Raw genomic sequence first — 121896 nt, 5'->3', positions numbered from 1 at the left:
ATATGAGAGCTGTAATATACTGTGCTGTGTGTATTAGAGGTGCTCAAAGCGTTTTAGGCTCTAGACTCTGGAATACAATCGAGACAACAGGACCCCAAGGACTGACTGTCCTACTACTGCAGACACTGTTGCAGCTTGGGTTGGGAGTAGCCAGACCTCTTCTGGGTGTCCAGTAAGTCACTGATCATTGGCAGTTGCCTGCTTCTAAAGTTTGTTTTGTGAATAAGTGTATGTGTGCATACAAGTGTTTGTGTGTATGGAGAAAAGTGTGAAGGAATTGAGGAAGTGTGCTCCTTTTATCTTTCCCTTCCTCTGCCAGTCTGGCTTTCCTACAGCCTCCCGTCCATTTCTATCTCTCTGTATCTTTCCGATTGATGCTTGTGCTTGATTCAGTCAGCCCATTGATCACTTCTCTTGGCATTTGGGGAGCCATTCAAGAGAAACTTCCTTTGTAATAACAGAGCCCATCCTGACTTGTAGGAAGGAAAGCAGCTTTACTAAACCTTAACTATGTGCTAAGTACTTATTTACAATTACTACCTTGTTTGATCCTGGGAAGTAGGTATTGGTCCTATCCCCATTTTACAGATGAGAAAACTAAGGCTGATGGAGGCTAAGTGAGTTGCTCAGGACCACATAGCCAGTAAGTGTCTGAGGCTGGATTTGAACTTGGCCCTTCCTGCCTCCAAGCCTAGCCTCTATCCACTTTGCCACCTAGCCAGCTTCACATTCTGGGTATACAGAATTTTGCACACGGTACCCTCACATTAGGCATTACAGGGTAGACTTTGGGTACCTCCCACCTCTCTGTTTCACTGTGCCCACTCATTCGGTATTGAGTGCTCACCAAAGGATGACCATCCAATCCACTTATGACCAAGCACTGGGGCTCACAAAGCTTGAGCTTTATTTAAAAGTTTATTTAACGTGAGCATTTCCTCTGAGCCCCAAGAGAACCCCTTCTGCCCCCTCCCCATGAGTCTGTACAGTCCTGTCAGTCGACTAATCAGATTGATTAAGTGCCTGCTATGTGCCAGACACTCAGCTAAATGCTGGGGATGCAAAGAAGAAAGCAGTCCCTGCCTTTAGGGAGCAGCCTGATGGGGGTGACAACGTGTGGAGTGCCCATCTCTTCTATAGACAGGGAAGATGGCCAGACGCATGGTCGGAAGCACAGCCCCCTCTCTGGGGGCCTGGACCACGCCCTCCTCCTGAGCTTTGCTGGGGTTTCAGGGAACCTGTCCTGGGGGCAGCTGGGAACGGCGGTGCCCTTTCCTCCTGATCGCCTCCTCCAAGATGTCCAGCATCCAGATGTCCCAGGGGAGGGAGAGGGCAAGAGCCTGAGGCTGCAGCCAGCCCAGGCTCCTCCAACTCAGGCCCCTGATGGACATGCGTCATCCCTACTGGCCCTCGGGACAAACCCGTGGACGCTACAGGCGGGGGCCTCAGAGAAGTAAAGTGTCTTCCTTGCTCTTGGTCATGCAACGACTGTCAGGGTCAAGAATTCCAACATTTTCTATTCTATCATTCTACGTCTTGAAGATCTAGAGGTGGGAGGGCCTATTTCTCTTCATTGTTCTCAGTGGCCATCAGGTGCCGTGGCCACGGTGAGGAGAAGTCAGTCCAGCAGTTCAGAGAGCTGAAATCAGTCTCTTCCCCGCCCCCTTTTACTCTGTCCGTCCGTCTGCTTGTCTGTCGGTCTCGGTGCTGCACGGGCCAGAATGCAAAGTCTTTGAAGGCACGTTTTTGTATCTCTGGCCTCCGAAGCACACTGCAGGCACCTAAAGTATTCTGACACTTCTGTGCATGTTTGGGGGGTCAAGTGCCGGCCGCTCCTGCACAGGCTTTAGGGAGTTACTGATTCCCTTTCTCCAGCTCCAAGTTTCCGCGACTTCTTGCCAGACTCGGCTCCTATCAGCTGCTGCCTTCCCTGGAGACGACTCCCCACCTCTGCATCTGCCTGGTGCAGACCCGTTCGTGCTTATCTTTGTAACCCCAGCCGAGAAGTCAGTGCCCGGCATGCACTAAGTGCTCCATAAATGCTTGCTGCTTCTCTGCAGCCTGGACAGGTTAAGTGACTGGCAGAGCGCTCATTCTTCTTGTGCCCGCCCCATGTTGTGCAGTCAATGCCTGGTACGCAGTAGGCGCTTAATGCCTTCTGCCTAGATGGCTTTGGTCAGCGCGGGGCGTGGCCACCGTGACCTGAAGCCCAGACAGGCCAGGCAGTTTGCAACACCCGGGCGTAGTCGTGAGCAAGCAGGCAGACAGGTTGGGGGAAGGTAGCCAGGCTGTGCCTAGCCCAGCGGCTCCTCCAGCCTGAGCCCCGCCCTCGGGCTCGGCCCAGCCCCCACCCTCCGCTCAGCTGGAGGAGGGCGTGGCCTCTGGGCGGGGCTGGGTTGGTTCGCGCAAGCGCACTATGGTGATTCGTCCGGGCTCGGGGGCGGAGTCTCCACTCTCAAGCCTGGTTAGGGGGCGGGGCCGGCGGCACCACTCGGGGGGAGGAGGAACTGGTTTTGGACGTTTGGACTGTACCAGTGTTCGTGGAGGGGGTGAGGTGGGGTGGGGTGGGGTGGGGCCGGGGAGACAGCGACTCCAAACAAAGAGAATGAAAACCAAAAAGTGGACCGCGTGGAAGGAGCTGGGAGTCGCGGGGTCCGGGTGGCGTCACATCCGGCGGGCGGGGCCAGGTGCTGCTCACTCCTCCCTCCCGGTCCGGAAGCGTACGGTTTAAGCCGAGAGCGGCCGTGGCAGCAGCTGCGGAGACTCGCAGGTGTGTGGCCGGGGAGTCCGTCCGGGGGCTGCGTGCGGGGGTGGGGCCAAGGAGGGGGCTCCGCAGCCAGCCTCGTCCTGGCGGAGCGCCGTGATTGGGCGGAGGGGGCGCGTGACTCACGCCTGCGTTGCCTGGACTCCGGGTGGGTGGGGTGGGGGGAAGAGAGGCGAGGGGAGCACGTGACCTTCACCCTCCTTCCCCTCCCCCGGCGCACGTGACCCTCCCCCCTCCCCAGCGGTTGTGCCGAAGGGTATTGGAGCATCTGAGCTGGAGACATCTAGAACGTGGGGCACAGAACTGAGCCAGGTTCTAGAACAGAGGACACAGAAATCTCTGAGCTGGGGCACACCTAGAACACGGGGCATAGAACGTCGGGGCTGGGGGAACCTCGTCCATAGACGAGGGAGGATGCCCTGCCCCGCCTGGGGAACCCGAGAGCCTAGAACGCAGAGGGAGCTTAGAAGTGGGGATGTCAGGGCTGGGGGGGCTTCGAACTGGGGATGTCGGAGCTGAGGGAGCTTAGAATTGGGAATGTCAGGGCTGGGGGGTTTAGAGCTGGGGATGTCAGGGCTGGAAGGGGGCTTAGAACAGGGGATGTCAGAGCTTAGAAGTGGGGATGTCAGGGCTGGGGGGCTTAGAGCTGGGGATGTCAGGGCTGGGGGAGCTTAGAAGTGGGGATGTCAGAGCTGAGGGAGCTTAGAATTGGGAATGTCAAGGCTGGGGGGTTTAGAGCTGGGGATGTCAGGGCTGGAAGGGGGCTTAGAACAGGGGATGTCAGAGCTTAGAAGTGGGGATGTCAGGGCTGGGGAGGCTTAGAACTGAGGGTGTCAGGACTGGGGGGGCTTAGAACAGGGGATGTCAGGGCTGGGGGAGCTTAGAAGTGGGGATGTCAGGGCTGGGGGGCTTAAAACTGGGGATGTCAGGGCTGAAGGGGGCCTTAGAACTGGGGATGTCAGAGCTGGGGGAGCTTAGAAGTGGGATGTCAGGGCTGGGGGGCTTAGAGCTGGGGATGTCAGGGCTGGGGGAGCTTAGAAGTGGGGATGTCAGAGCTGAGGGAGCTTAGAATTGGGAATGTCAGGGCTGGGGGGTTTAGAGCTGGGGATGTCAGGGCTGGAAGGGGGCTTAGAATAGGGGATGTCAGAGCTTAGAAGTGGGGATGTCAGGGCTGGGGAGGCTTAGAACTGAGGGTGTCAGGACTGGGGGGGCTTAGAACAGGGGATGTCAGGGCTGGGGGAGCTTAGAAGTGGGGATGTCAGGGCTGGGAAGTAGCTTAGAGCAGGGGATGTCAGGGCTGGGGGGCTTAGAACTGGGGATGTCAGGGCTGGGGGTGGGCTTAGAACAGGGGATGTCAGGGCTGAAGGGGGCCTTAGAACTGGGGATGTCAGAGCTGGGAAGTAGCTTAGAGCAGGGGATGTCAGGGCTGGGGGGCTTAGAACTGGGGATGTCAGGGCTAGGAGGGGCCTTATCCAAGCCTGAAGAACTTGGAAGTCAGCCCTCATTACATAAGCATCAGTTAAGTGCTTGCTCTGTTGCGGCTCTTCATTAAAGCTGGGGATCTAAAGAAAGGCCCAAGCAGCCTGCCCTCAGGGAGCTCCTCACATGCTGACCTGAGGGAGAATCTGCAAACCTCACAGTAGGAACCAGGCATGAGCAGAGAAACTTGGAGGGGACCTGGGGGAAAGTGCCAGCCTTGGGGGGAATTGGGCCAGGCTTCCTGCCCTGGGGCCTGGCTATCCTCCCCACCTCCATTCCTCCTCCCTGTTTCCAGGCTCAGCTCTGATCATGCTTTCTGCAGGAAGCCTCCCCTGGGGGCCAGGGCTGTCTGGGGGGCTGTAGCACAGACAGGCAGCAGGGCTGAACTCATGGAGAGATCCCCAGTCAGGGTCCCTGCACTCCATCCTGCAGCCAGCACAACCTTGGGCAAACTCACTTTCTGGCCTCAGTTACCTTATCTGGAAAGTAGGGATAATGACCTTACTTTCCAGGACTGTTTTGTAAATCCTGAAGTATTTTACTCTCCCAAGTGGTTGTTATCACATCTTAGCCTGTCACTTCTGCTCTCTTTGGGCTTCAGTTGAAGCAGGTGACCTGAGGCAGGAAATGGGTGCCACCCTGGCTGCTCAGTGGTATTTGCCAGCTTACTGAGGCTTCTGGCATTGATCCCAAGCTCCTTCCACTGTCACTGGCATCACTCGGGGGACAAAAGCTTCTTAGGATGCAAAGCTTGGTCACAGGCACCAGCCCTGCACCGCTGACCTCTCAGCCTCAGCTTTTGCTCCTCTCCCAGGCTAAAGCTCTGCTTTGCTCCTTTCTCTGCCTCCCACCCTTGGCCCGCTTTGGTTTTCTGCTCTTCCTCTTACCCCCCTCTGCACTGCCATTTCCCCTCGTTTCCCGTCTGAGACCCTGGCCACCTCTCCTTGGCCCGATGGAAGCCAGAACTGGGGATGGGGAGAAAGGGACCTTGCTGGGGACTGCCTTTTCCTGGGTTGCTGTCCAAAACTTCAGTCTCTGGACAGGTAGGGACTTTGTGCTGGGGAACTGGGCGGGGTTGGGGGGTGGAGATGGCTGCCCAAATGATAATCGAACATAGCCAGCATTACTATCACACCTTGTGGTGTGCAAGGCTCTTTATGTGATCCTCACAACAACCCTGCGAGGTAGGTACTCTTAGGATCCCTGTTTTATAGAGGAGGGAAACTGAGGCAGACAGTGGTTCAGTGACTTACCCAGAATCCCTCAGCTAGTAAATGGGAAGGGAAAGACTTTTTCTCTTGGTATTCTGGGCTGTCACTGAAGGCCCAGACTGCTCATTTTTCTCAGTTTTTGAGTCTTTTGGCCACAGCCCCCCAAGTGACCTCATCTGGTGGCTTTTGCCATTTGTTTGTTACACAATTCTCTGTCACATCAGTTTTACTCTTTCCTGGACTTCTTGTTTTGTCTCTTTTTTAACTTTGTCTGCACAGGTAGCATTCTGACTGGCTGGGCAGGGTGGGATCCTTGGGGGAAACACTCTGCCCCTGCCCCTGCCCCCTTTCTACCCATCCACCATTCTGAATGCCTGCTGTGTGCTCTGTCCTGGGGCCCGTACCGTAGGGACGCTGGCAGGGACTCACTGACAATGCTGGTTTCTGTTAGCAGGACCTTTGTAGATTGAGAGATCCGGGGCAGGGAGGAGACAGCTCTCATTTAGTCAATTTTCAGCTTGTAGTCTTCAGGGAAACTTGAAGGGAGGCCCAGAGCAAAAGCAGCTTGCCTGACTGGAGACCATGATGGATCCATTCTGGCCCAAGGCAGTAGAAGCATATTTTAGCTCTAGGGCTGCCTGTGTCTTTGACCGGACCACAGGCAGGCTCATTCCCCTTGAAGGGACTATAGGGGCAGGTCCTAGTCTCTTAGGCAGGTGCAGAGGGGGCACAGCAGGGTTTGATAGTTAAATCCTAGGGAGGATTATCATGCTCTCTTGGGGCAATCTCAACTCATCACCCAGGGTAGCCCAGTACCTGTATTAGGGGAGCTCACATCGATATGTAGCTTGACAGCTTGCAAAGTGTTTTCCTCACTGCTTACTCAGTGCAAACTGTAGCATCCCCATTTCACAGATGGAGAAACTGAGGCCCAGAGGTCCCACAGAAAGTGTTTATTTACTAGGTCCAAAGGTCAGGGCATGTGACCAGAGTGGTGCTATTTGAGCCTGGGGAGCAGCTGCTCTCCCTCCTCCTCCTTGCCTCTCCTTCATGCTTTACCACACCCTTTGCCTACTTATAATTCCAGAATGGACCAGGTGGATCCTGCCCCTGGCATATGGTAGTCTTGGTAACTGGAACAATAATTGTTCAGCCCCTGGTCCTTCAGTGACCACATTGTATTGGTATATGTGGCCCAGAACACTTGGAAGAGAAGCTGCTATCACCATGCTGGACCCTGAAGAAACCTGTGGGGGCAGGATCCAGACTCCAGGATTTCTGGCTGGTCCTGTTTACTGGGAACCTGTCCTTAGGGGGTGCTGAGTCACTTGGATCCAACCCTAGTCGGAGCAGGGGTGTGCCTGACCCCTGCAGATAGAATTAAATGAAGGATAGTGGGTGGCTGGGATTTGGAGTCAGAGGATCTGAGTTCATGCCGTTTCTGCTGTGTGACTCTGTGCCTCATTTTCCTCATCTGTACAATGGGCTCAATACTTAACACGCCCTTACTTCACAGGATTGTAAGGAATACACTTTTGTGAGCTGCTGTTCTCATTATTAACTCTTTTCTGATGCCCCCAGTGGTGGGCCATTGGCCTGGGGCTCTTGAAGTCTCTGCCAGTGAAGTACTAACACTGGCAGGATTAGCCTTTGAGTACGGGCTGACGGTCTTCTGGATTTGGAGAAGCCATCCCTAGGGTGGCTGGAAGGGAATGGATTTTTTGGTCTCTAGCAAGTTTTACAGGCCACCTAATAAGTTAGAAAGGAGTCGTGATCACTGTGGTAGGAGCAACTGTCACATTCATGAAATTACAGGTCCATGAAATACTATTATAAAAGATAAGACTGTCTGTGTAGTTGGAGCCTGTGGAGCAGATTTAAGTCAGCAGTACTGTCAACAAGCATTCATTGAGCCAAAGGGTGCTCTGAGAGCTGAGGACAAAAACCCCAAATCATCGTGGCACCGAAGAAGCCAGCATTCTGACAGGGGAGATAATGTGTAAATAACTAGGTATGTGCAAGATAGAGTAAATGGAAGATAGTGCCAGAAGGAAAAGCCTGGAGAGTTGGGAGCAGCTTTCTTCAGAAGGCTGAGTCATGAAGCCGAGAGGTGGAAGTGAGGGGGCTGGTGCAAAGGCACGGAGATGGAAGGTGATGAGTGTTTTGTGTTTGAGGAGCTGCAGGTATCATTGAGTTTGTGGAGGGGAGAAAGGTATGAGAAGATCTGGAAGGGGCCCGGTTGTGGAAAGCTTTAAATGACAAACGGAGGTATTTCTGTTTGATCCTGGAAGTCATAGGGAGCCGCTGTGGTTCATTGGGCAGGGTATGTGCCATGGTCAGTCCCATGTTTTAGAAAAATCACCTTGGCAAATGAGCGTAGGGTAGATGGAAATAATGAAGATAGCATTTCCGTAGAACTTTAGGGTTTGCAAAGTGCTTTCTCCTCACAATAAGCCTGAAAGGTAGGTCTGTTTTATCCTCGTTTTACAGATGAGGAAACTGAAACACAGAAAGGATAGGTGACTTGCCCGGGGGTTACAGGGCTATAAATGTCCGAGGCCAAGACTTGAACTCAGAGCTTCCTGATTCTAGGGCCAGGACTCTGCCCACTGTGCTGCTGAGGAGCCTTGATGCAGAGACCCAGTAAAAAGCTGTTGAAATGGTCCAAGTGGGAGGTGCTGAGGGTCTCAGCTAGGGGAGCAGTGGTGTAACTGGAGAGGTGTCTGGAAGCCCAGATTTGGGGATGGATTGGAAACTGAGAGAGGAAGGGGCTAGGAGGACACAGAGGTTGGGAATCTGGCCGAGTGGCAGCGGGAATACGGAGAATGGATTCTGTTTTAGACATGTTGAGTTGGAGACGTGTGAATGCCCCTCAGGAGAGAGTCTGGGGCCCACAGTGTAGATCCAGAGTCATCTTTAGAGTCATGAGAGCTGACAGGTCACACATAGAAGAAACAACATTGGGTGAGGAGAGAAGGTGGCCCAGGCTGAAGCCTGTGCTTAGTGGACACTGGGAGGAAGACCCAGCAGAGACCCCTGAGGCGAAGGAATCCATCTGGATCCTGAAATGACCAGAGAGAAAAAGGACTAGGGCCTGGAGGAGGGAGCTGTCAGTCTCTAGAAGCCATTGGGATGATGCAGTTGTGAAGAGCCTTCAAGAACATTCCCCAATTGAATTGGATTAAACTCTTTTTCAATTTCTTTCTTCTTTGACTCCCTGTAAACTAGAAAGCTGACCAGGGCTGCCTCTGAGGGTCAGAATTTATATTCTGTTGCTGACTGACACAGCCGAGAGAGGTGTCTTAACATGTTTCTGCTCCTCTCAGACATAGAAAGTGGTTGAGCTGAGAGACGAAAGAGGTGGATGTGCTGATGATGGAAGCCCAGGGGCTCCAGGGAAAGCTCAGAACCTTGTCCAGCCAGCAGGAGAGCAGCAGCCTTCTATGTAATGGGGAACTACGAAGACGCACATGGTTGTAGCATTGTACACCTTATTTAGCAAGGCTTGAACACCTGCTATACCCATAGCACTGTGGGAACTGCTGAGGAAGCCCCAGGATAAATGAAAACCAGTCCTTCTCATCAGTAGTGGAGAAGGTAGTTGGGGCTGGATGAACCCAGTGAAGAGGGTAGAGCCTCCTCGTCATGGGGACTAAGGTGAGCAAAGGGTAGCAACAGAGTTCAACTTGTGTATGGAACTATGTGAAGTTGAGCTTAGAGCAGAAAGAACATGGTGGGGAGACGATGGAATTGGGGAGAGAGAGGCATGAGGAGAGGGTTGTAGATTCTGGAACAAGAGCTGAGATGATTGCAGTGGTGCTGTAGAAAGATCCTCATGGTAAAAGCCATCCTTGTGGGCCTTAAAGTTTGCAGAGAGCCCTCTGCAGAGACTCCCAACCACCCTTTCCAATAAGGACAGTCAGGTGGTGGCACATTGTATAACTAAGGCCCAGTGGTGGGATCTCTTCTTATCCCAAATCCAGACTCTTGCATTATTTGTGGTTGTAGTTTCAGTCATGTCTGACTCTGTTACCCAGGTGGGGTTTTCTTGGCAAAGATCCTGGAGTGTTTGGCATTTCCTTCTCCAGATCATTTTACAGATGAGGAAACTGAGGCAGCCAGGGTGAAGTGACCTGCCCAGGGTCACACAGCTGGTAAGTGTCTGAGGTTGGGTTTGAGCTCAAACCCAGCGCTCTCTCTTCACTACAACCAAGCTGTCATCATACCACATTATATCTGCTGTGCATGATGGGAAGGGGAGAGGCTGGAGATGAGGAGACCACTCTGGAGGCTGTTGCAGTAGTTGGTATGAGTTGATGAGGTCCAGGACTCAAGGGGGGGGCAGAGGAAATGGCAAGAAAGGGGTGGATAGGGGAACATCTTTAAAGGAAAAGCAGAGTATTTAGTGATTGGACGTTGTGACTGGGCCAGGCAGGGTCTGAGCTTGGATAAAGGGCAGTGGTGGGATCCTGATGAGGAGAGGAGGTGGAAAAGAGCAGCTTTGAGGGGGCGAGGGATGAGGAACTGGCATCACACGTGGAGAGTTTGCTGTGACTTCCTGTGGGCAGCTGGAAATGTGGATTTGAGAGACCAGCCCCGGAAAGATATCTGGGAGCCTGTTTGGGAGCACTGATGGCTGCCTGCATTTGTAGTCATGGTTATAAATCAGAAATGAAACTGTTTTCAGCTCCAGGCATAGGGTCATTTAGCCCAGGGGGCTGGAGGCCTTCTGGCGTCTGCCCATTTCCTCCGGTGTAGGGAGTTAGGGAGCAGTAAATGGATTTCTTGGGCTGCTCCTGCCATTCTGAAAAGCCCCCTGCTCATGAGGGAGGTGAAGGCCACAAGGATTGGCGGTCACCCACTTCCCTCGTGGGTTTGGGAAGCTGCCTGACAGGTTGGCTGGAGGGCTTCTGGCTTGGGGGTGGCTTGCCAGCCTGCTGTGCACACACTGGCAGGTATTTGAAGATCCTTTGGGTGGATCCAGTAAGCACCTGTTAGGACCAGCTTTTGTGGATCAGTGGCTGCCTTTGGACCCAGGTGACCCAACTTGGCAGGGTGGCCTGTGAGTGCCCCATTTCTGAGAGCCTGGCTGTCCTCATCTCCAAGTGCTTTCATGCCCAGCCTGCCAGGCGGGGTGGGGAGGAGACAACCTTCCAAGCTGGTTTAGGTTTGGTGGTTGGCCCCCATCCACATTTTTACTGAAAGCCTGTGGAAATCCTTGTGCCCTGCCCCCATTCTAAATAGTCAATTAGCCTCAAATGTGGCTACCCCTCACCTCCTGGAGTTTCTGAAGTAAGGAATAATGAATGCGGATTTTATCGATTTTGTCCACTATCGTAGATAAGGCATTTTAGATAAAAGTGTCTGTGTGCTGGGCATACAGAAACCAGGAAGCAAGATCTCCGGCTCTGCTCTTAATGGGAAAGTGCCACACATAAAGGGGAACTAGAAGGGGGAGGGTAAAGCCAGGGGCTCTCATGGGGAGAAGAGGAGGGGGACAGCTGAGGGAAACAGCTAGTGTCTGGCCTCCTTGTGGGGAGGCAGTTGGGCCCATAGGGCACGGTGTGGAGGCTGAGCTTTGGCCTGATTAGGATCTGCAGCTTGCAGGGGAAATTGAGTGATTCGACGTTTTGATAGCTGGAGTCTACCTGGAAAAGAGATCTCCACGGCTAGAAGGAGGGAGGCCTACCAAGGTTTCCAAGGCAACCCCAGCTCTTTGTGATATCACTGGGAGGCCTGATGAGGGCTGGGCAAGGGCCGAAGCTCAGCTTGGTGACTTGCTAGGGCAGCGGAAGCTTTTTATGAAGTCACAGGTCAGAGCTGGGAAATCTAAAAGAGATTTTACAGTTCTTCCTTTGGGGGGGATTTAGGTTAAAAATATCCCATTAGCCCGCGGCTGCTGGAAGATGAAAGCTGGAGGTGCTGCTACAGGCTTGAGCCGAGAGTCCTCAAATCATGGTTCCTGGGGACTGTGGACAGGGCTGCGCTGCATCCTGCCTGCTCACTAGCAATAGCTGAGGTTGATGGAACGCTTTGTTGTTCAGTCGTTTCAGCTGAGCCCACTCTCTGTGACCTGTTTGGGGTTTGCCATTTCCTTCTCCAGCTTATATGGATGAGGAAGCTGAGGCAGACAGGGTTAAATGACTTTCCCAGGGTCACACAGCTAGTAAGTGTCTGACTCGGGAAGACTGAGACTTCCTGACTGGCCCAGTGCTCTGTCTACTAGGCCATCTGGCTGGGCATATTATCTCATTTGAATCCCAAAGCAACATAGTGAGAGAAATAACATAGGTATTATTTAATCTCACTTTGTGGATCAGAAAATGAGGCCTGCGTGTGGTCCCAGTGTTGGTCAGGGCACCACAGGTTCTCCTCCAGGCACATCTTTTCGTTCACTGTAGCTGTTTCTCAGACCCTCTCATGAAGCAGTCATGATCCAAGCTCTGTGCTGTTGGGCATATGATCCAAGCTCTGTGCTGTTGGGCATCTGAAGTCTTCAGCTCCTCCAGCATTCCAGCAGTGTGGACGCGCTTCCTTGGGTGATGATGCCAACCTGTCCAGGTTTTCTCTTTCTGTGTTCTTCCTCTTCTCCTTCTAGGACCCTCCACCCCCCAGGCCTTCCCTGGGGCCTTTCATACTCTTAAGAGTCTTAGCATGCACTTGTGCGGTCTGTCCATGGAGTTTTGCTGTGAGGGACTTGTCATTGGGTCACACCTGGCACTTTTTTCACCATGTCTTGCACAGAGATCACCCACATTAGGGCCCCTCTTGCATGATGGTAGGAGTCATGCTCCAGGTGATGTCACGTCCTTTCAGGGGGCTTCATGTTGATGTATTCTCCTCCCTCACTTTACAAATGCATTTCTCAGAGTCTAGTCTGTGACCAGACTGAGTCACTGATAGAGGAATCCTGGTTTAGTGTGCCATCTGTTAGAAAATGATGACTTTTATTTTCTTCTTGCTTTGTGAGACTTTGTCCTTGGCCTTGGAGAGGGTGGTTTTAAGGACCAAGAAAGCGAGAGATCCCTAATGTCTTCAGGACCACATGACTCCTTAGTGGCAGGGCCAGCCAGGACCTACTGAACTCCATGGAGGAAGAGCTGGGGGTGGGAAGAAGCTGCCCATTCTGAGAACAGCTTTAGGAACTGACCTGGCAGACTTCCCCAAATCTGGTTTATCTGTGACTATTTTCAGTTTTAGATTTTTGTCTGCCAAGTACTTCCCACCTCACCTTCCTTGCCTTGCTTGCTCTGGAATTGAGAGATGGCATCAGCCTTCTCCTAAGTGGCACTTGTACTGATAATCAGCCCTAGTGCCTCTGTATCTCCTGGGAGATCATCAGGCAGGGTGGGTCATTTCAGCTGAGATGGGAAGGAGTCAGCTGATTGTTCTAGAGAACAAGAATGCCTGAGGAGCTAGTCTCTCGCTGTCACACCCCATGGGAGAACTCTTAAGGACCCAAAGAGTGATGGTCTACATACTGTTTCCTTTGGTTCAGATGCATCATTTCAAGGCTTTGTGAGCCTGTCAGCCTTCTCCAGGTTTTGTGCCTCATCTTACCTGTCTATTAGCTCTCCCTCACTCCCTTCAAAACTCTCACACAAACATGTCATCACCCTCCTTTGACTTGTCTGAGAAGGAAGAGGCAGAGCTCCCATCTGTAAAATATTGGACTTGGAGGCCCCTTCATCTTCTTGATGGATAATTCTATAACTTAGGCACAGTAAGTCAGCTGCCTATGGCCTGTCTCCATGACCTGGGAAGATGGGCATGTGGGGACTGGTTTCTGTGACCCCCTTGTTATCCACAATGTGACATGTCCTTGTGGCTCATGTGGGGACACATTGGTTTAAAGTCTGTATTATGTGACTGAGCAACCTGCAACTACATAGCACACGGGGCTTGGCACCTAGCTGGTGCTTAAACAATGCTTAGTGACTAAGATATGATGATAATGGGCTTGTCTGAGGTTCTTTGTGTGGCTGATGAAATGACTGAAGGTTTGATCTTCCTGACATATCAACTTATTAAGCACCTTCTGGCAATCGCCCAACAAACCAGGAATGGATTTCTCCTCAGCTTAGGCCCAGACCCCCAGTGCAGGGGGAGACATACATGTATAATTGAATCAAGTAAGGCCAATTAATTAAAAGTAAACAATACAACATTAGGTGATCTTAATTTCTAATAGGAGGAAAGATTAGGGACTTCCCAGTTCAGAGGGGAAGAGTGAACAGGTGCAATTCCCAGAGGTGTTCCCCCTCCCCCAAGTACCTGTGAAAAATCAAAGGAACATGGGAACATAACTGATTGACCCATGTGGGACCAGTTTCATATAAGGCCTCTGGGCTGCTTGAGATACGTAATTGTGAGAAAACTCCATGCATCAGTCTTTGGCTCTGACAAGGTTTGTCATCAGCATAACCGAAGTCCTTCCTTAAGGGTCTCGAAGCAGCCAGGAGAGGTGATCCAGCTTCCCAGCCACACAGGGCTTGGTCCAAATAATGCAATAAGGTTTTTTCCCCAGTTCCCACAATTTAATAAAGTTTTCTCACAAGACAGAAATTGGACTAGACCCATAATTGAATAGAAAGGGAACTGAGCTAACTTCAGAATTGAGTCACAAGATGGAGACAGTATGGTTCACTGACTTCCCTTAATTAACCACTTGCTGTCCTAATCCCCTCAGTTTCCCCCCTCTGGATTTCTGGGGGGGTGGGCAGCCCATTTTCCCCATGGCTTTCTTATCTTCGAGCCAAAATCTACGAGGTTTTTCACATATTCGTAATCAGAATTACTTAAATCAGGTTTCAGCTCAAACAACTGAGGGCTCACAATGGACTGATTTTGAGAAGGGAGATTCACGTGTCACCAAGGTAACCAGGAGAACTAAGCATAAACACAAACAGCAGGAAACAAAGGGAGAACGTGGATTTCACTGGTGACTTATCTAGTGATCTGCTTTGTGATCTTGGGCTGCTGAATTCCCCCGATCCGCACTTGCCAGTTTGTGAAATGGAAAAGCCCAAACTTCATCTTGAGTGCCACCGGGTTGTTGGCATGAAGGAGGTGCCCTTGGGGAGCTCAGGACTTCTTGAAAGAAAGATAATGGGAACCTAGAGATTGTAGGTTGGCTGAGCTAAATGGTGCCTGGGCATCCTTGCTATGGCCTGTGTGGAGTGACACACCCCAAGGAGGCAAAATTAACCACAGGAAGGACCAGATTATTAAGGGTGTATGGAGTGGGGCTGGGGTTGGCCGTCTGAGCATTGCAGAATGCTTTGCCTATCTATGCCTACTCCATCTTGACCACGCCTGTGAATACAAGTGTCCAGACCTCCTCTCTCTTCTCTCTCTTACCACTTCCTCTTTCTCCTTCCCTCTTTCTTTCTCCTCTCTTCTCTTTCTTCCTCCCTTCTCTCTCCCTCTCCTCTCTTTCCCTCTCCTCACCTTTCTCTCTCTTTTGTTTGTCTCTTTGTCTCTGTTTCTCTCTCTCTCATTCTTTCCCTGTCTCTATCTCTTTCCTGTCTTTCTCCTTTCTGTCTTTTGTCTCTTTCCATCTACCTCTCGCTGTTTCTTCTGTCTCTGTCTCAGTCTCTCTGTGTCTCTGTCTATCTCTCTGTCTGTCTCTGTCTCTCTCTTTCTCTGTCTCTCTTCTCTCCCCCCCCTCTCCCCATGACCCTGGTTAAATCACTTTCCCTCCTACCACTTTAGAGAGCTCTCTGAAATGATCTGCTGCAGAGAAAGTGCTTACCTGCTTTGGTAGAGAGAATTTCATTAAAGAAATTTCCTGAGTGTTGGTGATATCACAGGCCGGGTGCCCAGCCTTATCCTCAGCCCTGACCCCATTCCCTGATACTTATTAGCTTCAGTTTCTCCATCTATAAAGGTTGTATGCAGACCACCAAGGGCTTATGTAGATGTCTGCTGTCCAGAGTTCAGCCATATATCTCCACACTGCATTTTCCTCACAGAGAACCAGTGTGTGGATTCATAGGAGAATTTACAAAGATCTTTGCTCTTGGAGGAAAGGCACATTAGGGTCAGGTAAGGGAATGAGATTACTGTTTTGTATCCAGTGAAAATGAGAGTCAACCCAGGGAAGTGTTTGGCTTAAGGCAATGGGTGTAAAAAGTAGGGTACTGGGAACCTTCTGGCCCGCTCCTTGACCCATCGGCCTTGGCCAGGTCTGAATCTGCAGATGCTGGAGGGAAGGGCCTTTGAACCAGCCTGAGGGAAGGACACAGGGGGCAGGAGAAAGGATGTTGGCCCAGCACTCACCTCTGGCCCGTCCCTCCCTTCTTGGGTCGCTGCATCTACACCTGTTGCAATACGTTTTGGTGATAAATGGAGGAGAGCCCGCTGAGGACAAAGGGTTAGGCTGGCAGCAGGGAATTCGAGTCAGAATCAGAACATGACCAGGGCCTGGCCGCTAGCCCTCTTGCTTCACACCATCACACAGGACGTCCTGGTCAGGCTTACAAAGTGCTCTCCACATAGTATTTCACTGAATCTTCACAGCAACTGTAGGTGCTGTACTTATTCCTATTCTACAGATGAGGAAATAGAGGCTGAAGAGAGCTTCCGTGACTTGTCTGACACCTAATCAGGGCCTGGGGGTTTGAAGGTTACTCAACTGAGACTTGACCCACAGAGAAAGGGAAGATCTTTTTGTTTTGAATCCTGACATCCTTGGATTGTTTCAGGCCCAGAAGGATCATTTTGGAGCCTGATGTGAAGTCAGTTTCAGTGAAGGCATCCTAGGGTGAGAAGTAAGGCTACCTTGTTTTGTCGGATTAAGGAGAAAAAGCCATTTCATCCTGATAATGAAAATATTTTCCTTCTGGATTCGCTGCTGCCACTGAAAATTTTCTTTCCCAGTTTAAGAAGAGTGCCTCCACCCTCGTTTTCTTTTCAATCAATGACTGAAGAAAGGCTTAGCTCAGTGGATGGATTACAAATTCCTGAAGGCCATCGCTTTCTCCCAGAGTCTTACCTAATCCCACCCAGAACAAACCTCTCTGGAGTCTTCCTGACAAGTGGCCATCTGGCCTTTGTTTAAGGATCCTCAGTGACAAGGGAGTCTCCCATCTTCCACTCTTGGATGGTTCATTGTTAGGAGGATTTCAGGTATCCAGAACATGGAAGGCAGGAGAGCCCTGCATTTGGGTCCTGGCCACGTGATCACAGGCAGGTCGCCTAACTGCCTTGAGCCCCAATTAGAAACAGTTCATTCTGTGGAGAAGAAGAGCCTGTTTGTGCATATTGTGGTAAACCTCTGATTGTGTCTTAGCTCCTGGGATGATTATAAGCATCAGATGAGTTGATGTTTGGTCACGTGCTCTGAAAATCTTAACATTCTATAAAATGTCAGTTGCCTTTACCCTCATCAGGGCATATTTGAGCCAGGAAGAACCATTTAAAGTTTTGAAGCCCAGAGTGGGACATCCTAACAGAATCCCCTTCCTCTTCTGCCTGGTGAGTTGTCTTCTGGCTTCACTAGAAAACCTTCCACAAAGAGGATTCCACCACCACTGCCACAGTCACCATCACTGTCACCACCATCACCGCTGTCACTTCTACCACCACTGTTACCCGCCACTGCCACAGTCACCATCACTGTCACCACTGCCATCACCTCCACCACCGTTATCACCACAGTCACCTCCACCATCACTGTCACTGCCACTGTCACCACCACCACTGTTACTGCCACTATTACCACTACTGTCACTTCCACCACTACTGTTACAGCCATTTCCACAGTCACCATCAGTGTTACCACCACTGTCACCTCTACCACCAGTATTACCAGCACAGTCACTGCCACCCCAGGGTCCTTCACAGGGAGGCAGCGTCTGCTACTTTTTGGTTGCTTGTCTTGTCACAGAGTTTTTCCTCCTGTCAAGGTTTGGTTTGCCCCTTGACCTCCCACCATCCTATCCTGCTGTCTGGGGCCCAGCATCTTCCTATACATACTTGCAGATGGCTTGCCTGCTGTCATCCTCTCAGCTTGCAAGGACCCATGGCTGTGGGTTCTGACCCCCCTTGTCTAAATGGCTGTCCTGACATAGAATGTCCCCTGCCATCCTGCCCTGTGGTCCCTTCCTCCCAGGACCTCTAGCCAATCATGTGCAGGCCTTCATACCTTCACTTCCTTCTCTACCCTGGCTTCTGTTCCTCCACTAGGGAAGCCACAGCAGTCACTGGAGGGTAATGCCAACAATGGTTCTTTTTAAAAATACATTTATAATTATCTCTTCCTACAGATCCTAACTTTTCCTCTGCCCACCCCCCCTCCTGCAGCCATCCCATATAACAGAGAATATTTGCAACAAAAATTAAGCTCCTGCTCTATGCTGGAAACTGAGCCAGATACTGAGTGTACACGTACAAAGAATTAAACAATCCCCCTTCCCAAGAGGCTTCCATTCTAACAGAGGAGACAAGAGTAGTAGAATGCTATACTCACAAACATAAAGATAATAAAGACTAATCTATACCAGGTGCTAAGTACAAGTTAGCTTGGAAGGAAAGGCCCTGCTGAGAGAGGCAGGAAGGGAGCATGTGCCAGGTATGGGGGATGGTCAGTGCAAAGGTGTGGAGGTGGGAGAGTAAGGGACAGAGGAAAGGTCAGCTTGGCTTTATTGCAGGGTACCATTCAGTGGGAGCCAAACAGAAGAGTTGATAATTTGTGCCAATAGGAAGCCAGGGCATTAGTTGGGTAGGGGAGTCTTAGGGTCAGATCTGTGTTTAAGGAAGTATCATGTGATTAGGAATGCAGTTTCCTTCATTCTTTGGCTAGTGGGCAAATTCTTGATTTGTGCCTAGAAAATGGGATTATTCAAATAGTTGAGCAGATTTCCCATGGTACTTAGCCCTGAAGGATCTGCTCGCCAGAGAGGAAGCTTCTCCTTCAACACGTAACAGGAAGCCGAGGGCCAAGGGGTAGGATTCCCAAGCAGGCTCCTCTTCCTGGTTCTCCCTTTGCCCACTCACTCCCGACCTGCCCCTGTTCTTCCTCTTGCCATCTTCCATGATGGCCACTCCAAAGGATTCCCTGCCTAGATGGTGGAATGTCCCCTGGCCGACCTGGCCTCAAGCTGCCTCTGCAGCCTTAAGACCACCTACCCCCTTTAGCAGACCTTCGTGCCACTCCGCCAGTGCAGTGCGCTCCATGGTCCTCCCACCCCTCCCCACCCTTTAGAACTCCTCATTTCCTTCAAGCCTTAGCACACATTGCTTTCTCTAGAGCCCAGCAATGGCAGTTTATTCTCTCCTTGGCTGCCTGGGTAGCTGTTTGCACATTGCAATACTTTCTGGTAGATCTGTGAGGCCACAGCCCAGTATTAACTCATTTCTCATGGTGTCTGGGGTTCCGTGGGCTGCTCACTGCTGGGGAGCTGGGTGCTAGCTCCTCTGCAATGGGGACTTTTGCCCCTACAGCTTGTCAGGCACCAGATACCAATGGATGGATTATCAGTAAATGGATGCATTGTTTTCCTTGGCCTGTGTTTCCTGGCAGCTGCGCTGGGTCCCCAGACATTTGGCAGGACTTTGCTCTCTGCCTCCTAGGGAGGTTGTCTCAGTCAGGGTTGCCTTTGTCATCACCTCCCTGGCCTTCCTTAGGTCTTATCTGAAGCCACCAGTACATCAGCACAACTCGCCCACCAGCCTGGGCTGTGAGGTCCAGCACCTCTGGTTTGGCTCTCAGGGGTGATGGCCCTTCCTTCCCTTTTCTTGTTCTCCCTGGACATCCTTAGTGGCTTTGCACCCTCTGAGTCACGTTGAGATTTGATATTCCTCGAAGCAAGGTGACCAAAGAGTGATGTGCCTGGCCAGCCAGCCAGCCTTCCATGCCTCACACCATATCTGGGGCATCAGGACCTTTCTGCATTGTCCCAGGGTCCTGTCTAGGTCTGGCTCTCTCACATTAATAGCACAGCTAAGAATTCAGATTTGACAAATGGCTTGCCTCTGTGGCCATCAGGGAGACTCACAGTTGGGAAGACTACCTGGGGGAAGCCTGAGGTGTTTGTGGCTAAATATAACAGGACAGCTTGCCTGAGGCTTAGGATTGAGGCTGGGAAATGCCTGGGGGAGGGGAGGAGATGAGCAAAGTATTTCTGTCCAGGACAGAAATAGAATCTGCCTGGCCAGGGTCATGCATGTGAGGGCACTACGGAGATCTGGGACCTGTGGGCACTGTTTCTCCAGCTGCTGCTTTTCCCCCACCCCTCACCTGCTACCTTCACCCTTTTTTTCCACAGGGATCCCAGGTACCTAGTCAATTCAGGAGATGGGAGGCTTTGTGTTTCTGTTGACTGGGTGAGATGCACTATACAATGGAAGGAGCACTGGATTTGGACGGTGACTCTGCTTTGTAGTACTAGTGTAATCCTGGGCAAATTACTGCCTCCCCCCATACCTCAGTTTTCCTCTCTATAAAATTCACCCCCTGTGTGTGCCTGGCAGAGCCTCCAGGGCTGAAGTGAGAAGGCTGGACTAGAGAGTCCTCAAGGTCCTCTCCATGGACTTGGACCCTTTCCCTTCTTACCTTCCTGGCGGTGCCAGACTGGCCAGGACCAGGAGAGGAGCCCTCCGGGGAGCCTATTCTAGGATGCTCATGCTCACCCTTACCCCTTTCTCTTCTGCAGTTGTTTCCCGAGGAAGATGGAAGAACTGAGGGACCGGACGGTGGAGGAGCTGGAGAAGTTGCAGGATGACCCTGAGGAGATTGATCGTCTGGTAATGGAGTCACCTGAGGTAAATCAAGTAACATCTGCCAACCCTGGGGGGGTGTTTTGATCATCAGCTTACAGATGGGGAAACCGAGGCAGACAGAGGGGAAGTGATGTGCCCAGGGTCACACAGCTATCTGAAGCAGAATCTGAACTCGAGTCTTCATAACTCTAAGTCCCAGAGCAAAGGTGACTGTAATAGTAGCAGCAGCAGTGACAATAACCAGCATTATTATAGTCTGTAAGATTCATGCAGCCCTTGACCTCTGTCATCACTCCTTGCCTCCCCGGTACTTTGGGAAGACTGAGAGGGGCCTGGAAAAAGCCACAGAGTTCTGGGGACACTTTCTTGTGTTCTCCCCATCCCCCCTGCCACAGGGCTACATTAGAGGGTGTGGATGTGGATTTAGATGGGGCAGGTTCTAGTGGGTCAGAGTCTAGGCCTGCCTTAGGACCTATGGACTTCCCAGGCCTTCCCAGATCCAGCAGGGTCTTCTCCAGGGAGTTCTGGAGACGTACTAGTGAGCAGGAAGTTCTGTGACCCCTCCATCCCCCCAGGGGATACTGACCTGGGGGGAGGCCCCCAGTCCCTTGTGCCAGGAGCCTGGAAGAGGGAAGAGGGTGCCAGCTTCAGGTACTTGAAGGTCTGTCCTCCAAGGAGTGACTATCCTTTTCTGCTTGGCCCAGAGGGCAGAGCCAGGAGTCTGGGGGAAGGTACGGAAAGGCCAATGGAGGTGTGATGTCTGGAACAACTTGCTACCTACGACTGTGCCCAGTGGGACAGGGGCGATGATGGGGATTTACACATGTGTGAGCACACATGTGCATGCACACGCATGCACGCATGCATGCACACACATACACATGGACACATGAACACACACACACATGCACACACGTGCTTTGGACGTCTTCAAGCAGAAGTTTCCAGAAGACAGTGCCATGACATGCATCTGCTGTTTGAGTTTCCTGGATGGCTGCTGAGATTCCTCCTCATCCTCATTGGTTTTACTTAGATCTTTGCAAATGATGCAGAGGAGAAAGCCTAGTGGGACATGCTCCATGGGAAGGACGGGCAGAGCCTGTGGTTTCTTTGGTCCTGGTGTCTCCTGCAAGAGAAGGCCTCCTCTGCCAGTGCAGGTTGCCCCTTTGTTGCACTTTACAGGTCTGGAGATTTGTACCATGTGTTGATGGGCCACATGGGGCACAGGTGTCCTGGACCCAGGAGTTGGTTCTTGGCTCCAGGGCGGCCCCCCCTTCTCCCCATGTTGCCTCTGATGAAAAAGTGTGTGTCAAATATTTAATAGCTGTATTGAGGTACACACACACACACACGCACCCACACACACACACACACACACGTAACCATCTTTTATTGCTTGCCTTATGTTTCTCAGAGCACTTTACAGACAGAATCCTGTTTCCAAGTGTTACTATCTCTATTTTAGAGGTGAGGAAACTGAGGCTGAGAGGAGTTAAGTGATAGGCTTCTGGTCACAAAATAAGTATGTGTCTGAGGTGGAATTAGAACCCAGGTCTTTCTGCCCTAGGTTGCTCCTCACCCCACTCAGATACAATAAAGACCTCTCCTGCGTGGTGCCCTGGGGGAATTCATGGGTGCAATGAGGACACATGAAGAGGTCCAGACTATGGTTGAAAGCCAGTTGTTTGTCCTTTGTTCTTGAGGAGGACCACCATGTCAGGGAGGTGATGCGACCACACGCCAGAGAGGCAGTGCTGTGCAGGGTCACCAGCCTCACCTTCTCCTGAGCCATCTGGGTCCAGCAGCTAGATATGGCTCAGGATGCAGTGGGAGGCCTTGGCCTTTCCAAACTGAGCTCTTTAACCGGTCTCAGTCTGACAGTGGCAGCACCCATTCATGATTAAGGCTAGGTAAGAAAAACATGGCACCTGGGGCTCCAAGCTATTGCTTATAACCTAGGGAAGAGAAACTTGGTGTCAGTGCTGATGACCCCTATGTACTCCTAGGACCAGAAATGACCAGGAAAACATCGGGTATCATTCAGGGAGATGTTAGGAAGTGAGCAGGCAATGGGTATGTTCTCCTCTATGAGACCCTGGTGCATCCAATGAGGAAGAGAAGGGGGTCCCTGCCCAACCCCTCCAGGTCTGTGCGAAGGAGGACTGGCCCCAGACGAGGAGGGCTGGGTGAGTTAGGACCTGGAGTTTGTCAGGCACGTACCAATCCCAGGGGCTGATATCACAGGAGAGGAGAGGAGAGGGAAGGGAAGGGAGCTTGGGCTTTCTGTGGGAGCCTGGAAGAAAGCAGAACCTTCCAGAAGCCCAGGTGAGGAAGGTGCATGTTCTGGATGTGGGAATCACTTGCAGGCCATGGGTGTGTGAAAGGAAACCATAGGAGGTCAGTCTGGAAGGGCAGGAGCCAGAAGCAGAGAGTGAAGGGGTTTGTTTTGTGTCCTGGAATCAGTAGGGAGCTGTTGGATCTTCTTGAATAGGAGAGTAACCTGACTATAGAAAGACTTGTTTGTTGTGTTAGATGGAGGATAGTTTGGAGAGAGGATAAGGGGAGAAAAGGAGGAGTCAGATGCTGTCTTGTGCTCATGCCTCTGTGATGCATGTGAAGCAAGTGGGGGAGAGTCTATTGTCAGTGGGCAATGAGAAGGAATTGGCAATATGGAAAGTTTGATGCGTGGTTTAGAAGGCAATAATCACGGGAACCTTGGCTGGAGATGCAGCTGCCCTGAAGAGGCCACTTAGACTCTGGGGTCCTGTGTGGACCCTCGGGTGGGTGTGGATGCTGTTGGAAGGTCCTCCCTGGCTTTAATCATGATCTGAGGTGAAAAGTCCTTCGTAGACTTAAGTTGGCTATAAATAAACTCCATATTGGAATCAGCAACACACTGTGGCTGCTAGAAAAATAATGAGGTCAGAGGTGGCATTAATGAATGGGTGGCCCCTTAAGCAAAGGAGGGGAGGGTCTGTAGGAGGACACCACTTATACATGGGAACACATACTGATGGGGGTCAGCCAGGATGGGGCTGTGGGGTAGGGTAGGCGACCAGGTCAGAGTTGGTCAAGGAACTGGTCCTGTGTGGTTGGGGGCTGGGGGGCGGGTTTGTCATCCAGTAGCATCCTAGAGTGGTGGTGACCTTGGATCTCCACGGTCATGTCAGAGCTGGGAGGCTCTTCCAAACTGGAAGGACTTCAGAGGGTCTTGTTGCCAGCTTGGCCATGGCAACTCTGAAGGCCTTCTCCCAGGTAACAGAGAGGCCACAGGACACCTGCCATGCTGCTGGGATTGTGGATGCTTGTGGCAGAGCCATGCCAGGGAAACTAGGCTATCCCTCCCTTTGGCAGATGAGAGGCCTGAGGCTCATCTGGGTTGTGACTCTGATTCAGTATCCTTTGTCTTCTACCTTCTTTCCTTGGAGAGCCCTGTGGCTATCAGAGCTCCAGGGTTGGGGGCTTCAGCTGTGGGTGTAGATAGGGTGGGGCCGAGCTACTTGTAACAGGCCTAGAGGGCTGTAAATTGAGGGCTGCCTGTATTTCTTTTCCAGTGGATTCCTCTCTTTAAGGAGGTTTCCTCAAGGCTGATCCTTTTAAAAAAGTTTTTCATCCATCCTGTGAGCATTCCTGGGGCCGCCCCATGGGAGGGAGCCAGACTTTGGAGACCTATGTCCATTGTGGCAATGTTTCAGGCTTACAGACTTCAGCTCCAAACCAAGGGAGCAGTTGCCTTGGACTCTCCCATTCCCCACGTGATCAGCAGACGCAGCTATGTGTCCACTCCTCAGGGCTGTGGTAATAGGCTGTTGTGGTAATAGGCTTCCTCTCCAAATCTGCCATCTTCTGCTTATTGGTCCTCAGGGATTCTCCAAAGTTCCCACTCAGCCCATTGCTGAGCCCTTGGGTTCATGTCAAAGTCCACGAGTCCATAACCTTGGACAGCACATCCTGTGATACTTGGGGCAGAGATGAAAGGGGGTGCTCCCTGGGCCCGCGGTCCATGCTTGACTTCTTTGCTTTCAATGAGAAAGGTAGAGCAGCCTAGAGGACGCTTCTTACACTGTGGGTCCAGACCCCATCTCAGAAAACCTGGCAGCAGTAAAAGGTTTCTGAATGTACAAATTAAAAATTAAAGTGCATATAATGTGTACATATTTTGGGTTAAAATTAAATCAAGCTCATAATGAATGGAAACTTCACTACAGCTTTGGTTCTGAACACCTTTGCATGCCCACTTTGAAGTGCATGTTCTCAGGCCATACAACACCAAAGAATCTGTTTAAAGGGGCCTCCCATGAAAAAATATAAAAGTATAAGAAGCCCTGGCCTAGAGGGCAGTAGAGGACAGTGCTGGGTCTAGAACTGGGTTCAAATCTTTCCTCTGACAGGAGATGTGTGACCTTGGGCAAGTCATTTCACTCCATTTCATCCTTGGTCCCCACCTCCTGGTCCCACGCACACCTTCAGCAGTTTGGGAGTTGGGCACCCCCATTACTAGGGTCCCTTTCTTCCTAGGTCCAGGACCTGCAGCTAGAGAGGGAGATGGCGCTTGCTACCAACCGGAGCTTGGCCGAGCAAAACCTTGTGTTCCAGGCACCCCTGGAGATCAGCCGCTCGAACCTCTTGGACAAGTATCAGGAGCTCCAGAAACTGGTGGAGAAGTGCCAGGAACAGAAGGCTAAGCTGGGTGAGCGGTTAGTCAGGGTGCCTCAGAAATGGCACCTCGTAACCATTTATTTAGCACCCTGTGTCCTATGTGTGGCCTTGGGTGGGGGTTATGGAGAAGAAAGCAGCCCCAGGTCCTGGTCACCTTCAAGGACATTGTGATGGACTGGGTCCTCAGGATGGTAATAGCCAGAATTGGCCCTTAGATAATATATGGAGCATATATTAAGTGCTTTCTGTGTACACATCTTTGTGCTAGGCCCTGGGAATACACATAGAAACATGGTTCTGATGGAAGAAATGACCCGTGTGGGGAAGGCTGTGACCAGGCAGCAAAGTCCCAGAGTCAGGTGGTCCGGTCTCTTTAACATCATTGCCACTGACCAAGTCCTGTCAGCCTCTGAGGCTGTGACCAGCCTCTCCCAGGGACATTGGCCCTAGTGTCTGAGTTAGAAGCCTTGGAGAGATGGCGGGGATCTGACCCATGCTGTGCCTCTCCCCATTGCTTTCTCACTGCCATAGCTCAGTGAGTGGCAGTTGTGGGGGAATGGTCTGCCAAGGGCCCCCTGCTATGGATGATGATTGATGGCCATGGGGGTGGGGCTGGAAACAGAATCTGGGGGGAGGGGGCTCCTGGGGCCCTCGTGCCTAACTGCCAGTTGGTGGCAGTTAGTCCACAGTTGTGCTGGGGGATGAGGAAGGTAGGTCATTTCTCCCCTTGACAAGGGCAGTAGGGATAGGCCGGAAGCAGCTCTGCTGGTTTGGGGGCTCTGGGGCTCAGGGCCCTGGGCTGACTCTATCAGGGAAGGTCTGAGGGGAGAGAGATGGTCAAGGTGCTGGTGCTGGAAGATCTGACGAGCCTCCCCGAGGGTCCCTTACAGCTCCAATGAGGCTGGCCTCGTGTGTGTGAGTGTGTGTGCATGTGTGTGCACGCATGCACGTGTGCATATGTGCAGCTTTAGGACTTGAGAGGGAGGGATTGTCATTCTCACTACCTGGGTCCCACTGAGGCATCCAAGAATGGATGAAGGAGGACTGACTGAGCACGTGCCACATAGAGAGTACTGGGGAGCCCAAAGAGAAAAGCCAGGTGAGCCCTGCCTCCCAGGGGCTCACCTTCTAATGGGGGAGACCCCAGGCAGAGGAATTTTGGTGGAAAAGACATTTAAGAAAATTCATTGCTGTCTGCCTTGGATCTCAACATCATGGAGGCCTGGGCTGGAAGCAGGACTTGGGGCCTACAGGTCACTCTCTTCCCAAGAAGAGGGGTCCTGGGCTGTCTCAGGTCCGAGGAAAGGTGCTGGTCATTTGACTCCCCTGGCCTGGAGTCAGGAAGGCTTGAGTACAGATCTGGCCCCAGAGACTTCGGTGATCCTGGGCTACCACTTCATCTCTTTATGCCTCAGTTTTCTCATTTGTAAAATGAGAATAATGATAGCACCTACCTCCCAGGGTTGTTGTGAGGATGAAATGAGATGATCTTTGTGAAGTGCGTAGCACAGTGCTTGGCACACCATGTAAGTGTTAGGTATTATTGTAATGAAGATGCTTTAGCTTGACTAGAGTGCCAGTGTCAGTCCCATTTTGGGGGGGGGGGGGGTGGCGAGCTTCTTTTCCATAGGGTTTGTTTGGCTGGGTAATGGTTGCTGGGACCATGTTGGAAGCAAGGCTAGTGGCCTGGGGGCACTGCTGGCCTATGGGCTTCAGCTGGTTGGGATTCGTTGTGGTAACGGTATAGATAGGGGGAGGTCCCTCCTCCACAGAGAGTTATTTGACTAGTGTCCTGGGATCACCCCCTGCTCTTCCAGGGTGCTCAGGGCCTACACTGGTACCCTCACCCCACAGCTGTTGGGGAGAGGGTAGTGATGGGTGACTCTCTCAGGCACATGGCATCTCTTGGTTGGCGTATTTGCCTCTGGTATAGTGGAGTCAGGACGACAGATTCTGGTCCTTTCTCTGAGACTTTGTAACTGTGGTGACCTCTCTGGGCCTCAATTCTTCATCTGTAGAGTAAGAATGATAAAATTGAATGTTGTGAGGCTCACCTGAGGCAGGCTGGCACAAGGCTCAGTGCTGGAGTTTAGAGCTAAGCAAGGGAGGAGCTTCCATTGTAATGGGGGACATCTGGGGTTGATGTGGGTGCCCCAGGGGCCTTCTGTGCTAGATGTAAATCCAGAGATCCATGTGGGAGCGTATGACCACAGAGGGCTGGCTTCTCCTCTGTCTGTATCCCTGAGGCTTAGCCCTGTGCTGGGCCTTTGGGAGGGCTTCCTAAAGGCAATCATTGAAGTAAATAGCTGTTATCAATAGGACAATTGTTCCTCCTCTTTCCAGAGAAGTTCTCCTCAGTGTTGCAGCCAGGAACCTTGCTGGACCTTCTGCAGGTTGAAGGCATGAAAATCGAAGAGGAGTCAGAGGTAAGGCAGGGTCTCTTTCTGGCCACCACCACTGCTTGTCTTCTGGGGCATCTGCAGGGACTATGGCCCACCTGGCCCGGGTGGGGCAGGGACCCTTGGTCACCTTCTTCACTGTGGGACATCACCATTGCTGAGGCAGTGACCTTCAGAGCACAGTTCCCCCCACTCTGACCTTTGGGATGGGAGGGGAGCCTGGTCTCTGGGGGCAGCCTCCAGGCCAAGACTTGGCTGCTGTGGTGACCTGGACTGTTTGCCTTCCAGGCCATGGCTGAGAAGTTCCTGGAGGGGGAGGTGCCCTTGGATACATTTCTTGAGAGCTTTGCCTCCATGAGGATGTTGTCCCATTTGCGCCGAGTTCGAGTAGAAAAGCTGCAGGAGCTGGTGCGGAAGCCCAGGGCTCCCAAAGAGCCGACCAGGCCCCCTCTCCCACCTCAGCCTGTTATCGAGACAACAACTGCTGTGGCCGATGCTCCACCTGCTGTCCCTGCTCCTGCTGCCCCACCCTCAGCAGGCCCTGCCTACCCACTCCCCTACAGCCCTTCTCCTAACTTAGCCATAGGCCCCACAGCCCAAGGCCCTCTCCAGCCAGCCCCTTTCCCTGTCACCTCACAACCCTCTTTGCCTTACGGTGTGCCTTCGGGCCCTGGCTATCCACCAGCCAAGCCTGGAGGGGCTGCCACAGGGCGCCCCTGGTCTCCCCACTCATCTTCTGGACCAGGATATCCTCTGTCTCAAGCTGGGAGCTCATCTTCTGGACCAGTGTATCCCATGGCCCGAGGCCCAGCTCCCAATCCAGGCTACCCTCAGCAGTCTTATTTTCCGGCAGGAGGAAGACCACCCTACCCAACTCAGGCACCTCCCTACCCAACCCAGGCCCAGATGCCTAATTTCCCAAGGCAGCCCAGACCCTCAGGCCCTCACCAACCCCCATACCCAACAGGCCCCGCTCTTCCCTATGGGTTTTCCACTCCCCAGGGACCTGTATGGCCTGGGTATTAGACATGACCCTCACGCGTTGCCTCCCTTCACTCCCACCTGTACCACAGGGGTTGGTTGTACCATTGCTGCTGCCTAAGATTTGGGTTAAACAGCTGTTGGCCCTGCCTGTGGACTTTGGAAGGAGGCTTGACCCATGCAGGCACCTGATAAACCGGGCTATGATGGCATGCAGGGTGTTTTCAGAACCAAGGCCTGTCTTGTATGTCAAGGGATAAGATCACCCCTGCAAGCCTGTAGTCAGCAATAAGTCATGACATACGGTCCCACTGTACTGGTGGTCTTCTACCAGCCAGTCGTGCTAGCCAAACGAGGGGGCACATGTGGAAGCTATTTGTGTACACACAGACATCGAAATCAAAACACAAAGAGTTCTAAGTGCTGTGACCTCCCCTCTTCTCCCCCCTCCCCTCAGTTGTGGTTCTCTGTTAACACCCTCCCCAGGGACTAGCTGTTGCAGATATGTTTACACTGGCTAAGAGATGAGAAGTAGCAATCTTCAGATAATGTATCCACCAGAGGTGGCTATCTCTTCTCTAAGAGAGCACGTCCTGGGCTTCCCCACAGGCTTAGCTTACATGCAGGACACTTAGTAATATTTTCCCAAATCTTTTACTTAGATAACATGATAAAACACTAAGGCAGAAGCCAGAGAAGCTTACACCATTGTGGGGAAGGCTGAGTGTCTCGACAGTAAGGCTGATACCTCTTAAGACCTAGAACTAGGAGTTGGGGTGGTGCTGGGCCCTCTGGCAGAGGATGGAGTGGGGAGCAAGTATCTGCAGCAGAAGTTAGGGGGCTCATGTGGAGGATGTCCTGGGAACAGGGGCAGCTGCCCTCCTTCCTCCCAGGGCAGCTCTGTTGGTAGCAAGTTCCTTCAGAGTCCCCACTTTGCCCTTCAGTGCCTTTGATGTTGGCAGTCACTTTTCTCCTTCATGCCTTTTCCTTCTCCCTGTTTCTCTTAGCAAAACTGTTTCTTGCATTGTCCTTAGGACTTCAGCTCAAGGACAGGGCTCACACTTGTTCCCTTAGAGTTTATGGGTTCCTGACAACTGTAAAATTATAAGGGTGATAAGAACAGACCCAGGAGGGTTTAGTGGCTGGAGCATTTACTTGGTCCTTTCTGAAATCGGTTTGGTTGCTCCGTCAGCCCCTGGAACTGTTGATCTGGATGCTGAATGTACCTTGGACTGTCCAAGATTGAGAGTGATGAGGGCACTATGTCAGTTTTGATTTCTGTGCCCCAAATGAAGGGTTGGTAATGCCAGATTTGTTTTCTCAGTATATTGCCAAATTCTGCTCGCTTAACCATAAATTATTTATGAAGAGAAATTACTAATGGACTTTGTTGGTTTGAATGCTTCTGAATGAGATGGATGATGTCCGTCATCTATGGATTAATCACTAAAATAAAACCAGATGTGGTCCATGCAGTGTCCTGGCTATGGTAGGTGTGTAGAGCGAAGACCCGTCTGCTTGGAAGGTGCTGTCCATTTTGGGTAGTAGCCTGCTCAAAGGAAACACTTCCTTCTCTTATCAATAAAACCCTGTCCATCTCCTGCCCTCGGATCTTTGGCCAGTCTCTGGGGCCTCATTGGTGCAGCACTCACTTCGTTTAATCGTCCAGTCTTTGATTTCCTTTTTCTGCCATTAGCATTTCCCTTCCAGTCTCTGCTTAACTGGGCTGTACTTTTCTGCCGTACAAGCTCTCCCAGCCTTGCGTGGGTTCAGCTTGCCATTTTGCAAGAATTGAGCTCCTGACAGATTTACAAACAGTAGTGTGGTCCATCCTTCTCTGTGGAGTTGTTTACCATGGAGAATTCTGTCCCTGCCACCAGCTGGGGTGGCACAAGAATGTGACCTGCCTATGCTGCCTCCCCCCAATCATAAAAGGCCAATTGGCATTCAAACCTGAGAATCAAAACTTTTGGGGGCAGGGAAATGTCTGTAAGATTTTGAGCAGGGGGGCTGTCGACAGGCTCCCCAGTGAGCTCATCCCCTTCCCCCATGGTTCTAGATCCTCTGCCCTGTGGGGTGAGCGTGAGTTTTCTGAGAGCACTCCTTCATGGGAGTCAGGAGAAGAGCAGCTTGGGTAGAACCTGAGGTCAGAAGAGGCTATGGTTTGAATTCTGCCCTTTATGCTGACAAGCTGTATGAGCCTCAGCAATCACTTCCTCTTTTCTGAACCTGTTTTCTCATCTGTGAATGGGGATAGCAACAGCACCTCCTTCACAGGGTGTTTGTGAGGATCAGATGAGACTTTGAAGCACGATAACTGCCCACTATTAAGGTCAAACAGAACTGTAATGTCATCTAGCCACCCCTCCCCCCTGTTGTAGATAAGGAAATTAAGGCTCAAGGAGAGAAGGCCCCGGGCTTGCAGTAAATGAGAAGCTGGATTTGCAGTCCTTGACGCTCCAAAGAGCGTTGTCGATCCCAGGATGTCACTGGCACAGTGACAAGTGGGCAGTCAGTGATACTCTGTGAGACGATAAAGGAATAAGCTTGTATTAATCACAGCTGTCTCAATGCAAGGGGCATTCACAGAGCCCTGAGCCAGTTGTAAATGAGGGAAGATATTGACCCCTTGACCGAGGCCAGAAGAAAGTTGGAAAGGCTAAGCAGATTTCCAAATGCCTCCCTGCAGATGTACCATCCAAGCTCATTATGATGGGAAATGCAGCTAGAGTCAAGCAGACTCGGCAACATTTCTCATCATAATGAACTTGGATGGGGTATTTGCTAGCTACTTGTGGTGGGCAGACATGAAACTGGCTGGACACCGGGGAGACTGGATAAATGACTTCTTTGGAGGAAGCAAGTCCTAACGTCGGCCTTGGGGAACAGGATGAGGTGGTGCTTTGTATTGGTGCCAGTGATCTGTTTTTATAAAATATTTACATATTTCTAAGGAAAGGATTTTCTTTGGAAACTTGTTGGAGCATCTCACTTTACCTATAAGCTCACTCCTGTTTCCCCTCCTCATGCCCCCACGAAGTCACATACATTTGCACAATCTCCACCTCACCACTGGTGTGCACTCTACTTCTGGAGACATTGTGGGCACACCCTCCATGCAAGGGCTCCTGCTGCATAGCTGAGCTGTTCGTAACACAGTCAGCCACCCTGGAGCATCAAAGAGATGTCTAACTTAGTGAAGACAAACTTGGCCATCGGGGATGAGGGATTCTAGCCAGCGCAGAAGCCTTGGCCCTATTTTCGGCTGCCAAGCCATCAGGGCAGTCACATATGCCTCAACTAATGGTGATTTACCATCTCCTTCCAGGAGGGCCTAATGGAGGCCAGCCAAGAACTGCCTCTGAGATCCTCAGTCCAACTAAGTCAGTGTCTCCAAGCCTTGTTTTTGCCACATATAGGATGGGGGCGGGGGAAGGGAACCCTGAAGTGCTTTTGAGATTGAGTATCCCATTGTGTCTCAACTCTGAAGGATGCCCCTTTTTGTCTGTGGCATCTTCATGCTTCTCGAGTATACACTTCATGGGATTTCTTTCTGTGGCTTGCTTTTACTGTGAGTTATTTAATGAGATGTTTGTTGAGTAGTGGTGATGTCACTTGGAACTTCATAAAAGTTATGCCCCTTTCACTGTTCTGGAGGCCAGAAAAATAATCCAGTGGTAGGAGAGGTCAGTGCCTAAAGCTCCACTTTCCTGATAATAATTTAGACTTAAGGTTTGGTTGGCACTTTACTGAGAATATGAGGGCTAGAGATGCCAGCTAATGGACTGGATGGGTTTTCTTTGCATGAGAAAGATCCAAGAATGTCCGTTAAGTATTTGGGCAAAAATGCACCTAGGAAGGGTTTCGGAAGGCTGGTCTGCTGCCAATCAAACATTCCAGGGCTGCCAGACTGAGTGTTTGGATATGAAGAGCTTCCCAAAAGAAGTTGAGGGATGGAACCAAGGTGTAAAGAAGACATCAATGTGCCCAGATGAGGCTGCTGACCTATACTCCAGTGACCCATGAGCAAGGCCCACCATTTTATGCCAATAGATTCAGTCCCCAAACCAGGGTGAGTGTTTTGCTTTGGAAACAAGATCAAAGTAAATGTTGACTGAGCACCTGTCATGTGCCAGGCCCTGTGTGTGAGAGTGAGAGTTGTCACCCACTGCCCTGAGATCTCATAAGAGGAAGGAGCAGTTAGCTCAGGCCCTGGAGGACTGGACCGAATGACCTGGGGGCAAATGTCCCAGGCTAGTTTCTGGCCCTCTCTGTCTCATTCTGTCTCTCTGTCCCTGTCTCTGTCTCTCAGGCACAGACACATACACTCACACAAACACGTACACACACGTGACAAACATGCCCGATTTTCTCTATGCTCACATCTACATCCATTCTTGTCTCAGGAACTCTACAATGAAATCTCAGGGAATGTTCAGACTTCTCAGGTTGTCTAGAAAGCATTATTTACACAAAACATTAAAAACATTCTTATCCGATGATACCAGTGTGAATTCTTCCCTTTTCCTCATCAGAGGAAGGGTCCGGAGTTGAGGGCGGTGAGCAGGGAAGGCAGCCCCTTTCCAGTGACACTGGTCTTGAGGCACAGGTGGGTCAGCTGCAGGCCTCGTGGCAGAGGATGTGGCTCAGGAAGCCTCTGGCCCTGGGTATCTAGAGAGGGCTGGGTGTATCTGGGCTTGACCCTTTCCCTGTGTTCTCCAGACAGGGCCCTGAATTTCACACAAATGAAAAGAATGGGAAGGGCAGCTAGAGCTGTGGGGAGGGGAGGGTTTCCCTAGGTTGGGTTTGGGGGGATGGGGAACAGGTAGGGACGGAGCTGTTCCTGCGGCTGGACATGGACAATGAGACATGGTAGTGGTGACCTTGCTTCTGCCCCTTCACAGTTGGAAGTAAAATCAGGAAATCATGTCAAGGTGATGAGTGCAGAAGGTTCTCAGGAAAATGCGTCTCGTGCCAGGAGACACTCGGCTTATTCACAGTTCAGCCTGGACAAGAAGAAAACAAGGCATGAAATGGGAAAAGGCCACGCCATTTCCCTGAACTGGTGTGAACTGAAAGCAAGATGGAGCAAATGACAACTCCAAGGAAACACAGGAACCTCAAGTTGGGGGTGAGCCCTCAGCTGAGTTTCTGAGGGACCTCTGAGAGCAGCTAGACCAAGCCTTATCTGAAGCCCAAATTCCCTCTATTTGAATAGATCATTGGTTGGGGGGAGGATTGCTGCCATCTTAGAGCAGTGACTTTGGGGATAGGACCCAGTTTTGTCACTTCCCACCTGTGTGATGCTGGATAAGTCACATCCACTCTGTAGCTTTCAGTTTTCTCTTCTGTAAAACGAGGGGATTAGGACACTGAGCTGAAACAATTGAAGTTTCACACCAAGTCCAAGATGGATAATGGTTTGTCTGAAACAGTCTGGGCCTGTCTTTAGCAGAGTGCAAGACCCTTGGGCATCCCCAGTATGAGAGAGGGAATGGGATCTTCGGCATCACTTCAGAGATGAGGAGCCAAGGGCCCCACTGTTCTCTGCCCTACTTAAGACCAGGCCTGGAGGGTTCTGTTTAGCTCCAGGAGCCACATTTTAAGAGATACATTAATAAGCTACAGAATGTATGAGCAAGGGGTCAGGGTGGTAAAGGACCATAGCAGACTGTTTGGGGCAACGAGGGAGGCTGAGTCTGGAGAAGAGGAGCCTGGGGTCTGGGGCATGATGTCAAAAGGGCCCTTCGCTTGTTTGGTCCACTCCAGAGGGCCTAGTGAGGAGCAGGGAGTGAATGCCACTAGGACATGCGCAGTGGACAGAGCTGAACTCAAGAGTCAGGAAGACCTGAGTTAAAATCCAGTATCAGTCTTCCATTCCCAATCTACCTCACGCTGCACTGCCTTCCTCCAATGGATTTACAGTAAATCAAAGCCTCGGGGCATTTTTAAGCTACTAAGATGTCCTGAGACCTTGGGGACACCCTGTGTCACACCACTGAGGCTGATCAGCATGCCTTTGGGTCTAAGTCATTCTTTATAGCAGCCACCTGCTGCCACTGTGGCCGAGGCCAAGTTACCTCTCCTGAGCCTGTTTCCTGGTCTGTGAAATGGGACAGCTGGACCTTTAAGGTCCCTTTAGCACCCAGTCTTGTGACCTTATAATCTGGTCCACATGTCTCTGCCCTGTTCTGGAGAGGGGAGAGGGGAGCAGAAGAGGAGAGGGAAGATATAATTTCTAGAAATGGAGTCATGAAGAAAAGCAAGCTTTATCAAATAATTGGGTTGATATTAGTTCTAAGTCCTCTTTACATCATATGAAAATGTTTAATATGAATGTGTAAGGAGAGCCTAGATCAGATTGCACTCTGTCTTGGGGAGGAAGGAGGAGAGGGTGGGGGAGAAAATTCAAAACTCAAAATCTTATGGAAGTGAACGTTGAAAACTAAAATTATATATATATATATACACACACACACATATATAAATAAAATAGAATAATTGGGTAGAAACTGGACCATTGTTCTGATTAAGAAACTGACACTAGGAGGATGGAAATGCCTGGCCTGGGGTCATAGGCACAGTCAGCAGATGAGGCAGGCTGTGGCTCTGGGGCTGGGGCTGCTTCTACTACCTTACAGGGGTGCCTGGGTCCACAGAGTCCTGACAAAGCCATCCCAGGGGCCACGCTTTGGGTCCCACGGGCAGTAACTGCCCATCCGGGTCTACTCTTCCTGTCACTGTCTGTTAAACCTGCGCTGCCTTGGCCCTCAGAGACAGGGCATTTCAGAGTGGAAGGAACCTCTCCTGAGATCCTTGGGGGCCCCATTCACCTCTAGGGGTTCTCTGGGCCTGCTCAGGCCTCTAGTTCAGGATGGCGATGGTGATAATGATCCCCTTCCATAGCTCTTCATTTTTCAGCAACTTCCTTCTTAGAAGAATCTGCTTTGGTGTCCTGGCAAGAATGCTTGACCCAAGACCTGGGTTAAAATTCTATCTCCCATAGTGGTATTTGTGACCTTGAACAAATGCATCCCTTCCCCTTTGAGAGTCAAGACAGGGTAGAAGCACTGGACTTGGAGAAAGGAGACCTGGGTTCGAGTGCCAGCTCTGTGTGACCCTGGGCAAGTCACTGCACCTCTGAGTCTCAGTATCCTCATCTCTGAAATGAGGATAACAATGTACCTTCACCCCACAGGTTTGGGGTGAGATGCTAAGGAGCTTTGTGACCAGGCTGGTGCTCAAACCTGCTGGTTGAGGCAGGTGGGGTCAGAGAGGTAATGACTATCAGGTGCTCTGCAGACCCTGAAGTGGTATAGACTCAGCGGTTAGTCATTATTGTTATCTCCAACATCTCTCCCCTCTGACCCATGAGCTCTAGCATATAGACCAAGGAGATGGAAAGAACCTTGGAAGGCATCCGATCCAATCCTGTCATTTTACAGATGAGAAAACTGAGGCCCAGGGAGGTGAAGTGACTTCCTTGAGGCCTCCCAGGTGGTAAGTACCAGGAGCAGGATTGGAATCCAGGCCCTTTGAGTTCCCAGCTCAGTTCTTTCCCATATTTGCATGATTCATCATCAGTGAGACTGCTTCCTCCACAAGGGTGGGTCCACGGGAGAGAGCCTGATCAGGCCCTCCAGGAGCTGCAGCTCCTTCTCATCAGTCCCAGTTTGTAGGAGGTGCCCTTCCCCAGCCCCCCCTTCCCGCTGATGCCTTTCCTCTGAGGCCACCCCCAGTTTATCCTGGGTGGATCTGGTGTGCACACAGCTGACACCATGTTGCCTCTCCTGTTAGACAGGGAGCTCCTAGACAGTAGGGTCTACTCTCTAGTGGGCAGTGTAGCTCCTGGCCCCCAGTAGGCACTTAATAAATGCTGGCTGATTTGTCAGCCTTCGTCTGCCATGATGACAGGCTCACTGAGCTCTTTGGCCCTCTGGGAAGTTGGGCTGGAGCTGTACTCACCTGTCACAGCCTCTGGGCCCCATGCAGGTCATAGTCACTGTCAGATGAGTTATCTGGTGGGTTGGAAGCCCGGGTCAGTGCTCCTTCCAGGGCTAGAGACAGAAAAGAGAGGCTGCTTCTCAGTGACTTAGAGATGGCAGAGCCCAGGCCACGCTGCTCATCAGCCCAGAGCTGAGAGCAGGTGAAAGAGTTGGCCATCTCTTAACTGGGGGTTGCTGGTCAGTTGTTTTCAGGCCTGTCTGACTCTTCCTGACCCCTTTTCAGGTTTTCTTGGCAGAGATACTCGAATGGTTTGCCATTTCCTTCTCCAGCTCTTTTGACAGATGAGGAAACTGAGGCAAGCAGGGTTAAATGACTTGTCCAGGGTCCCACAGCTAGTAAGCATCTGAGGCTGGATTTGAACTAGAAAAAATGAATCTTTCTGATCTGATCAGGCTCAGCACTCACTGCGCTATGGTGCCACCTAGTGTCCATCTAACTTAGGTGTGGATTAAAAATTCTTTTTTTAGTGCAAGACAATGTGTTTTAGTAAAAGGGGACTTGGATTCCAGAGATCTGCATTCAAATTCTGGCTTTGCCACTTATTACCTATACCACTATGGGCAAAACATTTCCCACCTTGGGCCCTCAATTTCCTCATCTGGAAAATGGGGAGAATAATTTGTACCTCCCAAGGCTACTCTTAGAGAAACACTTAATTTTAAGGGACTTTTTCTTAGAAAGAGAACTTTTTGTCTTTTTCAATGAGGGCAGGGTAAAGTGCTATAGAGTTTCATTTTGTTTTTTGTTTGTTTTTACTTACCACACAATTTTTATTTTCAGACTGCCTCCCAAACCCATCACAATTTTGGGAATGTGAGATGAAGAGGGAAGGAAGGAGAGATCTAAATTCTGTTTTCCAGATGCTCAAATACCTAGAAATGGGCAGTGGTGGGGCAGAAAGATGATCTAGGGACAAGAAAAGATGAGAGCTGGAAGGGAGAAGCTAGAGGTGTTGTGGGCATCCAGTGAGTCCCCATTGTTCAATCCTGACTCAGACGCAACTTCCTCCCACTCCCATCACACCCCTGCCCACCCCAAGCATAAAATAGTCAATTTGCCAGGATTTTCTTGAACACTTTTATAGGGGATCTTGCTCTATAGTTTTCTTTCTCTGTATTATCCTTCCTTGGTTTAGACTTATCTTGCTTGGTGAGAGCTAGATTTGCTTCATAAAAGGACTTTTAGTAGTGCTTTCTTTCTCCATTTATTTTTGATTTGTATCTATATCTATTTATGCTCACTTTAAACTGCAATCTCACCCAACAAGCATTCATTAAGCACCTATTATATGCATGGAATTATTTTAGGAACTGGGGGTGAAAAGCAAAAGTTTTTAAAAATAGTCCTTTTCCCCAAGAAGATGGGGAAGGGGCAGCTACATCTCCATGTGCTAATTTGTGGAGGAGGGACAGAACACTAAAGGCTAAGGGGGTCGAGTGATGCATTGGAACTTCATGTGAAAGAAGTTAGGGTCTCTAAGAGGAGGAGGTGAAGAGGGCTGGCATTCCAGGAGTTACCTCACTGGCACATCAGAGATCTAAGAATTAGCGCCTTCAGGGCAGTAGAAGACCGTTCAGAAGCACTATTGAAAGCTAGAAGTCTTTAGTACAGTGGAAAGAGAGCTGGGCTTGGAGTCCGGTGATCTGAGTTCAAATGTGCACTTATTCCATGCCTGTCATTTAACCCCACCCCCACACCACCTTATCTGAAAAATGAAGGGGGTTGGACTGGGCAGCTTCTAACATCACTTCCAGCTCTGACTCTAGGGTCTGGGGTATGGACCTGTGATGGCCACCTGTTCAGGGTGTGATAGTCACAGAAAAGTGTGATCTAAAGATGCTCAGCTGAGCTCCTACCCCTGGGGCTTATGTGGCTAAGTAAAGGACCAGCCTGTCTGTCCCTCCTACAGCCCCTAAATGGTCCCCTCCTGATCTGGAAGACTCAAGATGCCTCCCTACAAGTCTGGAATGGGGCCCAGGAGACAGAGGTCAAAACCCCACTGGGCACTCAAAACCAGCCTGGGGTCTCAGGAGCAGCTGGGCCCCGATGTCCTGGTTAATGGTAATGCTTGTACTAATGGCCTCGGGATGCATTACCACATTCGAGTGGGGTTGTCTCTCTTGGGGTGCCCAGGCCTCTGTCTCCCAGGGGCTCCTAGATATCTATCTCCACCAAATGTTCTCCCTTGTGCTGGAAGAGGGCCAAGACCACATCAGGGTACAGTGTGTCAGACCAAGGCTGATCAGATCAGAGCTCAGAAGTCTCTGCTACAGGTTGGGATCAAATAGCCCACTAAATGTTCTCCAGTATAGTCGATGTCTGTGGAGGTGGGGGGAGGAGGTGATATATGCTCCCCTCCCCTCAGGGCCTTCTACTCTCAAGGTGTAGTGTAGAATGTGGGTAAGAAGACCCGAGTTCCAATCCTGCCCCTGAAACTGACTAGTTCTATGACTTTGGGCAAACCTCTTTACATTTCCCTTTCCCCATCTGCAACACGGACACTTGATAGATTCTAAGTTCCTGACCTGTTCTAGATCTGGAATCCTAAATAAGAGACCCAGTTTTATTCATTTAAAAACATTTTTTAAGAAACGCCAAATAAATGAGCCTTTCCATATGCAAAGTACAGCAGAAAAATAATTGCGCTTGAATTGTCAGTCTCTTCTATACAGCTTGTTTTTTGAGGAGATATTAAATTCTTGTCTTGCTGAGTGAAGCTGGGAACCTATTCGAAATCCCTCTCCTTTTACAGTGCATAATAAATCCAACATACTATTTTCCAAACTGACCTTCTTGTCTGATTTCTACTGATACTTGTGTTATTTACTTCTGTCCAAGAAAAAAAATGCTTCAATGCCTTTGAAAAAAAATTTTCCCTTGTTAAAAAAAATTTTGGTAACCCCATCAGGAGCTCTTCTGTTCTACCTCCCCCAAACTGAAAGGAAAACAAAACCCTTCTATCAGATACACAAAGCGAAATGAAACCTCTGTATTGGTGAAAGTCCAAGAGACATGGTTATAAATCCCACATCCAACCCTTGCTAGCTATGTGACCCTGGACAGGCTCCTTCACCCTCCTTCTCTGAGCCTCAGTTTCCTTATTTGCAAGCTGAGGGCATTAATGGTGAAAGGCAGACATGAGGGAATGACCTGCGGAGGTTTCAAGCCCTAGTGATCAGGCTTAAGACAATGTCTTCCCCTGGAATGGTTGGCCCAGCCAGGGATTTCTTGAAGGGATGATTCCATCCCTGGCTAGTCCTCTTCCCAGGAACTGGGAATCCTGCTTTCTCTTACCTGGATAAGCTGAGAGGCGGGAATGCCTGGGAGGCTGGCTGTATTCATTCTCCACGTTTGAGGCTCCAGGGTTCTCGACTTGGGACCGGATGGTCACAGTGTGGTTTCGGTGGAAAGACACTGAGGGAGCACAGAAAGCAGGTCAGAGGGTGGGCTCCACCCTTCCCTTCCTATCTGGGTTACACTGGGATTTATGGAAACCCTAATTCCTGCACCAGCTTTGGATGGAGCAAAGCAGTGGGGACCCAGGACTCTAGTCAGGAGGCAGGTTCTTAGTAAGCACTTAGTAGGTCCTTAGCAACTTTCACCAGCTGGGCCCTAGATCCAGAACTGACCTCAATCTCCACTGCTTCATGCTGGGGGTCTGTAGCTGAGGCCACAGCACAGGAGAGATAAGGGGCAGTGGTGACTCCTTGGTCTCTGAGGCCTCAAAAACTATAGGTCACTTAACCACGTGTCTAACCAGGAAACCTTCGACACCCCTTTTTCTGGGGGTGAGAAAACCTCTGCAGACCGCAGCGGCGGCAGCCACTGAAGGAATGGGGTAGATGGTAGGAGCAGCTTTCCTCCCCTCCCACTCCTCCTCCCATTTCTTCCCCTCCTCCTCTTCCTCCTCCCTCCCCTGCTCCATGGGAAGTCAATTCCAGGCTCTGGGTCCTTTCTTTGCAGGGATGCTGACCCTGAAGGGTCCCCCCTTACCATTCTGGTTCACTCCTGTTGGACCAATCCACTGACGCTGCTTCTTCTGACGGACTAAGCAACAGAGAGAGAAATAAGGGGTTAGGGCTTGGCAGCTGGGGAGCAGAGAGACCAGGCTGGAGCCCAGCGATCTGGCTTCCTCTCCTGGCCTTGCTGTGGGATACTCCCGCAGAAGAGCGTGGTCAGTGTGATCATGCCCTGTTCTCTGGGACAGAAATAAAGGCTGGCTCTGTAGTCGGAGAGTCTAGGTTCAAATGCTGACTCAGTGACCTTGGACAAGTCAATTTCTTTGCCTGCCTCAGTGTCCTTGTGTGTAAAATGAACTGTCTGATCTCTGAGGTTCCTTTCATCTCTAACATGGCTCCTACGATCCTATTTATAAGCAGCATCTCTGGGAGTTATCAGTGAATGGGACATCTCCCCTGCTGCCACCTCTCCCTGGGCTAGGGTACTCTACTCCCTGCCCCCCACCATGGCCTCAACCTCTCCTGTCTGCACAGCTCCTCCTCAGCATGTGATGTCAGATCCACAAGCCTGCCCACCCCAGAAAGAGCCCCCTAATTGCCCAGCACACCCTCTTCTTGCCTGCCTCGAGCTTCTCCCTACTAAGAAGGGATCTTTCCCAAGTCCTCATCTGCCCTTGTACTGGGAAGTGGCCCCCTACTACCTCTGGGACCAGATAGGAAATTCTCTGCTTGTCATCTAAAGCCCTTCACAGCCTTTACAATCTACACCCTTCTTGCTCTCCTTGGCCAAGAGGCGCTTTCTTCCTCCTCTGTGCCTTTTCCCTGGCTGGAGTGCCATCCCTGCCTCCCCCTCCTAGCTTCCCTGACTTCCTTCAAGTCTCAAACCCCACCTTCTCCCTCCCAGTGCCTTCTCTCTGGGACTGCCTCCCAAGGACTCTGCTCTGGACAGGCTGTGTCCTGGGTGATTGGCAGGTAGAGTTAGGGCTCGAACTCTGAAGGGCAGGGACTGACTTGTTCACTTTCTTTGGGGCCCTAGTACTTAAAACAGGGTCCAGCACACAATAGCTGCTAAATAAATGCTTATCAACTAATTGACCAGGAGTTCTTCTCAAGGACTGGATGCCTGTACAGCACAGGAGGCTTTTTTATAGAAAGGCAGCACCTGGTGGGGACTTGAGAGATCAGATCCACTCCTATCTTCTTACAGAGAAGGAAACTGAGGCCCAAAGAGAAATGCCTCACTGGAAGGGATCTTGGAGGTCTTTTAGTCCAGTCACATACACTGGACAGATGAGAAAACAGAAAGCCAGAAAAGGGCCATGATTTACCCAAGATTTCTGTCTCTTTCTGGCTTAGCTTCAATCTGTCTCTCTTTCTCCCTGTTTTTCTCTCATTCTCTCTCTCTTTCTCTCTCTCTCTCTCTCTCTCTCTCTCTCTCTCTCTCTCTCTCTCTCTCTCTCTCTCACACACACACACACACACACACACACACACACACACACACACACACACACACACCCCACTTACTGAACTTGCTAGCAGCTGGAGCCCAGAACAAAGAGTGAAAGACAGACAGAGGCAGGAGAATGGGAGATTGTTCCAGAGAGACAGGAGAAGGAAGCTGTGTGGGATTAGGGAATCTGCTCCTTACATTTCTTTTCTAGTTTCTTGTAGGCCACAGGCCCACATGTCACTAGAAGGATTGCCACCAGGATGAAGGTCAGAATGATGCTCATGACGGTTCCTGCCCCAGGGCCAGCTGGGTTTGGGTCCTGGCCTGAGAAAAGACAATGGTGTTAGTGTTGAAGCTTGATCCCTTGGAGTAGAGTTCTAACTAGGAAGGGTCAAAGGGGTCTTTGTCTTAGGGAGCTGAAATTTAGAGGACATTCTACATTTGTACTCCTCTGGTAGAGAGAATAGTTGAGTTTAGGACTTGGCATTAGTAATTTGTTAAAACGAGAAAGTACCAGATGAAGACATTTCATCCTCTTCAGAAGCTGTGCCTGAAGCTGTCCCCCCAGCTTCCTCTCCTGGGGGCAGGGGTTATTTCTGTAGTTGTCCCTGTCCATGGGAACTGACATCTGGGGGGGGGGGGATGGTGCCCTGGGATCTCCTCTCATGAGATCCTGTGTCCTGAGGTCTGAGATCCTCTCCTGAGACCTCATCTTTCATCCCCACTATTTGTCCCAGGAGAAATTTGTCCTCTCTGCTCCTAAGACACCAGCAGTAAGACGTCATCAAATCCAGTGACTTCTCATTCCCTCACACTGGTTGGGGGGTTCCCAAGAGAATCTGCTGGAGTTTCTGACACTCCATAACTCACAAGTGCAACGTAAAGGGTATCTATCATGTCTACATCAACTCATTACAAACAAACAATTATTTAATACATTCTAGGTGTATGTCTATTATCTGTTGTTTGTCTCTCCCTCATATATCTGCTCCCCATCTTTTGAGGGAGATTTTAATCTGTTTGCCTACCACTCACCAATTATTTATACTTGTAAAGAGTGTTTATAGTTTTGTTTATATAAGTCCTGAATATGTCTTGGCTGGTTAACGCTCAAATATTTTCATGTATTTTTAGTTATACTGAATGTAATTTCTCCTCCTATCTTCATCCTGTTTTTATTTTTATTAAAATAAAGAAAGGCTTATGATTTCCTTAAGTTTATTATTTTATTCTGCTACTTTACTAAAGGTATTGTTTCAATTCATTTTCTATTGAATCTTTAGGGGTTCTCTAACTCAACTACTGTGATATCTTTAAATAGAAAGATAATTTATTCTCTGCTTTGCCTATAGTTATTCCCCTAATTCTTTTTTTGTTTTATTGAGGTAGCAAATGTTTCTAACACTGTATCAAATAGTGTTCAGACAATGGACATCCTTGATTTACCCCTGATTTTATTGGAAAAGCTTCTAGTATTTGTTCATTACAAATGATGCTGGTTCTTGCTTTTAGGTACTTTTACTTCCAATAAGGAAAGATTCTTTGATTGTGCTTTTTAGTGTTGTTGGCTTTTTTTTAAGTTTAAATGACTTCTGTATTTTGTTGAAGACTTTTTCTGATTCAATTGATATAATTCTTTTCATTCTTTGACATTTATCTTTCTATCCGTCAAATTCTTATTTATTATCTATTCATGAACTCTTGCTGCCTTGGCATATGATCTGCCCTAAAGGTACCAGTCTCTTTAACTGGATGCTCTTTAAGAACTAGAATTGTTTCATTTGTTTTTTGTCTGTGTCCCCAGAGTCTAGCACAGAGCCTGGCATGTAGGATGCACTAAATCCTTGTTGACTTTCTTGTTGGCAACTGGTTGCCTCAGTCCCCCTGTCTTGAATAACTACCCTCTCCCCCTTTCTCCAAAAGAAGGACCAGAGAAGGCACAACTCTCTGGGAATGGTTGGTTCCCCAGCTTACACTCAATCATTGTGGTTTTACAGGCTGGGTCTCCTACACCAAATTTGTAGCAACGGGAGAGGTTCCTATCTGAGCAGAAGAACATGCTGGATGTGGCCGAGGGTGATTTTTGAGATGCTTCCTCTTCAGAGATTAGGCTCCCACAATGCTGCTCATGGCACACCTCTTCCCAGTTTTTTTTTCCACACAAGGCTTTCCATTGACCCTCAACGTACACCTCCACAATGCCCTTGCAGGGACTGCTTCCACCCTTCAGTCTGCTTTTCACCTTTGGCTGGAAATCTGAAATGAGGAGAGTTGGGGAGAAGAGAAAGTGAAAGAAGAATCATGACTGGATGACTGTCTTCTGGCAAGGGGTAGTCTGGAGCCCCAGTCCTATGCCATCCAGCCCAGTCCCTGTCCCCCAAACCCATTCTGCCACACCCCAGCTCAGTTTGCTCATCGCATGTTAAGGAGATGGAAACTTCACAAAGACGAAGTCCACCTCCCTGCCCTGTGCAGTTCCCCCCACCCCACTTCCCCCAGTGATGAGGTATATGTGTCTGATTAGCTTCCTTCCACAGGTCTACAGCCTCTGAGGTACCTTCTACCTCTAGATCTGGTTTCCCAGGGTTCTCATTCTCTCTCTCTCTCTCTCTCTCTCTCTCTCTCTCTCTCTCTCTCTCTCTCTCTCTCTCTCTCTGTCTGTCTCTTTTTCCTCCCCACCCTCTCTCTGAGGCAATTAGGGTTAAATGACTTGCCCAGGGTCACACAACTAATAAGTGTCTGAGCCTGGATTTGAACTCAGGTCCTTCTGACTCTGCCCTAGGGTTCTTTCTCAATTAGCATGTCCTCCTGTCAGTCCTCCTCTATCCTAGTATCTTTTTCTATCTGTCCTCCACTTCAGCATCTCCACTACAAAGGAGAGATCACTGGCTCTGGAGTCAGTGGGACTGAGGGCACACATTTACTGCTTCTGTGACCACCATCTTGCCAGTGCTCAGTTTCCTTTCCTGCATTGACAGTGTGCATATTATGCTGATATTAAAAGGACCAACAGCTCATACCTTATCTACCAAGATAAGCTCTAAATGGGGACTTGATTTAGATATAAAGGGTCACATGTAAACAGATTAGAGAAACATGGAAAAACTACCTCTCAGATCTATGGGTAAGAGGAAAGTTCTGGACCAAACAAGGAACAGAGTTTTATCATAGAAGATAAAATGGAGAAATTTGATTCCATAAAATGACAAGTTTTTGTGCAAATAAATCTAAAATGAAAAGGGAAACAATTTTAACTGGGGAAAATTTTTTTTCTGATAATGGTATCATTTCCAAAATATATAAGGAACTAGTATGAATTTATAAGAAAAAGAGCCATTTTCCAATTGATAAATAAACTTGAACAAAGAAGATATCCAGGCATATGAAAAAATTCTCCACTACTAATTCAAGAAATGCAGATTAAAGCAATTCTAACTCATTCCCATCTGAGTGGGAAAGATGACAAAAAAAGGAAAATAAGAAATGATGGAGGGGTTGTGGCAAAACAGGCACATTAATACACCTTTGGTGGACCTATGAATGGGTATAACCATTCTGGAAAACAATGTGGAATTATACACAAAAAGTTGTTAAACAGCGCCATGCCCTTTGATCCAGCTATACTACTATTAGGCTTGTACCCAAGAGAAATCAAAGAAAGAGGAAAAATTCCTCTTTGCATAAATGTACATAGTTATAGCCTGGGTGTGTGAGTGTGTGTGTGTGTGTGTGTGTGTGTGTGTGTGTGTGTATGTGGGGTCAAAAATACTGAAAATTAAGAGGATGCCCATTAACTGAGCTCAATAAATAACTGAGCTCAATGGCTCAATAAATTGTGAAATATGGGAGGAAGTATGATTGTGCCATAAGAAAAGAGAAAATAGGTGATTTCAAAGAGACAAGAAAGACTTCTTTGAACTGATAACAGAGTGAAGTGAGAAGAACCAGAAAGACAATTTGTATTATAACATCAATATTATAAAAATGAATAATTTTGAGGATCTTTATAAACTGAGGAATACTGAAATGAGCAGAACTAGGAGAAGAAGACATATGATGACAATAACACTGTAAAGGCGAACAACTTTGAAAGCTGTGAGAACTGCGATCAATCCAACACTCATCCATGACTCCAGAGGACCATTGATGAAGCACGCCACCATTACATAGACCTGAGAGATTTAGGGTGTGGAATAAGACATATATATACGAATATATATATTTGTGTATAGACACTAGGAAAATTTGTTTTGTTTGACTATGAATATTTGTTTTTAAAGATTTAAAAAAATTTTAAATTTAAATTTAAAAAAATTTTTATTTTCATTTCCAAATTCTCTTTATCATCTTCATCTGTTTTGCTCTCTTTAGCTTCTTTATCCCCTCCCCCACTTATTCAGAAAGCAACAAATATGATGCCTATTATATATGAATTTGACTATGCATGTTTGTTACAAGCAATTTTCTTTTTTCTTTTCTTTTTTTTTTAATGCACTAGGCGGTGGGAGAGAAAATAAATATCCGTTAGCTTAAAAAAAACAATTAAAATAGAGAAATGGGTGTGCCGCAGAGATGAAATGTTACATTCACTTTCGGATGAGGTCCCTGCTTGTTAGTTTTACTTTGGTATAAGAGACTTCTAAGAAAGTGAGAATAAATGTTTATAATGTAAAAATGAAATACATCAATAAAACAGAAAGTGTAGACATAGAAGATGAGGAGATTGGATTCAATGATCTCTGAGGTCCCCTCCCAGCTCTCACCCTATGTTCCTGTGAGCCAAAGCATCAGAGACAGACTTGGAACCCAGGTCCTCAGACTCCCTATTTGACACTCCTTCCACACGCCCATGCATTCTGGAGTCATGAAACACTGAAATGAGTTCCGGACTATAGGGTGGTCTAGGCTGCTCTCCTTGGGCTCTGGACAAACTGTCCTACTTTTGGCCCCAGGGGCCCAGCTTGCTCTCCTGCGTCTGAACTTTTATTCCTGCCGTTCCCCACTTGGAATATCCTCCCTCTCACTCTTTGCCTGGTGCCTGTTTAGCTTTTAACTCAATTTAGTCATTCCCTCATTCTCATCCCACCCAGCCCCAAACCTTCCTGATCGTGAAGATTTTCCCTCTTAGATTTCATGTGGCATCTGGTTTGCTTCTCTTGAGCATCGTGTAATATCGTGATAATTCTCTATTTTGGTTCTTAGCTCCTTGCTAGGCTATCAGCTCCTATACTTTCTTTTTGCTCTGGGCTCTGCATATAGTAGATGCTTAATAATGACTGAATAAATGAAAGAACTTTAGAGCTGGAAGGAACCTCAGAGAGCCTCCAAGTCCAATGCATTCATTTTGCTGAAGAGGACGTGGCGGGGAGGGGTGGGGGGGAGGCCACTCACCAGAGCAGATGATGGAAATGGTTTGGTTTACCAAACAGCTCTTCCTCTTCGTGAAGACCTTGTCTACAGAGGCTGCCTGAGGATCCTTGACCTCCCAGAGGATTGGCAAGGGTTTGAGTCCCTCGGGATTCCCTGAGTCTGTCTTCTCTGCTTTTGCATCCAGATGCTCCAGGAAGGTGCCACAGTTCAGGACCTGGCAGATCCGGTCACCCAGAGGTTTGGTCCAAGTTTTCTTGTCGTAACATATGCTCCCCCCTATAGTGCCCCTGTAGAACTCAACCACACCTGCACAGCGGAGTCTCTCCTTCCCCTCCACCATCAGGAACCTTGGAGGGCCTGGGAGGAAAATGAGAGAGGAACATGGCAAAGGGGAGAGATGAACCAGAGGAAGGGGCAGAAATGTCCTTTCTTAGGTTGAGAAAGGATAGGGAGATTGGGGAGTCCATCTCCAAGATGGGTCAACCAAGGATGGGAGATGGAATTTAGTGGCAGGTTCTGGACTGGGATCCTGAGGCTTGAGCTATGAGGACCTAATGATGAACTGATGGAACCTCTGATCCCATCTTTCCCTGATGGATGCCAATCATTCTGTATTGCCTCGATTTATTTACCTTTTCTCCCTCTACCACTGATCATCAATGATCTCTGCTCTGTCTGTCCCCCTCCCCCACTCTTCTAAGGCACTTTCTGGCTGCCCAGTCAATGTGGAGCAGAGTACTATTGGGAGAGGAGAGGGGTACCCAAATAGGTCAATGCTCCAGGGAGCTGAAGTCAGAGTGGGTGGACCAACATCTGATGGTTTTTCAGTAGACTAGAAGCAACAGTTTAGCTCCTACTTGGCAAGAGCAGTTCCTTAAAATAGGAAGCTACTAGATGGGGAAACTGAGGTGAGAGTACCACCCTCACTCCCCATAACACAAAGAGAAGCCTTTAGGCAATGTTCTGGGGTCTTGGCTTCCTTTTCCTTTTCCTCCACAACCGAATATGACTTGTAGTTCTTCTGCTGTGTCTCATGGGGGTGAAGACTCTGCATGCCCTGATTCTCTAGAAGAGCAGAAGCTCAAAGGTCCCCAGAATATGGTGCCTTTCTAGAAGGACCTCCACCAATGTTGAAGGAGGACCAAAATAAACCCCTCCCCATACTTGCTTACAACAGCAAAGGTGGAAGTGGGTGGTGCCCAGGATGGATGAGTCATGGGACCTTAAAAGGGGAGACCTTAGAGGCCGCCTAGTCCAAACTGCTCATTTCACAAATGAGGAAGCTGAGATACCAAGAAGGTAGGGGACTTATCAAAGGTCACAGCCATTGGATGGCAGACATGGGAATCATGCCTCATTCTCCTTGCCTTTTCAGCTGTCCATCAAAGAATGCAAGCACCCACCGACCCCATCCAGAATTCGAACAGGACCTTTGCAATCTAAGGCACTGTACTTCTGTCTCCCATTTGAACTTGACAAATTTTCTGGTTCTATGTGTTGTAGGGGAAACAGAGACTCAGGGGCTGGAGGCACTTGCCCAGTCACAAAGCTGAATTCAGGGGCATTGCCCAGATTCCAACCCATTCTTGCTACTCTTAAGTCCAATGCTCGTGCATATGCTTTCTTTTTTTTTTCTCTGTTTCTTCTCTCTCTCTCTCTCTCTCTCTCTCTCTCTCTCTCTCTCTCTCTCTCTCTCTCTCTCTCTTTCTCTTTCTCTGTAATTTGGGTCAAGTCACTTGCCCAGGGTCACACAGTTAGTAAGTGTCTAAGGCTGGATTTGAACTCAGGTCTTCCTGACTCTATCCATTGTACTACCTATCTACCCCCATCCTCCATCCCCTTTCAATGAGATGCCAATGCAGCTATCTGAAATAGGAGTAGGGACATTACTGCCCGGTGGTCTGGGAGAAGCCTAGGAGCAGGTCACCTTCTAGGAACTCTCATTCTACCCTGGGGACCTGGCTGGCTTGGTGGAGGCCTGGAGTGCTCTTACCAGTGGGTTTGGGCGAGGTCACAGTGGGCCGAGGGGTGGGCGGAGGTGCTTTGGTAGCTGCTTCTGAAAGGAGAGGATGTTTTAGATGAGTAACAGGATGAAGCAAGACCTTGGCCCCAGGCCTGATGGCACAGAGACTCAGAGACAGTGGGCAGGGAGGCCCCTAGAAAGTGTTTGGGGACAGGTAGAGCCCAGGAAAGGCCAGGCTTCCTCTGCCTACACATGCTCAGCTCACAGTCCTTCACCCTATTGTCAGAGGAAGTGAAGATGATGGACAAAAAGACCCTTTCCCCTCCCTCACTCTGCAGACCCTTGTTCTGGGAGGATGGTTCTCATAGGCCCTGGGGCCAGATTTCACCTGAGGAGGAGGACCCCATCCTAAGCCCTTGGTCCTGGACCTTGAGGGCTGTATTAGGGAAGTAGACACTTCTGACAGGCCCCCACTAGGTTGGGATGACTTCCTAGACAAACTTTATAATTTACTATATATTCCTTACTTTCTTATACAATGCAAGTCTAGCCAAACTAGCCTTTTGCTGGCCACACATCTCCCACCTCCAAGCCTTTGCATGCAATGTTTCCAGTGCCTGGGAAGAACTCTTTCATTACCTCCAAGTCTTAGATTCCCTAGTTTCCTACAAAGTTTAGCTCAAGGGTTGCATGAAGCCTTCTTTGATTTGTCTCCAGCCCTGGGTGCTAGTAGTGTCCCCCTAAGTTTTTTCTTATATATATATTCTGTGTTTATTTTACATGTACTGATGAATGTGCATATTGCCTCACCCAAAAGGAGACAAGCTTTTTGAAGTCAGACCATTTACTCTTTGTATCCCCAGTGCCTAGAATGGTGTCTGTACATAGTAGGTGCTTAATAAATGCTTGATTAGATGATAATCTACTCAAATAATTTCAGAGGGAGATTCCTAATATTTGGAAGGACCTAGAACAAAGGATTTAAGAATCTAGACATGATCAGGTTGAGGAAAAGGAGCTTTGGGGCTGGGATTGGATTTCTTTTCCAAGGATTAACCTGGCCAGATTTGGAGAGATGCACTGCCAGGTTCACCACAGGGTAAGGAAGATTACAAGCACACAAAGCTCAAGCCTTTCATGGGTTGTGAGCTGTGCTGCTGCCGCTGCTGCCATTACTACTAATTTTACTACGATTGATTACTATTGCTATTACGGTTGCTATGACAACTACTGCTACTGCTGCTGGCTTGAATTTAAACGATGCTTTAAAGTTGGCAAAGCATTTTCTATACCTTATCTCATTTGGTCTTAACAAAAACAGTGGGAGGTAGGTGTACAACAACTGTCTCACAAGTGTTGGAGGCAGGATTCAAACTCAGGTTTTGGCGCTCTACTTACTAAGACACCTAGCTGTCTGTTGGTCCAAGCTGGACTCAAAAAAATAATACTAAGTCACTTCACATACATTTTTGAAATGCTTTTTCTCGTGGCACATCTATGAGGAGGGAGGGTAGGGATTCCTGTCTTCATTTTAAAGATGAGGAAACAGGTTCAGAGAGGTTAGTCGACTTTCCCAAAGTCATATAGCCAACAAATACTAAATGTCACAGTAGATAAGCTCTGAAAGAACTAGAGTTTGACACCCATCTCAGACATGTATTAGCTGTGTGGACCTGGGCAAGTCACTTCACCCTGTTTGCCTCAGTTTTCTCATCTGTAAAATGAGCTGCTGAAGGAAATGACAAACCACTCTAGTGTCTTTGCCAAAAAACCCCAAATGAGGTCAAGAAGAGTCAGATACACATTGTACACAGTAACAACAATGTTGTGTGATGGCCAATTTTGATAGACTTGGCTTTTCTCAGCAACACAAAGATAGCTCCAAAAGACTTCTGGTGGAAAATGCTGCCCACATCCAGAGAAAGAACCATGGAGTCAGAATGCAGATCAAAGTATACTATTTTCTCTCTCAATTTTTTTCTTCTTTTTCATGGTTTTCCCCCTTAGTTCTAATTTTTTACAACATGACTAACATGGAAATATGTTTGATGTGATTGTACATGTATGGCCTGTATCAGATTGCACACTGTCTTGGGAAGGAGGAAGGGAAAGGTAGGGGAGGAAATTTAAAAGTCAAAATCTTATATAAGTGAATGTTGAAAACTAAAAATAAATAAACACACTTTTTTTTTTTAAAGTCAGATATGACTGAAAATGATCAAACAACAAATTCAAAGGCAAAGTCAAGACTTGGGCCCAGGTCTTCCAACCTCACCCTAATCCCTTGGATACCAAAGTCCTGAGGTGGTAGTGGGCAAGAGTGGTCTGCAGGGATCTTTCAGCCTTGGGGTTCCCTGCCTCCATTTCCCACAATGTTTCCAGCAGAGGGTTAGGGCTGGCTTGGCTAGGGATTCCTCTTGCCTACAGGTTGGACGAGCTGGTCACTCTTACTTTTGGAAGACTGTGATTCTCTCCCCTGGAAGGGCTCGGGAAACACTGGGGCCAGGTCTCAGGGACTCACCTTGGCAGACCACAAGCAGCTCTGGAGAGGAGTTGTTTGCATTCTTGTTGGAAACCAAAGCATTGTGGAAAGAGCAGGACAGTTTTTTGTCTGTTCCGAAGTGTTCAGAGATGGATCCAGTCTTCTCAGTCCTCAAGCCCAACATGCTGGACAGCCCCGTCAGATCCTGTCTACGCCGGTTCTCCAGACACAAAGCACTCTTTGTATTATTGACCTTGACCTCCAACTTTATCTGACATGGGGAGCTGGAGACATCTCTGGGGGACCCTACAGAGGAGCCAAAGAGGGTAGAAGGTCAGACCTGGAGAACATTGCTAATTCTGAAGATGAGCGGATTGGCATAGATGCCCTGAAAGGTCCCTAAGCTGTTCTTTATAGGAAACTGGGCTGGCTGCTTCTTTTCTGTGTCCCTAAATCCTAAGAAGTTTTAAATAATAGACAAATATGTCTCTTTAGAACAGGCCTGTGAAGTGAGAGGGACAGATGTTCTCAGCCCTATCGCACAAATGAGGAGCTCAAGAGGTCCAGAGATGGGGGGACTCTTGTCCAATCTCCCACAGCTGAGAAATGCCAGAGCCAGGCACTAGGAGCATCCTGGGATTTTAGAGTTGGAGATCCTCTGGTCCAGGCCTCTCATTTTACAGGTAAGAAAACTGAGACCCAGAGAGGGGAAGCCCTGCAGTTGGAACACTGGGGTTTTTCTAGTGCACTGTATAGAAACATCCCATGGAGGGGTGGTGGAAATGATTGTATCCCATCTTCCATGCAGTGTGAATGTGTGAGTGCAGTTATGAGACTTTTGTATGATAAGTTGATGTGTGTGTATGTGTGTGTGTGCAGGAGCACACACTCATGAGTATGAACATGTACACAGACCAGAGCTTCTATAGGTCTCAAAAGTATGGGTGTAGACGTGGGTGACATTGTATAGTTTCCGTACAGTGGGTGGATATATCTCTATAGGACCACTCCCAAATTTCCTTTTGAGAATTAAATTTTTCAAGACTACAAATCCCCATGTTACTCACCTGAGGGGAGATGCTGGGGTCCTCCATGACCAGAAGAGACTGCAGAGAAGAGACCGGAGCCAGGAAGAGGGAGCAAAGAGGCAGAAACAAATTTAGTGAAATCACAACCACCAGAAAACCCTGTCCCAAACATTTCCTGATGTCCCAAAGGACAATGAGCAGTTTCAGGAGACAGTGAGCTCCTTGTCACTCTCTCCAAGTGGAGTGTGGATAATTTTGGAGAGGAGATCATATGGTCCAGGCTTCTCACTTTACAGATGGAGAAACTGGGACTCAGCAGGGGATGGAACTTGGTACTGGAAGTATTGGAAGAGTCTGGGATTCCATGACAAAGGACCACAGGTGAGGTACTTCTGAATAGAATATACGCCCATTTAGGGCAGAGATGGTTCCACTTTTGTCTTTGTACCTCTAGCACCTAGAACAATGCCTGACACATAGTAGGTTCTTAATTACCCTTATCTATAGGACCCCAACTCTAGAGCTAGAAGAGACTTCGAAAGTCTCGAATCCCATCCCTTGTTCCACAGGCCCAAGACTGAGTTGACTGGATTCGAGCCTCTGCCACCCCCAGGCCCCGGGCCTTTAGTCCAAAGGATGCCTGACTCCCACTGGACCTCTTCCTCTAAACATTTCTTTCCTAGTCCCCAGAGGCAAATCAAAGCCATCTGTATCTTCCATCCTTGCACGATTCCAGAGTCTTCAGGGAAAGAGCTGTTACCCATCCATAAGAGTCAGGGGAATGCTCACTGTGATGGGCACAGTCAGTCTTACAAGTACATGGGGTGTGTGTGTGTGTGTGTGTGTGTGTGTGTGTGTGTGTGTGTGTGTGTGTGTGAGAGAGAGAGAGAGAGAGAGAGAGAGAGAGAGAGAGAGAGAGAGAGAGAGAGAGAGAGAGAGAGAGAGAGAGAAAAGGAGGAGGAAGAGGAAGAGGAAGAGAGAGAGATGGGGGGCAAATTTGAAGGCCCTTGCTTGCTGCCCCCAGACATTTTCCTGACCACCCAAAATTCTGCCATTAGAGATTCATTTCTTTCTATTTCCAGTGGCTCCCAGCTGTCCCCTTAGCGACAGGGAATGCTGTCATACCTGATTGCTTTCTGAAATGAATATGATCATCCAGAAGACCTCATGGCACGAGTGGACAGAGCATTGGTTCTCAAATCAAAGGACCTGAGTTCAGATTCCCTTCTCTGACATGGCCTTCATAACCTTGGGAAAGTCACTTAACTTCCACCTCTAGATTCCTGCCTCCAATTCTCCATGCCTGAGATTCACTCCCTCTCTCTTCTGCCTCTTACCATCCGTAGGCTTTTAAAGCTCAGATTCAGCTCAAAAAGTCTTTCTTCATCCTTCCCTTCCCCCAATCCTGATTCATGTTTTTTCCCTCCCAATTACCTGTGGTGTCAGTTTAACTCTTCCAGGCCTCAGTTTCCTCATCTATAAAATGAGGGAGTCAGACTAGTTGACCTCTGACTCCTCTGGCTCTAAGATGGGAGGAGGTATAAGCAGGGACTGGGCCACTGCCACCTTTGCTCTGACTCTTGCCCATAGAAACCTGGACCCCTGGACTTCCCACACACTGGAAGCACTCTGCCCTTCTGGGCCTCTCCTCCATTTGGTTGGCTCCTCTCAGAACCTCCCTTTTGAGAAGGATGCCCTGGTCAACATGGCTTCATGTCTGACTCTGACAGATTCTCCTTACCATGTCATCGTGGGGCCCACAGAGGTGGGCATTGAGACAACAATGGGGCCCAACCCAGTGGGCTGAGTATCTGTCCTCCTGATGGAGGAGCTGACACTGAAGGTAACTGTAAGGAACCCAGGCAGGCCACCTGTCACCTTAAGCTTCTGCTTTCTTGTTGGAAAATGGGCATAATACCAGCCCCTCCCTGTCGGGCAAGAGGTGTAGTCAGGGTATGGGCACCAATGCCTCTCTGCCTAGCTCTTTGCAGACTTGGAAGCACCTGGGACATGGGCACTGACCCATGGGGAGCATAAAGCCCTTTCTTCCTTCCCCATAACAGCCTCGGTTAATCCTCTTAATAAGCCAGAGCTGTCTTTCTTCTCTTTTTACATCTGAGGACTCTGGAGCCAGTCAAGCTGACCAAAAATATCAGCTAGAGTCTGTCTAACAGAGATCAAGTCCCTAGCCCGAAATGGAGCTCCAGCTCTCCTGGTTCTTCTGAAAGCAGTCTGCCTGAGCCAGAGGGCCTGGGTGTGAATCCTGGTTCTTGTGTGATCCAGGACAGATCACTTAACCTCCCTGGGCTCAGTTTCTTTGTCTCTAAGTTGAGGGGAGAGGCTGGATCAAAGGTTCTGTCTAGCCCTTCTGCTGTAATCCTAGTATTATATTACAATTAATCTTAATATTGTAACAATGGGATGTCTAAGGTTGCTCCTCTAGTTGGTAGAATAAGGATGTCTCGCCATTACGGCTGGATCTTGGGGCGGGGGTCCATCTTTCAGTCACCCTTGGATCTCAGAATTTAAAGCTGGCAGAGCAGACACTGGCTCTATCCACCTCAGTGTAGTGGGAGACTTGGTGTAGTTTTAGAAGGAGCCTCCCACTGGGGCTCAATGAACCTCGGCCGTACCTCTAGCCCCGCCACTGACTTCGTAATCCTGGGCACTGCTTGACCTTACTATAGGGTTTAGAGCTGGAGTCCAGCCAACAACCAAGTGTCAGAGTCAGAGCTCAACCCTAGGGCTCTTTCTACTGCACTCTATATAAAATTCTTCGGGAGCCTAATTACTCACAGGATAGTGAGATAAAATGGCGAATAGAAGGTTTCAAGGTTTCGCAATAAACATGTGAGATGCCGTAAATATCAAAGATAGGAAGACTCCAAATTTTCCCAGCTAGCCTGAAACCAAGATCTTCTGGATTTCAGTCTAAGATTCGTCCTGCCTAAGCTCCCGCCATTGATTTTTGGTGTTGTTCAGCCGAATCTGGCTCTTCATGACCCCATGGACCATTCTATCCATAGTTTTCTTAGCAAGCTACTGGAGAGGTTTGACATTTCCTTCTCCATGTCTCTATTGATTAGTCAAAAAGTATTTATCAAGGACATTGTGCAGGCCTTGTACTGATCACTACAGTCAAACTGGGACTTGGGGAAGACCTTAGCTCTCAGAAATGTCAAGGCCTCCCACTACATCCTGGGCCATATCCAGTCATCCTGATCTGTATCTAGCTACTGGACCCAGATGGCTCAGGAGGAAAGAGTAAGGCTAGTAACTTTGCACAGCCCTGCCTCACTTAAATCCAATTCACTTGCAAGTCACAGCATCACTTCCCTGATGTCATGGGCCTCTTCTAGAATGAAGGACAAACAAGTATTCTCAGCCCTTAGTATGTAGTGTTTAATAAATGTTTGTTGACTTGACTTTTGACCTTGCTGGACCCACTGCTTCTTATCATCTGTGTGACCTTGGAAAACGCATTTCTTGAGCCTCAGTTTTCTCCCCTGTAGAATGGTGGTTAACTAGGCTACAAGAGACTCAGATACCACCAGTTCAAACTTTTCCTTTTGTTGCAGATTAACCAAAGCCCGAGTCAGATAGTGACTAAATTAAATTAAGTGCCTACTATGTGCCTAGCTCAGATCTCCAGGCCCCTAAGAATACAAACACAAAATGGGGAGATCATAGTTGGAGTTGGAAGGGGCCATAGAGGTCCTTTCTTCTGGCCTCCTCATTGAACTCATGGATAAACCAAGACCCAGAGAGGATCAGTTGCCCAGGGTTTCATAGAACCAGGATTTGAACCCAGGTCTCCTAATGTCAAATCCAGTGCTCTCACCCTCATACCCTACCTGCCCAATCTATCTTTAATTTTTTTTGTCAACTTTTAAAATTCTCAGACTTGGAAGGAACCTCAGAGCTCTCATGACCCAACTCGTATCTTTGTCTTGACAACATCCCTACCCAGATGCCATCTGGCTTCTCTTGAAGAACTCTGATGCTGGGGAGTTCACTACCTCCCAAAGAAGCACCTACCTCCCAGGGTGGTTAGCATAATACCCCATACATAGTATGTGCTTAATCAATATTGATTGATGAACGTTGTGAGAAAAGTGCTTTGTAAAATCCAAAGCTGGAGAAATTGGAGCTATGATACCTCACCAGTTGGATAACCTCAAGCAAGTCATGTCCTCTCTCTAGGCCTTATAATGTTTCACTTCTAAAATGATGGGATGGGACTATGTGATCTCTGACATTCTGTCCATCTCAAAATCCAGTGTCAGGCCTCCTGTGACCCCATGGGTCTCCAAGCCCCAGCTTGTGGCAAAGACAGCCCTGATGATAGCCTCAGCTTAGCTACAGGCATAAGAAGTTTGCACCAAGTTAGGAAGAATCTAACCAGTGGCCAGAGCAGAAGTAAGACCTTCCTCAGCCCCGGCTCCCATTGAGGCCCCTCCCCACCATATACCAGACCCAATCTGGGGGTATATATCTTGGCAGTGACTTCTAACTCCAGGTCCCCTTTTAAGAGCTCTGAGCTGATTGTCTGACAGACAATTTCTCGGATAACGTTCTCATATCTCAAAGACAGAACTTTGTTGAATCTATAAGAATATGAATCATTCCCCAACTGATAAATGGTGATGGGGTAGGAACAGACAGTTTTTGGATGAAGAAATCACTGCTGTATATATTGATATGAAAAATGCTTTAAATCATTATTAATTGGAGAAATACAAATTAAAACAGCTTTAAGGTACCATCTCACACCTATTAGATTGGCTAAAATAATAGAAAGGGGTAATGACAAATGCTGGAGGGGACGTGGAAAACTTGGGACATTAATTCACTGTTGGTAGGCTGTGAACTGATGCAACCATTTTGGAAAACAATGTGGGATGATGCCCAGCGAGTTCTAAGACTGGGTGTGATCTGTGGCCCAGCAACGCCACTATTAGGTCTGCTTCCCAAGGTGATCAGAGGAAAAGGAAAAGAACCTATAATATTTTTATTTATGTTCTATCATATTTATAGCATCTCTCTTTGTTGTGGAAATGAACTGGAAATCAAGTTGGATACCCATCAATTGGGAAGTGGCTGAATAAGTTGCAGCACATGATTGTGATAGAATAATACTGTGCTGTAAGAAATGATGAGCTGGTTGGTTTTAGAAAAACGTGGAAAGACTTGCAGGAAATCATGAGTGAAGTGAGGAGAAACAAGAGAACACCCTGTACAGTAACAACAATATCGTTAGAAGAATAATTCTGGACAACCAAGTTATTAGGGGTATCATTAATATTTATATCAACTACAAAGGACCTATGAAGAAAAATGCTATCCACCTCCAGAGAAAGAATTGATAAATGGGAGAATACATAGTATAGTTTTACATAAATACATATACACATACGTACTTATTTGTATATATGTATATTTGTGTGTATGTGTGTGTGTAATGGTGGCATTCTCTAGTGTGAGTTAGGGAGGGAGAGAGATAGTTTGGAACTTAAAATGTAACACAAAATAAATTAAATTTTAAAATAAAATAAATTAAAAAAAAAAAGTAGCTCAAGGCCCAAGAAGCAAGTCCCATCATCTTCTAATTCTCAGGCAAGAGCTGAAGGATGAGCATCAAAGAGAAAGCCAGGCCCCCTCCCAAGTCATTAGATTTAAAATTAGAAGTAGGGATGTCCTGGTGCTCTTCAGAGCCGATCGTTAAATTTTCAGGATGAGTATTTACACCTCAAAAATCAGTAAGAGCTATAAATCAAGTCTTTATCTATTGTTTTATTGATTGTCTAGACTTAAGAAAGTGAGAAAATAATAATGCCAGTTAAACTTAAGAGGGTGTCATGGTTATATTTTGGGGGAGGGAGCCAGTTGTTAAATATTTCTTAACACACTCTTGGCTATGAAGGACTTGAGAAATCCTTATTTGTTAGATGGGGATTCTGAAACCCAAAGACGGGAAGGGCTAATTATGGGAGGTGAGATTCAAACCCAGGTCCTCTGAATGAACATCCAGTGCCCTATCAATACACCACCCCTGTCTCTCCAGCCTGCAGCCTGACCCACTCTGTACTACCGACCTGTCAGGGTCTTTGGCAGGGCCATTCTGGGCTTCATTTCTCTGGTGTTCAGAACCTGGCGCTCTGTGGTCAAGGGTGCAAGCGCACACAAGCCTGACAGGATCCTGGCTCCCTGGATGCTAGATGTGCGACCTTGGATAAATCACTGCCCCAGCGGAGCTCCAGTTCATCAGCAATAAAATAAGTGGGTTAGACCATTGTCACGTCTCTCCTGACATTCTAGGATCCCATGACCCCAGAAGAGCGTCCCACTCTTCATTCCCTCCCCTCTGGTCCCACGTTACTCCTCCATCGAATGTCCCAGCGTCCTGACGAGTATGACCCAGGGTCGTAGGATATAAGATCTAAAAGAGACCCCATGGTCTCTCCTTGTGCACGTGAGGACGCCAAAGCCTTAATGAGTCGTGGGGTAAAGGCACTCTAAAGGTTGGAAAGTGCTGCATATACAGGGTGTCCCAAGAGTCTTAATGTTGCTTTAAAATTGAACAAGACTTACAATCTCATTAAAGCACTTTACAACCAGTGGCACAGCACAGAGATCGCAGGGATAGGGAGTCTGGAAGACCTGAGCTCCAATCCAACCTCAGACACCTACTACCACTGTGATCCTGGGCAAGTCACTTGACCAGAGTTTGCCTTAGTTTTCTCATCTGTAAAATGGGCATATCAATAGCACCTCTCGGGGTAATTGTGAGGACCGAATGGGATAAGAATTGTATGGACCCTAGCACATAGTAGGTACTATTTTAGAAATATTAGCCATCACTCTTATTTTTATTAATCTCTCCAGTCTCATTATTCATGTTTTCCCTCATTTTACAATCTAAGTCAATCTGGTCTTCTTGCTGTTCCTCACAGGCAATAATCCATCTCTCTTTCCACAACACCCTCCATTCCCCACCTCTGGACCTTTGTCCATGCTGCCTGCCACGTCAGGAATGCGCTCCATCGTCACCTTTGCCGCTCAGAATCTCTATTTTCCTTTAAGACTCAGTTTGAGCGTCACGTCCTACAGGAAACCTTTTCTGATTCTCTTCACCTCCTACTCCAGCTGCCCACCCCCGAATTCTCTTGCATTTACTTCGAATCTAAGCTCCGTGAGGGCAGGCACCGTTTGTCATTTCTCCCTCGGCCGCCCCACTGGGGACTTCCCTGACTGACGTCTTCACCAAGCCCCTGTGCCCGCTCCCCTTTCTCCCACCTCCTCTGCAGCCTCCTTTTGGGGGCCATCTTTCCAATTAGATTTTAAACTCCTTGAGGACAGGGGCTGTCTTTATTTTTTCTTATTTGTAACCCCCACACTTAGCACAGTGCCTGGGGCTCTAAATAAACGTTTATTGACTATTTTTTTAAAACAATATTTGCCTCCCCCATGCTTAGCACGCTGCCTGGTAAAGTAGTAGGTACTTAAGAAAGACCTTCGCATGGATGGATCGATGGAAATTCTGTGAACTTAAGCGCTGCAGGTATCATTATCCTCATTTTATAGATGCGGAAACTGAGGCTCAGATGGGAAGCGATTTGCCCAATATCGCCAGCTGCGGATCCGTCCCACCATTTCACAATTTAACTCAGTCCAATAGTCATTCATTTAGAGATGATGGCATTGCTATGAGCTAAGGGAACCATCCTTGCCCGGGAGGAACTCCCCACGGTCCTAACGTGGCTGTTGCCCCCTCTTCTCTCCCCCCGCCATCCCGCTCCCTTCAAGATTCCTCTCCATCCCACCTTCTGCAGTACGTCTTCCCTCTGAGAGCCCTCTCTTTCCCCCATCTGCTCTGTCTCTGTCTGTGTCTATCTGTGTCTGTCTGTCTGTCTGTCTCTGTCTCTGTCTCTGAATCTCTCTCCCCTAGTGACTGGCACCTCCCTCCCTGGTACACACTGTCCAAGAGCTACTGGAGGACTCACTGCCTCTGTGGAAGAAGGCAAAGTCCGCAGGATCCTGGCGTCCAGTGCTTTTTCCATTCACTACTTGGTGGGAAGGTCGCTGACTACTGCTGGCCACCATTTCTAAAGAGCTTTAAAATCCACTGACCTCCTTACAAATGCTCCTTCCTTGAAACCTCCCCAACAACCGCAGACAACTGCAGAGAGAGTCAACTTGCCCCAGTGGATAGCCAGCCATCCCTCAAGCTTGGAAGACCTGGGTCAAGCCCTGATCTGTCATGTGCTGACCATGAGGCTCTGACCTACTCATTGACATCTCAGTGTCCCTGTCAGTGAAGACTGACAGACTTCAGAGAAAGTAGCAACCTGCATTAGAGGGGGGAGTTTCCTCATCTGGAAGTTCTCTATGCCCATGAACTCAGATTGATCCAGTTACTTTCCCTCAGCCCTATTAGGGAGGTACTATAGGCATTATCGTATGTATACATGTGTGTATATATAATATATGTGTGTATACATACATAAAACATAACATGCACATATAAACACACAATACAACTGTGTATATTTATATAGTGCATGCATGTTTAATATAGATATTTTATATAAATACACATAATGTTTCCATATAAATAATACATTTCAATATGTAAATAAATATGATTCTCTATATAAATACATACACATTTTGATATAAACACATACATGTTTGAATTCATAAATCCATATATGTGCATATATTTCTACATATAAATACACACATATGCTTCTATATAAAAATTCATATCTAAATGCATACATATTCCTATATATATAAATTCACACATTTCTGTATGTAAATTCACATGTGTTTCTCTATAAATACATAGCTTTCAGTGTATAAACACCCATATTTCTATACATAAATGCATATATACTTCTACATAAATGCATAGATGTTTCCATATATAAATTCACATATGTTTCTATAAAACATATAGATATGTTTTATAGAAACATACAGATAGGTTTCTAGATACAAATTCACACATATGTTCTAAATGGAACTCAGAGGGCTGATGCAGTTTGGCCATGATCTCACGGCTAGTAATTATGGGAGACCAGGACTTGCACCCAGATCTCATGCTGACCGCTGTCTCTGTTATCCCACGATTTCCCATGACACTGGGCGCACATTGAGAGCAGGGATTGCCTGTTCTTGGTTCCCCTAGCACAGCGCCTTGGCGCGTAGTAAGGAGGCCTTTAGTAAGTGTTTGTTGACGGACTGCCAGTTCTCATTGGAGAGCTAAGGGACTGCTCCTCCAAGGCTGAATTGGGCCTTTGGGAGGTGATCTCTCAGCTTCTCAAAGATCTTGTCTATAGAGTGCAAGAACCACTAAGTCCTCTCAAACTGGAGAGGCCTTGGTCAAGTCAACAAAACTTTATTAAGCTTTTACTGCATGCCAGGCAAAAAGGCAAAAGCATGCTTTCTGCCTCGTGGCAGTGTGTCCCAAGTCATTGGGTCCACCTAGTCAGTTGGGTTCTCTGCCTTCTCCACTTCTCATCAGTCAGTGAAAAAGCAATTAGTATGCACCTACTAGGCTGGTCTGATTCAAACCAACAAGCATTTATTAAGCACTTACTACCTACTGTGCCCTATGCTAAGCACTGGAGGGGGTGGGGAGGGGGAGAAGACACTGTCTCTGCCCTGAAGGATCTCAGGAGCATATGTGCTCATTGAATTATATACAGGGGTTCTCAACTCTTTCTGTGCCATGGACCACTTGGCTAGTCTGTTAAAGCCCATTGACCCTTTTTCAAAATAATATCTGTTGTCACTTTGTTCATAATAGAAGAAAATGCCAAATTTTATATAGAGGTAGGTGAAAATAAAATAAAGAAAAGAAGGGATGTCATTTTCTTCCCAAATGAATCCCCCCAAATCTATCCATGGGCCCCCTGGGAATCTGTGGGCTGAGATGAAGAAACCTGGCCCTGGCTCAAGGATCCCATGAGCTCCTTGAAAGCAGAATCCTGTCTGTAACCCCAGGGTCCGGCATGAAATTGGTGCTTACAAGCTAGGTGGCTCGAGGAGAGAGCACTGGGTCTGGAGTCAGGTACATCTGTGTTCAAATTCTACCTCAGACGTTTGCTCACTCTGACCCTCATCGCTTAACCTCTCTCAGGCTCAGTTTCGTCATCTATAAAATGAGGATAGTAATAGTTATCTGCTTTTCAGCGTTGCTGTGAGGACGAAATGAGAGAATATTTACAAAGTGCTTTGCAAACCTGGAAACACTACGTAAATGCTAGCTACGTGAACCGTATAAATGCTTGTTCAACTGGATTAGATCAGAAGAGTTAAGACGAGAGAGGCCTGTCACCGGAGGGATGCTCATGGGAGCTCACAAAGACTGTCTACAAAAACATCCTCTGATTTTCCTACAGCGTATGCCACTCCCCTGCTCAATAAGTGCAGTGGCTCCCTCAGACTCCTGGGATCACACACCAAGTCCTGCCTTTGGTATCTAAAGCCCTCCACTCTCTGACTCCATCCTCCACATCCAGCCTCCTTACATCTTACTTATGTCCAGCCAGACTGGCCTTCCTGCCCTTCTCATGCCAGTGTACCCTCTCTTGTCTGTCTTTGCGTGAGATGCAGAGTCACAGAAGGTGAGCCTTGTCGGTGTTCCAACCAGTCATTTAATCCATGCTTGGTGAGCTCTCCCTTCTCATCTCTACCTCTTAGACTCTTCTTCACAACTCAGTTCCCTGTCACATTCTACCTGAGGCCTTTAGTGATCCCACTCCTCATAAATTACCTCATATTTATTTCATCTACTTATATGTGTGGGCAGCAAGGTGGTGCAGTGCTAACTCTGCAATCAGGAGGACCTGAGTTCAAATTCGACCTCAGATATGTACTAGCTGTGTGACCCTGGGCAAGTCACTTCGCCCTGTCTCCCTCAATTTCTGTAAAATGAGCTGCGGAAGAAAATGACAAGCCACTCTAGCATCTTTGTCAAGAAAACCCCAAGTGGGGGTCACAAAGAATCAGACACAACTGATCACAAAACGACACCAAAACATTATATGTGTACATGCTGTTTGCCCCAGTGGAATATAAACTCCTCCAGGGCAGGGCCTGTTTCAATTTTGTTTGTTTTCCTTGCACTTAGCACAGACCAGACACATAGTTGGTAATTAACGCTTGTTAACTGATGATTGATGGAAAGGGTTGTGATCTGTACCAGTGAATGAACTCAGGCATCCTAAGAGATGGAATCCTACAGATACACACACATAAAAATTTTGTGTCAAATTACTTCCATTTATGTGACTTCCTCGAAACATACGTAACTTCCTCGAAACATCGACAGAGATGGGGACTGGGATGATTTTACTCATTTTAAAGCTTTGAAAATTGAGGCCCATTGAGGCTAAGTCAAGAATCCATAGCCATACTCTAGGTCAGCAGTAGACCCAAGGATGCTAAATTGAGTCTTCTGACCTCATCTCTAGGGCTCTCCTCTCTAGGCATGTTATTCCTGTAAGCTGGCCTTCAAGGGCAGATTCTCTGGGTGCACAAGTGAGCTAAGGCTGTGGTAACTTCCCATTAGTTCAATAGAGCCAATAGAGCATGCTCTGCAGCCCCTGACCTTCGAACTTCAGGCACACAAACCACCCTTTACCCATTGGCCAGAGCTGGTTCACTCTCCCTGGCATCACTGGGTTCAAATCCTGGCAGAAACATATTGCCAATAACACTTAAACATAAGAAATGAAACATAAGCTATCCCCAAGACCTGCTCACTCCCCTGTGCATCAGTTCATACAAGTCATCCTCAGACTTCTCTAACACTGTCCTTTTTATCATTTCTTATAACACAAGAGTATTTCATCCTGGTCCTGTGCCTCCATTTGTTTGGCCCTCTGCCTCGACTCTGCATATTTGCAACAAGGGTTATGTTTTCCTTTTTTTCTTTCTTATAGTCCAGAGGGGGGAAATAGGAGGAAGAAGAAATAGGATAGTTGAAAAAAGAATATTTAATTGAAAAATCATCAAGGCAACGTGATCAGAAAATGAATCGAATGCCGACCTAGACAAGTCATCCACCTCTAGGCCTCAGTTTCTTCATCTGCAAAATGAGGGGACTAGATGAGGTGACTTCTTCATCTTCTGGTCTAAATCTATGACCCCATGAACTGGACAGATGGACAGGGAGATGCCAGGGGAAAGTGAGGCAGAGCAAGACTGTTTTTACCGTATAAGATCTCTTATCAGATGAGAGAGGCAGGTCCACTAAGGTTTGATAACCCTAGGTTGGGGAGTTAGATTGGCACTCTCACCTCTGAGTCTCGGGCACCTCATCCATGCCACAGAAACTCGACACAATTCGTAACAATCTTCGAGACTGTCCGGGAAAAAAAGAGCCCTCAGGACTCAAGGGAATGCCATGCTCAAACCTGACTCCAAGGGGCAGATGAAGCAGACAGAGGTGGTGGACTGTGGGTGTTGAATGAGGCATGTGCCATCAGACACAGTCGATGGGATTTGTGTTTTGTCCTCTTTTTGTTACAAGAAAGGACTCTGTTGGATATGAACCATAGGTAAAGAGAGTGGGGCTTGGTGGGGTGAGGCAAGGGTAGAAGTCCATTCTACTCCCAAACTCCCACTCCATCTATCCCTGGGGTGAGGGTGGTTGGGTAGTTCAAACAGTTTTGGCACTTTCTAAGCAATTTAGAGTCTCAGTGGGCTGGGAGGGCTCTGGGAGAGGGTCAGTGACTTTCCGGGACACACAGCCAGTATGTGTGAGAGACAGGCCTTGAACTTCCTGATGCCCACTTAGCCTCTGTAACTCTCTAGCTGTATGACCTTGGAACGAGTCACAAACCATCGAGACTCTGAGACTTTTACTGAGTTACTGAGGGGGTGCCGATGTGCACCAGGAGGGAAAGCGTCCTTTCTGGGAGTTCTCTATGTCAGTGAAATCCTGGGTCTGGTGACCCCTTCCCCCAATACTCTGTTGTTTCTGGTTTGACTGGCCCCTTCGGATCTCAGGAGCCTGACTGATTCCCCCCTCCCATTCTAAGGGCACAGGGTACTGTCCCCTCTGGGCCTGCACATGGACATCCATAATATGGGGTTACCAAGCAGAGGCTGAGGGGCTCAGGCCACTGTTGATCCCCCTGGAAACTTCTCAGGTCACTGGATTATCCCCCTACCCCCAGGGCAGGAGAGCAACTCCCCAGGGATAGGAGAGGGCTTGGTGTCTCTTCACTAAGACCAAGGAAGTGACATGAACTAGTGACATCCGAGGGCCTCCCATTGTACTTTTTAGAGTCTCTTCATTTCCTCCCTGCCTTCTTTGTTTTAAACTTGGCAGATGGTACAAGGCTTCAGGCTATGATAGTGGTTAGATGGCTGAATTTAGAGTCAAAAAGACCAGGTTTCAAATCTCACCTTCAATGGGTACCAACTGTGCATCTATGGACAAACTTCTAACCTCCCCCAAGCCTCACTTTTCTCATCTGTTAAATAAGTATAAGGTCCAGGTAGGTCCTTACCTCATGAGGTAGCTGAGGCTCAAATGAGATAGATAAATACATGTCACCTATTAACTATAAAGGGTTATATCAGCATCAGTCTTTGAGATCCTGAGGTTGGAGGGAGACAATCTTACAGCATGTCCCATCAATCAATCTCCAGGATCTGGCGTTGCGTGAGTTTTGGAATGGTTTGGAAGAGCATGACGCCAACCATCCCTCTGTCCGATGCTCCCTCTCCAATGCCTCTGGGTGACTATCCAGTGGGCCTGGGCATGAACCAAGTTAGGTTGCCTGGAGGACCCAAGTGATCATTCCTATTTCTCTGGACTTGGCCTGGTCCGAGACATAGAATTTGAAGCTGGAAGAACCATGGAGATCTTGTTACCCAACCCCTTTGTTTGGCAGAGGTAGAGTAGCCAAGTGGAGAGAGTGCAGGACTTAGGAGCCAGCAGTTCTGGGTTGGACAAGACCTTACAAAGTATCTAGTTCAGTTCCCTCATTAGATTATCAGGGAAACAGGCAGTAAGCATCAAAACAAAAATTTGACCCCAGGTCCTATGACCCTAAATCTGACACTCCTTCCATTATATCAGACTACCTCTATAAATTGAGGAGGGGTGTGTGGCTCTTCTTGCTCAAAATTCTGCTTCTTGAACAAGCACAAGGTGAAAGAAATGGGAAGAGCCATAAATCCAGGTTCTCCCTCAGGTCTAACTACATCTCCCCCCATCTTCATCAGCCTTGCCCACCCTGAGGGCTGTGGGAGAGAGAATGCGGGTCAGAGGAATGGAGGAGATCACTCCAGTCTCCCAGAGGCCCAGCCAGCTGCTTCCATCATCCACCCTGACGGATCATCAGGGCCTGTTGCAGCATCTCTTCCATCCCCAGCAAGAGAGCACCTGGCACCATGTCCAGCTGACAGGAGAGTTAGAATAAAGGACAGTTGCCCCCCAGACAAATGACCTCGTGTGTATATTTCAGCATCTACAATTAGGAGAATATAAGCCCCTTGAGGGAAGGGATGGCTTTTTCATTTCTCTCTTTGTCACCCATGTGCCTTAGCCTCTGCCTTGCATATAGTAGCTGTTTAAGTCATTCTTATTGGGTGGAACAGAACGTCCATTCATTCACTCATTGCCCTGGACAGCATCTTTCCTTCTATGGCCTGCCTGTTGGCCAGACCTGAAACTATTAGACCTGTCAAGACTTAGAACTCTTCCCTCTCATCTTGAAGCCTTGGCAGAGCTGCCTCAGGCCCTGGAGCACCGTAACCTCTTCATGTCTCTCTTGCTTGGTTACTCCCTTCAAGACTTTCCTCAGCTGCTAGTGCTTTTTTTTCCATGACCTGGATTGAGATTTTCCTATGAACCTAATTAGCTTCCTGTCACTCCTACCTAGCCCAATTCTCTCTCTCTCTCTCTCTCTCTCTCTCTCTCTCTCTCTCTCTCTCTCTCTCTCTCTCTCTCTCTCTCTCTCTCTCACACACACACACACACACACACACAGACACACAGACACACACACACACCCCTCCACACCTTGGCTTTGTTTGGAGCTAGGGTTCATGATTTTAAGGGGTCCTGCCAATGATCTCCAAGCCAGGTTCTGTCCCCCACCCTCACCCCATTTTTCCATTTGCCAAAAGGACTCACATTAGGAAGGCCACATGGCAACCCACACAATGTTCTGTGGGTGATCATTCAAGGATCACCCTTACCCCTTTTTGAAGAGCTGGACTGGTTCTGGGGCAGGGCTGGGGGCTCTGGTTCACCCTAAGGGGTCCTGTCTGAATCAGAGCCTAGGAAAAAAGATGGCAGAGAGGACTGAGGTCCCAGGCTGTCGGCCCAGTTGTCAGCCTTTAGGACCAGGAAGAACATCTCTAGCTAGTGACCATCTAGTCTAATCTCTTTCCTTTACAAATTAGTTGTAGGGCCAGGACTAGAACCCAGCTCTCCTTTCTCCTGGTCCATGCTTTCTCCTTGGATTAAGTAGACCTCACTTCAGGGCCTGCAGGCACTTTGTTAGGGATGAGGAGGAGGGCTTTGTGGGGCGATGGGGGGTGTGTGACCAGAGAGAGAAGCCTGAATCCTCTGGATATCAGTCCAATCATCTTACACTTGGGGAGTGTGCGTGGCTTCTTGGCTAGGTACTATTTCGACCTTCCTCATATGAAGTCAGTTTCTGGAGGGTATTTGGGACCAGGTGTTCTGAGTTCTGCTCGACCCATCAGCCCTCTAGCTAACTCTCTGTAGACCACCCTGACCCAGCCTAGACCCTAGCCAACTCCTTCCCAGAGCCAGGTGTGCCCTCCCCTTTAGGGGTGATGGGGCATTTGCCAGGGGGTCTACAGGAATCCTAGGATCATGGCAGATTCTAGAGATGGAAGAGACCTTAGAAGTCCCTCCTTTTACAGAGGAGACATCTGCCCCAACTCATACAGGAGTAGAGCTGGGATTTGATCCCTGGATCCCCTGACTTCAATCTCAACACTGGTTCCATACTTTCCCTTCCTTCTGAGTACTGCCTCTCCTACTGCTGCTCTGCATTTTCCCAAGTCCTGGGAAACTCTACTTGGTGGCCTGGCTTTCAATTCCCATAAATGCCCCCAGGCTCAGCCCAAGCTGTAGAGCTGCCTACACCAAAAACGTCCTTTGCATCCTGAGCATCTATCATGTTCTAGCCAACCCCCCAGGCCTCCATCCATGTGCAAAGGAGTCAACCATCTCCAGAGCCATCCAGAAAAGGGGATGTAACTGAAATGAACTTCCTTCTCCTCATGAGGACAGACAGAAAGCAAATAGCTAAAAGGAATCATAGCAAGGAAGGCTCAGTGGGGCAGCTTTCAGGGATGGAACATTCTGATTTTAGGGTAGACACTGGGGTGGGGCTGAGGCAGGAAAGGAGACCAGGGAGCACATGGGGCTCTTATCCTCCCCATCTAAGCCAGATGATATAATCAGAGGTTTAGACTTAGAGGGACCCAGCGGGCCCAAGCCCCTCATTTTACAGATGGGGAGATCCAGGCCTCAAGAAGTGATGACCTACCCAAGTCATAGAAGTAGTAAGTGGCAGAGCTATGATCCAAACTGCCCTCTGACTCCATTTCCCTGCTCTTTGCTTCATCACTTTTCATAGGATTAAGAACTGTGATTGAATTTAAAGTATAGCCCCTTCATGTTACAGATGGGGAAACTGAGACTCCCTCAAAGGGGAAGTGGTGTGCCTTTGGTCACACAAATAAGATAGTAAGGAGCTCAGCTGTGATTTGCCGCCATTCATTGGAACACACCCCCTCCCAATCCCCACATTCACCAGCCCAAAGGATGTGAACTTTTCCAAGAGGGATGACCTACTAGGTTCCAGGCCAGTAGCCCAAAGCCCAGAACCCAGGGCCAAGCCACATCTAGTGGTATGCCTCTTTCTAGCCCTGCCATATCTCCCCAGGATATCCCATGAGCTCGGAAGCTCCCTCAAAGGAAAAACTCACCCAGGGTCCCTAGCAGGCATAGTAGAGTCGCTGGTGACCAACAAAGCCCCATGGGCAAGATGCTTCTCCCACCTGTGGGGACCTGGTGGGCAAGGTGTCTGGTCCTTGGTGGCTCTGTTCCCCAGGGGGAAGGAGGAGGATGGGAGGTGTGGTGACATGGGGCTCTGCGTCACTAGTATTTGAAGATTGAACTGCCAACTTCCTCCAAACTAAACCACCCTCCCCAGCCCTGAGAGATGGAGCAGATCAGCATGCTCTCTGCCGGCTTCCTTTCCTGGTAGCAGTTCCTGGGGGCTGCCTGCCTGCTCCCCTGCTCTTTGAGGTGGGGGCAGATGCCAACTTGGACCTTGCTCAGGCCCTGTCCTGGGATGGGAGCAGTGGGACAGAGGAGCTGGGGGACCCCTGGACCAGTCAGCTTGCCGAGCCTTGAGCCTGACTGAGGTCCCCTTTGGCCCCAGCCCCCAGAGGAGCAGTGGTTTGTGTGAGGGACCAAGGACTTGGCCTATTGTAGCCAAGGCCCTGTGGTCCCACCCAGGGCCTCTTTAGGGGCCCGTCCCCATGAGGCTGTCCTCATTTTCACTGTTCTGATTAGGTGGCTTCATCTGTATCCTCCCATCTCCACCTTCCCGGGGTGGGAGGGGGGGAGGGGGGGTCAGGCATTCGGCCTCCCTGCAAGTGGGTCACGCCAATCGCCAGAACACCTAGGACGGTTTGAGGGTCACCATGAGTACAAAGAGTGCATTGTTTCCATCAGCCTGGGTAATGTGGCATGAGGTGTTTGCTGCTGTGTGCCGGCTGCTTCGTTCACACATGCTTTTCTCTGTCTGTATTTACTTCCTATCTCCCCCGTGTGGCTGGTGCTTGAGGCTTTTTGCCCTTCAGGGGAAACAGGAAACAATCCCCTTGTTGTTGGTGCAGAAACGGCAGGGTCTCAGGCTTCAGCAGGGCTGGGGAGGGAGGAGTCCCACAAGGCGCCTGGGACAGGGGCTGGGGCCCCCAGCCTAGTAAAGGGAGGTACTGAGGGAAAGAGATCTCCATTTAGAATCAAAGGATCTGAGTTCAAATTCACACCTCTGACATTTGGGCCCTTGGGTAAGAAACGTAACTTTTCTTCTAGGTGTGATGTTTCCTTCTCTGTTAAATGAGATGTTTGTCAGTCAATCCACAATTATTTATTTAGTAACAATGTGTGAGGCATTGTTCTAAACACAAAGAAAAAGGGGGGGAAATGGAACCTGCCCCCAGGGAGCTCCCATTCTAGTAGGGAGATAACACATCGACAACCACGTACATACAACATGTAATACAGTATAATGGAAGGTAATCTCTGAGGGAAGGCACTAAGGGTAGAGGGACCGAGAAAGTGTCTTGCCAAAAGTGGGATTGGAGCTGTCTTGAAGGAGGCTAGGGAACCTAAGAGGAAGAAATGAGAAGGGAGAATAATTCAGCCATGTATGAGCAACAGCAGGAAAGCCAGTGCTGCTGAACCATCAAGGACTGAGGTTTCTCCCAGACGGGCATGAGGGTCCGAAGCCTGGCAAATTAGGAAGGAGCCAGGAGGTGAAAGGCTTGAAACACCAAGGAGAGGATTTTGTGTTTGATCCTGTAGGAAATAAAGAACCTTCAATGCCACCCAGCTAATTCATATCAGAGCTAGGAATGAAATGAGGTCAGCAGGCTTTTGTTGAGAAGATGCAGACATGGTCCTGAGCTTGTTGGTGGAGCTATAGGGCTGGGAAGAAAGGTTATTTTCTGGGAATGGATGAACTCTAATTACTCTACTTCTTTACTCAGAATAACTCCCTGGAGATTAACACCCCCATTTTACAGGTGAGTAAAATGAGGCTCAGAGGTGGGGAATTATACTATTAAAGTCTTTGCTAATAAATTCCATTGCTGAGAGTGGAACCCAGGTGCCCAGACTCTACAGTGCCCTTCGTACAGCACTGTGAAGCCAGCTCTGGAAGAAGGGGAGAATTGGTTAGGTAGCCTCTAAGGTTCCTTCGGGTTCTGATGTCCTAAGGACATTTTCAGCTTTAACATTCCATGTTCTATGTTCTAACAACCTTTCTAGATCTGACATCCTGTATTCTATGTCTTGAAGGGTCTTCCTGACATCCATCCATTCATCCATCCATCCATCCATCCATCCAATCAATGAGCAATGATTAAGGTGATTAAGTGGTGCTGTGTATAGAACTCAAAACTTGGAGTCAGGAATCCTGCCTCAGATGTAGATTTAGGGTTAGGGTCATAGATGTGGAATCCTGGAAAACTGTTCCTCAGTTTCCTCATCTCATAAAATAGCACCTACCTCACAGGGTTGTTGTGATCGAATGAATTAAAATGTACATAGTGTTTCACAAACCTTGAAGTGCTGTGTAAATGCTGTTTAGCACCATCATCCTCATCCCCATCACCTCCATCATCATTATTATGTTGCCGTCTGCCAACCACTTGGTCAATATAAAAGTAATATAAAAATAAAGATGAAAGTGTCTTCCCTCCAGGGGCTTCTAACAGGAGGCTTAACAAGTTTTACAGAACAAATCCTTTTATCTGTGAGGTTTGGATACAGCCAAAGGGCTGCATTTTGACACCTAGAGGGCCCCATGTGACCTTGAGTCCGCAGGCTTCCCACCTCTCTTCCAGGGAATGACTTTCTCCCTGGTCAGTCTTTCTCCTCGCATGGTTGTCCCCCAGTCCGCCTCCTTTCCCAACTCATAATTGGGAGGGAGAGAGGCCATGACTTAAGGTGGTGGAGAATTCTTTCTTTTCTTTTCTTTCTTTCTTCCTTCCTTCCTTTCTTTCCTTTCTTTCTTTCCTTCTTTCTTTCCTTCCTTTTTTCTTTCTTTCTTTCCTTCTTTCCTTTCTTTCTTTCCTTCTTTTTTTCTTTCTTTCTTTCCTTCTTTCTTTTTTTCCTTCTTTCCTTCTTTCTTTCTTTCCTTCTTTCTTTCCTTCCTTTTTTCTTTCTTTCTTTCCTTCTTTCTTTCCTTCCTTTTTTCTTTCTTTCTTTCCTTCTTTCCTTCCTTCTTTCTTTCCTTCCTTCTTTCTTTCTTTCTTTCTTTCTTTCTTTCTTTCTTTCTTTCTTTCTTTCTTTCTATTTATTTTTCCACAAAAATTGCCAATACTAGAGTTGAAAAATTACAGCTGGAGTCTAGTCCCCTCATTTTACAGAAGAGACTATTGAGAATGGGGAAAGGATTTGTCCAAGGACACACAGCTGGTGTACCCTGTCATTCCCCATCCCCTAAGTCTTCTCCTTTCTTCAGCTTTTCCAGCTTCTCTATGTCCATCTTCACCTTCCATCCCTCTTCCTTTTCTCTCTTTCCTTCCTTCCTTCCTTCCTTTCTTTCCTTACTCTCCTTTTTCCTCTAATTCACAGGATCAAGCACATAGGATTTAGACTGAGAAGGGGATTTTGGAGACAGGAAGGGCATCCCCTCATTTTACGGAGCAGGAAACTGAGGCCCAGACAAGGGAAGGGATGTGCCCCAGACCAGATGCTTAGTTAGCAGCAGAGATAAGACTGGGAAGATGGGATGTCAGATGTCTTCATTCAGCTAGCTTTCCACACACACCAGCTTCCCTCCCTCTCTGTCACCTCAGGGCTGGCTCCCTACTCCCTCCCCAAATCAGCAGTGGGGCCTCATCAGACCCATGTCCCTCCTGGGCATTTCCTGCCCTCCTATCTCTGAGACTTTCCATGACACAAGAGGAAGTCAGATGGATTTTCCATGACCAGTTGTCTTGAACCTCCTTAGCCCTGGGGTGGAGGCCTTTGGGTGGGGTGAGGGGTGGGGAGTAAGGAGTTCAGGGGGTTCATCTGGCAGTGATCACCTCGGCTGCCTCTGGAAAGGTTCTGAATGTCACTTTGGTCTCACTGATGGTGGCTGCTGTCCTGCCCCAGGTAATCAGCACCTCTTAGGTCTCTTTTCATTTCTCTTCTCCTTTTCTTGGAAGGAGCATCTATGCCATTTGGATGCGGCAGGCGGGGTGGTGCTGGAAGGGTGGGGGAGGAAGGGCTTAGCTTGGGGGAGGAGCAGCTGAATCAAAAGGGAGGAGAGGAGAAGAATGACCCCACAGAAGAAGGGTGGGAGGGCCTGGGGAACTGTGAATCTATGCCTGACAGCGGACTTGCCTTTAGGGGTTTGGAGAGGGTAAAGCGAATTGGTAAGAGGCTCAGTGCTCTGGTGCACTCTCTTGTGTCAAAGATGCCTTCATTCTAAAGGCAGGAAACAGAGGCCCAGGGTGTGCAAGGTCATGCAGCTTTGGTCAAAATCAATCCAGGCAGTCTTCCCACAACACCCAGCTGCCTCTCAGCAAGTCAGCTTCTTAAACCTCTGCCAAGTGTCTGGAGATCCGATTAGCCTCACCTGGACCTGAGTGTCCCACGGAGGCTGAGGGCTGTTTTCAAAATCAGATTATAGAGAGACTTAAAATTAACCGAGAGCTTGGTGTAGAAATCGGGGCAGACATGGGATTACAGGGCCATTGTAATAACAGAGCTAGGAGGGACCTTGGAGGCCATCTGTTCAGTTTAATTAAACCAGCGCCCACTACCACCATACCTTCTTGAAGGCCCCTACTTGTCTGGCCCTTTCCTTTTACACAGAGGGAAACTGAGACTCAGAGAGAATAATTAACAAGTTCCCAAGCCCAAGGTCCCAGTTTACTTTGAGGTGTAAAGAGGCACTTTAGTATCTGCTGAAAAAGGAAGAAAAGTTTCTAGGAGCTGAGCCTGAGGCCAAAAAGAAGATGGGAGGGAGGACAGGAAAGGGGTGGAAAGATGGAGAGAATGGTTTTTCTTCGATGCTCTGCTTTTAGAGGTGAGCACATCTCTCTTTTCCAGAACTGAATCTTTGATCTTTCACTAGCATTGTGTGGGATGTCTCATTCCTGGCTTGGGGGGCAGAGCAGAAGGGAGACAGCATTGTCCAAAGGCCAGGACTGTGCCCCAGTGGAAAGGTGTGTGTGTGTGTGTATGTGTGTGTGTGTGTATGTGTGTGTGTATATGTGTGTATGTGTTATGTGTGTGTGTGTGTATATGTGTGTATATGTGTGTGTGTATGTATTTCTGGGGGATTACCCCGTCACAGGCCTAGCTTAGTGCCAAGAGCATGGGTTTACTGAATCTGGAAATACGAATTTGCTATGGCATTAGTCATTCTTTTCTCTGGGTCTCAGTTTCCTTTCCCAGCTCAAACATGCTATGAATTCAGGTTTGTTTGCATGTTTCGAGGAAGATGTGTGTCTGGTGTAGGCAGAGAAAGCATGAAGATGCTTCCCAGTTCCCAGGGGACCTAAAGTACCCTTCTAGCTGCACTGCCAATTTACTGTGAGCACTGAGGCTGGTCATTTTCCCTCCCTAGGCCTGTTTTCCCACATATGAAAAGATGCTGGTGGATTATATGATTCTAAGTTCTAATATCTCCCATTCCCTCTAGCTCTAATGTTCTAAACTTAAAGGTTCTTAGTTCCAGCAGTCTGTTCTATGTTCTAAGCTCCTTCTCAGCTCCAACATTCCATGTTCTCAGCTCCCACTTAGCTCTAGCTCTCTTATATTCTAAGATTCCTCTTAGCATCAACATTGAGTGCTCTGTTCTAAGATCCCTCTCATCTCTAACTTTCAGTTCTATGTTCTAAGCTCCTGCTCAACTGTGACTTTCTCTTCTATGTTCTAAGATTCCTCTCATCTTCAACATTTGGTTCTATGTTCTAAGCTTCCTCTTAGCTCTTACATTCTGTTCTCTGTTCTAAGTTCCCTCTCAGCCCCAACATTCAGTTCTATGTTCTAAGTTCCCATTCAGCTCTGCCATTTTACTTCCTAAGCCCCCTTGAAGCTCTGACAGTCTTTATTCTAAACTTCCTTTGCACCCTCCCATAATATGGTACCTATTCCATGTTTCCATCTGCCTGGCATGTCTTGAGGGGGAAGCACCTCATGCCAACCCATCTCACTTTATTTTTCTTGGACCTCTGATTCCACCTCCCCCTACAAGAGAGCTACTCCAGTGAGCTTGGCTAACTAATTCTGTGAGTGTGAATTTGAGGCAGACTGGACCACTCCCTTCAGACCTAGTCCTGGGGATGAGGACAGGAAGGTGCCACCTAGAACCAAAGCTCAGGAGTCCTCAGTGACATGCCCCAAGTTTGCAGAGGAGCTGAGATCATCAAAGCAATTTCAAAGCTCCAGCACATTCTCGCCCTTTGATCAGCCAGGGCAGCATGGAACTCAACAGAGCTCTGAATCAGCTATCCAAATATGCTAGATTATAGTACTGGCTCTTCTGCTTACCAACTATAAGACTCCTAATGGACCACAAGCTCAGTACGAGTCCACAATCTGATACAATGGCCAAAAAAGCTAAGGTGACCTTGGATACCTCAGTGCCCAAGTGACATGAATTCCAGGAATTTATATTCCTATAAGGAGGAGACATTCTGGGTGTTCAATGCCTTTCTCAGCCTATACCTGGAATATTGTGGTCAGCTCTAGGCACCAGACTTTGGAAAGGGCATTGATAAGGGAGAACCTAGAGTGCAGGTTCTAGGCCTTTATGATGGTACCATGATAGTACCCATGTCATGGGGATCAGTTGAAGGGACTGTGCTCCCAGGGTGATTCAGCTTGGAGGACACACTCAGGGGAATATGAGAACTGCAAGTATTTTAAAAGGTCTATTACATGGAAGAGAATTTACATTTTCCCTGTCTGGCCCCAAAGTTGGACCTAGGAGCAAGGGAAGAAAGTTGCAGAGGCATATTAAGGCTTCTGTTACCAAAAACCTCCTAAAAATGAGAATAATCCAATAGTGGAATTAGGAGTAAGGCAGCAGATTCCCCCTCATTGAACATCTTCGATGAGAGGCTGGATGTCTGCTTATGGGGTATGTGGTGCTGAGGATTCTTTTGGGATCATGTGTAGAACTTGTCTTTTGAAGCCTCTTTCAACTCCACATTTCTGTGATTCTGTAATTCTGTGCGATCTTTGGCAAGTCAGATCTTCTGGGTCTCACTTTCCCCTCTTGAAAATGTGGACTCTGTTAATTGTGAGGATCCAATAAGATATACATCATTACTTTACAGAATCCCAATCTCATTGACATCTTTTCATTCTGTGTGACTCTTGACCATTACATCTTGTCAGGTCTCCAAGGCACGTCTACCTCACCCACTGGAAACCTTTTTCTGGGCCTTTCATTTCATGGGTACCATCATAAAGTCCTCAGACTGCTTTTCTGTTACTTGACTAGCCCACCTCCTTTTCCAGGCCCACATTTTTTTTTATTCTTTTACACGGTTTGCTTTGTAATCACAAAGAGCTGTATAAATGTCAACTATTATTATTTCAGCGACTTGTGGTTACTCACCAAAAGGAAGGCAGTGATCCAGGTAACCTCAAACCCTGGGCAATTCAAAAGATTGTTGACATTTGGTTTTCTAATGTATGACCAGAGGGCCCTGATTTGTACAATAGAGGTGTTTCTGAAGAATTGAATGTGATGGATTTAATTAAGTTATAGCCTATTTTAAAAGGCACAAAGAGAAAGAAAGATATCACTAAAAATAGGATAAATGAATATGTAAAAATGCATGAAGGGTCCCTGTGCTCTGGGAATCTGACAGTGAATACTTTGGTAAAGGGGTACTTACCTCCAGGATCAGGCAGGTGGTGGGTGGTGCCATCATCCACTGCCCTGGTCAGACCCCTTCTAGCACATCACACTTGGTTTTAGGAGTCACTGATAGACTGAAAAAAGGGGCAACCAAGCTGATAAGGGGCTTCAATATCATGCTGTATGAGCATGAAAAAACAGTACCAGAAATGACATAATTGTTGTCCTCAAGCATTTCCTAGGACCATAGATTTAGAGTGGGAATGGATTTCAGACAGGCAGCTAGAATCAGAAAGACTCATTTTCCTGAGTTCACATTTGATCTCAGTCACTTACTAGTTGTGTGACCCTGGGCAAATCACTTAACCCTGTTTGCCTCAGTTTCCTCATCTGTAAAATGAGACGGAGAAGGAAATGGCAAACCACTCCAGTGTCTTTGCCAAGAAAACCCTAAGTGGGGTTCAGATATTACTGAACAACTGGGACCTTGGGGAGGATGTTGAATCAATTCTACTCATTTTACAGATGAGAAAATTGAGGTCCAGAGACAGAAAGGTACTTAGAAATGTACCAGTGCTGCATGGATAGTAAGTAGCACAACTGGGATTTAAACCCGTGTTCTCCTACTCTAAATACACTGTTTGTCCCACAAATGGTAGAAAGACACATCTTGCTCTGTTTGGTTTCAGAGGTCAAACGAGGGTAAAAACTTCAGGCATGATGTCAGGGAATGCCTTGACTCTGGGAGCTGTCCCCAAGCTCAGTGAGCTGCTTTGGCCTGCAGTGAATTCCCCATAACTAGGAGTCTTAAAGCACAATGGTGCTACCATTTGTTGAGCATGTTGTGAAGGTTATTTTTGGACTAAATCATCATCCAGCTTGGACCTCCTGTAATCATGTAAATAACATCTTTATTAAGCTGATAACTGGCCAACTAATTGGGAGCTATAGATACTGGGCTAGCTTGACAAAGACACATCTGTGTTAGATTCGGGAGTCTATTTTTTAAGGAACAGGACTCCTTTACTAAATGAATTTAGTTTGTATTCCCAAAGGGTTCCCAGCTGGATGATGAAGGGAAAGAACATAGACACATTGGTGGTAAATATGGAATTTTAAAGTATGCTACTGAGACCCACAGAGAAGACGTTGCTGGAGAGTTTATTTTTTCTTCTTTAAATCTTTGATAATTTATTTTAAGTTGTGAAAAAATGATTTTTCTTAGTAATCATTGTCTTGGACACTCCAAACTTCTTCCCTCCTCCCCAACCCCAGCCACCTTCTCCCAAAGTTCTTCAGAAGGACATAACTGATAATGAGATTGTGTTGAGTTTTATCCTGGTCGAACCCCAACCCAAGCCTGAATTGATTTAATCTAATGAAGGTGTGGAAGCTCCATTGTGTTTAATTCTTCTGCCCAGAGAGCCCAAGGCTGGAAGTGGTCTGGTATGGTTAGGGGGTGGTCTAATAGAACAGGTATTTCCTCTGTTTGAAGATAAAATGATGGTGGGACGATATCAGCCCCTGTTGAAAAGGTATATAAACTGGGCACTCCAACCCCCAAATTGAGTCAGTTCTGGACTGTAATTCCCATGCAATGCATGTTGCCAACTTGTAAGAGAAAGTAAAACATGGACACAATCTACTTTCATGTCTTTCTTAGAACAAATTCTGTGGACATTGACAAAACCAAGTGTCTGTTACATGCCAAGCCCTCATTCTGGGTGCTGGGAGTACAGAATTAAAAATGGACTGATTTCATTTAAAGTAAAAACAACCCACAAAACAGGCTTTGCCACTATTATATTAATTAATTATAATTAAATAAATTAATTTGCATGCATAAAATTGATCTCTTCATTAGTTTTCCCTTTAAGTGTCCATTAAGATGATTATTTGTCTCTTCCTTCTTTTTCTGGTGAGGTCTCTGCGATTCGGGCTCTGCATTTTCATTTTACGTTATTTCACAAAGAACTTTCTGATTTTTTGTTTTCTTTGTACTTGTTTGTCTGAATTGGATGACATAATTTTCTTTAACTAGTGTAGCACAATTTATATAACCATTACTTTACTTTTGACCATCTAGATTTTTTCCATTTGGGGGATTTATTTTTGCAAATAGTCAATATATACTTGTTAAGTGACTACTGTGTGCCAGCCAGCACTATACTAAGCGCTAGGGATATGAAGAAAGACAAAAGACAATCTTCCCTCTCAAGGAGTTCACAATCTAATGGATTATAAATAATGCTGCTTTAAAAATCTCCGAAACATGGCTTTTTACTTTGTTAATAAGCACAATTAAAAAAAAAAAACCAAAACTAAAGCCTTCAATACACAGCTGCATAGTCCAGCAAGATAAATTCCCACATTAGCTGTTTCTGAAACTTTACGCCTCTCTCTGCATTTCGTGTTTACCATCTCTCTGTCAAGAAGTGAGTGGTATCTTTCATCTTCATTCTTTTGGACTTGTGGTTTATTAGATGTTGATCAGATGAACAGATAGCTTTTTTAAAAATACCTCTTTCAGGGCTTATTCCCAACTGTTATTTTGGGGGTAAAGCACAAGAGTTTTTTTTGGTAACTTTTGCTATGAATTGCTTGCTACAATGTTCTCCAAAAATATTTGTTTGCAATTTCACTAACAATGAATGAATGTGTGGTTTCTTCCCCACCCCCTGAGTTTTGTTACTTTTAATTATTTTTGTCAATTCATAATTGCTTTAATTTGCATTTAAAAAATAATTTGTAAGGTTGAATATTTTTCAACAGCTTCTTGTTCATATTCTTTGACCATTTACCCACTGGGAACAGAAAGTCATAAATTTTAATAATTCTTTATATATATTTTAGATCTCAAAGTTTTAATCATAATTGTTCAAGAGTTTACATCTGCCATAAATATTTTTCTAATCTGTTATTTTTCTTGAATTTTTTATTTTAAAGACTTTTAAAAAAATAAAGTCAAATATGTCTCTTTTGTCCCTTATTTGATATTGTTGAGTTGTTTCAATCATGTCCGACTCTACATGACCCCATTTGGGTTTTTTTTGGCAAAGACCCTGGAATGGTTTGCGTTTTCCTTTTGTAGCTCATTTTACAGATGAGGAAACTGAGGCAAACAGGTTAAGTGACTTGCCCAGGGAAATACAGTTAGAAAGTGTCTTAGATTAGATTTAACCCCAGATCTTCTTGACTCCATGGAAGCTGGGTGGCACAGTGGATAGAGTGGGGGTCCTGGAGTCAAATCTGGTCTCAGACACTTACTAGCTGTGTGACCCTGGGCAAGTCAAGTAATTCTTTTTGCCTCAGTTTTCTCATCAATAAATGAGTTAGAGAGGGAAATGCAAACCACTCCAGTATCTTTTCCAAGAAAACCTCAAATGGGGTCATAAAGAATCAGACACATTGAAAATTAACAACTTTGTGACTCCAGACCTGGCCATCCATCCATTGTGCCACCTTGCTGCTCTCTTATCCCTAATAATACCCACTAAAACATATAGCCCCCATTGAGTTACCTTCCTTTCATAATACTGGAAAGTCTTACAATGCAATAGGACAAATATATTACAACAGGATCTTTTAACCTTTTTATGTCCTGGACCCATTGGGCAGGCAGTTTGGTAAAGCCTATGGACCCCTTCTCAGAATCATGTTTTTAAAGGGGACAAAATAAAATATATAGGATTACAAAGCCAACCAATTACACTGAAATACAGTTATCAAAAAAAAATTTTTAAACCAAGTTCATAGACCACACGTTATGAACCCCTTTATTAGAGAGCTTAGATAGAAAGAGGTCAACATATAATTACTTGCAGATGACATGATAGTGTATCTGAAAAATCCAAATATGCTCACCTAAAAAATTAATGGTGACAAGAAATGAGCTCAGTAAGGTGACAGGACACAAGATTGACCCATAAAACTGTATTCTTAATTATAAGCCATAAAGATTAAGAAAGCATCATAAAAGGAGCTCTGTTTATAAAAGCAAAGAACCCATAAAATACTTAGGAATTCATTAACTAAAATTGCATATGATTTGCATAGAAACAATGATTAAATTTTATTGACTGAAATTAAAAAGTCAAATAAAACATTCAATGTCCATGGATAGGTTGGATCAGTATGGTTAAAATGACAACATTCTCCGAAATAATTGACCTTTAATGTAATACTAATCAAAATATCAAGAGGTTTCTTTATAGAGCTGAATAAAATCTTAATGAAAGTTGGAAGGGAAAACAAATGAGCAAAAATATCGAGGGTAACAATTTTTTAAAAAGTAAGCTAACTGGTATTACACTCAATACTAAAGTGTATTACAATATTACAAAATATGTTATAATATATTACAATGTACAAATAATATTACAATATTATAATTTCCAAAAGTATTCTTGGAGGAGGGAGAAATCAACAGAATAAAATAACGATGTCACACATATACATTCAACCAAATGTGTTATTCCAAAGATTAGGACTGTCTACAAAGATAACAAAAACTGGGTTAAGGGAGGAAGAACTGAAATTACTTCTGCATAAAATAAGGAAACTGAGGCCCATAGAGAGGAAGTGAGCCACTTTGCCAGTGAGCACAGTTGAGACTAGAACCCAGGTCTCTCTTAGCTTTCAGAAGTTTCGGGCGCTGCCCCTCAGATGCAGTCTGTTTACACTAGACTACAGTTTTACCCATTTGGGAGACTTCAGGGTTAAAATGTAGGGCAAGTGAGGTTAGTGGATTTGCCCTAGGTAGGGAGTAAGTGGCCCAGGTCTTTCCACCACACCACAGTTCAGGGCATTACTGAACTCATATTCACAGAAAACTTATAAGGACTAGATTTGCCCCCAGCTCCCCAGAGGAAAGAAGATCTGAGCCATAGAAAGTGAAAGGCGCCAGAGAACTCCTCTACCTAAACCCTTTAGAGATTTTGTGTCTGCTTATTCGTGGGGATTGTTTTGCCAGATTGAAAGTGAACTCTTTGAAGGTAGGAAACTTGATGGCTTTTGTCCTTCTATCCACAGCCCCTAGCACAGACAAAGCTTGGCATAGTGGATTAAGTACTGCCCTCACAGCCAGGAAGATGTGGGTTCCAGACTCCTGACTCTTGATGGATGAGAGTGCCTGGGCAAGTCATCTCTCTGAACCTCAGCTTTCTCCCCTGCAAAACAAGAATTGAGCTAGATGGCCTCCAAGGTTCTTTTTAAGACTAAATCTTTGAGTCGGGGATCTCCTGATTGATAGAAATTGGTCCCAACGTGAAACTGAGCCCAAGTGAGACCCAGCGCTTATTGTCTGAACAAGGGTTCGAGGTGTGGTGAGGCATTGTCAGACTCTGAGGTGCAGCGGCCCCACGTCCCAGGCGTGCACCATGAGCCTCTGCGATGCACACCCAGTTTGCAAGGGCTGCTCGGTTGCAACACTGATGGTTTAATGGGCTCTAATAATGGATGCCTTGTGGGCGCATTACCTCCAGTAAGCGGAGCCTTCTCTTTGTGGGATGGAGAGTGGGGGAGGAGAAGGTCTCTGCATGAGAAGAGAGTCAGATGATGGCCCAGCCTCATGGGAGATTGGTGGGGTCGAGACCTGGGTCACACTCCCATGGTATCAGAGGAGGAAGGGTCCTTCAAGGCAGCCTTAGAGCACCCTTCATTTCACAGAAGGGGTAACCAACCTTGAGACAGAAGTGACTTGTTCAAATTCATGGTGGGGCTGCATAAACTGTATTGGGTCTGGAGTCAAAGGACCAGAGGTGTCATAGGATTGTACATCTAGAGCTGGAAGAGACCTCAGAGGCCAGCTAGCCCAACCCCTTCATTTTACAGATGGGGAAACTGAGACCCAGGGAGGGGAAGGGTCACACATAAGATCTAAGAGCCAAGGTCACACGTAAGATTACATACCTAGACTTGGAAGGGACCCTCAAGGCCGGCTAGCCCAACACCTTCATTTCACAGATCGGAAAACCGACACCCAGGGAGAGAAGTGACCCATGGTCACACAGCTGACAGCTGCTGGAACCTTCCCTACTAAGGTTGCCTTCCATCTCCTCTGACATATATTTTGTAGAATACAAGCATCTTGAGGGCAGAAACTGGGGGAGGGTTGGGGTTGTTGTTGTCTTTCTTTGTCTCCCCAGAGCCTAACCCAGTGCCTTGTACATTTATTAAGTGGAGCACTTAATAGATGCTTGCTGACTAACTGATCCAAAGTCCTACTGGGAGCATGTGGCAGAGCCAGGATAGCAGCTCAGGTCCTCCAACTTCAGGTTCACTCTTTATCTACTGTGCTCATCAGCTCACTTTTCATTCCCCCTCTCTGGGGCTAATTTCCTTTTCTATAATATGAAGGGGACTGTATTAGATGACCTCTGAGGTGCCTGCCAACTCTCTATCTTTGATGACATGGGTGATCTTGGTCAAGTCTTTCAACACCCTCCTGGACCTCAGTTTCCTTCTCTGTAAAATGAGGGATTGGATTAACTGGCCTTGGAGGTCCTTTCCAGCCCTAGCTCTTGGTGCTGTTGCAGTCTAAGGGTTCTGGGGACCCTGAAAGTCAGGGACAAAGGGTACAGGTCTGCCTGGAAAAAATTCAATTCCAGTCTCCTTTCAGTCCAAGTAACAAGGTTTATTATATCATCAATAGAAGGGACTGGGATTTTTAAGAACCTGTGCATTTGTGATACTTGTATTGAGAAGTGGGCAGATTCTTAAGGAATGTGTGCAATTTAATAGGGGCAAGATGGACCTTTTATACAGAAAGACAGTGGGAGGATCTGGATGAGATCTAGGAGTGGCCAAGAAGTCTGGAGGGACCCAGAGATAACAGAGAATGAAGGGTTGGGCCTGGGGCCACAATGAAAGGATTACTGGGATGCTGGATGCCTCAGGTGAACGCTGGAGTCTGTGGGAAAGTCTAGGGGCTTTTCCTTTCAGGGGTTCAGATCCCGTCCTCATCAGTGGTAGGAGACTTTTTATTTCTTCTAGCTCTGAATGTGCCACAATTCAAAGGCTTACTTATTGTCCCAAGGTCCTTCCCAGGGTACTGCCACTGCCAGTGGCTAAGAATGCAAGGGAGGCAGGAGGTGAAGAAGTCCCAAAGGGTGGTACTGAAGGAGAAGCTTTTAAAATGCATCACCAGGGTGGGAGGGGAATGGAGGGAAGGAGTAAATAGATTTTTGTTTATATGAAAAAATATAAAATTAAATTTTAAGAAACGAATGCCCAGCTTCAAATCAGCCCCTTCAATTAAAAGCATTTATAAATGCCCTAATTCCCCAGGTGAGGGTGCCTATGAGAGATGGGACATCATAGTGATCTCTTCCCATCCCAGTCCATTCTCCACTGAGCTGCCAAAACAATCTCTCTAAAGCCCAGATCTAACAATGTCTATCCCTACCCTACCCCCACCCCCACCCCATTTAGTCATTCTTCAGTCTGATTCTTCATTACCATTTGGGGCTTTCTTGGCAAAGATATTGGAGTGGTTTGCATTTCCTTTTCCAGCTCATTTTACAGATGAGGAGGAAACTGAGGCAAACAGGATTAAGTGACTTCCCAGCTAGTAAGCGTCTAAGGCCAGATTTGAACTCAGGAAAATGGGTCTTCCTGATTCCAGACCTGGAACTCTACCCACTGAGCCAATGAACTACCCCTGCCCTACCTCTACTTCAGTAAATTCTAGTGGCTCTCCAGAATCAAATATAAACTCGTATGGCGTATTCTTTTCTGTCTCCCCCACTCCCCACCCCTAATCTCCTTACTTATGCCATATTCTCTGTGTTCCAGTGACTCTGACCCCTTTCTATTCCTCACACAGAATACTTCATCTCCAGACTCCAGGTGTTTCCCTTCTCAGTCCTCCATGCCTGGAATGCCCTCCTCATCTTTCCCTCCTGCTGTCCATGACTTTACATCCTGACTAAAGTCCTATTTCCTACAAAAACCCTTTCCTGATCTCCCTTAATTCTAGTGCCTTCCCTTTGCTGGTCATCTTTGAATTTCCCTGTCTATACCTTGATTGTCCATAGCTATTTTCATGTTGTCTCCCTCAACAGACTGGGAGCTCTCTGAGGGCAGAGACTGCCTTTTTGTCTTTCATTATATCCCCAATCACTCGGCATAGTGTCTGGCATGCAGTAGGAGCTTAATAAATGTTTAATGACTGACTGGTGGAGTAGTAGGAGCCTTGGACTTGGAATCAGAAGGGCTTCAATACTTACTAGCTGAGTCCTTTAAAATTTTCTGAGTTTTACTCTTCTTGTCTGTAAAATGGATGTTTTACTTATTCGACTTTTCTAGTGGGGCTGTAGTAAAGTAATAACTTTGCAGATTGTAATCTATTATGTGAAGTGGGAGTTCTCCAGAGCCTGGGGTAAGAGAGGGGTGGAAGGAACTAAGTACTGGAATCAGGAGGTTCATGGGGGCAGAATCAAGAATTGGGGGCAGTAGTTCAGAGGCAGAGGCATAACTAAGCCTCTTGGCACCTGGGGGTGGTGGTGGTGACTCAGGTAGATTCTGAGACAGAGTCCAACCACTGGAACAGTTGTGTCTGGAGTGGGGTAGGAGGGGGGCACCCCCCAAGCTACAGTGACCTGGTACCCTGCTGCCTCACTTTCTCCTAGTGCTGCCTCTTCAGCCTCTTTTGGGGCTCAGAGGGCAGGGAGCTGTGAATCATTTGGTTAGAAGTGTCCAGACCACTGTGGAGAGAAAAAGTGTTTTTAAAAAACTCTTAATGCAACTTTATTTTCATGATTCGAAAAGCATACAGAGTATAATTATTAATTATAAACTAGCATAAGACTTCTTGCCAGGAATTTAGAAGTATTAGCCTGATTCCATGCTACAATTCAAGATTTTTTTTCTTTAGAGAGTGTAATCACCTCCAGGACAGGATATTCAGAGGGGGTAAGTGACCCTATAATCCAACCAGAAGGAATACTACTTTCTAAGAAACAAAACAATTTTTCTGTACTTCCCTGGGCCTGAGTCAGCTTAAATTGGCTCTAGGTCAGATGAGGGTTCAAACCCATTGCTCCTGCATGGGAGTCTGGAAAAGCTTAACTGTCCCTGCTCAAATTACAGTTCTCAATTCAGGAAACCTAGAACTAGACATCTCCCTTACCTGTGTGCCTTCCCTGGAAGACTCGGGGGAGACTCCCCTAACCTGACTCCTCCTTGTGACTTAGGTGCTAGGGACTTTGGGGCAGATGGAGGCCACGGAAGGCCTCTACTTCTCTCAGATAATGAGCCAGAGCCAGAGCTGGCTGCCTTAGCCCTAAATGAGACACCCCAGATAGCCCTGCTTTTGAATGTCCTCACCCCCTTGGGCAGCCACCTTCTCTGGGGGCTGATGGTCAGCAGGAAGCTCATGTTGTTGCCCTGGGCCAGAGCATCCATCATCCATCAGATCAATGGAAGGCTGCTCCAGAGGACAGAGACTCATGGGCTGTCAGTATCCAGTGCTACAGGACAAAATCCAGGCAATAGGACTCTAAGAACTTGGCCTAAGACTGAGTGTGAACTCAGGCCTTGACAACTCTGCTTTCCATCTGGCTGCTGCCTGGGTTATGGCCTTAAAGCTGGACTTCTCCAGCATTCCATTAGGATGACCTTGGTCCATTGCCCAGCGATGATGTGGGTCTTTGATGAGTGGAGGAGTACAGCACAGTGGGGCTAACAAGGAAGCTAGACAGAACTCTGTGCCTTCCCATTCTTAGGAAAGTCTAATTTTATAGATGCTCTCTCTGTCTCTCTCTGTCTCTGTCTCTCTCTCTGTATATCCATTTATTTGTAAAACTTACATAAACTGGCATATATACCAGTTCACTTAACAAATACATATTAAGTACCTTCCAGGTACCCCTGCATTTTGCTAGGTGCTGGAGATTAAAAGATAAAGTAATACAGTCTCTGCCCTTGAGGACCTATGGGCTGCTTGAGAGAAAGAACATATACACAGTGAAGTCAGCATGTGCAGCGTCAACACCCAGTTAGTATGGTGGGGAGAGGAAAGCAGGACCAACTGGGATGACCAGGAAAGGTGTCTTGTAGGAGGGGACTCTTAGGCTGAGCCTTGTAGGAAGCTAGTTATTCTTAGAGGTGATGGTAAGGAGGGAGAGCATTCCAGGCATGGGTCACAGCCTCTGCAAAGGCATGGAGGAAGGACATAGAATGATGGAGAGGGCAAGAACATCAGTCTGGACAATTGTAGGATGCAAAGGGAGAATTTCCTATACAAGTGAAATCATATGTCCAGACACATACCTTCTACATAGGTATATGTGCAGAAATAGACGTAGTTACAGATAAACCTAAGCGTGTGTGTGTGTGAATGAATATAGAAATGTATATGTGCAGCCTTTCCTAATTCCCCTCATGGCTTCATGCCACTCCCTAATCTCTGCATGTTTATTTTATGTATATCTTGCATTTATCATTTGTTTGATCTGCTCAATAATAAAACCTGAGTTCTTGAGTGTGAGGGAATTGTTTTCATTTCTATCTTTGTTTCCCCAGTACCTAGTCCAGTGCCTAGCATATAAGCAGGTGATTAAGAAATGCTTGTTGATGGCTGGCTGGATGATTAGATTGAATGCATGAATAATCTATGAGTTTGTCAGGGTGGGAGCTCCACCAAGGTGGATCACAATCCCTCTATGCTTAAGGCAGTAAGCCCCCGGGAACTGCTTGAGGTTTCAGAAAGGCAAGGGATTTGCCCAGAGTCACACAGCTCATACCTCTCTGAGGCAGAATTTGAACCCAAATCTTCCTGACTCCAAACCCAGAACTCTTTCTAGCCAGTCATACATCTTCTGTATGTGCAAAGAAATCAGTTCAAAAAACCACAATTCTGTCAGTGTTCTCTCTCTCCCCATGATAGGGAGCACAACCTCTTACTGACTTTGAGAATTGTACCTGAACTTAGTTGAGCTGATCGTCTGAGGAAGGGCGTGAAGTCCATCCCTGGACTGGAGTGGAATCTTTTCCAGCTTTGGTAGAAACTTCCAGAAGCTAAACTCCATTGGGATGGCCTTAGAGGTCCTTTCACAGGAATAGAGAGAAAATCTGCATCCATAAATATGTATTTTATATGCTATAGACACACGGTTTCCTTCATTGTCATACTTACAATGCCAAGAAGTTGGTCTCTGTCTCTAGACATATAGCCATACGCTCATATAATATCCAAACATAGACACATAATTCAGTTCAGGTGCTACTATTCAGGATGAATCCTGAATACAAATTCTATACAACAAATACTCTCAGATTCCCAGAAGGTCGTGGTTGGTCAAGAGCTGAGACACAATCCAGTGCACTCCCTTCATTTTCTGGTACAGAAGAGTGAAGTCTAGAAGGAGAAAAGTCTCATCATGAACTAGTTAGTCAAGTCAATTCGACAAACATTTTTTAAGTGCTTACTATGCTAGGCATTGGAAATACAAATACAAGCTAGCTGTGTGATCCTGGGCAAATCACTTAAATCTCCATTTGCCTCTGTTTCCTCATCTGTAAAATGGGGATAATAATAGCACCTTCCTTTCAGAGTTATTGTGAAGATCAAATGAGATACTGATTGCAAAGTGCTTAGCACAGTGCTCTGCACAGAGTAAATGCTACATGTTAACTGTCATCATCACCATCACATGTTGAAAGGAAGGAAATTTCTGCCCTCAAGGAGCTTGTATTCTAATTGGGGAAGACAATGCAAAAAAGGGCATAAAAGTTGGTTGGGGAGGAAGAGGTGGAGGGAGACAAGACGGCAGACAAAGCCCAGAGAAGCAGTGTTGTAGCCCAAACAGGAATGAAGACCTGGCTGACCAGAGAGCTTTCTTTAAAATGGAGGTTCTGAGAGGAGCCAGTCAATTGTGGAAGAAACCATTGGGATAGAATTGTGCTCCCAGTGTGAGAAGTGCAGGAGTAGAGAGAATGTGTTGGGTGAGGAGGCTTAGTAAATTCCTCATCGTCTTCAAGACCAGCTTTTCTAAATACATCTGTGATCTGTTTTTACTCTTCCTCTCCCAAGTAAATGTCCTTCCCTCAAAGAATTTTCTCTTCATTCATTCTTCTCACCTCTTCTTTCTCTGTTTTTTCTTGGTGTCAGAACTAGCACGACAATGAAAATCTCACCAAATCCTCTATGAAACCCATTTTTTATAACTACATTGATATTGATAACTTTTCTTCTTGTATCACCTTCATTTCTGAATATATCCTTCCCTGTCCCTGAGCCAACCCTTGTAAGAAAGAATAAAAAGAAAGAAAGAAAAGAAATAAAAAAGAAAATACCTCAGCAAAATTAACTAATATGTCTTCTGAGGCTGATCACATCTGCCTTGTTCTATACCTCTAGTCTCACTGAACAGCATATTTTTAAAAATCTTCTGTTTAGTTTTTCTAGAAATACTGAGAAATACTATTTCTCTGCTCTAAAAAGCCCTTTCCAAGATTCTGGAAAGGTGGGCATTAGGTTCAGGACCAAAAGGCTTTTCTTGGGGAAATGTATGTGGATAGATAACTAAATTTAATTCTGATCATGTTTATTGCCTCCCTACCAGAAGCAGTTAGACCCAGGACCCACTCACCCGTAGAGAAAGAGTTATGCTATATATCTGTGAAAGGAAGGAGGTCCCTTTGTTTACTTGAGTAGTCTAGGCAATTTGATTAATCAGCTGTTTTTGAATGTTAATTCAGTCTATATTTTAAGGTATCTTTTTCTTGTTCAACATTCCTATAACTGTTATTGGAAATCTTGGGGGCAGAGAGCCATGGTAGAGAGCATGGAGGACTATGGCAGCTTGGCTCTCTCTCTCTCTCTCTCTCTCTCTCTCTCTCTCTCTCTCTCTCTCAGTTCAAAATGACCTGAATATACATAAATGTGAAATTAAATAAAATTGTTTCTGGCAAACATAAATCTAAATTCCAGAGTGTTGTTCAATAATTTTTCAGTTATGTCTGACTGAAAAGCCCTTTGGACTTTTCTTGGCAGAGGTACTGGAATGGTTTGCCATTTCCTTCTCTAGCTCATTTTACCAATGAAGAAACAGTCCAGGGTTGTATATCTAGTAAGTGTCTGAGGATGAATTTGAACTCAGGTCTTCCTTAATCCAGGCCCAGCACTCTCATCTACCCTGCCACCTAACTGTTCTAAAATCACTAAATATTTTATTGATATTTCTACATTTTTCTCAGATTGTTTCCTCTCCAGTGGAGGGAAGGAGATGCATTTCCTCATCCCTTCTTTGAGACCTAGCTTCATCATTATGATAATATAGTGTTCGGTTTCTTTTTCTCCCCATTTACATCGATGTACTCTTGATATAGGTTATTTTCTTGGTTCTGTTTACTTCACTCTGCATCAACTCATACGAATCTTTCCAGGTTTCTCTGAAACTGTCCCTTCTGTCATTTCTTATACCGCAATAAACAATATCCCATTCCATCCATAAGCTGTAAGGTCTTCAACCGGTCCCGGATTAATGGGAGGACCATTTATTTCAAGCAATGTTGACCCAAGGAAATGCCGGCTCAATGAATGAATCCTAGCTAACTCAGCAATTGGGAAATCTTTATTGTTTTCTTCATTTCTTATTTATTTCCTAATCTGTTGTTCCCTGGAAGATAAACTCTCCTGTATTTTTAGTGGAATTTAGAAAAATTAGAAATTTTTTAGTGGAATTTATTAGAAAATTAGAAGTGACCAGAATTGGAATTAAATGGAATTGAATATTGTTATTTATACATAATTGTAGGAAGCCATGAGATGAAGTAGTAGAATCTAGTCAGTTCTGGTAGTGAAATGAATCTGTTGAATCATGGGATGTCCGAGCCGGGAAGGGCCTTAAAGACTATCTGTTATAGAAAGGAAAACCCACTTGTCCCAAGTTATAGAATAAATCAGTGGCAGGGCCAGGACTGCTCCCCGCTTGTCTTCTGGATTCCATTCTGTCTTGCCTCCCCCAAAGCTCCCTCTGACTCTCATTCTTCATTGTGGCATGCCAGGTTTTTGCTTTTACATTAAACATTTCCCTTCTCTGAAAACCTGCTGCTTCTGAGGCCTTGGGGAGCCTTAGTGAGTGTGGGAGGAGGTGGGGGGAGGGGGAGCCTGTGTGAATGCAAAGACAGTGGATGTCAAAGGGGGAGCAGGCTGTGAGCTAAAGAAAGGCAGAGTCTGGCTTGTAGGGGAGGCCAGGCATCTGGGCCTTGCTCCCTATCTGTTGTGGGGGCAGGAGGGGATCTCAAGCATCAGTCGTAGTGCTTGTCAGCTGTCCTCTGGGTTCTGGATATGGGAGACAGGTGGGTCCTGAAGACCTTTCAAGGAATTGAAGGTGGCAGAGGCTTGGGAGGCAGGGAAGGAGAGACTCATAGGATTTGGAAACAGAGGCTCTTTCTGAGTCGATAAAACCCTGCCACCATAGGGCCGATTCTCCTGGTCTTTCCAGGCTTTAGATGCCTCCTGTATGCAAAGCCTGGCCCAATGAGCTCCAAAGGACCCCTGCATTTCTCAGGTTTTAGGGCCTCATGTACTGCCCTTGGCCTTCAGAGGCTGGTTGGGAACATGAGATCCATACACCAATAGTTTTGCTCGGAGGCAGAATGGGGGTAAGTGCCAGGGAGACAGTCCAGAGCAGTCCAGGAAATATTCAGACACTCTTCTGTTTGCTGTCCGTGTGACCCTGGGCAAATCATAACCTCTGGGTTTTGATCTTCTCATGGGTAAAATGAAGAGATTGGTCTGGACCAGGGGTTCTTAGCCTGGACCCTGTGACCGTGTTTGTTAAAAGTATTTAGATCACTGTATTTTACCATAATGTATTTCCTTTGTAATCCTATGTATTTTATACATTTAAAAACACGAGTCTGAGCAGGGGACTCATAGGCTTCATCAGACTGCCAAAGAAGTTCTAGACACAACTCTTAAAGAACCCCCCCCCCCACAATGTAATCTGTGTAGGGGCAGCTAGGTGGCCTGGTGGATAGAGTGTCAGGCCTGGAAGGCTCCTCTTCTTGAGTTCAAATCTAGTCTCAGATACTTACTAGTTGTATGACCTTGGTCAAGTCACTTTACCCTGTTTGCCTCAGTTTCCTCACTATAAAATGAGATGGAGAAGGAAATGGCATACCACTCTAGTGTCTTTGCCAAGAAAACCCCAAACGGCGTCATGGAGTGTTAGACGTGACTGGACAACAATGTAGTCTGACATTTTACAGGGAAGGAGACTGAGGCCCGAGAGGTAAACTAGAAAAGAATGATGAACTTGATACAGAATTCTTCTTAAACTTGGAAAAGTTCTTAAAGCTTTGGACCAAATGGTTTCTTAGGTCCTTTCCTGATAAAAATGCTGTACAGAGAGTAGAGAGAGTAGGAAATGTTCACTCATTCAAAGAATGCTTGTGAAGCAGATATTCTGTGTTCTGGGCCTTGGAGGAGATAGAAAGTTTAGATAAAGCCTGTGGGGCTGATAGGCTAGTGTGGAGATAAGACACAAACTCAGATAACAATATTACATAATTAGGGCATCAGAGTAGAACAAGGGGCCATGGGAACTGAAGGAAAAGAAAGGGAACAAGCATTTATGAAGCTGCTACTATATACGCCAAGCATTGTGCTCAGTGCTTTGTAAGTATCATCCCACTTTATCAATATCATTTATAAATATTATCTTTTTATAAATATGGATTCCCCACAATCCTTGCTACTATGACCCCCATTTTACAATTGAGTAAACTGAGGCCAACAGTGGTTAAGTGACTTGCCCACAGCTGGTAAGTAGCTGAGGTCAGTTTGTAACTCTCAAGGTCTAACGCTCTACCTACTGGGCTACCCAGCTGGTTCTGTACTCTGAAGGACAAGGTCATTTTTCATCAGCCCCATAGGAGCAGTTTTCTTAGCGGGGGAGAGATTTGAGTTGGATTTTAAAGAGTGACCACTACAGCCTAAGACCCACCAGACCTTTCTTTCTGCATCCACCCTGTAGTGTAGAGAACAAGGAGAGACGTCTCAATTTTCTGTTGGTTTTGTGTCTGGAGTTGGGAAGCAACAGCCCCATCCCTTCCCTAGCCCCAGCGTTAAACTCCAACCCAAACAGAGATTAAGTGGCTTGCCCAAGGTCACACAGCTAGAAAATTTCTGAGACTAGATTTGATCTCAAGGAGGAGAAAGATCATAGGGTCTTTGAGTTATTAATTCTTTCTTCATTTAGCCCACACCCCAAATTCAATTGCCATATCTCAGTTCTGCTAATCCCAAGGCCACCAGGCTCTTTCTTCCTCACCCAGGAGATAAAGTCATTCTGTAATTTTACTTGATTTTCCAAAATCAGTTCTTTCACTTGTGAAGGCCTTGGTCAAAAGAGCTGAGTTCAAATCTCACTTCTGATACTCTCTGTATAACCTCAGTATCCCTGAACTCCAGTTTCTCATCTGCAAAATGAGAATTTGGACTAACTGGCCTGAGGTTCCTGCCCATCTGGGTCGATGATCACACAAAGGTCCAACGGATTGATCCGTTAGGCACCTATTGTGTGCCAGGTTCATGTTGGGATAGTAATTATGGAAGTGAAATCTTCATGTTCTCTTGGGAGAAAAGAAAAGGCACCAGGAAGTCTAGTCATGCTTCCATCAGGGACTGAAAAATCCAGGTTGGTTACTGAATCTCTAAAACTAAATATGAAACCAAGACTTGTAATCCTGCCCACACGAGCCACAGTCCAACCGGCCCCCACCTCCAGAGGCTAAATCCGGCTTCTTCCAGAAGCAGCCACTCTGCCCACAGGCTGTATGTAGGTTCCACGTGTAGCTGCCAGCTCCCTGCAGGCCAGAAGGCTCCGAGAAAAAACAAGCATGACTCACCTTTCTGTACTGATTTGCAAAATGCTTTTCCTTACAAAAACTCTGTGAAGCAGGTAGGACTATATTAGCAGCCCCATTTTACAGATGAGAAAACCAAGGCTTGTCAAGGGGAAGCCATTTAGCTGCCGGAAGTCACTCGGTCAGCAAGTGGTGGAACTGGGGTTTAAGGCTATACTAGTCTGCAAAGACAAAACCCAGAGTTCTGCTTGTTATGCAATCAATCCTTCAATAAGCATTTATTAATCACCTAGTGTAATCATAGCTAACATTTATATAATACCTACTATGTGCCAGACACTATACTGAACACTGCAATTATTATCTCTTCTGATCCTCACAACAATCTTGCTTTTTATTATCGCCACTTTATTGATGAACAAACTCGGACGAACAGAGATTAAGTGACTATCCCAAGGTCACACAGCTAGGAAGTGTCTGAGACTAGATTTGATCTTATGGAGGAGAAAGATCATAGAGTCTTTTTTTTAAAATTTTTTTATTTTTTAATGTTTAACAATCACTGCCATACAATTGTGATTTTATCCCCTCCACCTACCCCCCACTCCCCCCCTCCCTCCCCACGACTGCATACAATTCTGTATAGATTCTACATATACTTTCCTATTGAGTGTATTTTCACTATAGTCATGCTATGTAGTCAGACTAAGATACATGAAAGAAATCGTATAACAAATCAGAACATGATACACAAACACATACACATACACAAACAGATCATAGAGTCTTTGAGCTACATCTGGAAAGGACCTCAGAGACTACAGAGGCCAACTCCCTCATTTCCAGATGAGGAAACTGAGGCTCACAGAGTTTCAATAATTGGTCCCAGGTCACCCAGCTGTCGGGTCTCATGGGCCTGGACTCCAACTCAGGTCTTTGGACTATAAATTCAAAGCCTTTCCGATTGCACTATGTAAGTTTGGAAGCCGAGATCAGGCTGCTGAGCAGTGCTGCCCGACTGATCTTGAGGTCCAGTCCTCTCCACACTGGTGACCCTCCTGCTGGGAGTCCTCTGGGAAGGGCAGATCGTTGTCTCAGTCATTCCTCCACCCTGCCCTTCCTATTTGAAATAATGCCTTGTTTCTCAGAACATGAGCAGGAGAAAGAAAAAGGTCCCTAAAGATGATGAATGTTCCAGAATTCCCCACATGGTCTGTGTTCACACACATAGATATGATTGGGGAAAACCCAATGGTGGAATTCACCCATTCCTAAGCCCTGTGGAGACATCCTTGGTAACTGCAACACAAACAGTCCTTCACAAAGCTGAGAGTGACTAAAAACCTCTCATTGACAGTTAGGAAGGTAACATTTGACTAAACTCTGGAGGGGGAGGTCAGGGGAGTGAGATGGGAGAAAGTTCACCCAAGCTTCTCTAAGGATGGAGATGCAGCCAGGAAGACACTCCTCTGTCTCTGTCTCTCTCTGTGTCTCTACCTCTGTCTCTCCTTAAAGTCTTGGCACCAGCAACAGAAAAACATCCACCAGTGTCAGAAGGTCCTGAGAGTATCAATATTCCTCTCCCCTTCTCATGAATCCTGCCAACAGATGGCCAGCAGGAGTCTGTCCTTTGTCCAAAGATAGCCTATCCTCGAGCATCTTAGACCTGGAAGTCTTAGAAGTGGAAGGGATTTCAGAGAACATTGAGTCCAAACTCTCCATTGTGAAGAGGAGGCAGGTGAGCGACATTGCTGACTAGTCAGTATATGGAGACCTCAGCAGAGCCTGTCCCAGCTGTGTGCCCCCAGGAAGTCCCTTATCTCTCTCAGCCTCAGTTTGTTCATCTGTAAAATGGGTAGTAATCACACCCACTCCACCGGATTGTTGGGAGGATCAGAAAACATATACAATGTACTTTGAAAATCTCAGAGCACTGTATTTCATTATTAAGTCATTTTTCAGATATGTCTGACTCTTCATGACTCCACTGAGAATTTTCTTTAGCAGAGATACTGGAATGGTTTGCCATTTCCTTCTCTAGCTCATTTTACAGATGAAGAAACTGAGGCAAACAGGGTGAAGTGCCTTGCCCTGGGTCACACAGCTAGTTGTGTTGGAGATCAGATTTGAACTCAAGGAGATGAGCGTTTCTGACTCCAGGCCCAGCAGTTCTAGATCCATTGTGTGCAAATACTAGTTAATATTAGTTTTACCCAGCCCAAGTCCCTCATTTTAGAAAGAAGGAAACTGAAGCGCAGGCTGAAAGGGACCTTAGAGGTCATCTAATCCAACCTACTTTTATAGTAGAAGAAACTGAGGTTCATTATCTGAGGCCGCATAGCTCACTTTTATAGATGGCATCCCAAAAGTCTTAGGGTAGTTTTAAATAGGCTAAAACTATGCCAAGGCTTTTGGGACATCCTTTATACGCTTTGAGGTTTTTGAAGCACTTTCCAAATTATCTCATTTGAACTTCATAACAACCCTTGGAGGCAGGTACTACTATGATCCCCATTTTACAGATTCGGACACTTGAGATATACAGGTTGAGACCTGCCCAAGGTTACACAGCTAGTGTCTGAGACTGGATTTGAACTCAGGACTTCTTGACTCTGGACCTAGTACTCTTTCCATTGGACTACAAGGTCCATCATTTCCTGCTGGCCCTTTATTTTTTATTCTAATTGAGATAGCATGAAAAGCATTTTGCAAATGTAGAAATACTGTTTTATTATTATAGGCCTCTTTTCCCAGTAATTACTAAGAGCAAGGGGAGCTAGGTGGCACAGTGGATTGAGTGCTGAGTCTGGAGTCAGAACTCCCTGAGTTCAAATCTGGCCTCAGACACTTACTAGCTATGTGACCCTGAACAAATCACTTCACCCTGTTTGTCTCATTTTCCTCATCTGTAAAATGAGCTGGAGGAGGAAATGGCAAACAAATATCTTTGCCAAGAAAATTCCAAATGGGGTCACGAATAGTCAGAGATGACTGAAATTAACTAAACAACATTATAATATTCTCCTTTTCAAGTCCAAACCAATCAACCAATAACAGTGAGCATTTCTATAACTTTAAGGTTTGCAAAGCATTTTATAAGTGTTATTTGATTCTCACAACAACGCTGTGAGGTAAGTGCTGTTTTTATCCCCATTTTTACAGATGAGGAAACTGAGGTTGAATGACTTGCCCAACGTCACCTAGTTGGTTAAGTGTCTGAGGCTGGATTCGAACTTAAGACTTGCTTAGTAGTTGTACTTGGATAGTAGTTCCATTGGGCACAGTCCCCTGGATGGATGCCCACGTTTTTCTGGAAGCTTGTCCCTAATCATCTTATACCAGTCCACTGGAGAGACATTGGGCTCTGGTCCCATCTATCTGGCAGAAAAGCAGCCCCGCTACTTCCCAGCTCATAACCTCTTCCTCTATCAATGAAAAGTCCATTTAGATGCAAATTATGCTTCCCAGCCTGTAAGATGTACTCATCTATGAACTGCCTCTGGTGTTTTCAAGGCAGGGATTTCTTTTCAATCATTCCTTAATTCTGTGCTCATTCTGTGCCTTTCTTCCGGAGTACTCTCCTAAATTTGACTTTAACAACACTCACCACCTTTTCAGGCCCTGCTCAAACGTTGCCTCCTTCATTAATTCCTGAGCCTGAATTTCTCTATCCTCTGAACCCGCAGAGCATTTGGTTTGTGTATCCATTATGTCCGTATCTCATTCTCACTCTTATCTCTCCATTCCCAGACCTCACACTTTTTTGCAAGCTTCCCCCCCACCCCATGTCCAGAGTGCCCTCCCTCCATACTCTGGCTTCACCGAACCTCTAACTCCTCATTAAAAGCAAAAGCTCAGCGACCACTCCCTGACACGAAGCCTTTCCCCACACCCACACCCCCATCCCGAAGTGATTAATGCCCTCTATCTTTTGAAATTACTTCATTTTTACCTATCTCGGTGCATGGGGTATACCATAGTGGAGCATAAGCACCTTGAGAGCAGGGACCATTTCATTGTTGTCTTTGTCTTTCCAACATGTGGCACAGGTCCAGGGACAGAGGAGGTGTTGAATAAATGCTTGTTGAATTAAATAGAATTATGTCAGAGGGGAGTTTTTATGCATCTAATCCTCCCCAAGGATACCAACCCAGGAGTGATAGGTGGAAGTTAAGACAAGCAGATTTCAACTCTCATAAGGAAGGCCTTCCTAACCGAGAGAGCTATCCAACAGGTGGATTCCCCTCCCCCAGCCTTCCAGTATAATAAAAAGGGGAGGGGAGGGGGAACAGGGAATGACCATTTGGGGGTATATTGTGAAGAAGAGTCTTCTTCCAGAATGGGTTGGACCAGATGGCCATGCCATGGAAGTCTACCCTACTCTGAGGCACTGAATGTCGGTCTTGGGAGATAGAGACCTTAATCTAATTCTCTTATTTTACAGAGGAGAAGCCTGAGGCTCACAGTGGAGATGATGTAGTTTAGGGTATACCAAGATACAGGGTGGAGTTGTCTGGTAAGAATCCTCAGACTCAAGCAGTCTTCCAGTCAGGTGGCAAAAAGTTCATTATAATGTTAATAAAGGCAGGGAGAGGTCTTTTAGGGAACTCACAACCTAACAGGAGTGATGCTGAGGCTTATATAGAAAAAGTACAGTGAGTTGTGTGTCAAGTATGTGAATTAGGTGGCAAAACTACAATTTCTGTGCATTGGGCACAGTCGGGGGAAAGGGAACAGGCTTCTAAGAGGTCTGTATGTCTATACGTCTGCGTCTGTAACAAGATAGCCTTGGGAGTTGATATCTGGATTGTATACAGTAACTGTGGGAATCAGTACATGATAGTTCTGCTGGTACAAGATAATCCTGTTCACACAAGGGAAATTCTATAGAGATCAGCTTGTCCTTGTGACAGGGAGAGATATTTTGCCTCACTGGGCCCACTCTTGAGACATTGCCAGAGATATGGTTCTAGGGCTGGGATCCAAGCACCCCATCATGAGAGTGATAGAGCCTCCTTTTAGGGATTGGGGGGCATAGGGAAGCTTTGATCTTTGCTCATTTCTAGAGGGTTTAACATGGAGCAGGGCACATACAGGATGCCCAGTACAGCTCCTACCAATGGTTTGTTGGGTCTGCCCTACCCATCATGTTCATTTTAGAGAGAAGTCACATGTATGCATGTGTGTAGGCAGTATTTAGGTCTGCATTGCATGTTCCATACACTAGGACCCAGGATTGGTTACATGCTGTCCCGTTTGCCACCTAGGCTACAGCCTGGGGCCAACCTCTTCTCAGGGATGAAGCTATAGCCTTGACTGCCTTTTCAATTCTCAACCTCATGTGGGCGTCATGACTCCCCAAGGCAACCACAGCCACCAGGCTCCGCAGGAAGTGGCTCATTTCTTTCTTTCTCTCTCTCATTCTTACTCTCTCTCTTTCATTGTCTTCTCTCTTTTCCCTTCCCTTCCCTTTCCTTCCCTTCCCTTCCCTTCTCTTCCCTTCCCTTCCCTTCCCTTCCCTTCCCTTCCCTTCCCTTCCCTTCTCTTCCCTTTCCTTTCCTTCCCTTCCCTTCCCTGTCCTTTCCTTCTTTGTCCTCCTTTTCTCTCCCTTCCCTGTCCTTCCCTCTCTCTCTCTCTCTCTCTCTCTCTCTGTCTCTCTCCCTCTCTCTCTCCCCTCCTCTCCCTCCCTGCCTCCGTCCTCTATTTTCTCCCCACTTCTCTAGAACATACACAGACAGTAGAGCAATCTTGTTTTTCTAGTCCCATAATGAATGGAGTAAAAGAATCCAGGTTACAGACATCAGGGCCCTTAGGGCTCCCTACCCTCTTGAATCGGAGAACCTGGTTCAAACCTATTTCTGATGATTGCCAGCCTTGTGAGCTTTGGCAAGTCATGTAATCCACCCTGGGCCTCAGTTTCCTCAAGTGTAAAATGAAGGAGTTGGAGTGTGAGGTCCCTACCAGATCTAGGGTTATAACTTACCCTCCTGGGGAACTTCAGAAGGCTAGAACATTTCTTGTGGTAAAGGACAGACTTTCAAGGTCTGGTTCTAAGATCAGATCCCTGAGGGATATTCTTAGGAGCACTATCTAGTCCAATCCCTTTATTTTACAGAGCAAGAAACTGAGGCCCAGGGAAGTAAAGCATTTTGCCCCAGGTCTCATAGTTAGTAACTGAAGGTGAAAATCTCTTGGCTGATAACACATCCCAAAGACCTCTCTTTGTTTCTCTAACATTACTCATCAAGGGGCATTTTCTATGACTTTAAAATCTTTAGTTTATTCAGTCCCTTGATTGGAAACTACAGACTGTGAATGTGCTCTACAAAGAATTGCAGCCAGGCTTTCCTGGCCTAGGATAAGTATAAAAAGACTGGTGTATTGAGGTGGAGCAAGAGTCCTGGGAGCTTAGAACCTAGAAGGCCAACCTTGGTCAACCAGAGATGAAAATTAAGGTCAAATATGGCTATCTGAAGGGTCCAGGTGGGGGTAGTAGAGTCCTTAAGAAGTCGGATTAGCTTGTCGGAGAAGCCAGATATGAGGAGAGTAACAGAAAGGGCTGTAGAATTTGGGGACCAGTCAAGTTAATGAAGTAGCACAAGAACTATTTTCTGAATCAGAATACTGGTTTCTAGTTCTGACACTGCCACTTAAAAGCTTGTGGCACCATAGATAAAGCAGGATTCCTCTCTGGGCCTCAGTTTCCCCCTCTGTAAAATGAGGAGTTGGATTAGATGATCTCCAGATCCAAATCCTATGTCTCTTTTGTATGGTAACCAAAGTCCCTTCTGACTATGAGATACAGTGATTCTATGACCCGCTTTTCCTCACCTGCCAAATGAGGGATTGAATTAAATAAACTCTGAATTCTTTTCTAGCTCTAAGTCCTAGCAGACTTCTCACATCCAATAAATTGACAATGATGACAAAAAAACTGGAAATAGTCAATGTTGGCAGGGCTGTGGAAAGAAAAGTCCACTATTGGTAGGGCTGTGACTTTTTCCAACATTTGTGAAAAGCAATTTGTAACTATGCTAAGAAAGTGACTAAAATGCCTATATCCTTCAGCCCAGAAATCCCATTTACCACAGAGACATCAAAGACAGAAAGAAAGGTCCTATATACCCCAAAATAATCAGAGCAGCACTTTTATTTTTGCAAGTTTGGTAGTCAAAAAACAAAAGAGCCAACTAGAAACAAAGTAGCTGCTTACTTACTGTGGAATGGCTAAACAAATACTACCACCTGAATGCAGCAGAATATTAGTACCCTGTAAGTAACAAGGAGCTTGAACACTACAGAGACTCATGAGAAGACTTATATGAGTTGATACAGACTGAAGAAAGCAGATTCTGGGAAACAAGATACATGTGTACAACAATGTCAGCAGAAAGAACTATAGAAAAAAAAACCTCATCAACCAACAATTGGACAGTCACTGTGTAATTATAATGATCAAATCTGTCCTGAAGAAGTTAAGAGAATGCATTCCTCTCCCTAATTTTCAGAGGTGGGGGACTACGGGAGTGAAATTTGCATGTACCATCAGATACCACTGCTGAGTTGCTGTGTTTTGCTGAACTTTTTGTTTTCTCTTTCTTTTAAAATCTTTGTAATGAGGTGTAGCTCTCTGGGTGGGGGAAGAAGGAGACGATAGACATACTCAGAAATAAAGGGGATGTAAAAGCAAAAGGCAGAAATAAAAATAAGACCAAGATGTCCTAAGAAACTTCAACTCAATGATCTCTAAGATCCTTTCCCATCTCTGCAATCCTGTGGACAAGAGCAACCTGGCACAGTGGAATGAATGTTTGATAAGAAGTCAGGGGACCTTGGCTCAGGACCCTCCTCTGACACTGACTTAATTCCTTATCATGACCCCTTTTCTGTGATGAGGACCTGGGCTCTCAAAGACCAATTCCTCTATCCTTGCTGAAGCACTGAGGTGTGAGAATGATTCTACCCTACTCCACCGTAGTACGGTTAACTAGAGGGCACGGCCATTTACACTGCCTCTGCCCTCCCCCCCCCCCCCCCATAAGTCACTTCCCTTCCCTTCTTTCCTCCTCTGTCAAATGAGGATGTTGGACTAGGGGTCCTTTCCAGTTCTAGAATCTACGAGCCTAAAATAGAGCACTTTGGCCTGACCTAGAACTTAGCTATGGGGACCCAGCATTTCCTGGGGAGCCCAATGTACTTAGGATGCTTGAGCTCTGCCCAGAAGAAGAATCTTGGTGTCTTCTTCAGGTGAGGGATCTCTAAGTGAGGCTGCAAAGAAGCCTGGGTCTTATCATTGTTTCTCTCTTCTGTATTTGTTCCCCTGAAAATAGGGTGGGCCCTGAAAAAACCAAACCAAACCATGGGCTATACTCCCAGTACAAGGTTAGAGTTGATGAAGCTTTCTGGCTTTCCTTGATTACACTTTCTTTCTCTAAGTGTTCATAAACCAGGTGGTCAGTCAGCAAACATTTGCTAAATACCTACTGTGTGCTAGGCACTACAAGAACCCTCAAACAATTCATGGGGAACACACACACACACACACACACACACACACACACAGAAATAAGTACTGAAGGAAGGCACTAGAATTAATGCATCCTTTTAAGCAGTGCATTTTAGGATTTGTACACAATCACAGGCTGTTAGGACTGAAAGAAAATGGAGGACCATAGATTGCGAATAAGAAGATACTTGGGGGTCATTTAGACCAATTCCCCCTGCCCTCCTCATCTTACAGGTTCAGAAACTTGAGGCCCAGAGAAATGAAGTGCCTAGTGCCACACAAGGAATAGGTTACAGAGCTAAATTTGAACCCAGACCCTCTGTTTCCAAACCTAGCCTTTTCCCCACTGCACCAGGCTGCCTTGTGTAGTCCCTCCCCTTTTACTTTACAGATGAGGACAACGAGGCCCAAGGAGGGAAATTAATGAGATCAGGAAGCTAGTTTCTGAAGAGCTGGGATTGCCTTTTTGCCACAGCAAAGTTGCTTCGGGCTCTGAAGACCCTTGACCTGAATGAGCTCATTCCATGTGCCTCCTTGCTGAGGAGGAGGGGAAGGAGGATGGAACTGGGGGAGGGGCTACACTCCCTGAGTGGGAGCCTCGAGGCCTCAGCTTTGACTTACTCCCAGGGCTCCTCCCCCTTCCCCTCCCTCCTTCCTTGCCCCAAGCTGAGCTAATAGGCTTCACTTTGCCTCGGCTAATGTGACCAGCCAGGTTTTTTCCCTTGTGACACAATCAGCCTCTGGATGTCGAGGAGGTCCAGACCAATAGACCTGATTGATCACTAGCCTTCATTCCTTGGGTTCTGAGACTTTACCTGTCCTCTTCCTTCCCCGCCCTTCCTTCCCCTTCTTTCCTTTTTTTAACTGCTGATTGTCTCTCTCTCTCTGCAGTTCTGTCGTGTGTGTGTGTGTGTGTGTGTGTGTTTCAGGGAGGGGCGATCTGCTATTTTGGGTTCCCTCCACCCCCCATCTGTGTTGCTGAGAGCAGCTGATGCTTTCAAAGGAGCCAGAAATTGTTTGAGAACTAGGTCAATCCAACGAGCTGTGGAGCCGGGGCCTTCATGTCAGTTATCAGCCCCGTTCTTCCGTGATCTGAGAGCTCTCCCGAGTACCTAAGGTACTTTACCATCTGGGGCCAGACTCTAGCTCTATTCTGCTTTTCTGTTCCTCAACTTCGGCAATCCAAAACAGCCTAGGAGCTGGCTCAATGTCTTCCCTGATGTTTTTACTGACCTCAGGGCTCTGAACTTAACTCCCTATACAAATGGGAATCTGGTTCCACTCTGGGTGCTCACCAATTATAAGCGCACATAGATGCCTAGACTTAGAGCTGAAAGGGACTTGAGTGTTCAGTTGTTTTTCAGTGGTGTCTGACTCTCCATGATCCTATTTGGGGTTTTCTTAGCAAAGATACTGAAATGGTTTGCATTTCCTTTTCTAGTTCATTTTATAGATGAGGAAACTGAGGCAAACAGAGTTAAAGGATTCGCCCAAGGTCACATAGCTAGTTGTGTCTGAGACCAGATTTGAACTCAGAAGCTGGTCTTCCTAACTTCAGGTCCAGCACTCTAGGGGTAACATGGTACAGAGGAGAGTGCACTGAATTTGTAGTCAGAGGACCTGGATTCAAGTTTCACCTTTACTACCTTAGTGACTATGGGCAAGCCACTAAACATTTCTAGGCCTCAGTTTCTTTGTCAGTAAAATAAAGAGGTTGTTTTAGACCAGGTTTCCTCAGCCTTTTTTATGTTATCAACCCCTTGGACAGGCAGGTAAAATCTTTGGCCCCCTTCTCAAAATGTTTTTTAAGTGTATAATATAAAATACATAGGATTACAAAGGAAACCAACTATATTAAAATAATTGTTAACATACGTAATTGTTATGCTAATATGTAATTATATAGAAATATATATATTAATAAGTATAATATAGTTTGTGATATACAATTATGTACATATCTGCATATAGGTGTGTGTGTAAATGTGTGTAAAAACAAGTTCTCAGACCCAAAACAAAGAATCCCTGGGCTAGATCAGGGCCTTAAGCTGGGGTCCTATGAATTTGAATGGAAAAAATGATGTGTTTATTTTCACTGAACTCTCACTGAATTTTAATCTTTCAATTATTAATTCTTAAAAAAGCTACGTTTCTGAGAAGGGGTCCATTGGCTTCTGCAGATGTTCCCAGGGAACCATGACACACAAAAGTAATGTCTTAAGAATGAACGAATGAAAGAATAAATGAAGCATTTATTAAGCATTTGCTCAGAGCAAAGCACTAGAGATGCAAATAGAAAAGCAGGTCAGTCCCTGCCTTCAAAAAGCTTCCATTCTAACCGGTGAGACAACAGGAAGAACTTAAGAACACCATCTAGCTACTCTCTAAATTCTCATTCACTTAAAAATCCCATAATCCTATTAACTCAGGAATTTCAGAGCATGAATTTCATGACCATTTGGACTGTGGCTTTGCTGCTTTACTATGTGTATGATGTTGGATGAGTCACTTCTATTCCCTGGGGCCCAGTTACCTTATTTGGAAAATGAGGAGTTTGGATCCAATTGCCTCCAAGGCCCCTTCTTGCTCTAAATCAATGATTCCCATGGTCCTAAGATTCTACAAAGGTTAGACGCTCACAGAGAACTATCTATTCCCCAATTAGCAACCAGAGAATTGAAGGACAGGGCAGCATTTAGCCTAGAGAAGGGACAACTCCAGGGAACATGAGAACTGTCTTCTAGTATGTGAAGGACTGTGATTTGGTTGATGGATTAGATTTGTTCTCTCTGGTTTCTAGGGTAGAACCAGGAACAGTGGAGGGAAGTTGCTTATTTGTACAAAGTTATTACTGCATAATGGTTTTGCTTGGTTTTGCTCCCTTCATTGTGCATCAGTTCATACAAGTCTTCCAGGATTTTTCTGAAATTGTTTCATCACTTCTTACAGCACAACAGAATTCCATTAATCCGTATACCATAAATTGTTTAGTCATTTCCCAGTTGGTGGGCATTCTTTTAGTTCACCATTCTTTGCCATTACAAAAAGAGCTGCCATAAATATTTCTGCATACATGGGTCCTTATCCTCTTTCTTTGACACTTTTGAATTATGGACCTAGCAGTGATGTCAATGAATCAAAAAGCATGTATTTTAGTAACTAGGAAGGGACAGTTCCTGTTTTTTAGAATGGTGTTGCACAGCTTCACTAAGAAGGCATTTATGTGCCTGTTTTCCCACAGTCCCTCCATCATTTGCCATTTTCCATGTTTTTGACTTTGTCAATGTGGTGGATATGAGATGGAACCTCAGAGTTGCTTTAATTTGCTTTTCTCTAAAAATTAGTCTTTTGGAGGGAATTTTTTTTCACGTGGTTATAAATAACTTGATTTCTTCTATTAAGAACTGTATGTTCTTCCCCAGTTGATAAATGGTCAAAGGATATGAACAGGCAATTTTCAGAGGAAGAAATTAAAGATATCTATAATCATATGAAAAAATGCTCTAAATCACTTTTGATTAAAGAGATGCAAATCAAAACAACTCTGAGGTACCACATCACACCTATAAGATTGGCAAACATGACAGAAGAAGAAAATGATAAATATTGGAGAGGATGTGGGAGAGTTGGAACACTAATTCATTGTTGGTGGAGCTGTGGGCTCATCCCACCATTCTGGAGAGCAGTTTGGAACTATGCCCAAAGGGCTACAAAGATGTGCGTACCCTTTGACCCAGAAATATCGGTACTATCCCCAAGATATCATAAAAATGGGAAAGGGTCCCACATGTACAAAAATATTTATAGCAGCTCTCTTTGTAGTTGCCAAAAACTGGAAGTCAAGGGGATGTCCATCAATTGGGGAATGGCTGAATAAATTATGGTATATGAATGTAATGGAGTACTATTGTGCTATAAGAAATGATGGACAAGAAGACTTCAGGGAGGCCTGGAAAGACTTATATGATCTGATGCTGAGCGAAAGGAGCAGAACCAGGAGAACTTTGTGCACAGCAACAACCACGGTGTGTGAGAGTTTTTTCTGGTAGACTTGGAACTTTGTAATAACGCAAGAACTTAAAAAAAAAAATTCCCAATGGTTTTCTAAGGCAAAATGCCTTCCACACTCAGAGAAAGAACTATGGAATTCATTCGCAGAATGTAGTAGATCGTGTGTGTGTGTGAGTGTTTGTGTATTATGTTTTGATTTGCTATATGATTTCTTCCATTTATTTCAGTTCGTCTACACAGCATGACTATAGTGAAAACGTATTCAATAGGAAAGTACATGTAGATCCTATATAGAATTGTAAGCCATCTTGGGGAGGGAGAGGGAAGGAGGGGGGTAGGTGTGTGTGGGGTTAAAATCTAAGTTTTATGGTAGTGATTGTAGAACATTAAAATTAATAAATAAAATAAAATAAAAAAAAACCTGTATGTTCATATTAAGAGAGGACATTTGACCTTGAAGGATGGGTAATAATAAAGGTTCCCATTTCTGTAGCACTTTAAGGTTTTCAGTGGCCTTTTCTCAAACCCACCTCCTAAAGAAAAGAGTACAAAAATTGTTTTTGTTTTATGTGTTCTACCTGTTACCTGTTTTACCATTTTACAAGTGGCTCAGAAAGAAAGTGGCTTATTGCCAGGAAGTCAGAGCTGGAATATGACTATAGTGACTAGGCTCCTCTGACTCTCTTGAGAAGGACTTAGATAAGCTGAGGGTAAGAAGGGTCTTCCAGGCAGGTAGAAGCAACATGAGCAAAGCTGTAGAGTGAGATGCTCAGAGAACGCCCAGGGATCTTAATATGAGTAATGGAAGCTAGTGGGATGGAGAGCTGAAAAGGAGACAAGTGGAAGTCTTTAAGTGGCACAGTGAGCAGAAGGATGGATTTGGAGGCAGAATCCCATCTCTTTAAAATGAAGGTGTTGGATGCTTTGATCTTTGAGGTAATTTCCTGCTCAAGATCTATGATCCTATGAGCCGGAACTTGATGTGGTAGTATAAAGTCTAAATGCAACTCATCACCCACCACACCCATGGGACCCTTCACTGTCCCACCCTGTGCCTGAACCAAGAACATAAGAATATAACATGTTAGAGTAAAGGGTTCCTTAGTGCACAGGATGTCAGAGTGGGGAGGGATCTTAAAAGGCTTTCAATTAATCCCAATGGTAAAAATAAATCCTCCCCAAACCATTTCATTGTCTCCATCTTGAATCCCTTGGCCTTTGACTATTACCCCCAAGCTCAGCAAAGTTCTGTTTCTAGGCTACTGGGAAATAGAGCTCCTGTACCTTTGAGATTCCTGCATTTGACTGACTCCCGCCAATTTCACAGAACGACTGGTTTCTGGTTGTCATAGTCAAGCTGTTTGTGTGCTCCCGCCTGGTACCTCCCAGGAGCAAAGCATTTGGAGAAAACTGTTCTTGCGTTCGCCTGTGGGAAATCCATGAGGCCAGAAATGTGGTTCTTGGAGCCCCTGCTGAGACTGGAGAGAGGTAGTCCAGTGGGAGCATTGGCCAAGGATAGTGGCTTCCAGGAACCTTGGCGGGTTCTGCGCTTTGATGGGGAGATGTGAAATCAGGCAGTGGGGAGTGTTTGTGAGTGAAGTCATCTCACTATGAATATATCAAGGCAAATGGGATTTTGGTGTTTTTGTTTTGCTTTCTGTTGCATGACTTATGCTTCCTGAGTGGAAATGTAAAAGGTGATGAGTCTAGTTTTTTGAAAGAAAATTTACCTAGCCAGTGAAAACATCAAGAATGTTTAAGGAGAAGCACAGAATGTTTGAGCTAGAAGAGACTTTAGCATGTAGACAGAATATTCATACTTACTATGTAGATCAGGGGTGGGGAACCTGTAGCCTCAAGACCACATGTGGCCTTAAATGTGGCCCTTTAACTGAATCCAAACTTCACAGAACAAATACCCTTAAATAAAAGGATTTGTTCTGTAAAACTTGGACTCAGTCAAAAGGTCACACCCAAGGACCTAGAAGACCACATGTGGCCTCAAGACTGAAGGTTCCCCACCTTTATATCAAAGGTAGACAGAATGGACAAACTTGGAGGGACCTTGGAACAAAGAATGTCAGAACTGAGGGGATTCTTAGAGTAGAAAATGTCAGAGGTGAAAGAAACCTTAGAACATAGAACATCCTAACTGAAAAGGAGCTTAGAACACAGAATATCAGAGCTGGGAGGGGTATTAGAAGATAGAATATAACATATTAGAGTAGAATGCTCCTTAGAGCACAGAATGTCAGAGTGAGAAGGGATCTTAGAACAGACAATGTAAGAACTAGAAGTGTTCTTAGAACATAGAATAGGAGAACCAGAAGGGACCCTAGAACACAAATCAGAAAGTGTTGGTGTATGTATGATCTTAAAACATATAATGTAGGATGTCAAAACTGGGAGGGATCTTAGCACGTGGAATGTCAGAGTTGGGAGGGTCTTTAGAATACAGAGCATAGAATGTCAGAGCTGGAACATAGAATACCTGAGTTAGAAGGGACCTTAGAAAATAAACCGAAAATTTCAGTGTTTGGACAGATCATAACACATGCAATGTGGAAAATTAAAGCCAAAGGGGAGGGTCTTAGAACATGGAATGCCACAGCTGGAAGGACCTTAAAGATCATCCTGAGTAGATGAACCATTTATTTTACAGGTGGAAAAACAGAGACAAATTCTCATCTTCAGGGGTATTTGACTCAGGGTAACTCTCTCCAAACTGTCCCTCTGGTTTTCGGGTCTTCTGTACATTTGTAGAACATCACCCTGAAAAGGAAACTCCACATTTGGTACTAAGTCAACAAGCTAGATATTTGGAAGTCTCATCATGAGCCGTTGTTTTGCTCAGAGGGTCAGGCATCACATTGATTCAATCAAAGTCAGCTTTATACTCCAGCCAATACCAAGGTGATAGTTTGAAGAATCCCCAAAAGGCTGTCTGGTCCAGAAATATCTGGTCCACGAGTCTGAAATTCTGTCCTTAGCTATCCATTTCTTTTGGTTAAGCATCGCTCTCTCTCTGCAGGTCCTGTCTGAAGATGGAAATGACAGGGTGGGTGAGAGAAAAGGGTTGTCATGGCATTCATTACCCTTTCTGTTTGGTCTTGTCCCCTTGGATGTTCTACATGTCAATATCTAAAATCCCTCCTAAGTCTCATATTTTGTGTCCTGTTATAGCACAAAGGGAGTCCAGGGCAGGTAAGGTTCTGGACTTGGTGGTATGGAAGACATTTGTTCAAATCCTACCTCATATTCTGACTGTGTAAACATGGACAGTGATTTAGCCATTCTCAACCTCATTTTCCTCAACTGTAAAAGGCACATAGAAAACCCTATTTAAAAGTTATCTATTTGTAGACTCACAGTCATTTTCCTCAATGGGGAAGGAACTTGAGGCTGGAGAGGAGGGGAGACACTGGTTGGAAACTCAGTATTTCCCTGAGCCAGCCCTGAATTTTGTACTCAACAACCAGTGAAGCTCTCACTTTTCTCTTCCTCTCTAAGTTCTAATGCCCAAAGGGACTGTCCCACCCAGTGGAAAGAAATGGACACCGCCAACAATTGTGCAAATGAAATGGTGCGTAAGTGTGCATTAGCTCTGTAAGCAGGAAATTGATCTAGAAATCGGAGCTGTTCTCATGGGTGTGGAGTGAGTAGTCAGGAAGGCATGCTCAAGCCAAGCTCAAGACACTTACTAGCTGTGTGATCCTGAGCAAGTTACTAAGTGGGTTGGATTTGTTGCTCCTACAGTCCCTTCAGGTTAGAAATCCATGATCTTTGGCCCCTGTGACTCCACAATTGAGGTTAAAGCTCGAAGATGTCAAGTGAGTTGTTCACGGTCACTTGGACAAGTAGAATGGGAAGATCTAGGATTGAAACTTGCCCCCATCCCCAATTCTAGTCTCTCTTTTCTGTTGATTCTTTCCTATTTTTCCTGTTTATCACTTATTTATCAATTATTTCCAATTTATCCTGTTTCTCACTTGTTTGTACATAGTCATTTGCCTGCTGTTTCTCCCATTAGAATCTAAGTTCCTGAGCTTACTAGTTCTGGGTTTCTTTGTATCTTCAGCACTATGCACAGGGTCTGGCACACGGTAGGTTCTTAATGAATGTTTGTTGACTGACTCGAAGTTCAGCACCTTTTCTGCTTCAGTTCTTGAGGTCTCAGTTTCCCTACTCAGACTTTGGGGATATCACTTTGGCAGCTGGATGGAGGATGGTTTGGAAGACTTGAGGTAGAGAAATGAGAGAATGAGAGAGAGCTCTTAAGACCTAGAAGAGGAATGATGGCACCTTAACAGAAACCAGGAGTTGGAAGGAAGGGGTGGATTTGGGGGGAAGGGCAATGAGCTCCATTTTGTAGATGATGAGTTTGGGATGTCGATGGGACATCCAGGTGGAGGTGCCCAATAAGAGCTTGGTGGCCCAGGATTCAAGAGAGAGACGAGGGCTATTAGTAACTGTCTAAAGTCTGAGCCCTGGAAGTGTGGAAAGTGGGAAGTAATTTGAAGAGATCTCCCTTCCTTGCTGTTCTTTACCTGTATAAAATACTCCATAAAGCTCCAGCAAGAGCAAGATCTTTCTCTTCCTTTGCCCCATTTCTCCCATAACCATTTGGGGGCTGCTTAGGCAGCATGCCCACCTTATACCTGATTGGCACTGGAGGAGAGTTGATTTGAATGCTTTGAAAATTTCAAACTGCGTCTCCTGAATCCTGATTCAGTTCAGTTTGGCAAACACTATTTAGAACCAAGGCTCTGTCGCTGAGACAACAGAAGAGGGGGCTGGGAAGTGAAGACATCAAGATGTCCAAGGGGTACAAGTAAAGATCTGGAGCTCTTGGGGTTTCAGTTTCCTCCTCTGTAAAATGAGGGAATTGGACTAGATCAGGGTTATTTTTTTTAACCTTCATTGTGCCATGGACCCCTTTGGCAATCTAATGAAGCCTATGAACCCTTTCTCAGAATCGTGTTTTAGAATGCATAAAATACACGGAATTGCAAAAAAGTTAATGATATGTGATAAATAAATGATACATAAAATAATTTATGTAATTATTATATAATTGAACTATATATAATCAATTGTATTGAAATACAGTTTTTCTAAATAGTTCTGTTTTTATCGAGCACATGAACTGTAGGTTAAAAATTCCTTGTCCTTTTCAGCTTCAGAGCTGGGAGAATATAATCTATTCCCTGTTCTTAGGCATCTCACATAAGGGAAATGTCAGTCAGTCAGTCAATAGTGTTAACTATGTACTGGTCACCACCCTGCTGAGCACTGGGGATACAAAGAAAGACAAAAGCATGGTCCCGACCCCTTTCTCAGTCTAATAGGGAAAGAAGTCACTATCTACAAACAGGATATACCCAGGGTACATGGGAAGCATGAGGAGCCCAGGGCAGAAATGATGATTGAATTGCAGAGGTATTGACTGACTGTTGGTCAGGGTTATCGCCTCCTCTTTGTGCTGCTTTTGGGGAGCAGTAGAGAGTGCTCTTGGCATGTGTCAAATTCATGCATGAAATCATCCCATCCAGGTCCGCTCAGCTCCAGAGAAAACAGGAAATGAAATTGACAGGCACTGACCAACCTGGTTTCAATTTGCAGATTGAGTAAAGTAGCCAGGCTCTGCTTTGATGGCACGAGGCATGACAAATCAATGAGCTTTTAAAAATGATTCTTTCAGTTTCAATTAGATCAAGTGTTCTTACTAAGGCAGGTGAGGGGCTGATCTCTGAATGACTGGCTCCCAAGTGGGACAGCTCTGTCTTTTGTCTGGTAAAGCACCTGGGAGTTTTCTTTTGTTCAAGGCTGAAGCAGGGACATGAAAGGAACATGACAGTATCATACGGGATTGTTACCGAAGCACTCAGCCCTGACTAATTCTGCCTCCGCTGATTCACCTCCTCAAAAAAAGAAAGGAAGAAACAACCAAAAACCCCATGTGGTCTCAGCCCACAAATAATACTAAAACCCTGGGCTCTGAGACTCTCGCTCAGCCCACTATGGCACGTTTAGGGCATGTTGTGAAACTCGGCTCCTTTTTGTAAGAGAAAATGAAGTCAGTGAGTGGGGAGATCTGAACAGAATGGGAACAACAACTATGACAACAAAATCTTTCTTGATAATTGGGCTCACTAGTCATTCACCGGAAGCCCGGGGTGGAGGCTGGGGTGGAAATGAGTGGGATAAAGCAAGGGCACTGCCCACTTATTCCTGGGTTTATCCACATCTTTCCATTTCCTCCTTTCTTATTGATGTAGCTCAACACAGTGGATTCATGAGCGGTTTTTTTTTCCTAATACTGTCTTTTTTGCATGATATGGAATGTTTTTTTTTTTTTTTTGGAGGGGAGGGGAAGATAGGATGCAGAGAGGAAGGTAGAGAATATCCTGGCCTTAAGCTTCTGGATTGTGCCAGGGGAGACTGTCAGGAAGAAAACATCGAACTAGGCTCTGGCTCTGCATTGATAACTAACAAGTTATGTGATCTTGAGCAAGGTCTTTCCCTTCCTTGACTCTGCTTCCTCACCTGTAAAAATGAAATGGTTAGACTGATAAGCTCTAAGGTCCTCCCAGCTCTACTGCATTATATTTCATGTTCTAAGGTGCTTCCCCATTCTGACATATGCTATTCTATGTTCTAAAGGTCTCTCTAGTTCCAACATCCCATGTGTATGTTTTATGTTGTGTGTTCTAAGGTCTCTTCTAGTTCTAACAGTCCATGTTCCATCCTGCATCTGAAATTCTATATTATGTATTCAAAGATTCATTCTAGTTGTAACATTCTATGTTCTAAGGTCCTGTCTAGTTCTAACATTCCATGTTCTAAGGCCCATTCTGGGTCTAAAATTCTATGTGTTCAAAGGTTCCTTCTAGCTCTAATGTTCTATGTTCTAAGCTCTCTTCTAGCTCTAATATTTTTTATCCTAAGGTCCTTTCCAACACTAATATTCTATATTCTAATGGTCCTCCTAGCTCTGATAATTCTGTCTTCTGTCCTGAGGCTCTAGGGGGCAGTTTGGTGCAGTCAGTAGAATGCTTTACTTGGAATCATCAAGATTTGAATGCAAATCCCTCCTTAGGCACTTACTACCTCTGCGACCCTGGCAAATCATTTAACTTCTCTCCAACTAGGTTTCCTCATCTATAAAATGGGGATAATAGTAGCTACTCCAGGTTGTGAGGCTCAACTATAATCATCTGTGTAAAGCTCTTTTCAAACCTTAAAGGGCTATATAAATGTCAGTCAACCACAATCATTCATTAAGCACTTACCATGTGCAACATAGGGTGGCACAGTGGATATAGTGCCAAGCCTAGAGTCAGGATGACTCATCTTCCTGAGTTCAAATCTGGACTCAGACACTTCCTAGCCATGTGACTCTGGGCAAGTCACTTTACCTTGTTTGCCTCAGTTTCCTCATCTGTCAAATGAGCTTGAGAAGGAAATGGCAAACCACTCCAGGATCTGTGCCAAGAAATCCCCAAATGAGATCATGAAGAATTGGACATGATTGAACAACAAACGACAACCATATGTAAGCTATCATTATTATTAATGTTCCTTTTAGCTCTAATCTATGTCTGAACTTCTAAGATTTCCTTCCAGCTTCAGCATTCCAGGTTCTAAAGTCCCCTCTAAGCTTGGTCATTTTGTGATATTTGAAGACACTCGTTGTACTTTTCCTTGAACTTAAGAAGTGAACCTAATAGTGAACCTATTCCCCAATACTTAGAAAATCGATCCTCATCATCATGGTCATCCTTATTATCATATATCCTAGACTGGAGAATCAAGAATTCACTAGAAGTGTTTGTATTTTAGGTTAAGATTCATATAACAGCGAATATTCAGTGTCAAATAGAGCAGTAACTTTCTGGTCCAACAGAAATCAAAGTCAACTTGCTTTACAAATTCCTTTTAACTTCATGAATATTGTATGTCCTCATTTATTTGATAAGCCAAGCCATTTACAGCTGGTGTGGAAAGATGTCCTTGGGTCCTGGTTTCCGTTCTGCAATATTACCTTGAGGAATAATGTTGAATATTAGCCTGTCAGTGATCAGAAAATCAGTTTCTTGGTGGTAGAATTTTGACCTGACACCTATGGAAGACCCAGCCGAGGAGAGAGAGTGAGAGAGAAATAAAGTGAGAGATGAGAGAGAAATAAAATGAAGAGAGAGAGGGAACAGAAAAACGCAGTGGCTCTGAATGTTTTTGGTATCAGGACCCCTATATACTCTTAAAAATCATTGAGGACCCCAAAGAGTTTTGGTTATTTGAGATAAATTTACTGAAATCTATTGTATTGGAAAATGAAACATCTTAGTGTCATTATGAAAATAAATTTGAGTTTATATACCTCAGGATAAGGTTCTAGGGTAACAACTCCACTTTGAGAACCACTGAGGTAGTGGAAAACAGAAACCCAGCAAGATGATGGGGTCTAGTCTACCCATGACGGTGAATGTGAAAAAGGCACTTTTCTCTGGGCCTCAGTTTCCACCTATCACTGGATAATCTCTGAAAAATCTTTCCCAGCTCAGTCTTGTGTTTCAGATTCTGTTCAAATGGAAGAGTGAGAAGAGAAGGGAAAGAAGGAAGAGGGGAGAGGAAAGACAGATGCAAGGTGAAGGTGGAGGCTGAGGTAGTAAAGAATAGGATGAGGATTACCTAGAGAGGGTCGCCTCTCTCTGTCATTTGTTGGACACTGAACAAGTCCCTCTGGGTCCCAGTTTTCTCATGTATAAATAAGAGATCTCTAAATTTTCTCCTCCGTCTAACTTTCCACGTTCTAAGGCCCCTCCCAGCTCTAACTCACCATGTTTGAAGGTCTTTCGAGCTCTGACATTCTATGAGCATGTTCAGTCATTTTTCAGTCACAATCCCTGTGACCCCATTTTGGGTTTTCTTGGCAAAGATTCTGGAGTGGTTTACCATTTCTTTCTGAAGCTCATTTTACAGATGATGAAACTGAGGCAAACAGGTTGAAGAGATTTGCCCAGGGCCTCACAGCTAGTAAGTGCCTGAGGTCCAGTTTAAACTCAGGTCTGCTTGACTCCAGGTCCAACTCTCTATCCACTGTACCACCTAACTGCCCACAAGCATAGTATGTGGTTTAGAATTTCAGGGATCCTAGGATCCAATTCTTTGATAGGTCTATGTTCCCATTGGTTTGAGGACTCTCCCCCAGAGGCACAAGTTCCTCTATGCAAACTCTCTCATTCTGTGAGCTTCTGGTCCAGTGTATTTCACAAACTGGTCACAGAAGATCTATTCATTCTGCTGGTCACTTTCTTCTGATTCTTTTAAGATTTTAGATTTCTCATAAGATCATAGGACAATAGAAAGAACGACTTTGCAGTACCATTCATCCGCATGCATCCATAGCCCTCACTCTCTCTAAATGAGAGCTTAGATTCAGTATTAGAAGGGACCTCATTTTACGAAAGAGGAAAGTGAGACCCAGAAATGCTAAGGTCATAAAGACCGTATGAGGCAGAATTGAACCCTGGATTTTTGTCTGCAAATCCAGTACTTTCCCTATACTCCCTTATGCTTGTCTTGAGAATATGTTCTAGCCTTATAGGTTATCCTCCCCTCCCTGCCCCCCTTCCCACAATTGAGGACCTGGAGTAAAGAGGGAAAGAAAATAACGATTGAATCCACTTGACTGTAGCAAATAGACTTTTCAGAATTGAATTGTCCAGGGTCTTGCAACCAGCTGGAGCTTTTACAGAATTCATGCATTAGAGTCCTGCTTCCCGTTCCATGGTGGGAGAGGGGCATATAAATGTGCAAATGTTGCCTTGCCCTTAGGTCCCTGCTGGGAAATTTAAACTTGTGAAATGCTCAGCTATCTGCGGAAATTCCCAGGCCTTATCACTTGTTGACAATCATTACCGGCTCCTGAAGTGGCACAAACAGACCAGTGGTCAGAACCGAAAATTGGGGCTAAACAGGGCCCCAGGGGAGGCGTCTGGTGGATGGGCATTCCTCCTGAGTGTGGGGCTCTGGTTCGTGCATGTGGGGGATGGGGCTTCAGAATGAGGAGGCTGAGAGCCTGCTGCTGGAGAAGGGGTGTTCTGGTGAGAAATGTGACCTCAGACTCTGGAGGGAAAGACTTTAAAGAGATGGCTTTGGGATGAAACTTTAAAAAATGATTGTGTGTGTGTTGGAGTGGGGTGAGGAATTGGGGGTTGGCAAGTGGTGTTCCAGGTCTGGCTGTTTGCAACATATCTGAAGAGTATTCCCTCAGCTCCCAGGAGCAGCCATGGCTTTCAAGGTGGAGGGAGGAAGAAAGACAGGGAGAAAGGGAGAGAGGGAGGGAGGAATGAAGGAAAGAAAGAGAGAGAAAGAAAGAAAGAAAGAAAGAAAAAAGCAAGGAAAGAAGAAAGAAGGGAGAGAGGGAGGTTGGAAGGAAGGAAGGGAGGGAGGAGGATGGGAAGGAGGGAAGGGAGGGCATTTATTAAGCACCTGCTAAGCTAGGCAATCATGCTAAGTGTTTTGCAAATATCTGGTTCATTCCTCAAATGACCCTGCAAAGTAAATTCTGTTATTATCCACAGCAGTTTGTAGTTGAGGCAACTGAGGCAGGCAGTGGCTAAGTGACTTGCCCAGAGTCACAGAGTTAGGGATCATCTGAGGACAATTTTGAACTCAGGTCTTTCTGACTCCAGGCCAGTTGCTCTATTTACTTTGCCACCTAGCTGCTAAGATTGTGAGGGAGGAAAGAATGAGATTGGATCTTTGTTCTCATGCCCCTCCATCCTCCCGTGGCAGATTTAGCGCTGGAAACAATGCTCTTGCCACCAACTTACTGCTGGACCTTGGGGCATTCACTGAACCATTCTGTGCCTCAGTTTCCTCACCTGAAAAATGGGGATAATTAAGAATTTCCCTTTTTACTTCATAGGGTTGCTCTAAAGGGCCCCTGGGTCCATGGACTTGTTTATAAAAGTTTTTTTGATAATTATTTCATTTTATAATGACAGCTAGATGGCTCAGTGGTTAGAATTCTAGGTCTGGAGTCAGGAAGATTCATTTCCTGAGTTCGAATCTGGCCTCAGACATTTCCTAGCTGTGTAACTCTGGGGAAGTCATTTAACCCTGTTTGGCTCAGTTTCCTTGTCTGTAAATTGAGCTGGAGAAGGAAATGGCAAACCACTCCAGCATCTTTGCCAAGAAAACCCCAAATGCCGTCACAAAGAGTCAGACACAACTGAACAATAATCTGTAAAGGGTTTTGCAGACCTTAAAGTCTTGTACAGGATGTCCCAGAAGTCAGCACAATTTTAAACTTGAATAACGTAAAACTATGCTGAGACTGGGCACGCTCTGTCTGAACGTTGGTTGTTTTGTATCACTTGAGATCACCTTGTCCAGCCCCCTCATTCTGGATATGAGGAAAACTGAGACCCAAGAAGATTGTGTTCTGCCCCAAAATCACATATCCAGTAACTTGAAGCCAGGCAGAGATAGAATTAGAGGCCGAGCCTGAAGGTCACTGACCCTACTCTGGTACACACCGTCACTGCTACTGCCCTCAATGACTACAATGAGAGGAAAGTTCCTTTGGGTCTAGAACAGGTCAGCTGTGGGGTGTCGGGCTGAGCATAGCTGCTCCAGAGAGCTTTGTTTTTTCATTGCTTCAGTCCTGACTCAGGCCACAGCTGGTACAGGATGAGGGGAGAGATGGGGATTATCAGTGAAGTGGAGATGGAGCTGAAGTAGGGTCTCCGTGTCTGGCCCCTTTCTGGATCCCACACTTAAATCGTCCCCTGTACAAGTAGAATAAGGCTTCATAGTTCCTACAAATCACATACTTGATTTATTTCTCAGTATTTTGACTATGATGCTACGCTTCTGACTTGTACACAGTCAGCCTGCTGTCTATTGTCCCGGAAAGAACACTGAATAAAGTTTGAGTCTCAGCCAAAAGCATAACTAGGAAGTGGCAGTTTATCCCAGGGTGAAAATTTAGGACATGCCTCTAGCACCGTACCAGGGTATGATTCCTACCTCTCATCACCACATCTCCAATTCTGATTTTGCCTATATTTCCAGCAGTTCACAGACCTTCAATGCTGCAGAAACTTCATGGAATCCCTGGGGTGGTCTTCCTTTCTGCTATTTGAAGCCATACTGTAAGACATCATGTGCTCTTCTTCTTACCTCATTACTTGCTCCAGCTGAGAGACAGAGAGACAGAGAAGGAGAGAGAGAGAGAGAGAGAGAGAGAGAGAGAGAGAGAGAGAGAGAGAGAGAGAGAGAGGGAGAGGGAGAGGGAGAGGGAGAGGGAGAGGGAGAGGGAGAGAGGGAGAGAGGGAGAGAGGGAGAGGGAGAGGGAGAGGGAGAGGGAGAGGGAGAGGGAGAGAGAGAGAGAGAGAGAGAGAGAGAGAGAGAGAGAGGGAGGGAGGGAGAGAGAGAGAGAGAGAGAGAGAGGGAGGGAGAGAGAGAGGGAGAGGGAGAGAGAGAGAGAGAGAGAGAGAGAGAGAGAGAGAGAGAGAGAGAGAGAGAGAGAGAGGGAGGGAGAGAGAGAGAGAGAGGAAAGAAGGAAGAAAGGAAGGAAGGAAGGAAAAGCTAACTATGGCGATAGTTCCAACTCTGACACCTTGTGTGACACCATCCAACTCATGCCATGTCTCACTCTCTCCATCTGTAAAATACAGGTAATTAAACCACAACTATACAAATTCGTTGTGAAAACTGCTTGGTAGACCTTAAAAACACCCTGGAAACGTGAGAGATTTTCATTTTGATCTCTAGATTATTTGCTGCTATACTTGCTCATGCTCTGATAGTTAAAATCCTCTAGCTAGTCATCAGTTTCTCTGGGTAATAGATGAAATCTCATATAATTCTGCTTCTGCTACAATGGGAAGAGTGTTAGAGCATGAACTCAGAGGACCTGGGTTTGAATCACACATCTATTTACTAACTGTATGACCTTGAGCAAGTTGCTTTCCATCCCTGTGCCTCTCCCTCTCTTTCCTCATATATAAAATGAAATGGTTGGACAAGATGGCCTCAGAATTAGGGGTAAGCCCCCTTCCCTTAATTAAGGTTTCTTCTAATTCTAAATATATGATCCTTTGGTCTCTGCGTCTTCCTCTCATGTTTATCCTGAGTCAAATACAGCTCTAAGAAGGAGCTGAATTTAGAGTCTAGGAGACCTGGGTTCGAATTCCACCTCAGATATTTACTGCTTATATAACCCTCGTCAAAGAATTTAATTTCTCCAAGCCTCAGTTTTCTGTTCTATAAAATAGGGATAATAACAGCACAAATAAGAGAACATGGGTAAAATGTTTCACTGGCTATCATAGGCAGCAAGATGGCAAACTAGAATGTAGACAGGAAGACCTGAGTTCAAATTCTGCCTTAGACACTAGCTGGGTGAACCCCTATGTGCCTTGGTTTTCTTACCTATGAAATGGGGATAATAACTCACAGGACTGTTGTAAGGATTGCTAATGAAGTGACAAGCTCAACTATTTCTGTGTTGTTGATATCCTGGAAGGGTCATCAATACTTCTAAATTGATCAGTCAATCAAAAGAATTTATTAAATGCCTCTTCTATCAGGCACTGCACTAGACTCTGGAGATCTAAATACAAAGAATGAAACAATCCCTACTTGCCAGGAACTCACATTCTAGTGCTGGACACAAAAAAATGTATCTCTCTCTCTCTCTCTCTCTCTCTCTCTCTCTCTCTCTCTCTCTCTCTCTCTCTCTCTCTCATCTATCTCTCTGTCATCTCTATCTATTTTTCTGTCTCCATATCTCCATCTCATCTCTCTCTCTTTGTCTGTCTCTAAATCTATCTATATTTATGTCTAAAGCTACATCTACATTTACGTTGAGATACACAAATGCCTACTTAAAGGCAAAGTTAATAAATGAAAATAGATACAAGGTAGCTGAAGAGATGAAAGTCTGGGAAGGAGGGCTCTTGCTGTGGTGGTCCGGGAAGGCTTCATGCCAAAGGTCTGAGCTCCATTTTAAGGAGAGGACTCTATGAGGTAGAGGTCAGGAGGGAGGATCATCCAGACATGTGGAACGGACAACGCCAGTGCAGAGAGATGTAAGATAGAGTGTCTTGTTGAAATAACAGACAGAAAATCAGTTTGGTTGGATTGCAGAGAAGGCTAGATTTGGCTAGATTTCAGAGTGCAGTAAGGAGAGGAACATCCAATTAGGCTAGAAAGAGGTTAAGGCTGAGTTGTGAAAGACTTTGGAGGCCAAACAGAGGAGTTTCTATTTTAATCCTAGGCAATAGGTAACCCATAAAGTCGAGTAAGGTTGGTTAAGGGACTCACATGGGCAGATCTACCAACCAAGGAGAATCATTTTGGTAGCTGAGTGGAGGTTAGAAGGGAGCGGGGAGACATTGGAAGCAGAGAGATTGATTAGAAGGCTGGGGGAGGAAGAAAGAGAGTCTAAAACTAAGGTGGTAACTGTGGGAGAGGAGAGGAAAGCCCTCATGCCCTGCCTTGGTTATGCCTTTGGTTCTGAGACTGGAGATCCCACCCTACTGGAACCATGGGCCCTATGTTCTGGCTGGCCTGGATGGGTGGTTGAGGTCACTATTTTAGAGCTTTTGGTGATTCACTTGTATAATCATTCTCAGCAGAGGGGATCACCTGTGAAAATGACCCAGGATGAGACTATAATATCCTTGGTAGTGTTGTCTTCTTTTCCAAAGTGCTGGGTCTGTTCATAGCATATTATCCTTACCCTGGTATCTCAGGTCCTTCTGTCCCTGAAGGGATGAGAAGGTTACAACCAGACGTGCCTCTCTTACAGAGCCCAAAGAATCCAGGAAATCCATTTAAACTAAATTAAATTGGAACTTTCTTTCACGGGGAACAATTTCCTACAGTTAGGGCCTCAGAGGGCTATTAGCTAAGTCTGGTATGTATTTTTAATTGCGTCCCTTGGCGGGTGCACTGCATGATACAGCATGAAATAGCTCTTTGGTGTTAATTTTTAAATCTCCCAGATACTGACAGACTAAGCCCAGGAATAAGTGCCACATCCTCCCCTCAGTCTTATTTCCTAAGCCTTAATCCTTATTCTGAAGGATTTTGATGCTGTGGATGGTGGAATGATCACTGACCCATGGCAAATCCCCTAACCTCTCTGGGCCTCGGTTTCCTCTGAGTTTCTGAATCTGGAATTAGAGCCCTGAGTTCACATGCTGCCTCTGATGCTTACAACCTGTGCTGTGATGTAAGTCACAGCCTCCCTGGCCTGGAGTTGCCTCATCTGGTAGAAGCCAGGGCAGGGTGGCCAAAATAACCTCTGGGTCCCTGCCTGCATTCTAACTAGACTTCCCTAGTGCTGGAGTTCCCTATCTTTTGTCTGGGATACAGGCTCTCCACCCCCATCTTTCTGTCCCTTCCCTCAAAGCTTCCCTCCCACCCAGCAGGTTGGCTGTTTGT

General features: G+C 46.3%; 2 protein-coding genes across 8 annotated transcripts; one reads left to right on the top strand and one right to left on the bottom strand.

Annotated features, from left to right (window-relative positions):
• The first annotated feature begins 2528 nt into the window (after nt 1–2528).
• VPS37C (VPS37C subunit of ESCRT-I) lies at nt 2529–29692 on the top strand. Of its 7 annotated transcripts, none has more exons than XM_072638796.1 (5): nt 2529–2770; nt 20112–20220; nt 24697–24868; nt 27181–27263; nt 27525–29692. In XM_072638796.1, the coding sequence occupies exons 2-5, from the start codon at nt 20128–20130 to the stop codon at nt 28260–28262; spliced, it is 1086 nt and encodes a 361-aa protein (XP_072494897.1). In that variant the 5' UTR covers nt 2529–2770; nt 20112–20127; the 3' UTR covers nt 28263–29692. The 7 variants fall into 7 exon arrangements, with proteins under 7 accessions (XP_072494897.1, XP_072494899.1, XP_072494900.1 ...); XM_072638798.1 differs by lacking the exon at nt 2529–2770 and adding an exon at nt 4261–5286; XM_072638799.1 differs by lacking the exon at nt 2529–2770 and adding an exon at nt 11136–11267.
• Nucleotides 29693–32658: 2966 nt separating this feature from the next.
• CD5 (CD5 molecule) lies at nt 32659–69624 on the bottom strand. The gene is made up of 11 exons (XM_072638794.1): nt 69478–69624; nt 52519–52557; nt 51491–51757; nt 49000–49062; nt 47028–47363; nt 43611–43892; nt 41835–41960; nt 40218–40271; nt 39519–39638; nt 36183–36274; nt 32659–33223 (listed from the first exon to the last, which is right to left on the bottom strand). The coding sequence occupies exons 1-10, from the start codon at nt 69527–69529 to the stop codon at nt 36186–36188; spliced, it is 1428 nt and encodes a 475-aa protein (XP_072494895.1). The 5' UTR covers nt 69530–69624; the 3' UTR covers nt 32659–33223; nt 36183–36185.
• Nucleotides 69625–121896: the final 52272 nt, after the last annotated feature.

The sequence above is a fragment of the Notamacropus eugenii genome, chromosome 2 (genome assembly GCF_028372415.1).
Source record: "Notamacropus eugenii isolate mMacEug1 chromosome 2, mMacEug1.pri_v2, whole genome shotgun sequence".
NCBI lineage: Eukaryota > Metazoa > Chordata > Mammalia > Diprotodontia > Macropodidae > Notamacropus > Notamacropus eugenii.
This window is presented reverse-complemented; position numbering and strand designations above follow the sequence as displayed.

What these genes read in the sequence shown, in the direction of transcription:
- VPS37C (XM_072638796.1), top strand. Translation starts at nt 20,128, where the DNA reads ATGGAAGAACTGAGGGACCGGACGGTGGAGGAGCTGGAGAAGTTGCAG. An exon ending in TGGTAATGGAGTCACCTGAG is followed by an intron (nt 20,221 to 24,696) that starts GTAAATCAAGTA and finishes CTTTCTTCCTAG; the next exon opens with GTCCAGGACCTGCAGCTAGA. An exon ending in AAATCGAAGAGGAGTCAGAG is followed by an intron (nt 27,264 to 27,524) that starts GTAAGGCAGGGT and finishes TTTGCCTTCCAG; the next exon opens with GCCATGGCTGAGAAGTTCCT.
- CD5 (XM_072638794.1), bottom strand. Translation starts at nt 69,529, where the DNA reads ATGGGGCTTTGTTGGTCACCAGCGACTCTACTATGCCTGCTAGGGACC. An exon ending in GACCTCGCCCAAACCCACTG is followed by an intron (nt 47,364 to 48,999) that starts GTAAGAGCACTC and finishes TTTTCCTCCCAG; the next exon opens with GCCCTCCAAGGTTCCTGATG. An exon ending in CATTTCCATCATCTGCTCTG is followed by an intron (nt 43,893 to 47,027) that starts GTGAGTGGCCTC and finishes TCCTCATTTCAG; the next exon opens with ATTTCCAGCCAAAGGTGAAA.